Genomic DNA, 136,614 nt, shown 5'->3' with positions numbered 1-136,614 from the left:
TGAGTTGCCAGGAAAACAAGAGAACGTTGCAGGTGAACATTGCTCCTAGTCTCGCTCTCACTGAAGAGGTCTTCACACTGGGCAGGTGAGGGGGCACCTGGCAAAGAAGAGCATGAGACGTCCTCTAACTGGGCTAGTGTCTGGCACCATTGAGGATACGGATGGCTGGGTAGTGGGCATGCAGGAGCACTGGGATTTCTCTCCTGCACTCCTTCTTTAGCATAGCGACACGCAGATCTGCTTGCCGTTCAGCTGCTCAAGAGAGATGTGCTGGTCTCCTCTGCAGGAGGAATCCCGCACAGCTGTCGGCTGGGACAAAGGAAACATTAGGCCAGATTTCCCCTGCTGTAACTGACCACAGTGAGTTTCCATCAGCGATGAGTCCACTTCCTGTCAGCCGTGTTTCACTCTCTCCCTACAGCATTCCACCTCCTTATTTCCCATCAGACAAGGGCTGGGCCCTCTCCTCAGCCCAGTTTGGTTTCTGACCTCCCTTCCTGTCTATTTTATATCAGTCAGGCCCATGGAGCAGACCAGCTACTGCGGTTACCCACATTCAGACCAAGCTAATGGACATGACAAATTTCTCACGTCTGTGGGTGGGTGCACAACAGTGGCTTGAAGACAAGCTCTGCTACAGGCCAGGATTGTGGGACACGAGGACTTATTCCAACACAGTCATCCCCCGACACATGGCTCCCTTTCAGCTTGCTGTTCCTACGCAGTTTGCTTTGGAAGCACAGGCTCCAGCAGACACCCGACAGCTCGCCCTAGGGGTAGGGGCAGCGCTATTCCGACTCTCACTTCTCGACTGGATGGGATGTAAAGACTGAGCCGCGCTCACAGCCTGCCCCGCTGCGGTCCTAGTTCCCAGTGCTCTCGCCGTGTAGAAGAGGCACTAGTGTTTAGTGCTTTAAACCAACTGTCCTTTTCACTAGGCATACCCCAGCCTGGCTGCACGGCCAGGCTTTCTATTCAAGCCGTGGTCGCACAGATGCCTTCTGCTTCCATAGACACCTGGGGCCGGATTCCCTATTGCCCAGCATCTCATGTCATTTACACCCATTCCGCCCTGGTGTGAAGTGCAACAGGGTCAGACTGGTAGCACCATGTACTACGTGACTGCAGGGCACCAGAGAATTGGGGCCCCAGTGTAGTTTAACCAGGCAGATCCAGAGACCGCAGCTCACAGATTTGCACGCTAGATCACTTGTCAGGAGGGCTCCAACCATTTCTGTTGGCAGGCCTTGATTCATGGCTGCCCTCCCACTACTTGTCCATTTTCCAACCCCCTTCTCCCAGCGCGTTCTCTCGCTTTCTGTCTGCATTCGTTTCGCTCAACTCTGCCTGTTCCTACATACTGCTCAGGGAGGACGGCAGCCTCTCTGCCTTGATGCGTCAGGCAAACCCAGCGACTGGCAGAAAAAAAACTCAGAGCAAGACTAGAGTCAGTATTCTTGCCGCCACTTTGTTAAAAAGCCAGCTCTGAGCCAGTCTGGTGAGGCATTATGGGCAATAAATGCTTCTGAAGACTCAAAACTCTACAGGACCTAAGGCAAAAATAATTGAGCCCTGGTCCACAAAGACACCCAAGTCTGGGGTTTAGGTGCCTATGCCCCAGATTTAAGCACCACTGCAATCTGCAAAGCCACACCTGGTGGCCACCTACCCCTGTAGGCACCTAAACTCCCCCAGCACTCAAGTCTTTGTAGCAGACATGGCCTAGGTGACTAAGTTTCTGCCTCTGAGCCCCAGAAAGATCCATCACTCGAAGAAGATCGGTATTTGCCTGCCTATCTTCTCTGCAGGGCCCTGTCCAGGAATCGTGTACAGAGGCGCCTTACAGGACAAGGGCTCATTTGAAATCGGGCTGGAGGCAGCAGCATAGACCACATCAACACTTTTAGCCCAGTGGTTAGCACACTCACGTGGGATGTGGGAGACCCCGGTTCGATTCCTCTCTCTACCAAAGGAGGTGACAAGATTTTGAACACAGGTCTCCCTCCTCTCAGGAGAGCACTAATCACTGAGTGGTGGGATAGTCTGATGTGGGGCTCCCTTTGCCAACTGAAGTGGACTGGAGCAGGGGGACTGGACCGTAGGTCCCCACCCCCAGCCTATGGAATCGCTTGCCCAGTGACCCCTCGCATATTTATACACGATGAGCAGCAGGAGAGACTGAGGGAGCCCCACATCAGAATACCCCCAGCTCAGTGGTCAGAGCACTGGGGGGGGGGAGGGGGGGGAAGAGATCCCTGTTCAAATCTTCTCCCCCTCAGACAGAAGGGGGCACTGTCTCCCACGTCCCAGGTGAGTGCTCTAACCACTGGTCCTAAAATGGCCACAACCATCGTGAGGCAGGGGTTTAACTCATTCTCCCAACAGTTGAGGTGCCTACACCATCCAACTCCAGGAGAGGGTCACTGGCTGGGGATCACGAGCCGGGACTGGTGCCTCCCTGCAGTAGGAAGAGAGCCTATAAGCAGGTCCTGCCTCATGCCAGGCCTCTAATACAAGACTTTATGTCTCAGGCTCTCTTCCTACTACACAGCCCAGACTTGGGCACCTGTCCCTGAGAGGGAAGCAGGACTTAACCTACACCCCTTCCTGGCTAGTTTAGGCAGTTCCCCTCCCTCGCCCCATTCGTTACATAGGGAACCTAGGCACCTAACTCAAGCTTTGTGGATCGCCATGTTATTCCTGTGATTGGCGCCGCGACACTGAACATCTCAAAGTGGATCCAGCCCTTGGTTACCAAGTTCACAGCAACCGTTGGGCCAACCCGCTTATTCCAGACCTGAGCTGCCCAGGCTCTGGGGCCTCACCGGGAGCCCCCCCCAAGCCTTGATTTGAGAGACCCTCCTCCCGTGGTTAGAGTGGGATCTTCTGGTCTGTCCAGCATCCAGCACCCTGGGATCCTGGCCCAGGACAGGGGCTCTCAGTCACTACCCCAGTACAGATGATGGCGGAAAGTCCGTGCTGTCGACATGATGTCATCCATGCTACAGACACTGCTAAACCACGCCAGTTTCTTTTATGCCAGCGCACTCCGTACTGCTACCGCTGATGGAAGATTTCCAAGAAAAGGCTCCGACAGCCCTAGAAGATGCATTTCAGTTATATGGGTGCAACCTCTGGCTAACCAGATTAGAAGAGTATCCCAGAGAATCAAGAGGATGCTGCTAAATAGGCGCTGAAATAATGGGCATTTATGTTAAACACATCAGATTACTGAAGTGCCTAACTAAGCTTCGCCGCGCCAGCGCTCTGAAACTGGCTCTCATCAGCGTAAGATGCCTATTACAGCAAGATGTTAGGAAAGAGCTATTGAAGTTTCACTTCCTTGTCTCACAGATACAATCACCAGTGAATAACTCTTCGGCCTGGCCCACACTAGGATTTTACATTGGTAGAGCTGTGTCTCCCGGGGGTGTGAAAAATCCACACCCCCGAGACGTGTCGCTATAGCGACCTAAGCCCCGGTGTCGACAGCACTAGGTCGATGGACGAACTCTTCCATTGACCTAGCTGCCGCCTCTCAGAGAGGTTGATGACCTAGACCAAGGGTACAGGCAGCATCTACACGGAAACGCTGCAGCTGCTCCGTTTCCGTATAGACGTGCCCCTCCAGGTGCATATGGGCCTGCATTATAAAGGCACTTAGAAGCATGAAACTAAAATGACTGCACGACTGCAGCTTTTATACATAGAGTGGGGTACCTTGTTTTCAGCTTATTCCATAGAAAAGCCATGGGCCGCTCGTGAACCCGGCTGGTTTGGGCTGCAATGCAGACGGGCTGCTTTTTGGGTGTTCGAGGCACTTGGGTATGCCACTAGAAAGTTTTGTCACTTGACATATTCCAGTATAGCTAAAGCAGCTAACCCCCCTGGAGGGGATAGAGCAGGATAGAGAGCTTATACTGTATGGCTTACTCTGGTTCAGGAAGGAAAATCAGCTCTATGCACTAGGCAGGGCGTAGGTGATTAAAGAATCACACCCCTCACAGATCAATAAGGCCGGGCCTACACTTAAAAAAAACAGATCAATTTAGCCACCTCTCTAGGGGCTAGGTTGATGCACAAATTCTTCCGTCAACCTCGTTAGCATCTCTCTGAGGGGTGGATTAACAACATCGACAGCCAAACCCCTTCCATCGCTGCGGAAGCCGGGCATTACAGCCGTCGAACTTGTCCATGCAGACCAGTGGCCGGTGGCGACCGGAGAGCGTTGGATGCAGGCGTCAGGGCAGGCTGGGGGCCCGGGCGTGATCTTTTTACTGCCCGTGGCGGAGGATGCAGTGAAGTCCAGCCCCGGCCCGTGTGGGGTCAGAGACATGTGGACTTCGGCACTAACCCGGGTTGGTTTGGGAGGAGGTGCGTGTCCCAATTCTCCTCATGCAGCCCAGGGCTAGGGAAGATGCCAAGGCAGCTGCCCTAGACATTAGAGCCTCCACGGGCCCCAGAGAGCTTATAGCCTGAGCAGAGACAGGCCAAACACCCCTGCAGCACCCCCTGCCTTAGGGACCTCGCCCCCCGCCCCCGACAAAGGGGGGGGCGGCTCCTCCCCTCCCCCACCCCCGACAAAGGGGGGGCTCCTCTCGGCCCCGACAAAGGGGGGGGGCGGCTGGCTCTCGGCCCCTCCCCCGACAGAGGGGGGGGGCGGCTCCCGAGGCCCCGCGCGGGGCCCCTCCCCCCAGGCCGCCCCCCCGAGCTGAGGGAGGCCCCGCCGGAGCCCCGGGCCCGCGCTCACCACGTAGACCACGTTGAGGGCGCAGAGCGCGTTGCGGGAGCAGGCGAAGCCGCCGCCACACACCATCTTCCCGGCCGGGGGCAGCGCAGGCCGGGCCGCTCCTGGCCCTTTAAACCCGAGCCCAGCGCCCAGCGCCGCACTGCGCCTGCGCACGTACCCCCCGCCCGCCTCCTTGAGAGGCGTCTGCGCAGCCCTGTGCGTCAGTACGCATCCGTACGCCGCGCTCGCCCACACGCACTGCGCCTGGGCAGGACCTCCTTTTTGTGCGCCTGCTCAGCACTCTGGCGTGGTGCGCGTGCGGTCTTCTCAAGCACAGCTCACACACACGGCGCCTGCGCAGCAGTCCCACCTCCCACGCCAAGCTTGTTTCCCGTTCACAGCGCCTGCGCAGGGTAACGCGGTTTGCTGCTGCGCATGCGCGATCGTTCCAGGCCGGGCTTTAGCTTCGACCCCAAATACCCGGATGAGAGTGGCTCACGGGTGGACAAAGACCCGGATGGAGGGGACAACTTCCTCTGGGGCCGTGCCCTGGTTCCCCTTGGGGGCCCTGTGTTTTCGGGCCCCCGCCCCAGTGCCGTAGAGTCCTCCAGTGCCGTGTCCTGGTGCCCCCCCTGTGGCTGTGTCCTGGTGCCCCCCTCCCGGCCTTGGTGCCCCCCGTGACTGTGCCCTAGTGCCCCCCTCGCCCCTGCTGCGCCCCCCTGGCCCTGTGCCCTGGAACCCTCCGGCCCTTTGCCCTCGATCCCCCCTGGCCCTGGTGCCCCCCGGCCCTGCTGCGCCCCCCCCGGCCCTGTGCCCTGGAACTCTCCGGCCCTCTGCCCTCGATCCCCCCTGGCCCTGGTGCCCCCCCGGCCCTGCTGCGCGGCCCTGTGCCCTGGAACCCTCCGGCCCTCTGCCCTCGATCCCCCCTGGCCCTGGTGCCCCCCCGGCCCTGCTGCGCGGCCCTGTGCCCTGGAACCCTCCGGCTCTCTGCCCTCGATCCCCCCTGGCCCTGGTGCCCCCCCGGCCCTGCTGTGCGGCCCTGTGCCCTGGAACCCTCCGGCCCTGCTGCGCCCCCCTGGCCCTGTGCCCTGGAACCCTCCGGCCCTGCTGCGCCCCCCTGGCCCTGTGCCCTGGAACCCTCCGGCCCTGCTGCGCCCCCCAGCCCTGTGCCTTGGAACCCCTCTGCCCAGGTGCCCCCCCCCCAGCGCTGAGACCTGGATCCCCTCCTGCCCTGTGCCCTGGATCACCCCTCGGACTTCTGCCCTGGTGCCCCCTGAGCCCTGGTGCCCCCCCCCCAGCCCTTTGCCCTATGCACTTGTCCATGTAGACCAGTGGCCAGTGGCGACTGGAGAGCTTTGGATGCAGGCATCAGGGCAGGCTGGGGGCCCGGGAGTGATGGAACGGGATGGGGGTGGTCTTTTTACTGCCCCCCTCCCCCAGTGATGCCCCCATTATTGGGTCTGTAACCCCACCCCCAACACTGCCTGCTACTCCACCCTCTGGGCCTTGTGCCTCGCAGCTCCCTTCTCCCGGTTTGTGATGAGCATCCTCAGTATTACAACTGGCCCTGTGCCTGGCGCCTGCCCGCCCCAGTGTGCTGCCCGTAGGTGGCAAGCGGTTGCTGTTTACTTGGCAATGAACGAACCTTTCCCTTTCCAGAAGTCTTGGCATGCTGCCCATTCCTTTCCGGTGTTACAAGTGCAAAAGCAGAGGCTGAAGAAACTCCTGAATATTTCATCTCGTGTTTTAACAGGCAAAGTCTCAAACAAGAAGTTGTATCTGTAGAACTGATCAATGAAATTGTTTTTAATTGTTCACTTTATTAATATAACTTCATCTGCAAAATTTTATGAATGAAACAACATTCATTCATAAAACCGGTTACTCCAATAACTGGCTAATTGAGTTTCACTTTCAATCCAATTGCTGCTTAAATCACTGAAACTTGCAGGGTTTCAACATTGTAACTTCTGCTCACTGTTTGCCATTCCTTACACCTGTCCATATTGTAACTCAAACTCCATTTTAAAATGCTCGCTCCATTTTGCAAAACCCGGCTGTAATCTGATTAGTGTAGTTTAGATGTGTGAATGAGGTATGTAGGGATGATGGAATCAGCCCCAGCCCATCCGGATGAAATAAAGTGTAAACACCAACGGCTGAAGATGCAGATAACAGCCCTGACAAAGCAAGAAGAGTCCACCCTAAAAAGAAAAGAACAAAGGTACAATTGAAGGAACACCAAAGCCAGGTCCCAGGCTGAAAGTCATGTCTGCAATTGACAGGTGATCAATCACACCCGACCCAGAGGCAGTGTGACACAGCAAACTCTATAGACTGGTTTCAGACTAAAGCCTACAAAAAAGATGGGTGAGATGGAAGACTTTGGAGGGTAACATTCTGCTGCCAACGTGGAAGGGCATCGGTGCACGCCCAACAGAGACCCAGCCCTTCCTTGTGCCCGGCTTTCCTGGCCAGTTAGCCGCCACAAGCTATGAACCCAAGCCACAAACTCAAGCTACATTCAGGACTGGTAACTGTCTATCAGCTGCAGAACATTTGATGTGTGTGTGTGTGTGTGTCTGTGAGTATTATGCATTAGCTAGTGGTTACAGATCAAATTGTTATCATAATAAATGTGGCATCTTTGCCTTGTCCCCTAAAATGATCCTGTGTAGTTTTGTCTGCGTAGCCCATCTATGATTTCGATCTCAGGTGTGCAGTGCACTCTTAGGGCAACACAAAAGGTAAACCTTTTCTTTCTTTTCTTTTTCTTTTTTTTTTGAGCTGTGTGGCCAGTTTTTGTTACAAGATTAGGTTTCTCCAGGCTGAATTCTACCCCGAAAACAAAGTTTAATCAACAGTGACATTGCTCTGCAAAGGTTTGATTCACTGAGGACAGGTCCATCAGTGGTGATTAGCCAAGATGGTCGAGGATGCAAACCCATGCTCTGGGTGTCCCTCAGCCCCTGCCTGCCAGATGCTGGGACTGGATGACAGGAGATGGATCACTTGATAATTGCCGGGTTCTGTTCATTCACTCTGAAGCACCTGGCACTGGCCACTGTCGGAAGACAGGATACTGGGCTAGATGGACCATTGGTCTGACCCAGTCTGGCCATTCTCATAGGCGCCAACTTCTCCTGGCGCCGGCGGGTGCTCGACCCTGCCCCCGGTCCACCCTGGCTCCACCCCTGCCCTGGCCCTGCCCCCTCCCACCCCTGCCCCGCCCCCATTCCAACCCCTTCCTGGAAGGAATTTTCCTCCAGGGCAGATTGGAAGAGGCCCTGGGCGGGTTTCACCTTCCTCTGCAGCATGGGGCACGGGTCACTTGCTGGAGGATTCTCTGCTCCTTGAAGTCTTTAAACCACGATTTGAGGACTTCAATAGCTCAGACAGAGGTGAGAGGTTTATCGCAGGAGTGGGTGGGTGAGATTCCGTGGTCTGCGTTGTGCAGGAGGTCAGACTAGATGATCGTAATGGTCCCTTCTGACCTTAATATCTATGAATCTAGGGAAGAGCCGGAAGAGTGATGAAACAGCCTCCTGCCCGCACCGTTGCAATCCCTGCTCCAGCCTTCTAGCCATAACAAGAGACTGGCAGGTCTCCAGACAGACGAGGACCCCTTCCCGTGTGCATGGTGTCACGGAGTGTGGGGGAGTCAGGCCCTGCACCCAGGGGCGGCTCTACCCATTTTGCCCCCCCAAGCAGTCGCCACCGAATTACCGCTGCTGCAATAGTGGCGGAGCTGCCGCCAAATTGCCACCGCGGCACACGGACTGCCGCCCCCGTTCTGAATGCCCCCCCAAGCACCTGCTTGGAAAGCTGGTGCCTGGAGCCGGTCCTGCCTGCACCCCCACTTCCTGCCATTCACCCTGACTCTCAGCCAGCCAGTAAAATGGAAGGTTTATGGGACGACAGGAACACGGTCCCAAACAGAGCTTGTAGGTACAACCAGGACCCCTCAGTCAAGTCCTTCTGGGGGGCAGGGAGCTTAGACCCCAGTCCTGGGGCTCCCTCCGTTTCCCCAGCCAGCTCCAAACTGAAACCCCCTCCAGCCGTCTCCCCCAGCCACACTTCCGGCTCCTCCTCCAGCCTTTGTCCAGTTTCCGGGCAGAAGGTGTCACCTGGCCCCAACCCCCTCCTGGGCTCTCATGTTACATGCTCAGGTATCTTCCCTCACGGAAAGTCTCCCATCCCCAATGCAGACAGTCCCAGTAAAACTCCCCTGCAACATTCCCAGGTCCATACTCCCCACTCCCTGCTGCATCACACATGGATCACGGGGCCTTGGCAGTCCAGAATCCTGTTAAACTGGAGTCCCCAGTGTAGACTTGCTAGCACACAGCACATGCAAATTCTCCTTACCAACTCTGTTCCATAGAGCCAAGTGCTAGGATCTTCCTACTGAAACAGAGCATATGTCCTCCGGAAACCGGGACCAGTTGGATCCTAAGGCTGGCTGCTTGCTGGGGGTTACCGGAACTGTTCCCTGCCCCCTCCCTCTCCACCCAGGGAAGACCTGTGCCAAACAGCTAGTAGACATGGTGTTAAGACAGCATATGTTACCCTTGGGGTTGGAAGCTGAAGGAAATCACCAAAGCAAATGGCCTGTTTCTTAGTATCAATGTGCAGGAACTCTAACTGTTCCTGAGTAGGGTGACCAGCTGTCCTGATTTTATAGGGACAGACCCGATTTTTGGGTCTTTTTTTTATCTAGGCTCCTATTACCCCCCACTCCCGTCCCGATTTTTCACACTTGCTGTCTGGTCTCCCTATTCCTGCGTCCCCAGGGATCCTCGTTTATGAAAGTGGTCCCAGATTGAATGTCGTACCTAGTCCACAATTCATGGCAAGAAGATTTCCTGTAATGTGCGGGGGTGGGGAGCATGGAGTCAAGAGTTGGAGGAGCAGGAAAAGGAGGTGTGGAAGAGACCGATTTGGGCCTAATCTAGGGCCCTGAACAAAGGGCGCCAGGTTTGTGTAATCTTTGGTGGTGCCCAGAACGGGTCCAAGCAGAGCTGTCCTGTCCATAGGACGGACCGGGGCAACTGACGCAGGCCCCGTGCTTCGGGGACGGGACAGGTCTGAAAATATAAGCCCAAATATTTGGGGAGCCGGGCCCACATTCCTGCATATTGGTGGAGCACGGGCACCATGGGCCCATATAACTCGTCGCCTATGGCCCTGAAGGGGAGGTAAGGGGAGACCAGGGCTAATTTACTTCCCCTTACTATCCCCCCCACCCCTTACATTTCAGAGCATTCATCCAGCAAAATCCCTCTGAGACCGCAGTGGGAAAGTCTAACATAAGCAGCATTTGGTCACTTAAATATTAAACAAGCCCTTGAAGATAAAATTATTACAGTTGCGGCCTGCCTGTTGGACAGAAGGGTAATTTACCAGCTGAGTGGACTCTGCTGAATCCGGACGAGGGGCATTGTTGGGTGTATTGGAAATCAAGTGTCTTCAAATGAGCGAGAACTACCCCAAAGGCAGAGGGGTCAGTCCTTGCACGTGCACAGTTCCTCTCAAGGCTGGCATGGGGTCTGAAGAGCGGTATAGCCTCGGGGTTGATTACATTAATGAATGACTCTCTAAGAATGCAACACACTTCCTCCTTTCCTGGCTTCTAAGTGACACAGCATCACCCTTCCTGCATCCTTCACCCTTCCTGCATCCGGGGATCCTGCCATTCCTCTCCTGAGTAGGATCAAAAATGTCAGTTTGGTCCCCTGTTTGTCCACAGCTGCTTGGCACAGCTTGCCTGCGTGCACCGTACCAGAGTGACCAGCCCTGTGAGGACCCCTTTGGGGGCGGTGCACTGGGCTCAGCCCAGCTTCCAGGGGGCGTAAGAGAAGTGAAGGCACCGTGTGGAGTTAAGATCGTTTGCATCTAAATTTAGCCACGTTGACAACTGGGCACAAGCAAATAGTTACACCGAATTGGAAGTGATTTCAGCTGTCCCTACCGCCAGTGCAGTGGAGGGGTGTGGGGAGGATACCAGTGCTAGCATGCAATGTGCCATATTGATGGATCAGGGACCGTGCTGACTGGGGCCTCCGGGAGCCACTGCAATATACGTATTGGATAACCTGGCTATCTGTAATGCAGGAATGCAGCACGGGCAGGCTCGGTCGAGACTGAGCCTGGTATGCTGAGATGCCTGGCACAGCCATTTGAAAGGTGAACGTGCTCAGCACTACATTACAGAAGTCCCGGGGCTGGCCGCATTTGGGCTCCGAGCCACGCTTCCTTCACCCACAATCTGCCGGTACCGCAGAGCAGTGCCAGTGAATCTCCAACTTCATCCTTGACCTCAGACGACCAAACAGTCCGTTTCTCTGCCAGTAAAAAACGTGCAGACGTCGTGGAACAATGAAAGCGAAAACCAGGAGGGTCTCCATTCTGTATCTGAACGGCCACAGGGCTCCTCCACCTCCATGGGTTTTGGCTAAACCGCGCTTAAGCGTCGAAATACGCTTCCATCTGGAAATGTGAAGTAAGTGTGTCTATCCAGCCTCTGCCTGCCAATTGGAGATGATTAGCGGCTTTCAGACTAATCCTAAAGGAGAATGGCATTAGCATATTCCGCTTGTGTCTGAGACCCCAGATATTTGATCCTCCAATCCATCCCGGAAATAAAGCTGCGTAGTTAGCTGCTGTGTAGATTTCATAGGAAGGGCATCCCTCCCCCAAGCTCATGCCCCGGAGACCTTCTGGTTTCCCACTGGCCCCATTATTCTTTTGAGGTTAGTACTTGGGAGATAATGCTGCCATTTACATAGAAATATAAAATCCAGGATAAGTGCATCTGCTCAGAGATGGGAAATGAAGAGGAATCAAAAAAAGAATTAACTCACAGTTTTCCCGGAGAGAGGTGATTTTATTTTTAATTTCTCCGACCCAAGGGCGGTTGAGACGCCTTGACGTGTCGTGCATGTCCCCTCCCCCCTGACTAAGCAGCTGGATTTGGGAGCCTTGGAGCCTCCAGTCCCTAGGAGCTACCCTATCTAGCACCATGAGGATGCTCCTTGATGAGATCAGAGTGCCTGAGTGAGCCGATCTCTGGGGAAGCCTGACTCTTGCTACCAGGCAACAGAACCAGGCCTAACGCATGTCCCAGTTACCACGTGGGAAGCTGCTCCTTTAGCACGCTGGCTGGGGGTCGACGATTTCAGAGCCCGCAGTCGCGAGTTTGAGTCCCGTCACTGCTTGTGTGTGGTTTGGCTGATTGTGCCCATCCCCCTGCTGATTTGTGTGTAAATGGGGCTTCCGTTGTTTTGATTCCATAACGCTTCATTTACACTGGAGCCATGTAGAGAGCTGCCTTCCCTTCTGTCTGGGAGAAAACCTGTTTCTCCCTTTGTTTGGTCACAGACTTTAAAGCATAATATCAGTGAGTATCCATGACTCCTCATATAGTGCTGACACATTTCACAATGATATTGATCACCAGCGTGTCACCAGCTTTCATAAAAGACCTTACTTAATATACTTTTCTGCTGCAGTAATACTGTATACAGTCGCTTACTCTTTGGGGTTCAGACGCCCTGTTGTCACCCTGGGGTGTCTAGACCTTGATTGTCACATGGACTGCACAAGGACCTTGTGTGTCCCACATCGCTCCATAGAACCAGTGGGGAAACTGACACCTAGTGGAGACTTCTCAGATCCTGAGAACTCCAGCAGCTGTTCTGCACTGGACTCCTGACTATCTTTCAATACCTGAATTCTCTGGTCTTGCATATTATCCAACCCGCTCCCACCTATCCCTGGCTTATCTAGCTGTGCAACAGCTGTGTCTGACTTTATCTAGTTCTGCCAACAAACTTCGCATGTGTTCATTATCCCTGGGCTTTGAGCTGCAGCTCCAAACTTAGAGCGGTTTAATATTTCTCTAGCGTTATCTCAAGCGATACAGCAAACTGATATAAACCCTCAGTGCTGCTCCGGTGTCAGGTAGGTTGCGGCCCATCCAAGATGAAGGGCATTCTTGCGCTGGTCTGTTTCCTGCCCTGTTTAACATCTGGGGCCCAGCTCTCCTTTCCGGGTAAGAGCAGATTGTTAAAATATTTTTTAAACTAAAATGTATCCCATTTGGATTTATGTGACGATTACAAAAAGGCGATTCAGGGTGAGATTTCTCTCCTGCCCAAGAGCCTGGCAAAAATTATGGGTTCAAATGAGCCATTTCTGAGTGAACGCAGATGCCCAAAGCTCTGATTTTGCAAAAGCGAAATTCAGCCCTGTACAGAAGGTCTAAGCATTGCTTACTTTTCACTTCTTAAGTGGTGCAGAAGGCCCTATGTTGGCCTCCATCCCTTGACAGCTTTAAATCAAGATTGGATGGCTTTCGAAAATACACGCTGTAGCTCAGCCACAAGACATGGGCTGGATGCAGGACTCATTGAGTGATATTCCTGGGTTTGTGTTATGCAGGAGGTCAGACTGCTCCTCACGGTCCCTTCTGGGCTTAACATCCATGACTCTATGAAAAAAATATTCAAAAATCTGTTCCGTGAAAAGCTGACGTTGGCCATCATTGGGGACAAATTTGGGCAAAACCACCAACCTGGGTAAATGGAACTCCAGACCGGCAGTGGGCTGAGCGGAGCCGGCAGCTGGGACCCCGGCTGGCAGGAGCCGGCAGATGGAACCCCAGACCGGCGGCAGGCTGAGTGGGGCTGGCAGCCAGGATCCCGGCTGGCAGGAGCCGGCGGATGGAACCCCAGACCGGTGGCAGGCTGAGTGGGGCTGGCAGCCAGGATCCTGGCTGGCAGGAGCCGGCGGATGGAACCCCAGACCGGCGGCAGGCTGAGTGGGGCTGGCAGCCAGGATCCCGGCTGGCAGGAGCCGGCAGATGGAACCCCAGACCGGCGGCAGGCTGAGTGGGGCTGGCAGCCAGGATCCCGGCTGGCAGGAGCCGGCGGATGGAACCCCAGACCGGTGGCAGGCTGAGTGGGGCTGGCAGCCAGGATCCCGGCTGGCAGGAGCCGGCGGATGGAACCCCAGACCGGTGGCAGGCTGAGTGGGGCTGGCAGCCAGGATCCCGGCTGGCAGGAGCCGGCGGATGGAACCCCAGACTGGTGGCAGGCTGAGCCGGGCCGGCAGCCGGGACCCCGGCTGGCAGGAGCTGGCGGACGGAACTCCAGACTGGCGGCAGGCTGAGCCGGGCCGGCAGCCGGGACCCCGGCTGGCAGGAGCTGGCGGACGGAACTCCAGACTGGCGGCAGGCTGAGCCGGGCCGGCAGCCGGGACCCCGGCTGGCAGGAGCCGGCGGATGGAACCCCAGACCGGTGGCAGGCTGAGCCGGGCTGGCAGCCGGCGGACGGAACTCCAGACTGGCGGCAGGCTGAGCCGGGCCGGCAGCCGGGACCCCGGCTGGCAGGAGCCGGCGGATGGAACCCCAGACCGGTGGCAGGCTGAGCCGGGCCGGCAGCTGGGATCCCATCTGGCAGGAGCCAGCGGAACCCCCGACTGGCAGCGAGTGAGCCGCTGTCGGTCTGGGGTTCTGTCTGCCACCCCGCTCAGCCCGCTGATGGTCTGGGGTTCCGGCCGCCGGCCCCTTGCCAGCCAAAATCCCGGCCATCGGCCCCGCTCAGCTTACTGCTGGCCTGGAATACCAGCCGCCAGCCCCACTCACCTTGCTGCTGGTCTGGGGTTCCAGCTGCCGGCCCCTTGCCAGCCGGGGTCCCGGCCATTGGCCCCGCTCAGCCCTCCTGCCGGCTTGGGGTACCGGCAGCCAGACCAGGGCTCTGCTCCTGGCCTGGGCCCAGTGCTCTGCAGCCCTTATCAAAAATTACACTACAGTTAGCTTAAAAACTTCAAAACTTTGTATATTACAGTAATCGTCAAAAATGTACAATGTTAATAAACACATAGGTTTGATGAAGCAAAGTAGTTGTACTTATGTGCCCGTGCTTAATTTGTGTTTTCGATGATTTACCTTCTAAAAAAATCTCGCACCTCTCACTCCCCCCCAGAAAGGGCATCTCGCACCCCCAGCGGGTGCATGCACCCCAGGTTAAGAACCACTGCACTAAACTGATAAGATCTGCGTTTTAGTTTAATTTTAAATCAAGCTTCTCAAACATTTTAAAAGCCTGGTTTACTTTACGTACAATAGTTTAGTTATATAATATAGACTTATAGAGAGCGACTTTCTAAGAAACGTTAAAGTGTATTACCGGCACGCGAAACCTTAAATTAGAGTGAATAAATGAAAACTCGGCCCACCACTTCTGAAAGGCTGCCAATCCCTGGTCTAGTTCTAAAGCGTGGCAGCAAAATTGACACTTGGGGCTCTTCTCCAGTGAGGTCTGTACGCTGTGTTCTGGTAGTGCTTTCTGTTTTACTGCACGAGTGTCTTGCAATCACTCTTTGCTTAACATGTTATTCGCCTGGCGTATGTTCACCATCGACGACAGCTGCTCTTCCCCCCTGCAGCTTACTTTGTGCAAATAACCACCGTGTAACATGCACTTTATCAAACACGTGAAATCAAGTCGTAGCCACCCCTATGCACGAGCACTTCAGAAATCCTAGTTCAATGAAGCCGACAGGAGGTTTCCCATTGATTTCAGGGGGGCCAGGATTTCACCCATGTTGTTTCCCATCTGGTTTCGTGGTTAGCTGCTTGCTTGTTTGTGCCGAGAACTTGTCCGTGCAGTTTCCAGCAAAGGCAAAAATAGCACTTCCCTGTTTCCCTTGTGTACTCACGTAGAGAAAATGCACAGCAAAGAATGAAAGCCGGGATCCCAAGAATCTTCGTGAATAATTAAGGTCAGATCTGTAGTTCTAACTTTAAAGGCGAAGGCTTGGCTGCCATATCTACAGACGAGAGCAGATTCTCTCCCGTGTTCCCAGAGATACGTGCATTTAGGGCTCATTAAAAATCCATGGATAGAGCTCTTGACTGTAAAGCCTCTGATGGGATTTCAGCTCCAGCATGATTCGCTCTCAAGGCCGTTGAGTCTTGCTGTGCACTGGGCAGGTGATATGGGGCAGTCTGGGCCAGCTGCCTCCAAGATGGGGAGCTGCTTCGGCCCACTTCTGCTTGCACGCACCCCAAGGACGGCGTTGGGGCACGAAAGAGAGAGAAGCAACATCCCCTGCTTCCCAGCTATGTTACATTAACAGTGTCATTTCCCCTTCTTGTCACTGAGGGTCTGCCTGGGGTCAGTATCCACATCACCACTGGATAGAGGAACAAAGCTGAGGCACATAGAAAAATGGCCTGTCCGAGGCCTCCTAGTGAGTCAGTGGCGGAGCGGGGAAAAAGGACCCAGGAGTCCTGGTTCCCGATCCACAGTGTAAAAGCAGGTCCCCTGTCGATCAATCCTTCCGGAGAGGGAGTCCTGGGGGTGTTCTGTACAGCTGTGGAGTCAAGCAGAGAGGGAAAATTTAAGAAACCCCCAGAAAGGTGAAAGTGATTTGAAGGGGGGTCTGTGTGGATGGGCTTCATCCATATCTAGAATGGAAAATCCAGGAAACGCGGCTTCATCCTGCAAATGCGTCACAGAATCAGCAGGTAGCGTGGGATAGCTGCAGCGGGAGAGGGTGGCGTAGAGACCAGGCTGTGCTGGACAGCCGAGGTGTGAAAGGAAACGGAGTGTCTGAAGCAGACGGTAGATGGAGCTCATTCCAGATGGTCGGAGCTGGGTTCTCTCCCACACGTGAGAGGCCCTACTCAGACCCAGGGAGGAGGGTGTGTATGGACACTTGGGTACTGTATTAGGAATGGAGCACATGGAAGAGGGAAGCTGGATTCTCCCCTTTGGCTATATTGCCTGCACAGGGTTCCTTGGGAGTAATTATTCCACAACAATGATGGCTTAGTGACTATTCTAACAGGCACATTCGCTGGATGAACTGAATAAACCAGCCATCATGCCTTCAATGAGCCAGCTACTCCTTTGAGCTGGGTAAGAGGGGAGTTGGGGACTAGTGCTGTACATGCTTCTTTGTCCATGTTTCTAGCCCATTACCCTAGTATCTGGCCACTGGGGCGAGGCCGTAGTGAACTCTGGTCCCTCTCGTTGCCATTCCAGGGGAAGGTGAGCAGCGGGAGGTCCCCTCATTCTACTCTGTCTCCGACAGTGAGATCAAGAGCATCTCTGAGACGCTGTACTCTGCCGACGTGAACAGGGCCACCAGCAGCGAGATCGTCCTCAACCTGCAGCACAAGATCTCCTCTGACCAGACCAGTGCAGGCCAAGACTACGCCAAGCAGAAGTGAGGGCATGGGGGTGGAGTGGAGGGGACAGGAGATGCTGGGAAACCCACGCGTGTGGGATGTACAGATCGGGGGGGGAGGGTGCGTTGAGATTACACCATATCCTTGCATGGGCAGAACCTTCCACAGCCACGTAGAAATTCCCGCAGGGCAGACAGAGTGGAGTGACACAGAGGTAGCATGCACACATGGCAGATGGATCTGGTCAGGGTGTGGGGGTGCAGGAAGGGGGACCGAAGTGTACGTAGGCCTCGTTCTGGCTCTCTGGCAGGGATGCCTCCTTCCGCAGGTCCCATTTATAACGATCCGAGAGGGACTAGTTAGTCTCTGGTCAGAGAGGAAGGATGGTCCAGTGGTTAGAGTACCAGCCAGAGACTTGGGTTCTATCCCTTGCTCCTCCACAGACTTCTTGGTGTGACCTGGGGCAAGTCACTTAGTCTCTCTGCCTCAGATCGTCGTGTGTCCAGTGGGGAAAATAGCACTTCCCTGCCCCCCAGTGGGGCGGTGAGGATAAAGGCATTAAAGATTGTGAGGCCCTCTGATGCTCTGGTGTTGGGGCCCAGATAAGTACTTAAGGCAGAGCTATCAGCTCACCGGCTCTGCCTCCGATTCTGCGGCTGGATCTGTGACTAGGAGCAGCGTCCCTAATCCCCTCTCTCCGCTCTCCTGCCAGGCTCTTCAGCTACGTGGACGAGGATGCCCTCTTCTCCAAGCCCACCTTTGCCAGGCTCTTGGCTCTGCTGAATAACTACGAACGCATGACGGGCAAGGAGGAGGTGGTGACCGCCTCCGAGAGACAGGAGGTGGACGCTTTCCTGGATGAAATCTTCAAGACCCAGGTGATGGCGAAGCTGAGCCAGTTCTTTCTTTCTAAAGGTAAAGCGCCAGCTGTGTGGCAGTGCGCAGCTAGGTGATGACGTGGGTTGTGTCTGCTGCCAGGTGCTAATGGGACCATAGCTAACCCCAGCCTCGGCTCATTGCAGGATCCTGTAGCCCTGCCAGGTGCCGTGGAGACAGGCTTCCCCTGGCTGCGCCGGCAGGAGTCCAGGCAAGGAATTGCCTCCCCTCGGGGGTTTAGTTTTCAGTTTGGGGCGGGGTGGAGGAACGCAGGGAACCCCAGGGCTGGGGTCTAAGCTCCCTGCTCCCCCAGAAGGACTTGACTGAGGGGTCCTGGGTGTACCCACAAGCTCTGTTTTGGACTGTGTTCCTGTTGTCCAATAAACCTTCTGTTTTACTGGCTGGCTGAGAGTCTCAGTGAATCCCAGGAAGAGGGGGGCAGGGCCTGGACTCCCCCACACTCCGTGACACCTGTCCCTCGAGCTCGGCTCTCACCCGAGCAGAACGCAGCTCCCGGCACCTGCTGGCCATCAGCACCGGCAACCAGGACTGCCTGTTCTCACCACAGCTGGCTCCCTCTCTGAAGCTTGCAGTGCGCATCAGTTGGAGAAAGAACATGTGTTTCTTGGTGTATTTCCCAATGCACCGTCTGCTCGCGGGCTAAATACCAAGCGTGGCACTCAAAAGCAGACTGTGAAAGCCGGCATCCGCAGCACCCCGGTCATCCCTCCCCGCTCAGCTGCTCGCCGCAAACAGTTGTCACAAATATTGCGTCCCGGCGAGGCAAATATCGCACCCGCCGGGCTAGCGCCACGTGCTTCGCTTCTGAGGCAGGAGTGGGAAGATTCAGGCAACGAAAGATAAGGCCGTTGTTAAAACCAAGGCATACGGGGAACTCCCTGTCACGTGCCCACTCTTGGCCCCGTACGGTCCCCGGGAGGAACCCCCTTCAGTGAGACAGCCCTTCTCGGGGGTTCACTCCCAGGGGTTAAGCCCCATCGCCTCCTGGAACCGCACCTCTCTGAGCCTTAGCACACCTGTCTCTGCCGTGGGCCCCTTCAGGGAGTCCCCTTGCTCTGGACCCCCAGGGCCTCCACTCCTAGAGGGAATAATGCCCCTCTGATCTCTAGACCGGAGTGACTCTCAGCCAGTGTAAAACAGGAGGGGTCACTGAGCGTCTGAACCCAGCATAGGAAACTCTCAGGGCCTCAGGCCTGGCCTCCCTCCGCACAGCACATCCCAGTCTCCCCTGCATCCAGGTGGGCTCTGCCTGCTCTCTCTCTCTCCAGTCCTGAGCCCCCCTGCTTCCCAGCTGGGCATCTGATATCACGGGCCCCAAGCCGGCCTCTGTCCATTGTCTTCTCTCCAGGTAAACAGGGTCGTAAACAGGGTCTCCTGGGCCTCCTCTCCTCTCTTCCATCCTCTGGCCCCCTCTGGCTGGAACCGGCTGGTCAGGTCACCGGGGTCCTCTCTCCGCAGCCCATTGTCCTCCCACTGGCCAGACCTGGCTGTGACTCCCGAGCTGGGCCACCAGGTCACCAGTCGCTGCGGTCTCCATTCTCCAGGCCATTGGCTGGGGCCCCAAGTTCCGGTCCTCTGTAACAACAACCTCCCTCTCCCACCGCCTCGTTAAACCAGTAACGCCCAGGGAAACTGAATCCCACCCCCCCTGCATGCAACCCATGGGAAAAACCAAAGGAAAACCAAGAAACCCCCCCACTTCGTCACACTCGCTGCTTGCCAGCGGGGTGCGTGCGTGACTCAGAGGTAGTAGCTTGCACCTGCGCCCGACGGGAGTCTGCCAGCTGGGAGTGACAAAGGAGATGGGGAAATGTGCCGTGGAGGGGCAGTTTGCACACTCAGAGAGGAGTGGGCGTGGGATTGGAGGGGAGGCAGCCTCGGTCCAGGGAGAAGGCCCCGTGTCCCGGCTACGAGGGTTTGACGTTCTAAATAGCGAGGCTGGCGATGGAGAACATCCGATCGCTATCTTCGGGCCTCACCAGCTCTTACAAGCGAGCAGGTGGCGTATGACCCCGTTAAGCCCATGCCAGAGCCATGCAAACACCCTGCTGCCCCTCGCTGGGCTGCGTGCTGTGGAATCTGGCCAGCTGATGGATTCAGACCTGAGATCTCCCGTGGCTGGGCTATGGAAGCTCAGTCCCCGGGAGCTAGCTGCATTGCCCTGCTGGAGACCAGCTCTGACACCTGCTGTCTCCCCGGGCCAGGTATCTATTTGTCGGAGAATGACTTCAAGGCAGACCTGAAGGAGATGTGGTTCGGGCTCTACTCACGCTCGAAGGGAGCGGCCATGGACTCCTCTGGCTTCGAACACGTCTTCCACGGTACAGTGCTGCTCGTGGGGCGGTGGGGGGTGGATCCCCGATGAGGGCACAACACAAAGGCACAGCTCCAGGGGCTGTCGGAAAGATGAATAAACCTGAGGCTCCAGCATGCCCGTTTGCAGAGCCCCTTCTGCTGGAGGAGACCCCCCCTCCAAATGCCGGAAACGTCAAACATGGGGGGCCTAAAATCTGGCCCCTAATATTCAGGTTCCTGAGCAAGCAGCAGCCTCATCTGCAGAGGGGCGGACCTGCTGAAAACTGCCTCTGTGAAAATCAGGCCACATGTTTAAGAAGAAGAAGCCTGAGCTCTGGGTACAGCCCTTTTGATCCATAGATCTCCAAGCACTTTCCAAAGGAGGCTGGTATCATTAGCCCCCTTTTACAGATGGGAAACTAAGGCACAGACAGGAATGCGACTTGCCCAAGTTTGCCCACCAGGCCAGTGGCAGAGGCTGCCGGGAACAATCACAGGGATGTAATTTCTGTCAATCACACAACCGTGAATGGGGAGGGTGGGGAGGTCAATCATTGGGAATTTGCCAAGGGGCCAGTTAGACATGAAAGCTGAAATGGAACAGACTAGATGTGCCACTCTCATAAGTGGTGTAGCCAAGCCTGGGGTGGGATTTCCTGGGGATAACCCCCTTGTACAGAGTACCGGGGTGGTGGTGGTGGCCTGCAATACACACGTCACTCCGGATGATCTGGTGGATCCTCCTGGCCGTAAGCTGCATGGCTCCAAATTTAACGCTGGGACTTTTCAGGCCGGCTTTTACCTTGAACAGCATTTCTCAGGTCAGGACAGTCAGCTATTCTCAGCCACTCAACAGGGTATTAATTCACCCCGACCCACGTTAGCACGGTGTCGAGACGACCGAGGTTCTAGGGCCCTGCTGAACAGACAGATACAGCCCTGCGAATGATTGTCCTAAAGCGCCTTGCGGTCGGGCAGTTGTACCAGAGAACTTCACAGATCCCCGTGTACGCTCAGAATCCCCGGGGGCGATGGGAACTCAGGGGAAAGTGAGGAGCGGCTGGAAGAAAGTGAGGGGCCCGCTGGGAAGGGCACAGGGTCTGCGGGAAGCTGTCGGGGGCGCCACCTGCTCCCGGGGCGCGGCGGGAAAGGAGCCAGAAACAGGCCGTGACTCCAGCTCTGCTTCCTCTCGCCTGCAGGGGAAATCAAGGTGGTGCCCAGCCCAGCTCAGCTCAGCATGGCTCCTAGACTGGAGGAAGGATCCTTTTCTGCTCACTGACGCAACCTGCCGCCTCCTAGCCCCACGAGGGGTCTGGGTTCAAGTCTCAGTCCCAGTGGTGGGGGGCTCAGTGAGTCCCTTTGCAGGCCCAGCACAGACAGGGAGGACAAAGTCTCCTCCCATGGAGTCCTGAGCCATTGCAGTCCTGCCGCCGGCTGGCGAGCAGGCTGCCCGTCTCCCTGCCCGGCGCTGGCTCGTGGGTAGCGAACTGGTGCCATCCTTTATCCCATGCACCCTCTTGAGATAGTTTCCAACCGGAGACAGCCCAGAGCACCCGCTGCCAGGGGCACCCACCTCTTGCGTCTCCTTGTCTGGTTGCAGTGGACCAGCTACCCTGACATCATGGCTTTCCAGTACAGCTGGACGGGTTATCTGAAGAGCGTCGGCTCCTTCTTCATCGGCTCCAGCCCCGAGTTTGAACTGGCCGTGTACACACTGTGCTACAAAACCAGGCCCAACAAGCTGTGAGTACCAGAGGCAATGCCAGGTAGGCCGGGCCCCAGTGGGGGTGTCGCCCCTGAAGAGCCACCGGCACGGGGGGGACGGACTTTCCGGTCATTTCTGGTAGCAATTGATGTACTGTTTAGAAACTCTTTGTTGTGCGTAAAACCCTTTGAGAAACCTGCTAAGGTCTCCTTCCCCGCAGACTTTTGTGGCAAAGGCGATCATTGCAGTCTGATCCTTAGAGCAGCGGGAGCTGGCAGTCAGGACTCCTGGGTTTTCTCTCGGCTCTGGGAGGGGAGTGGGGTGAAGTGGTTAGAGCAGGGGGGCTGGAGTCAGGACTCCTAGGTTCTGTCCCCAGCTCTGGGAGGGGAGTGGGGCCTAGTAGTTAGAGCTGGGGGCTTGGGATCAGGATTCCAGCCTTCTCAGCATTGCCAACCCCAAGTGTTCAAAACTCATGTCCGGCCACAGGAAAACAAAACACAGGATTGGCTTAAACCCTCTGAGGCTTCTAAAAAATACCCCCCGTGGGGACACGTTTGTATCGCCCTGCGGGGCACACTCAGGCCTCGAGGCTTCAGAGGGCGACGTGGCTCTGGACGGCCCCCCCAGTGGCCTCACGTCCATCTCCTTGCAGGTGCACGCTCAGCCTCGGCGGGAAATCGGCTCAGATTCAGACCTACTCCTGGGCCAACTCGGAGTACGGAGCGGGCAAACGGTACCTCGCCTCCTCGTACCCCAACTCCCCCTGAGCCCGCCTGCCTCCACTCAGCACCACGACAATAAACCTTTCCCTCGCTGAGCCGCTCCCTCTTGCCTTTTGTTTTCAGGGTCCCAAGTGGGGAACCCCGCCCCACCCCGCCTGCACATGGGGCTCCTGCTGCTAGTTTCTTGCAGTGATTGTTGTTCCGGGAGGGTGCGTACGGGGCCTGTTATGTGACAACAGGTAATAACCTTGGGCAAGTGCAGAGCCCTTTTAGTCCCTGTCCCTTTGCCCCCACGCAGGCCCCAGGGTTAATGCGCCGTGTGTGCATTTGTCCGGCTCCGTTGGCTCTTGGAACGGGGAGAGTGGGGGGGTCATGAGTCGAGCTTCTGCCTTGTGATCTGCGCTGTGCTCAGCGCTGCCCTGGCCCTTGGGAGCAGCCAGCCACTGAGCTCGCGCTGGTGAATCAGCCGGGCTAATGGCCTGCCCCATTGTCGCTGTCCATGGTGGACGGCAGTGAGGTCTCCAGGTGGAGTTTAGATGGAAAACATCCCTTATAGCGGCAAAGGAATCCCTCCCGGCCACACACGGGATTGAGAGCTGCTGGCTCGGCAGCAAGCAGGCACAGATGCCCTGGAAAAGCCGGGCTTCATGGAATCATAGAATCATAGAATATCAGGGATGGAAGGGACCTCAGGAGGTCATCTAGTCCAACCCCCTCCTCAAAGCAGGACCAATTCCCAATTAAATCATCCCAGCCAGGGCTTTGTCAAGCCTGACCTTAAAAACTTCTAAGGAAGGAGATTCTACCACCTCCCTAGGTAACGCATTCCAGTGTTTCACCACCCTCCTAGTGAAAAAGTTTTTCCTAATATCCAAGCTAAACCTCCCCCCCTGCAACTTGAGACCATTACTCCTTGTCCTGTCCTCTTCTACCACTGAGAATAGTCTAGAACCATCCTCTCTGGAACCACCTCTCAGGTAGTTGAAAGCAGCTATCAAATCCCCCCTCATTCTTCTCTTCTGCAGACTAAACAATCCCAGTTCCCTCAGCCTCTCCTCATAAGTCAAGTGTTCCAGACCCCTAATCATTTTTGTTGCCCTTCGCTGGACTCTCTCCAATTTATCCACATCCTTCTTGTAGTGTGGGGCCCAAAACTGGACACAGTACTCCAGATGAGGCCTCACCAGTGTCGAATAGAGGGGAACGATCACATCCCTCGATCTGCTCGCTATGCCCCTACTTATACATCCCAAAATGCCATTGGCCTTCTTGGCAACAAGGGCACACTGCTGACTCATATCCAGCTTCTCGTCCACTGTAACCCCTAGGTCCTTTTCCGCAGAGCTGCTGCCTAGCCATTCGGTCCCTAGTCTGTAGCTGTGCATTGGGTTCTTCCATCCTAAGTGCAGGACCCTGCATTTATCCTTATTGAACCTCATCAGGTTTCTTTTGGCCCAATCCTCCAATTTGTCCAGGTCCCTCTGTATCCTATCTCTGCCCTCCAACGTATCTACCACTCCTCCCAGTTTAGTATCATCCGCAAATTTGCTAAGAGTGCAATCCACACCATCCTCCAGATCATTTATGAAGAAATTGAACAAAACCGGCCCCAGGATCGACCCCTGGGGCACTCCACTTGACACCGGCTGCCAACTAGACATGGAGCCATTGATCACTACCCGTTGAGCTTCCTCCCCGCCCTGCAGCTGTCCTAACCGTTCCCAGTCTCCAGGGGGCAGGCAGGCGTCAGGGAAACTCCCTGGGCAGGCTGCTGGCCAGGCCATGGTAGTGCTGAGAGATGCGGACCCCTCTCCGGCACACGCACACACCCCTTGCTCCGGAGAAGGGGCATTTTCCTCGCCCTAATAAAACAGGCAGCCCCGGTGAGCGCAGGGCCTGGCCCTTCGGCTCAGGGTCCTGTGGCCGCGGTAATCCCAACTGCCCTGCCAGGTGATGCGGTTTGCGGCCAAATCCATCACCTCTCTCCTGTCCGCCACGAAGACCCCTTAATCACCTGCAGAGGTGGGGGGATCCCTGGCAGCAGCAGCAGCTAATGAGAGCTGCCGTGAAGAAATGCACAAACCTCGTTTGCCTGGGGAGAGCGAAGCCTTTTGCCTTCCCGAAGCCTGCTCCTGAAATCGATGGCAAAACTCCAGGGGAGCAGGACCAGCCCTTTAAACAGCCATGCGCCCCCGGGACGGCCTTGGATCCATCTCATCATTAGCAGCTCGACTAGCCCTTCCTGCGATGAGAGCAGGGATCCAGAACCACTCTACAGGCCTAGAACTCTCCCGTCGCCACCAACGCTCGTCTAGCTGCTGTTCTGATGGGCGCTGTCATGAAGGGAGCGGCTGTGTCTGCCCAGCGAACACGCCGCCCCTCTCCCCCGACCCAGGAGAGCCGCTGGCCCAGACGGGTCAGGCAGTGGGGAACCGCTGTGGAGAAATGGAGGACAAATTCAGCAGGGCTGCAAACAGATCAGAGGCCGGGGATGTGTGCGGCTTGTGATGTCAAGGGCTGGGTTGGGAGGGCCGTTCCTGTTCAAACGGAGGGTCCCCTCTGTTTCCAGGGGGCCTGACTGAAATGTCCTGATGGGGCCTGCTTTCCAGAGGGAGGGGGCTCAGAACATTCTAAGAACCGGGCCCCTTTGAGGTTTGCCCCCCACCCCCACCGAAACCAGAGGCTTCCCAAATCACTTCTTCTGTCTGGGCTCCAACGCCTTCTCTCTTTCCCCACCTTGGGGTGCCAAGCTGCGAAGCGCGGCCAGACCCTGCTGTGCTGTGTGTGATTTCCCTGGCAGCGCCTCTGATTCTGCAGGCAACAGAAAGACCCCTGCAAAGCGTGAAGCTGCTGGGGATTTATGGCCGAATCTTCATGGCTCCCGGTCGCTGGTGCCTGGTGAATGGGGAGGTCGTGGCTTGGCTTAGCAGGCTGCGAACTGGCACCCTTTGCTCACTGCCAGCGGCGTCTTCACTGGCCATTTTAGGCCTTGTAATTCCCCCTGGCAATAGCACCAGTGGGATGTGCAGCGTAGCCAGGGTGTGGGCGTTAATATCGTCGCCCCTCTGCCAAGTGGGAGCCGATTTTGAGGCCTCCCCATGGGAAGAGAAGTCAGTGCCGTGGACTCTGGGTCTTTTCTTAGTGTCACTTGTAAGCACTGAACTAGTTAGAACTGAAGGCAGAGAGCAAACTCGCCCGCTGCTTGCAGCCGCTGCCCCCGGACGAACGCGCATCACAAAACGAACAACAATGCAGCGTTGCTTCAAAGACTGAACTCCGCTTTCACGCGACGCAAAAGGCTGCAGCAGCTCCATTGGGTGTCTCCTGCTCTAACAGCGTCCACAGGGCCGGACTTGAGGCCTGGCAGAGTCAGGAGCCCAGAGGATCAGAGTCCGAGACGGGCCGGAGGGCAGCCGGAGAGGCGGGTGGCAGGAGGCAGGCCGGGTCGGATACCAGGAGATCAGAGAGTGTAATGCCATTACAAAGCCCACCCAAATCCACCGTCACTAGCGCTCTTCAAACCACGCCCCGAACGGCAAAGCGCACGTAATGAGAACCAGGGTGGGTGAGAGGTGCCACCAGGTGGCGCTCTAAGGCGCCAGATTTGCAAAAGTTCTCAGCCCCCAGCAGCTCCCATAAGGTGGGAGAGAGAGGTGGTGATGGGGGGGAGAACGCCATTGTTCCCAGTGGGGAAGGGGATCCTCCACTGCTCTGGGAGGGAGCCGCTGGGTGCCAAATGCTTTTGAAAAGCCGTCTGCTTCCGTTCGATGCCTAGACAGGAGCTGAGTAATACTGAAAACCCAGGCCCGCTTAGCAAGCTGCTGTGTTGATTGAAACGTCACCTCGTCAAGAGGAAGCCAGCGGAGGTAGGAGGCTGGCACTTCCTACCTCTCTGTGGTGTACTCTGACGACGGCCTGCACCTTTCCCCGGCCAGGGCTTGTGCAACTGACAAAAAAACCCCATGGGGGAAAGGGCCGAGGGGGGCTTTCCCGGAATGTGGATTTCTGGGAAGGGAGAGACACGCATTCAGCATTTCCTGCCCCACACTCGAGAGCGCTGTGTTCCCCTGTGTTCACCAGCATCCAACCGACTCATGAGGATATGATCATATTCACCGCCTGTAAGCATAGCGGGCAGACAGCCTTCCTCCCATTCACTGGGACCAGCCCCGCATTGCTGATGGGGACGGCACATTCGACGTCCCAGTGCTGTTCAAAACACAAATGCTGCAAAGACACTCACTGCTCTGGAGACGCTCGCTGCTTCCTGCAAAGGGAGGTGAAATGCAAGCTCAGCCCAGAGCTAGATCTAGAACCCTGGCGTCCAGACTCCCGGATCCCCGCTAAAGTCAGGGCCCCTTTCCCCTTACGGCTCTGAATAAAACCTTCTGAACACGGAAGTCTGCAGACAGCCTGAGATGACAGCCCAGAGAGAGGTGTAAAGGGTTGTTGTTCACCTCAGTGGGTGTTTACTCTGAAACCTAACAATGACAGTAATTTTAGCAGAAACATCCAGCTCACATGATTCTCCCATAATTAGGGTGCCTGTGTACGTGGGGGGGGGTTAGGGATCGCTAGCTAGGGGGGTGTGGGTGAATGTGTGGGGGTGGATGACTGTATGTATTTGTGCATGGATGGCTGGATACCTGTGCGCAAGGACAGGGGGGTGTGGGCAGGCATGTGTGTGCGTGCGGACGGGTGGACTGCATGCAGGGTGCATGGAAGGCATGCTTGTGTGGGTGCATGGCGCGTGCATGCGTGGAGGGCACGTTTGGGTGGATGGATGTGCACGCGGGGACGTGTGCACGGGGACGTGGAGGTGCCCGGACGGCTTGTATGTCGGGATGAACGGTGGTTGGGGTGCCTGCATGGGCGGGTGGGTGCGTGCACCTGTGTGCACGGTGAGGCGTGTGCGCGGATGGGTGTGAGGGTGCGAGTGGCACGTTTGGATGGATGCATGTGGGGTCGGTGGGTGCATGCACATGGGTGTGCGCGGGGGGGGGCGTGCAGGGATAGGCCTGTTCGGCTGGGTGTGTCCCGGCGTAGCCGATGGGACAGCTGTTGATCTGGGTGCCGCCGAGATGAATGAAATAATTACACGTTGCGGGCAGCCAATGTTCCAAACACCTGGCAACGAAGCAGCCCGACGAGCTGCTCCACCCGCTGTGGGAGTTCCCTGCCCTGCCTGGGAACCTGCGGGGTGTTTCACAGGCCCCGCTCCTGCTCCCGGCGGGCCCTCGCCGAGCGACACCCTGTGCGTGCTGTCAGAATCAGCTTGGGCGGCAGAGGCTGCTGGTTTGGGTGACGCGCCACTCAGGAAGTGCCGCTGAGACAGAGCTAGACAGAGCCACAGACCCAGCCGGATGGGCCGGGGCCCCTTTCATTTTTAAGGAGGATCTGGGTAGTTTTGGTCGCAGGGAGGGGGCTGAGCCATGGGCAGAAGACCGAGACGTAGCCCTGCCAGGAGTTAGCAGCCGGGGCGAAGGGCCAGGGACCATGAACGTGCAGAAGCAGTTGATGTCTGCAGCCATCCGCGCAGAGGCAAAGAGGCACGAGGGGGTCAAACTGCATCTGAACAAAGTTTTCCGCCTGGTGGAACATGTGAGCGACCAGCCGCTGAAGAACAACATCAAGGCCTCGCTGAGCATCGTCCGAGGTAAGCGGCAGGGGCGTGGCTGGGCTGGGCTCCTCTGCCCCACAGAGGGGCCTGGCGCGCGGGTGACCACGGGAGGCTCTGCTTTCCAGGGCAAAGGCACGCGGCGGCTGGATTGCTGAGTCTGGGGAGGAGCCGGTGGGAAGCCGTCGAGAGGGCTCATCCCGGCCCAGCGCTGAAACGCACCATGCCCGGCGGCTCGCAGAGAGCGGGGGCGCGGGGGATGGCGCGCAGCGCACCCCTTGTTGCTCTTCCCCCCGATGTCCCTCGGCAGTGTCACGCCACTGCCGGGCTCCTGCGTCCTCAGGACACGTCCCGCCAGCTCCCCTGAGGAGGTGGCATCTCGGCTTGGGTGGCAGGGGACGGGGGGGGGGGGTGTCCGGGCAGGCAAGGGCTGTGCAGGGGGGGAATCGGAGCAGGCCTAGCCAGTGGCTGGGGGGTGTCTGGTCCCCTGGACGGGCGTTAGGCTGGCACTGGAGGAGACAGTGAGTGATTCGCTCTGTGCAGTGTAAGGTCCACGCTGTTGGGACCAGGCTGGCGCTGGCAGGGGCACACTGGGTTTGCCTCCTCACTTCCGCGGCTCTGGCTGCTGTGCAAAGAGGGAGGCGATCCCGCAAACGGCTGGGGAGGTGGGCGGGGAGGGGAGAGAGCCCCGTGGTGGCGTAGAGACTTGTCGGTTAGGCTGCTTTCCTGTGGGTTTCTGGAGCCTCCTGCAATCGGTGGGGGAGGGCAGCCGGGGTAGGCATCCGTCACGCAGGTCCCCTCTGCCCCAAACAACCTGCACCAGGCTGGTGTCCCAGGCACGCGGGGCGGTCTCTCGAAGGGGACGGTGAGGGACGAGTGAGGTTCTCATGCACCTTCCTGTGGATGCCGGAGGGATGGCCAGGGCAGGGCTCCCTCCAGAAGGGACTCTGCCACCCTGCCCACCCCGGCAGCAGGCATCAAACCCCAGCCCCTTCTGGCAATGCCCTAGGATACTGGGCTGGCAGCAACAGCAGCTAGGCCCCGGATCTCCCCCTGTGGCAAGAACTGCGCTAGGCCCTGGGGCTGGCGTTGGGAGCGTGTCCAGGGCCAGGAGCCTGCTGCCCCCCTGTTCTCGGTGGGTAAAGTGCAGCAGCCCCGGGGCACTGCCCGCCAGCAGAACGGGGGAGGAAGACAGGGAACGCCAGCCATCCCAGGGACATCCCACTCCCTGTGTCCCAGAGCCCCCAAGCGAACGGCGCATCCCTTCCCGATGCCACCTGGGAATCCCCGGCGGGCGCCAGTGTCGCCCGCCGGCCTGCCCAGGGAGAGCATGCGTCGTCGTCTGACCCTCAGCAGCTTGCCAGCTCTCTCCTAGGCAGCCGCCGCAGCAGCTGGCTGACACACTCAGCCCCTTCCCAGGGCTCCCGTCGTCAGCTCTGTCCCACTTGGCCATCCAGGGACGTTCCTTTCACATCGGAAACAGCTGGTCCTGACAGCTGGAAAGTTCCCTCCGCCCGGGCCTCTGCACCGAGCTCCTTCCCACAGGGAGTGGCTCCTCCCCTCTGCACACGCGTGCGCACACCCCCGTGCTTGTGTGCAGTCACACCTGCACACGCTCCCACCCGCGTGCATGCACACCCCCCTGCTTGTGTGCAGTCACACCTTAGCACACGCCGGCACACGCGCCTACTTGCGTGCACACAACACACACCTGCACACGTTCCCGCCCCCGCGCACGCACACGCTCCTACTGGTGCGCAGCCACCCGTGTGTTAACGCAGACAGGCCCACGACACTTGACACACGCTGGTGTTCAACCACACCTGTGTTCACACACACACACAAAGCTGCCCCCTCGGATTAAACACCCACGCGCATCCACACATATTTGCATGCGGCCACCCACGTATCAACAGGCCCGCCTGCGTGCGCACATCCGTGCGTGCGCACACATATGCACGCCGGCTTGCACACCCGTGTGTACACGCGCCCCTCCCCCCCCCGCCCCCAGCCATGCCAGGGGCTGGCCACTCTGAGGATTCGGAAGCCCAGCCTCCACGTGGCCAGCTGCTCTCCCGCCCCACTAGCCGGCTGCCCTGCCTGCACCTTGCTTGGCAGCATTACTGCCGCCCCATTGAGCCAGTAGCCGGTGATGACAGCCGCTCTCCAAGCAGCAGGGAGGTTCCTGTGGTTACAGGCCCCTGTGCGCCTTCCGGCTGGAGTTTGCCTCCAAGTTTCCTGGGGCGCCTGCTCCCCCCTTGTATGGGACTGGGAGGGGGAGCTGAGGCTGTAGCAGAGGGGGCTGCCCCATGCCGGGGACGGGGAGAGCTGCACCATGTGGGGGGCAGGGGCTAGGCTGAGGGGTGCACCATGCTGGGGGCGAGGGAAGTTTCACTGTGCTGGGGGGTGGAGTTGCACCGGGTGGGGGGGAGGGGAGCTGCACCAGGCGGGGGCGTGACTGGGCTGATTCTGTAGCAAAAGGCAGTGCACCATTCTGGGGGGAGGGGCACTGGACTGTGCTGGTGGGGAGGGGCATTGGACCGTGCTGTGGGGGGGGAGCTGCACTGGGCTGGGGGAAGGGGCATTGGACCGTGCTGTGGGGGGGGAGCTGCACTGGGCTGGGGGGAGGGGCATTGGACCATGCTGTGGGGGGGGGAGCTGCACTGGGCTGGGGGGAGGGGAGCTGCCCTGGGCTGGGGGGAGGGGCATTGGACCATGCTGGTGGGGAGGGGAGCTGCACTGGGCTGGGGGGAGGGGCATTGGACCATGCTGTGGGGGGGGAGCTGCACTGGGCTGGGGGGAGGGGCATTGGACCATGCTGTGGGGGGGGGAGCTGCCCTGGGCTGGGGGAGGGGCATTGGACCATGCTGTGGGGGGGGAGCTGCACTGGGCTGGGGGGAGGGGCATTGGACCGTGCTGGTGGGGAGGGGAGCTGCACTGGGCTGGGGGGAGGGGCATTGGACCATGCTGTGGGGGGGGAGCTGCCCTGGGCTGGGGGAGGGGCATTGGACCATGCTGTGGGGGGGGAGCTGCACTGGGCTGGGGGGAGGGGCATTGGACCGTGCTGGTGGGGAGGGGAGCTGCACTGGGCTGGGGGGAGGGGCATTGGACCATGCTGGTGGGGAGGAGAGCTGCACTGGGCTGGGGGGAGGGGCATTGGACTGTGCTGGTGGGGAGGGGAGCTGCACTGGGCTTGGGGGGGGGGGAGCTGGGCTGTTGCTGATCCCGTGGCCACGTCCCGGCAGGGCAGGATGGTGCCAGGGCTGGGGGCAGGTGCCGGGGACAACAGATGGGGCCCGTCCCAGCTGGGCATCTGAGAATGACGGAGCCCAGCGCTCGTCTTGGCTGTCGGGGCCCGAGCCCCCCGCGGGCACCAGGTGCCTGGGCACCATCGCTCCCGGCCTCGTGCGGAGGGGCAGTCCGGGCTCACCGGCAGCAGCCGCCCGGGGCTCAGGACGGGGTGGCCCCACGCCAGGCCCTTTCCGGCCCCGGCACTGGCGTTCAGCGCTGCGGTTCCCCTGTGCAACGGGGCACCGCCTCGTTCGCCGCCGCCGCCCGCTGGGGGACCTGGACGGGGCTGCCTCTCGCCGGTGCCAGGTTCGATGCCAGCGCCCGGCTCTTCGGGTGGCTTCTGTGTGCCTGGCTCTGGCCCAGAGATGGATCCCGGGTGCCGGAGCGGGGGCCATGGCGAGGAAGGAGATGTGGGCGCTGGTGCCACGAGGGGAGGGGGCGTTTGTGAAGGGCTGGGACCCACCCCTGTCCACGACCGGTTGCATCAGGGGCATCTGTGTGCCTGGGGCTAGCTGGGGTCGGGGGAAGGGGGCTATGGGATGAGCAGGGCCAGGCTGGGGGCCAGTGGTGTCCTGGTTGTGGGGTGAGCAGGGGGCTAGCTATGGGGTGCGGGGGGAAGTGGAGCAATATAGGGGCTGGGCCTCATCTCCCTGCCCTATGTCCTGCTGCTCCAGCGGGGTTATGGGCCGGGATGCTGGGGCTGGGCCACGGGGGCTGGGAGAGGGCCGGGGGGTAAGGGGGGCAGGTCTCCCCCTTCGTGGTTCAGGGGTCGTTTGCTCCAGTTCATTCCTTGCAGTGGGGTCGCCTCACCTGGGACGAGATCTCTGTCCCGCCCCGGTGCCGGGCCGGTGCCTGGGGTGGGGAGGAAGGAGAAGCCCCCAGAAGCGCAGATCTGTCCAAGGCTGCCCCAGCTGGATCCTTCACCCCCCGGCCCCCGCCACCGGTTCCGACCCTCCCCCAGGAGGCAGGGGCCCTGTCGCCCAAACCTTGCAGTGCGCGGTGCCCCTTGCCACTGGCATCTCGAAGGCACCGCCCCCGGCTGGTGGCTGACACACGGGCTGGCATTTCCACCCGAGCCAAGAGCTCGCCGGGCCGCTCTCGCCAGGTGGCATCTGGGGCCTGGGAGCGGTGCCAGCCGAGCCCCCGTGGTGCTGCCGTGCCGTCGGCTTTACCCGTCCTGCCCTGGCACCGCCCGCTCCTCTTGGGCCTCCCCGCCGCTGGCGCGGGGCGCTTGCCGGCCCCCTCGACCTGGCCTCTCCCGCCCCCCCGTTCCTTTCAACAGTGGCTGCCAGATCCCACATAGCAACCCGCTGTGCTGCTGTCATGACAACGGGGAGGCGGTCCGGTTGCCATGGGGCAGCTGGGCACCTCTGGAAAGGCAGGTGGCTGTGCCCTGGGCACAGGGTATCGAGCCAGCGAGCGCGTCGCACGCCGAACACTTCGCTCTCGGCACTGCCCTGGTTGCCCTCGGGCACTGGCGGCGGTGCTGACTCAGGCCAGCTGTGGGCAGGGGGTGAATTCCAGCAGCCGGGCCCCACCCTAGCAGGTAACTAAGGGAGAGAGACAACACGGCTTGTTTGGTTTCCCTCCCCGCAGCCTGCCAGGTCCGGGAGGTTTCCCAGGCATTGCAGCCGGGAAATGCCATGCGCTCAGCCCTTGGCTTTCTCTGCTGAGCCAGCAGCTCCGGCCCTGCCGTCTCGCCGCCCCGATCCTGTGCGGGGGGAGGCGGAGTGGGGAGAGATTAGACACCTAGGCCCCACTGGGACGTGCCACTCGCCACCCTGGCTGGGCAGGGAGGCCCGTGATGGGGACACAGTCCGGATGCCCACGGTTTGCGGGCAGGGGCTGCGGAGGGGAGCGTGTGCCCGAGGCCGCCCCCTCGAGGTGACGCGGGAGGGGGGTGCGGAGAGGAACCGGCCTCAGTTGGGGCTCCGAGCGCAAGCGAGCAGCAGGCTCCTCTGGGGGTATCTTCCTGTCGCAGTCACGTGCGCTGGGCTGGCCAGATGGAGCAGCAGTGCCGGCTGCCTGGCTGCGTCCCGGGCCCCGCTGTGTGGGCTGCCGCGATTCGTCTTCTGCTTCCCTGAGACGTGCCAAATGGGGAAGCGAAGCCCCCACGCCAGCCAGCAGCGAGAAAAACCTGCAGCAAGGGCTATTAGCCAAGCTGATCAGGGATGCAACCCTGGGCGTCCCCAGCCTCTGACGGCCAGGAGCTGGGACTGGATGACAGGGGATGGATCACTACGTTGTCCTGTTCTCTCCGAAGCACCCGGCATCAGTCACTGTCAGCAGCCAGATACGGGGCTAGATGGACCATCGCACTGACCCTGGATGGCTGTTCTTATGCTGGTTCCATGGAGCAGCCAGAGCCTGGGGGGCGGGTGTCGGGACCAGCAGGCGACCCCTCGATCCATCCTGTCTCTTTGGCATTCACCGTCGGGCCCATCTACGAAGGAGATCCATCCGGCTGTGTATTACCATAGGGCCTAGTGAGAACAGATACAGCCCCTGCCTCAAGGAGCGTGTAGCTTACACAGACGACGAGTGGGAGGGGAAGTGACTTGACCAAGGGCAGCCAGGGAGTCAGTGGCAGAGCTGGCATTAGACCCCGCAGGGCTCATGAGTGCCACTGGGCGGCGCTGAGTCCTCGCTCCCACTCCCTTTACCCAGACGCCTTCCTGACCTCGAGGGCTCCCCTTCCACTCTCCTGTGTGGCTGAGTCCTCATAACCCCAATAAGGCTGGGCCCAGGATTCCTGGGGGACTCGACCCCCAACCTTGTAGTGGTCACTCAGGGCAGGGGCTACGGTGTCCCCACTCCGGGGGGCTCTCGCCGCTCTGGACGCTTCCCTGACCCACTGATCATCACACACAGCTCAAAGCAAATACAATTTATTAAACAGCAATCGATTTAAAAAATAAGGGAAAAACAGGAAAGGTGAAAGGAAAATGCGTCACCCCACTCTGTGGCACGGGGACGTCACACCCAGCGTCTCTGGAACATCAGGGCCGTTCAGTCTGATCCTCACACGTCCCAGCCCCTGCCCAGGCCCAGCTGTGTTGCAGGGATGCCGCGGGCCAGATACCTGCCCTGGCGGTGGCCACATGCCCTCAGGCTCTAGGTGGCAGGACCCTTCTTCCCAGCGTCACCCCTGTCGGGGTTACGATCCCCCTGGCCTGCAGAGCCTCTTGGCTGGGGCGTCTCCCTGCGCTGGGCCCGCTGCCCAGGGTCCCCCTCGCTCTCCCCAGCTGCTCACCGCACCCGGCTCCGGACTGCTCCAGCCCCAGCTCCAGCTCCACTCTGCCCCAGCACGGCTGCTGCTGCTGCCCTGCCTCCAGTCCCCTGGGCTGCTTCTCCGGCCCCCCTGGCTCTGGGGCTGCAGCTCTGCTCCCAGCACAGGTCTGCTCCCTGGGCTGCTTCTGGGACTCTGCTCCCAGCCCTGACCTGCTCCCTGGGCTGCTTCTCTGGCCCCTCTGGCTGGCCCGGCTCTGCTCCCAGCTTAGCTCGGGCCCCTGCTCTCTCCTTAGCTCGGCCCCACCCTGTCTGACCCAGGCAACTCCAGCTCGTATGAAGGAGGGGACCCCCCCGCCCTGGCCCCCTGACTCCCTCATTACCCTGTCCGCCCTGTCAATCAGGCTGACCTGGAGCATTGACTTCTCCCCATTGCCCCTGGGGACAATCAGTCTCAGGGGCCTGGTTTCCCATCGCCCCTTCCCCTTTCTTTTGGGACTGGGAGCTAGCCAACCGAAACCCCCCCACTGAGTGTTAATAAGGGGACAATAGTCCCTGACATCGAGATGGGCCCGAACTCCCCTGACCGGACCCTAAATGTAACCACCCGGCCAGGCGGGGCCAGAGGCAGCCGACGGCAGGAAGAGGTCTGAGCTCCAGACCGGTCCATCCCCCAGACTCTCTTCCGCCCCCATCTTGCCGACCGCGGGACCGCGACTGCCGAAAGCCTGGCATGCGCTGGGTGACATCACAGCTGGTTGCCGCGACAACGGCTGTGATGTCACAAGCAGCGGGGCATCTGACATCATGCGGGGAACTCAGCCGTCGCTGAGCCGGCCAAGCCCTTCGTGGCAAGGTCTGCCCACCCCCCTCCCCCCGCCTCCTTTCCTGCCCCCCCCCCCGCCCCACGCCCCGCCGACGTGTCCCAGATCTCCGGCCCACGCCATGGCCCCTGGCTGGGCTGAACTTTCAGGAGGAGCCGCAAGGCCGCAGCCCAAAGGATCCTGCTGGGGGGCTGGATGGGACCGTGCCGCCGTGTGCATTGCTCGGAGCACCCCGGCCGCAGCGTGTGCTGGGAGGGGCTGGGGGTGCCAAGGCCCCGCTGCATAAGCAGAACCCGGCCGGGGCCCTCCCGGGCGAGATCTGGGGGGACCTAGCGTCCCTCAGCTAGGTCCCGGCCCGCCCCAGCAGGAGGCATCTCAGCAGACGGGCTCCTGCAGCCGGTAGCCCTTTGGGGGACTTGACCCCGGGCTCGGGGCGGGCTCTCAGGCTGGAGGCAGCTGGCCCGCCGGTGCCTGCGGTGCCCGTGGTTTCGGGGAGGCTGCGCAGGGCTCTCGGGAACCAACCCCCTGGAGGGGAGCTGCATGCCAGGCACACGGAGCCTGTCTCCCGCGGTGGGGCTCTTGCCAAGTGCCCGCTCTGCCGGGCCCAGGCCCGCCCCTCTCTGCTGAGCCGAGCCCCAGGGACGGGCACCCTGGTGAGCCCCGGCCGGCCCCGCCAGCTGCTCCAGCCATGGCAGGGTCCCCTGTAGCTTGGCCGTGGGCTGGAGCGGGGAGAGGGCGCTCCTTGCCCCTGGCGCTGGGGTGCTCCGGCAGATGCCCGGTGCCACGTGGAGGGGGGCATCTCTACGGGCAGCCCGGTCCCGGGATGCCCAAGTCACCGTCCCGGCTGCCCTGGGGCATGCTGGAGACAGGGGGTGAACTCACCCCCACCCCCCAGCGCAGGCTGCGGTTTGGGGGGGTTGCAGGGGGAACGAGCGGGGATTCAGCAGCAGCACAGGCGTGGGTGGGTCTCCATGGTGATGCACGCAGCTCTGTCACGAGCTGGGGTGGGGGGGCTGCTCCTGGCTCCCCAGAGTCTCCGGGGGGGGGGCACCCTGCGCTTTACCACACATGGCCGGGCTGCCGCTGCGAGGCAGGGCGCTGGCCCGGCCCCCACCCCCAAAGGCAGAGCCTGGGCTGTAGCATCCTGGCACAGTGGGGCCACAGTGAGCAGCTTTGGGAGGGGGGCATACCCCAGTTTGCACGGTGAGGGGGCACCCTGCATTTCAGCTGCAGTGCGAAGTGGAGAGGAGCTGCCCCCTGCAGCCACAGGGGAGGGGTCCGTGCCCCACTTTCCCCCCGATTTGGGAAGGGTCAGGAGGGATCGGGGGGAGGAAGGGCAATCGTGGTGGGGGGGGGGAATCATACCCAATTCTACCCCAGGACGTGGATGCAGCAGGGAAGGGTGGGGGTTCAGGGTGGGGGTAGCTGCCCCCCCCCATGCCAGGACTCAGTGCAATGTGGGGGTTGTGGAATCAGGGTGGGGGGTCATGCCCCACTCTTCCCCAGACCTTGGATGCAGTGGGGAAGGGGGAGGGGTTTGGCAGGATCTGGGGGCACCATGCCCCATTCTCCCCCAGCACTTGGGGTGCAGCGGGGAGGAGGGGCCCCCCTCCTCTCTGGGGACGAGCGCAGCGGGGAGCGGGTGGGCCCGGGAGGGTCCTCTTTGCTGCAAACACCCTGCCGGGAAGCCAACATCTTGTCTCCGCTTCCCCTGTGTAACAGCGGCCCTGTCTCCCCGAAAGCCGCCTACGGACGAGTTTATTATAGCCCTGCCGGGGCGTAGGGGGACGACCCCGCTCTGGGGGAGCCATAGCTCTGCTGCCTGGCTGGGTTTGCGGAATACAAGGCATGGGGGGCTGGGGGCTGGCAAACCGAATGGGGGGCAGGTGGGTGGGGCTAGCGGTGGGGGTGTTGGTGGGGGAGCAGTGGGGGTGTGGAGGCTGGGGGGGGCTGAAGGAGGAAGTGGGGTGTTGGTGGGGCTGGTGGGGGTGGCAGTGGGACAGTGGATGAAGCCGCCCCCCGACTTTGCCGTCTGTTCACTCCCCACGACCCATTGGGGTGGAGAATCCCGGGTGATCTCACGCCAGGGCGTGCTGAGCTTGTGCCCACCCGGCGCCACCCCGGGGCGGGCGCTGGGCTCCCATAGTCACAGCTGGGTGAACCCCGTGAGAGCCGGCACCGCACGCTGCTGGCTGAGATCAGAGCCTCCGGGCTTCCCCCCCAGACCCCCCCCCACAGGGTCCTGCCTGCTGCCTTAGCAGCTGGGAAGGGGCTTCGGGCCCAGCCCTGCCCAGACAGCAGCTGTGGGGGACGACTGACCCAGCTCCTGCCACCCATCAGCCCCTGCGCGCCCGTTCTGGAGCCTCCGCTGTGCTCGGCTCCACGGTCAAGTTGAGTCACCATCGCCAGGCAGGCCGGGGCTGCGTCAGGGACGGCTGGGAAGAGGCGGGCATGGGGGAAGGGGACCCCCACAGGGTCCGCTATCCCCCAACCCCTCCCCTGCATGCCCAGCACCCCTGGCTGGCAACGGGCAGAGCCCTGCGCAGTCGTAACGGCTCCTCGCCAGCGTTCGCGGCTCAGGCAGGAGGTGCCAGGCAGCTGCCGGTGCCAGGCTGGCACCGCTCCCTGGGGGCCCCTGGCTGCTCCCGGCGCTGGGTGTGAGAGGCAGAGTTGCGGTCCCAGGTCCTGGGAGGCGGCTCACGCCATGGTGGTCACTGCACGGACCCATTGCGGGCGTGACCGGGGCTTTGTGCTTTAATTCAGTAAATGGGGTCGTGTCTAGCGTGTATTGGGGAGAGCTGCGGCATGAGCCCAGCCCGGCGGGAGTGGGAGGTGGGCAAATTTGTTCCCCACGCTGCTCTGCTGATGCCTCTCAATCCCGACCCACAGCCCCTGTCCCAGGCATGGCTCCCCGATCCCCCCACAGCTCTACCAATGCCCCCCAGTCCCAACCCACAGCCCCCAGATGTCTCAGGCATGGCTCCCCGATCCCCTCCCAGCTCTACCAATGCCCCCCAATCCCGACCCACAGCCCCCGGCTGTCCCAGCCCTGAGCTCCCCACCTCCAGCCAGGAGCGCCCCCCCCCCCAGCTATCGCTGGCCTAGGCCTGTCTATGGTGAATTGCCGGGCTGCAGCTTTGACGAGCCTCCACTTTCTCCATGTGGTGGGTTTAAAGAACAAGCAGCTCCCGGCGCTGTCCGCGGCTGGGCTCTCTCTCTGCCAAGGGCCCGCTCCGGGCTGGCAGTTTGGTGAGTCGACTCCAGCGGATCCGCTGAGACTCATTTGGACCCTGGGGCGACTCTTGCCCAGAGCTGTTCCCAGCCCCGGGTGCGTTGTCGGGTGCGGGGCTGGGCTCTCCCGCCGGCCCGCTGGCACCAGAACCGTGGCCCTTTAAGGGGAGCCGGTGTCCTGCGGGGTTTCGTGGGGTTGCGATGCCTCCCCGATCCATTGTGTTTGCTCCCTGCAGGGCCTGCTGTGCCAGCCGGGCATGGGAGGCTGCGGCTATACATAGCTCCCCAAGGAGGAACAAACCGGCTCGTTAGGAGCGGGGATCAGAGCAGAGTCAAAGGCAGAGCTGGGCCCTTCCCTGTAACAGGGACCCGGGTCATTCTTGTCTCCCGGGTTAAAGGGAGGGAACCGCCGTGTGGAGGGAGCCCAGGGCTGGGCGGGCAGGGGGCTGAGGTTCGGGAGTGAGGGGCACCAGCAGGGCTTGCGGGGGGCAGGGCTGGGCTGGCAGGGGGCTGTGAGTCGGGAGCGAGGGGCACCGGCAGAGCTGGGGGGGAGCCCAGGGCTGGGCTGGCAGGGGGCTGTGGGTCGGGAGTGAGGGGCACCGGCTGAGCTGGGGGGGAGCCCAGGGCTGGACTGGCAGGGGGCTGTGGGTCGGGAGTGAGGGGCACCGGCCGAGCTGGGGGTGGGGGCCCAGCTGCTCATGGGAAAGGCACCCACCCTGACTGGAGCCTTGTCAGCCGCCTTAGTGGAGGGGGCAGGGGGGCGTGTTTTGTGGGGCTGAGTTGCTTGGGCCCCAGCCTGGGTGGGGTGGAAGAATGCTGCTGGGGGAATGGGGGCAGCTCGCCGTGCACCTCCCGGGGCTGGGCCTACTCTGGAGTTTCACAGCGGCCGCAGCTCACAGGGCCGGGACGCCATCCCCGTCCCCCCGGGCTGAATTCACAGGCAGTGTTTTGCAAAGGGGAAATAAACCCTTCTCTGCCCCGCAGCAAACGGCACCGAGTTCGAGGATCAGCCGCTCTCTGCAGGAAAGGAACCGCGCCTGGGGTGGAAGCAGCTCCCCACCATGCTGGCAAACCAGCCCTGGCCCAAGGGACCCGGATCCCCCGGAGCAGCTGGCTCCAGGCCTCTCCTGGGGGGGGTCAAGGGGTGGGCGAACCGAGGGAGATGTGCCACTGCCACGTGATGTGCTTCTGATCCACCTGGGCCTGTGAGAGCCCCCCCCGCCAAGCTGGCTGTTCCCGGCTAGAGCCCGGGCATCTGCCAAGATGGCAGCCATGGCCCTGGGCAGCCAGCAGCCATATTGCCCAGCTTGCAGGACCGGGGGGGCTGGGTTAGTGACATGCCCATGCTTCCCGGCTCGACCCTTGGCACTAGGGTTGCCAACCTTCCTGGTGTCGCCGGGAGTCTCCCGGAATCAGGCCCTATCTCCTGGAGGCTACTGAAGCCAAACCGGGAGATCTGACGTCGCTAAAAGTCTGGCAGCGCAGCGGGGCTAAGGCAGGCTCCCTGCCTGCCCTGGCCCTGCGCCGCTCCCAGAAATGGCTGGCACGTCCCTGCGGCCCCTGGAGAGGGGGCCAGGCGACTCTGCACGCTACCTCCGCCCCCCGCGCTGACTCCAGCCAATGGGAGTTGCGGGTATGGCACTTGTAGGCGTGGTCTGTGCGCGGAGCCCCCTGCCCCCCCAGGGGCCTCACGGACGAGCTGGCTGCTTCTGGGATTGGCGCGGGGCCAGGGCATTTAGCTCCGCTGTGCCGCCACCTGGAAGCCGCCTGTGGTAAGCGCCTTCAGGCCGGAGCCTGCATCCCACACCCCCTCCTGCACCCCCAACCCCCTGCCCCAGCCCAGTGAAAGTGAATGACGGTGGGGGAGAGCGAGCGACAGAGGGAGGGGGGATGGAGTGAACAGGGATGGGGCCTTGGAGAAAGGGCAGGGCATGGGGCGTGGCCTCGGGGCAGGGGGCGGGGCAAAGGTGTTTGGTTTTGTGTGATTAGACAGTTGGGAACCCTACTCAGCACAGGGGCGAGTGCTCCCCCCCACCCACGGCAAGGCACAGGGGAGCCGGTTTCCCTCAATGGTGCCCCGAGGAGGGCGGGGGCCTAAGGGGGGTTTAAGTGCTAATGTGGCAGAGAGGTACCACGCAGGGCGGCTCGGAGAGGCTGCTGCTGAGAATAACTCCGGCTTGGAGTAAGGAGCGGCTGTTTGCGTCTGGAGCAGAGCAGGGCGGGGATAGAGATTTAGATTTGCCTGAAATAACCTGGGGGTTATTCAGCCCGAAAGGCCAGCTGAGAGTGTCCCAAGGCGTCTGCCAGTGACCTCATCGTGGCACTTCCCACAGCGACCGATTGTGATGTCATAGACCGGATGATATGACCTCAGACGCGGTGGGAGGGGCAGGTGGGATGGGGCTTTAGGCCCCCTTGGCACGCCCCATGTTTCAGTGGCAATTACAGCCACCCCGAGGCTGCTCTACGTTACCCGCTGCTCCCCGTGGGCTCCAGAAGGGAGGCGCAGGGTCTCCCAGGCAAAGCTGCGTGTGGAGGGGGCTGTGCAGGGTCAGAGCTCGGGGGGCTGGCAACAGAGCTCGTGTCCTTGGGGTCCTCTGCTTGATCCTGCCTGGGCCGCTGCCCTGATCAGCTGTTTGCCCCTTAACACCTCCCCAGAGAAAGCCGGGGGGGGGGGATGCGCTGTGAGATGGCCCTGGCCCCACCCACCCAGCACGGAGCCCAGGGGGTCACACACCCAGGAAGTAAAATCCCTTCCACTGGAGCAGGGTCTCTGCGGCAGGGGGTGCACATTGCAGCCTTGCCTGGGATGGGGGGGATGACCCCCTCTGAGAACTCACCCCCACCCCCCAGCAGGAACCCTGTTCTCACAGGAGGGGAGGGGGAGCAGAAAGAGCCCAGCTGATCAGTGTGACTCCGCCCCCTCATCCCCCCCTCCATGCACTTTTTCCAGTCCACTTCCAGCCCTGAGCTCCCGCTGGCCTGTTGCCCCTGACCCGGGGCGGGGCGGGGGGCACGGCACCCTGTGTCTCCAGCTGATGCCAACTGTCCCACCTGCGAGAGCGCAGCAGAGAGGGCCGGGGTCCTTCTGCAGCCCATCGGGCCTGGTGGAGGAAATGCCATGAGGGGGCCTGGCAGGGCAAAGGAAGGAGGCTGGGGCAGGTGAAGGGGGTAGACAGAGCATACCCCCGTACCCTGCCAGACCGGGTGCCAGGGAGGGGCCACGCTGCGGTCCGGAGGGAGCTGACAGCCGGGGTGTGAGTGGCAATGCTGCAGTTAAAGCAACGAATGCAGGGAGTGGCTCTTTGGCTTGTGTTTGTACAGCGCCTAGCGCCAGGCGGGCCGGCTCCACGCCCAACACCATGGCCCCACGGCGGGCGCCGATCGACGCTAGGATCCGCCCCCTCCCCGGGCAGAAAGCTGGGCCAAGCGCAAGCGAAGGTCTAGAGAGAGGGACGTTGGGTCATCCTACATCTCAGGCCCTGGCTTTGTGGGGAGGGGCCGGGGGGGGGCAGCGTGGCTACCGGGACCCGTCTGGGTGCAGCCAACGGAGGCTGCGTCCCCGATCCAGCCTTTCTACGCTGCCTGATTTTGCCTTTGCCTCCTGCTCCCCCCTCTCTCCGCCGCACCCACTCGCTCATTTCCCTGCCCCCCCCGCCCCGAGATGTCTTTCCTGAGGGGCTTTTTAACCGTTCCCCTGAACGCTGATTTCCCCCCACTTAGCTTAATTACGCCTGCTGGTTTTGCTGCATTTTCAGGGCTTCCGTTGCCATAACAACCAAATGTGGATTTTTTTGGGATACATATATTTCTTTTAAATCTCGGAAATTTTTGTTGTCAGCTCTTCTGACTCAGAGCGGCAGCCGGATTGGATCGGATCCTTTTACAGATCTATTCCTGTCGGCTCCGGGGTGGGGGGGGAGGAAGCATCCAGAATCAAGCAGCAGTGGACAGGGGTTGTTATTTTCTAGCGAAAACTGGGCTTGTCGCTAAGAATCGGGGTCTGTGGTCGGCGGCTTTCTCTCCAGCCGTCTGGTCTCTCCCTCCTGATCCGGCTGGGCAATGGAGCCACGGATTACACTCTGCGGCGGGGACCGAGCTCGCGGTTGGTCTGTGCTCGCAGAACCGGGTGGCTCTTCGCCGGCCCATTTGTCTCATCCACCTGCTAGGCCTTGGCTTTTGGGCCCCGCTCCTGCTTAACCCAGGGCACCAGGGGGCTACTCACGGAGTGGGAGAGGAAGCCCGTAGGAACACAGAGATTGCCAGAGTGGGTTGGACCCACAGTCCCTCTAGTCCGATGTCCAGCACTAGATGCATCAGAGGAAGAGGGTGTCAGCATGGGTGGGAAAACTCCCCTCCCCCAGCATTAGATCTCCCCCGATCTCTAATCGTTAGAGTGGCTTAAAGCATGACACCTGAGGATTAATATCCCTTCCAAACAGTAAGTCAGAGAGGAAGGACGGTCCAGTGGTTAGGGCACCAGGGCTAGGACTTGGGAGACGGGCACTTAGTCTCTTTGTGCCTCAGTTCCCCCTTTGGCGAACTGGGGGTAATGAATATCCCTACCTCACAGGGGGAGTTGTGAGGAGAAACACAGGAAAGATGGATGATTTAGTTGGTGTTGGTCCTGCTTTGAGCAGGGGGTTGGACTAGATGATCTCCTGAGGTCCCTTCCAACCCCGATACTCCATGATTCCATGGTGCAGCGCTTTGCGATCCTTGTGCCACAAGGCAAGGAGAATGGAAGCGCCTGATCTCCCTTCTCTGGACTACTCCATATTTTATAGGTTTCTATCATACCCCCGCTTATGCCTCTCCCAAGGGAAACAACCCTGATCTTTTCAATCTCTCTCCACGGGAGAGTTTTTCCAGGCCCTGGACACAAGCCTCATGCTTGGGACAACCCTAAATCTCTGACTGCCGGAAGCCAGGAGGGGAAGACGGGTGGATTTCTCAGTACATGCAGAATAATGAAGATGGTGGCTCCTTTGGGAGCCTCCCGAATCTTTAAAGATACAAACAGGGGTAACAGTCTCTCATTTCCTTCCCAACCTGCAGGAGATAGCATTTGTTAAGCGCAATGGATTCTATTGTTTGGCGGGGGTGTGCGTGGGTGCTCACTCTGCGTGAAGGTCATAGGGGAAGGGAGCTGGGGTTTTGTATTTAGCTCTGATCGTGCCAAGGCCTGAGGTTCCTTATCTCTTGTGGCAGTGAGTTCCACAAGTCCAGCTCCTCGGACAGCTCTGTTTCTCACTTGGACTTCTTCCCCCCCGTTGGCTGACAGTTTCAGCATCCAGATGATTTGGGAGCATGGTGATAATTAAAAATAATAATTAACTTGTCGTCAGTAGCTCTCCAAGCGCTGTGCAAAGGAAGCCAGGATCCCTAGCTCCATTTGGCAGATGGGGAAACTGAGGCGTGAGGCATGAAAATGACTTGCCCAAAGTCATCCAGCAGGCCAGTGGCAGAGCCCAGATCTCTTCAGTCCCTGGTCTAGATCTCTGGCCACTAGTCAGACTTCACAGTCACGAGGGGGCTCAGCTGGCCTTTCGGCTCAGTGGAGAGCTAGTACTCAGATCCAGGCACTGGGGTGGCATGTTGCCAGTGAGCCATGTTCTGCCCCAGCTAGGTCACACAGTGAGATGCGCTGGGCACACAGGGAAAGGGGCCACTGTGGCCAGGACTGCGTCCAACGGGGCTTGGGGCGGGGCGGGGGGGGGCAGTCTTCCAGCCAGCCGGAGGTCGGCGTGGGTGCCTCTGCTCCTGCAGGACCCCAGGGCGGGAGAGTGAGTTGGCAGGTGGCAGCATTGGTCCAGGGGGTTACCAGGGGGTCTGTGAGCTCCCGCTTCCTACTGACCAGTCTGGGCTCAGCGGCTCTGATCCCTGGGGTCTGCTGCAGCTGACACTGGAGGCCGAGAAGGTGCAAGTGGGGTGTCACCCCCAGCCCCTGCTGTCTCACCTGCCCTCCCGGTGGTTCCCTTTGGCCATGCTGCAATGGGAATCAGGCCATGTGACGAAGTTGGACTGTTCTTTATGTTTCCTCTGAATACTGTAGGGGTGCCTCAGTTTCCCCTATGCATTTCTTAAGTCTCTAGGTAAGCGAGAATCATAGCCCTAGTAAGAACAGTCCCACTTCGTCACAGGCCACACGTGTGCCTAAGCAGCTGGCTGCTTTTTAGGCCTCTATCTATGAATTTAAGGGGGCTGATTTTTAGCACTGCCCCCCCCCCCCACAAGATTTGCAGATATTGCCTTTGAGTTCCCTGCCTCGCTTTCTCTATCGGTACATTGGGATGACCATACTGGCCCGCTGCACCTTTATGAAACACCCTCCGAGCCTTGCCTGGGGCTGTGGCCATTGCAGTGAACCCTGGGCTAATCACCTCCCTGCTCTGTGCCTCGGTTTCCCCATCTGTAACACAGGGCGAACGATCGCTGGGTGGTGTTTTTCCGTGACTGCAGAATGCATTGTTATTACCGGGAATACAAAAGGCTTCATGCAGTCCCTGGATCCACTAATAACAGGGCATCAGCGATTGCTAGGCCCTGCACGGGTGCTTCCCCCAGTGACCGGGGGGCGGGGGGAACACTGGTACCGCTCATATAAGGGCAGGGCAGAGTTAGATCTACCTTCACCCCACCCCTTCAAGGATTGACAGTCACAGGGGGGTGACTCGGAGTGGGGGCGAGGCTGCCCATTGGCTGGAGACAGTGTTGGAAAGGAAGCGGGGTGAGGGGAAGGTGGCTCATGGAGCACGCTGGGTCTGAATATGAATCATTAGTAATGGCCCCCGTCAGTGGGGATATTCAGGAGCAATTAGCATTAATTAGCCCCTGTCACCGGCAGCCTCGGTGGAGAAGGCTGGGTGGGCCGTGGGGACTGAAAAGCGTGCGTGGGTGTGTGTGGGGGGGTGCTTTTACCTCCTCCTGTTCTGTGCCTGTGCTCAGAATAGAGAGAGCCCCCCCCCCCCCGGCTCCTGTGCTGTCAATCACCCCCCACCCCTTAGGCCGCTGAACCATGGGGAGAGGTTTCCTCTCATTTAAAAATTGCTTAAGTTCCAATTCCTCTGCCCGCCCCCCCAGTCCTGTGGGATCCCGGGCAGGGCTAGCTGGTTCAAGGCCCTATTCCAGCTGATTTGGCGAAGGGATTCGAACCCGCCGCTCCCCCCATCTGGCTGCACAGTCAGAATCTGTCCTGCCCCAGCGGGTCCATTGGGTACAAAGCGTTGAATGGCCGCCGGGCCTGAGGCGGGAGACCCAGCCGTACATCCCTGAGCTGGACTGGAAGCCAGGTCTCTTGCTGCACGTCAGGCAGAGCAGGGGTTTGAACCTGGGTCTCCCAGCTGAAGGCCTCGGCTCCCGGGGGAGGGTTTCGGGTTTCCAAACTTCCTGCCCAGCTCTGAGCTCAGGGTGGGGGGAGTTGTGGAGCTCACTGCCGGGGCGTCTGGGGCCGGGGCGGGTAGGCCTTACTCGAGTGGCGTGCCGGAGATGAGGGCCGCGCAGGTGGATGGAGAGAGGCAGGCATGTTTGGGGACAGACAGATCAGTGAGCACTTTAGAGACTTAAAACACGTCGGTTGTAAGGATTCTTTTGGTTCTGTTTCACAGCGCCTGGCACTACGGGAGCCAATCACTGTAATACAGCTAATGGTGTACAGCGCCTGGCACAATAGGATTCATTACCATAATACAGCTAATAATTTACAGCACCTGGCACCATGGGAGCCATTACCATAATATAGCTAACAGTGTACAGTGCCTGGCACCATGGGAGCCACTACCATAATACAGCTAATAGTGTACAGCGCCTGGCACCATGGGAGCTGCTACCGTAATACACCTAATAGTGTGCAGCGCCTGGCTCCATGGGAGCCATTACCATAATACAGCTAATAATGTACAGCGCCTGGCACCATGGGAGCCATTACCGTAATACAGCTAATAATGTACAGCGCCTGGCACCATGGGAGCTGCTACCGTAATACACCTAATAGTGTGCAGCGCCTGGCACCATGGGAGCCATTACCATAATACAGCTAATAATGTACAGCGCCTGGCACCATGGGAGCCACTACCATTATATAACTAGTAGTGCACAGCGCCTGGCAGAATGGTCTGTGACTGGGGCTCCTGGGAGCTACCGTAATACACCTAATAAATAATGTACAGCCCCTAGCACAGTGGGGTCCTGGTCCATTGGTTACCGTAATGCAAATAAACATTAGTAATAAGAAGAGCAGGCTAACAGGTAGCTGGGTGAGAGGTGCTGGTGAGCTGGACAGACAGAGCCCGAGATGGGTACGCAGAGGGATGGGTGGCTGTTCAGCAGGCAGACTTCCGATCTGCTAGGGCTGCTCCCCTGGGTGCTACGTCCTGCCCCACAGATTTCCCTTCAGCCTCCCCCCCCCCCGCTCCCCCAGACGCGGTGCCCCCCTCCAGCTGCTCCTCTGAGCTTGGCCCAGCGCTGTCACCCTACTGGGTCACCCCCCTCCCCGGGGGTGCCCTCTTTGCCAGGCTATCACATAGGCGCCCCCACTATCTCCTCGGGGCGGGCGGGGAAGGGGGCCAGGGATTCCCGAGCCGGGGAATCCAGCCCAGGTTTTCCCCGCGCCTCTGCAGCCGGCAGCCTCACGCCTGGGCTGTTGGATTTTCCAAGGTGCCAACTCTCAGATGCTCCTTCGCTTCCCCCGGGTCCCCATCGGCGGCTGGCGGCTCCCTCGGCGGGGGTGGGGGCTTGAGTCTCCGGACCGACGACCCGCGAGGGGGCGGCTGCCCCGCTCCGCCCGGGGGGCCCCCTCCGCTGGCCCTGCGGTTCTGCGGACACCCCCTCCGCCCTCCCGCGCCCGCCCCGCGCCGCCTTCTGCAAGCAGCGGGGGACGCGGCGTTGGCTCCGACAGCGCCCCTCGAAAGCGCTCCCGCAGGGGGAGGCGGGGGCTGGGTCCTGGCTTCGGAGCCTGGCCGGCGACATGGCCGATTCCTGACGGGGGGCACCTGCCGCTGCGCGCCGGAGGAGGAGGACGCATGGGGGGGCCCGTGCGCCACGGGCCCCGGAGCAGTGCCAGAGCCAGGAGCCCCCCGCGGGGTCGGCCGCTCCGAGGCTGCCTGGGCGCCGCTCGGCGGGGGCTGCTCTGAGCCCCGCTGCGCCCCGAGGCGGGCCGGGCCGCGAGTGGCTGCGGCCGGAGGGGGATGCCCGGACTTGCGCGTCTTTCCTGCGCTCGCCGCCTCCCAGCTCGCCGGGCTGCGCGGAGCGGCCGGGCCCGGGCATCGACGCCCCGCTAGGGGCTCTCGGCACAGCCGGCCCGGTGGCCGCGAAGGCGAGGCGCGCCGGGCGCAGATGCGCTCCCCCGGGCACCCATGAGCAGAGGGGCCAGCCTGCAGCGGAGAACCACCTACCTCATCTCCCTGACCCTGGTCAAGCTCGAGTCCGTGCAGCCGCCGGAGGAGCAGGCCAAGGCGGGGGCGGGAGATGGAGCCCCCCAGCCCGGCTCCAGCCCGGCCGCCCCCGGCCTCTCCGGGGTGACGGCGCGCCGGGAGGGCGAGGGGCCCCGGGCGGAGGAAAGCGCCAAGAGCAAGCGGCAGGAGCGGAGCTTCCACCGGCAGGATGCGCTTTGGATCAGCACCAGCAGCTCCGGCCCGGGGGACTATTTCCTGCAGCTGTCGCCCAGCAGCCCCCGGACCCCGGTTCCCTCGCCCTCCCCTTCCCCGGAGAGCGCCGGCCGGCTGCTTGCGCTCTGGGCCGGCCCGGGGCTGCCCTCGCCCAGCGCCTCGGGCCCGGGTGCCCCGGCTGAAGACCCCAGAGCGCCAGATCCCAAAGCGGAGGCTCCTCTGACCCTGACGCCACCGGCGGTGCCCCCCAAGCCGGGCACCGGTCTGCACCCAGCAGCCCCAGCTGTGCCCCCCAAGCCGGGCACCAGTCTGCACCCAGCAGCCCCAGCTGTGCCCCCCAAGCCGGGTACCGTTCTGCACGCAACAACCCCAGCTGTGCCCCCCAAGCCGGACACTGCACTGCTCCCAGCTGTGCCCCCCAAGCCGGACACTGCACTGCACCCAGCTGTGCCCCCCAAGCCGGACACTGCGTTGCTCCCAGCTGTGCCCCCCAAGCTGGATACTGCACTGCACCCAGCTGTGCCCCCCAAGCCGGACACTGCACTGCACCCAGCTGTGCCCCCCAAGCCGGACACTGCATTGCTCCCAGCGGTGCCCCCTAAGCCGGACACTGCACTGCATCCAGCTGTGCCCCCTAAGCCAGACACTACACTGCATCCAGCTGTGCCCCCTAAGCCGGACACTGCACTGCACCCAGCTGTGCCCCCTAAGCCGGACACTGCACTGCACCCAGCTCTGCCCCCTAAACCGGACACTGCACTGCACCCAGCTCTGCCCCCTAAGCCGGACGCTGCACTGCTCCCAGGTGCCCCGGTTGTGCCCCCAAAGCCAGAAGCCATTGTGGCCCCAGCGACTCCGGGGGTGAATGAGACCCTGGAGGTGCCAGGCGAGAGGAGCCAGACCTCCCGGGAAGATCTGCCAGCCCTCACCACCAGCTGCTCCTCCAGTGCGGTGGCTCCAGACCGGAGGCTGCTGCTGAGCCATGCCAGCTGGGGCTGCCCCGAAGTGCGGGCGCCCGGAGCACCCGAGGGCAGCGGTGGCGGGCGAGCCGGGGGCTCCTCGTTCTCCTCCCACCTGGGCCCTGGCGCCTCCTCGCCTCACCCAGCGGCCGGGAGCCGGCGCCTCCGGCTGGTCAGCAACAAGCCTTTCAAAACTGTGACCACCAGCGGCGTCAAGATGGGCTCCGAGCCCAAGGCCAGCAAAAGCGCCCACAAGGGGGGCCCAGGCAACCGGCTGTCGTGGCCGGAGAGTGAGGCCAAGGGCCGCATGAAAGGGGCCCCTAAGGGTGGCGGGGAGGCGGCCCCCCGGGCCACCGCCAGGGTGAAGCTGTCCCCGCGCAAAGGCAAGAGCAAGACCCTGGACAACAGCGACCTGCTCCTGGACTCTGAGGGCCCGGCGGCCTCGGGCTTCTGCCCCTCGGAGGCCGGCGTGGGGCTGAAGCGGGGCCGCGAGGGCGGCCGGGCCTCCACCCGGGACCGCAAGATGCTCAAGTTCATCAGCGGCATCTTCACGAAGAGCCCGGCCTCCACCCCCACCCACCCCGGGCCCGGGTTGGGCCTGGGCAGCCGGGAACTGCTGAGCCCCGAGCGAGCCAAGGAGTCCTCACCCAGTAAGTATGGCTGCAGGCCTGGGGAGGGGGCAGTGGAGGGGAGGGGGTATGGTGAGGAGTTTGGGGGGGATGCCTTGAAAGCCGAGGAGCGGGGAGTGGATCAGGGGGCTGAATTATTTCTGCAGTTGTGGGAGTGGTTGGGATGGGGGGAGGTTTGGAAGCCAGGACTCCTGGGTTCTATTCTGAGCTCTGGGAGAGGAGGTGGGGGGGTCTAGTGGTTAGAGCAGGTGGGGCTGGGAAGCCAGGGTTCTGTCACATTTCCCTAATGAGCGCAGGTGAGTCACATCCCTCCATTGTGCCTCAGTTTCCTTTTTGGTAAAATGGGGGTGACAGTCCCCACTTGGGGAGGTGCCACTGATGAGGGTTCGGCACTCGGAGATCCATGGCGAAAGAGGCTCTTGATGGGCAAAGTAAAACCACAGCTCCCCCAAGAATGACGCAGACCCGTCCCTTAGGCAACGGGGTAGGGGGGCTACCGGCAAATCTGTGTTATGAAACTTTGCGTGTCCAGTCCCAAATGCGAGCCTGGGCATGGACCCCCAGAAGCTCCGCTCTGGGGTGTGATGGAGCCCGGAGCCTTCACTCTGTGTATGTGTCAGTCATGGAGATGGGGGGTTCTGGTTAAGGATGCACCCCCTTAGAAAGCCTGGTCCTCCCACAGCTTCTCCAGGGGAATCTGCCTAGAAGAGGAGGACGCTTTGACCGGTATCATGCGGGCGGGTTTCTGAGACCGTGGAAATCCAAGAGCCACCGCGTTAGGTGTCTCAGGGGGTCACCGAGCGGGGATGTGAACTCAGAAACTGCCGCTTACGGGCGCCTTTGGTGTCAAGGCACTGCTGCTAAAGGGTTAATAAAGGCCAGTGGGGGGCGAGTCTTGCAGCTGCGAGACCAGGGCCCCGCTGTGCAGGGCGCTGCACAAACACATGGCAACGAGCTGGTCCCTACGTGGTTAGCATGAGCAGTGCGGGTTAGGGGTGGTGAGACACCCAGCAGGGCGGATTCTAGGTGGGGCTTTGACCCGGTGGACTCTACGACAATGGATTAGCCATTTATTGAAACGTCTGCTCGGCATTTATTAACCCTTGATTAATGCAACTGTCCCAGACAGTGGGACCTGCTGCTTTTTGACGAATATGTGACCCCCCCCCCCCAGGGTTTTAGCCTGTGGCTGTGTTGTCCCCCCGGAGACTCTGGTGCTAGGATTTCGGGGTATGGAACGGCTTCCGTATGAGGAGAAATGAATAGAACTGGGACTTTTCAGCTTGGAAAAGAGGCGACTAAGGGGGGATGTGATAGAGGTCTATAAAATCATGACTGGTGTGGAGAAAGTGAAGAAGGAAGTGTTATTTACTCCCTCTCATAACACGAGAACAAGGGGCCACCAAATGAAATAAATAGGCAGCAGGTTTACAACAAACACAAGAAAGTATTTTTTCACGCAACTCACTGTCAACCTCTGGAACGCCTTGCCAGAGGGTGTTGCGAAGGCCAAGACTATCACGGGGTTCAAAAGGGAGCTAGATAAATTCGTGGAGGATCGGTCCATCAATGGCTATGAGCCAGGATGGGCAGGGATGGTGTCCCTAGCCTCTGTTTGCCAGCAGCTGGGATTAGGTGACAGGGCATGGATCACTTGATGATAACCTGTCTGTCCATTCCCTTTGGGGCACCTGCCATTGGCCACTGTCAGAGGACAGGATACTGGGCTTGATGGACCTTTGGTTTGACCCAGTATGGCCGTTCTTATGTTCTTATGATTTTGCGGCTTTGATTGCTCGGAGATGCTTCTCAAAACCAGGAGCGTTCTCCCCCCATCCTCCACCCCCCCCCCGCCCCCGTCCGTGTTTGCCACTGAAAATTTCCACGGTGAAATGGCGAGGGATCACCTAGGAAACGCTCCGTTGGCAGGGAGGTGGGTACCAAGCATCCGTTCCCCTTGCCGAGCATCTCCCGTGGGAAAGGGACGCAGAATCGGCTCCCAGGAGCAAGGTGGGAATTGCAAGGGCTGGAAGGGGCAGCCTGGATTGACCCTCTGAATGTCTGTGATGGGAGCCAAGTGGGGTCCTAGCCCGGCCTGTGTGACATGGGAGCGGGTTCTCTGGGATATGGCCGGGGGCAGAGGGCAGGAAAAGGACTTTCCAGCGGCGAGGCAGGGCTGCGCTTGTAATGATCCTTTTTGCAACATGAAGGATGAATCCGGCCAGGAAGCTGATTGGCGGCTGCGTTTTAGCAACCGGGAATCGCGGGCTGCTCTGCCGGGCGAGCCCAAGGCCGCTCCTGCCGCATCGGGGTTAGAGCGCTACAGAGCCGCAGGGCCTTGGGGTAGCACAAAGGGTTAACCAGCACGCAACCGTTTCTCTGTCGTGGAGGCGCAAAGGGTTAATACACACACACACACACACACACACACACACACACACACACACACCCCTTCCCTGTTGTGGAGGAGCAAAGGGTTAATACACACACACACACCCACCCTTCTTCTGTTGTGGAGGAGCAAAGGCTTAATACACACACACACCCTTCCCCTGTTGTGCAGGTGCAAAGGGTTAATACACACACACACGCACACACACACACACACACACTCATCCTCCAGGCAACAACCCAGCTGGCCGCAGGTAGCTCCAGCAGCTCAGGGATGCGGCCTGTCCGTGTGGGCCTCCTTGCCAGACTTTAATTCCACAACCCAGCCCTACATCCATAAAGGAGAAGCCCCAGCGCAGGGCAGCACTGGTCCAGAGCTTGTCTTGTACTTAGTTCCTTTCCTCTGATGATGCAGCCCCCACCTGCTCCTGGATCTCTGACTGCTAGGCCCCACTCCCCTCCCAGAACTGGGGACAGAGCCCAGGCGTCCCTGACTCCCTGTCCCTTGGACAGCCTGCCCGAAACACTGAAAAAAACCCTATAAAACAGCTTTATAAAACGTGTATTTGCAAATTTTGTTTTTCAAATATTTCAGGAGCCTTTATCTGTGGGGTAGAGAGAGGGGCTTGGCTGGGAAGAACCGCAGCGTGGAAGGGGAACAGAAAAGCCTGTTTTCCAGGACAGCAAGCTGGGATATAGAAAGGGGGAGGAAAAGCTAAACAGAGATGTAATTTCATTAAAATATTCCCTGTGTCTGTGGTTCTGGTGGGATAAAGGAGGCCCCTTGTCAGACTCAGAGGCCAGGGTGCTGGGCATGGGCTGGCATATGGACCGAATAGAATGATTAGCTATTATTCTGAGCTTCTGAAGTGGAGCACTTACTCCAGATTAAAGCCACTGTCGAGGGTTCACATGGGGAGTTACGCCGGCAGAGTTGGAGCAGCCCATGGCTCCTTGTAGACAAGCCCTGAGTCTTTCTGGCTCAGATCCCGAAAGGTCGGAGAACTCCATGCCTTAGAGGCACTGCGGTTCAATTCCCCACGTGTAAAAACGAGGCATTTTGAGGATCAGTGCATTAAAGATTGTGCAGCACTTGGACACTGCGGTGGTGGGGATCCGTGGAAACACGTGAGAGATCTAGAACAGATCCCCAGTCTCTGGTGTGTAACAGGTAGGAAATGACGAGCTGCTGGTGCCCGGGAGAAGGAATTGCATGAACGGACGCTGGCAGGAGCAGGTCCCAGACATCTCCATTTTCCCTCCGGCTGCAATGGCTGAATCAGCCCGGCTCTGCTGGAGCCAGATCCCTCCTCTGGAGAGCTGTCATGAAGACTTGTTCGTCCTCTGGAATTGCAAAGCCATTCCCAGAGGATTGGACCCCCCCGCCCCTGCCCTGGCAGTGAGCTGGAAAAGCCCAGCGGCCTGGGGCTGCCCAGAGCGGGGAATGCCCTCCCCTCCGAGGACTGGAGGGGCTGTGGTTCTCAGCCAAATGCCAAGTGCCATGTCAAGGCTCATGCATCCCGCCTCCGCCCCGCCGTCGGGCAGGCCGGGAGGTGAGCCAGGTTGGGACGTGGGCCTGATCTAGCCCTGCCGGAGAGCATGTTCTCCGCCATGGATCAGGGGTGTGTGTGTGGGGGGGGTGTCACCGAAGGCAGCAGCAGGCACAGCGCTAGGTAGCTGCAAAGCTGTCTTGGCTGGCAGCCAGGCTCTGAGCAAATGGGGGATGCTCATGTAATGCTGGTTTCTGCGCACACGCACCCCTGGCTGTAACGGGGGTTCTGCACCTTCTCACTCCCTTTGTTCCCCGTTTCCCTGGATCCCCCAACATGGCCCCCTCCCTCGCTGCGTTCTCTGGGCGATTAGCGGAAGTGGGAGGTGGGCACGGGGCCAGCGGAGCCGTCTCACAATTTGCTGAGCTCCTCGCGTGCGAACACAGTACTCTCAGACCAGGGTTCGAGTCCCGGGGGGGGGGGGGGGGGCAGCCGGACAGCTCCCTGGAGAGCATCCCGAGGGAGCAGGGAAATACCTAACACTGAAATGGGCAGAAGCCGAGATAGCTTCTTCCTCCTCCCAAGGTGACAACGTGGAGTGGCGGCCGCCATCTGGGAGGTGGGTTGGGAATTTTCCAACGGACCGTCTTTCCAGAGGAAAATACCTTTGTAGATTCCCAGATTCCAAGGCCTCCTGGATGCCACAGGCCATGGCCCATCCCTAGAAGAATTCCTAGAGCCAATATTATACTTGGTTCCTGTCCGCCGATAATGCAGCCCCCCCTACCTCTGGATCTCTGACCACTAGCCCCCACTCTCCTCCCAGAGCTGGGGACAGAACCCAGGCATCCTGACTCCCTGTCCCTTGGACAGTCTGCCCGAAACACTGAAAAAAACCTCCACAAAACAGCTTTATAAAAAGCATATTTGTAAATTTGCAAAGACATCCCGCCTTGGTTTTAAAATCGCCGCTCACGGCAAATCCACCAGGAGCGAGCCCTGGTGAATTGTTCCAACAGCTATTTGCCCTCCCTCTTCGAAAGGGATGGGGTCCCTCCCACCTGAGTTTGGCTCCTGACGGCTTCCGAGCAGAACGGTCGGTGGTGAAACGTTGCACAGAAACGTGTCGATTTCCTTGGCGGGGGAGGAAAGGGCAAACCAGCCGTTCGACGAGATTGGAACATTTTGTTTCGACGTTTTTCGGACGGGCGGGTTGGAATTTTCCCTTCCAAATGGCTGGGTGCTGTGGAGAGATTTCTTTTGCCTTGTAAACATTTGAGCAGGAAGCTTTCCCGTGATGATGTCGAAATGAAACATTTTGGTTCGAGTGGGACATTTTGCTCAGCCCAAAACACAGGGTTTGGGGGGTTGGTGTTTTGGGATTGTCTTGCAGAGGGAATTTCTGAATGGTTTTGCTTTCCCGGAGTGGAATTCCCCCCCCCCCACAAAGCCGTGGAATTTAATTCAACCCCCTGGCTATTTCTCCGTGACCCCTGGGGCGGCGTCCCGGGGCGGCTTAGTGCCCACTGCTCATGAGTGTCGAAGACAGCTGTTTGCAGCAACAGGAGCTGTGGATGGCTGTAGCCCCCTCAGCCCTCGCAGTTGTGGGGACCCCCTTAGCGGGGACCCGTCGCCGGGTAAGGAGCTGGGTTGTCAGGCCAGAGACGGCTCCTTGGCTGGATGGGGTTAAATTGGGGAAGCTTTGGTGGAAGCCGGGAGAGCCATAGCCGGCCTCAATCCAGCATCTCTGACAGCTGCCTTGCCCGGGCGCCAGCTGAAGCAGGGGAACCTGCCGCTGAGCCGCATCTGTAAGGTGCGAAGCGCCCCGGGGGCATTTTCCATGGGCGTCGCGGGCTCTCGAGGAGGTTGGGCTTGAGGAGGAAGCCGCTTGGCAGCTCACGGGAGCTGAGCCAAGCTCTTGGCATGAAAGCTGGAACCAGACAGAACCGAGCACCCTTTGTGGGTGGCACACCTCAATTGCAGGGGGAACCAGGGGCAGCATGCCCCGATGGCAGGGGAGAGCCCAGGGTGGCACACCACTATTGCAGGGGGAACCTGGGCAACGTGCCCTGATTGCAGGGGTGGGGGGGAGGACACAAGTTGCGACATGCCCCGATTTTCAGGGGGCGCCTGGGGTTGGCCCCTCCCCCATTTGCAGGGGGTGGGATCTGGCCCACTGACCTCAGTGGGGTGATGTCAGTTTACACCAGCCGGGATCTGGCCCGTAGAAGCCAGGTCTGGGAAGTACCGTGTAGTTTCCATTGACGCCCTCTCCTGGGGCCCGCACTGGATTGCCCCTGCAGGGCGTTCCCCGGGGCTTTGGCCTGGCTTGGGTCGCTACCCCTTCCCTGGCCTTTACCTCCCAGCCGGAGATGGCTTGCTGCTAGGAAACTTCGCCTGAAATTCAGTTTCCCCTCTCGCTGGCTGCCCCTCAGTATCTGTCCGTGATGCCCAGCAGGGCTGGAGCAGCCTTGGGGCAGGGGGCAGTTGAGGGGCAGGCGCGGGCAGCAGCTGAGCAGGGCGGGTGGGGGCGGCAGGCCTAGGGGTGGGAACTCTGCTAGGGGAGTAACGTTCCCAGGCCGTGAAATGACCCACGATTAACCTTGGTCTCCCCGGCCGTGCGTTCTGCGTCGGCCTCTTCTGTGGGGCCGCAGGGACAGGCAGTGGGATGGGGGAGCCAAGGGAGGTGAAGGGAAGCGCCTTGATGTTCCCGAGCCCGATGGTTTGGTCTCAGATCCGTTGCTCTGTGTGGTTATTCTGCGGTAACGCCAAGCAGCCTCAAGTGAGCTCAGGGCCTTGTTGCGCCAGGCACTGCACATATCTAGTGAGAGATGGTCCATGTCCCAGAGAGATCACAGTTTAAATAGACAAAGGGTGGGAGGGGAAACTGAGGCACTCAGCAGTGATGGGACTTAGAACTGCCCCAGCCTCTGCAGTGAAATAACAGCAAGGCCTGGGTTCTGGTCCTGGGCATGTCCTCCCCACACACCCCTTGCCTCAGTTTCCCCTCCCACCCCTTTGTGGCTGCTTTGCTTGTCGTGAGCAGCAGGCCAGACCCCCCCCCCAGTGGCAGTGATGCCTGCTCCTGTTCCCAGAGCTGTCATGGGCGTCCTCAGGCTCCGTTTCGATTTGTTCCTTCACAATTTGGGTTTTGAGTCTAATTTGACATGATGCTGGTTGTTTTTCTTCCCCCGTCAGAAAGTATAATGGCTTGTGAAAGGCTCCATGCCTGGCTAGGGGGTGCTTCTGTCCTACCCGCTGCGCCAGGGCACGCTGGCACCCCGCTGGTGACACAGTGTGGGGGGGGGAGGCGAAGCAGGAAGGGTGTGGAGAAAGCAGGGTGGGCCATGATCTGGGTGTGAGTCAGTGAGGACCCAAGGACGGGGGATAGAGGACCCAAGGATGCTGGAGGACGATGGCTTTCCTTAGCGCTCCAAAGATCCAGCCACGTGATGAGAACGGGGGGTGGGGGGGGTAGATGCCACGGTGAAGGGCAGCATGGAAGCGTGGCACAAGCAGGCCGGACGAGGAAGAGGAGCGGGCACTGCAGCTCATCTGCAACCAAGCGAGGGCCCAGAGGCCATGAAAGCAGGGCAGGAGTTTCGATCTGCTTTGGCCTGTGCCGGGGTCCCCCTGGTCCGTCACGCTCGGACCCTTGCCAGCTGCTCACCCGCCGTCTCACCACTAGCCAGGAATCTGGCTCAGCCCCTGCGAGGGGCGTCCATGCTGCAGGCTTGGCTTGAGTTGGCAGGGTCTGGTCTCCGAGACCCCCCCGATGGGAACCTTGATGCTGGAGCCAGTCAGATAAACTCAGGGGCTGGGGAGAGGGAGTGGATTTGTGCCCTTTGGGGAGGGGCGTTGCTTCCTTGGCCAGGTTCACAGTCAGTCTGGTAACGAGGCCGTAATTAGCGACGCCAGCCTTGGGTACTGACGCAGTCATTCCCGCCCACCCCCCAACCTGGGGCCTTGCTGTGGGCTCGGATAACCCACGTGCCTCCTGATGAAAGAGACAGTCCCAGCCCTAAAAAGCTCCTGGTCCGAATAGAGAAGGTGTGGGAGGGGAAACTGAGGCATGGGGCGGGGAAGCAGGGGGATCTGGGTCAGAATAGAGGGTCATGAGCCCAGATGTGTATATGTGGGCAGCCCAGGGCTGGGATAGCAGGGGGCTGGGATTGAGGGGTACCGGCGGAGCTGGGGTGTGGGGAGCCCAGGGCCTGGCTGCAGAACAGGAGTGATGCCCCTTGGCAGAGCGGGGGGTGGGACGCTTGCATGTCACCTGCCTATGCCAGCCCTGCTCTCAGCCTTCCCGCTCCTGAGACCTTTCTGCAGAGGCCCTGAACCGCCCGGGTCCTGTGCTCACTGTGCTGCTACCTGGTGCATTACGGTAGCACCTACAGGCCCCAAACCAAGATTCGGGGCCCCATTGATCAGGGCTGCACAGACGTAGAGCGAGAGGCAGCCCCTCCCCTGCAGAGCTCACAGTCTAAATAGATGAAGGGCGGGAGGGGAAACTGAGGCATGGAGCCAGGAAGGGACTTGCCCCAGGTCACCCAAGAAGGGCAGACTGGGACTTACAGAACCCAGGAGTCCTGAGGCCTTGCAGCTTTTCCAGGTGCCTTTTTCCACAGCGTTTATCGGAGTCCAAGCACCAGGTTACGGGGCGTCTCCTTTCCAGATGAGTTCCCGGCGCCCGGGGCCGGGAGACAATGCTGGGAAACTGCCTCCAACCTCAGTGGGCAATCGGGCGTGTTTGTGGTCTCGCCGCTTGGCAGATCCCGGCGTCTTCATGAGCTGCCTGACGGGTGATTCAGCGTGGGAAGCCCATTATTATTTCTCATCTCTGAAACAAGCCATCATCACCTGGCTTTGTGTCTCGGAAGTGCCTTTCTCCGCCCAGAGACAGGCAGCTTCTGGGGCCAGTTCACAAACACTCCCCCCCCCACCCCCCCTGAGCTGGATGGTGAAACCTCACCCCCACAATCCCATTGAGAAATTGGGGGGCCAGGGAGCCAGACTTTTACCCCATTTGCTCCTATGGAGCAGGGCCTTAGCCCACAAGCTGGCCCACTGAAATCAGCGAGGCTCCCAAGTGCTGATCTCTCTGGGCACGGGGATCAGAGTCCAGCTCCGCCCTGCACCCCTGCCTCGCATTTAGCATGCGTAGTACGGTAGCACCCGAAGGTCCCACCCGAGAGCAGGGCCCCGCTCGTGACAGTCCAAGCCCTGAAGGGCTCACAGTCTGAATAGACAAGGCGTGAGAGGGGAAACTGAGACAGAGAACCGACTTGCCCCAGGTCACCCAGCAGGGGCGTGGCAGGGCCGGGAATGGACCCAGCCACTTGCTGTTGTGTTAGGTTGGAGGTTGTGAGGTTTCACTGCCAAAAACCCAAGACACCTCATATCTGCTGTGGCCCAAGGCTCCTCTCGTCCCTGGCGTGGCTCCGATGCCCCCAGCTGGTGGGGGGGAAGGGAGGGGCCGAGCTGAGCACCCTCCAAACTCAGCTCAGGTGTGGGGCCGAGTCTTGGCCTGGCTGAGCTAACAGGACTCTTCCCTCTCCAGCCCCGTCTGCAGGGAGGCTGGTCCCTGAGCCGCGATCAGAGCAACTCATTAGTAATCACGGAGAGCTATTGGTGTTTAATAAACACCTTCCCATCAGCCCTCTGGCCATCCTGGGCGGCGAGGTCCCTGAATTCCTGGCCGCGGGGGTTATTGTCGGTGGCTTTCCGCAGTCCATTCTCCATTGCAGCAGCCTCCGTGGGGCGGACTGTAGAGACAGTACAGGCTAGTGGCTAGAGCAGCAGACTGGGACTCGGGGGCTCTGTCCCTCGTGAGACCTGGGATGAGGCAATTGGGCTCACCTGTGAAGCAGGACCAGCAGCGTTAGCCCTTTGGCCTGAGCCTGAGTGGTGCAGCCGATTGCCGGGCCTGGCCGATGCTCCAAGTCAGAACAGAGTCCCCTGTCCCTGAACACAGCGGGACAAACCACGGCACACCGTTTTCTTGCTCAGAAATCCCCAGGTCTGCCCCCCGGCAGGCTCTGTGCCCAAGGAAAGCTGTCTCTCTGCGACTTGCTCACAACTCCTGCTCCTGGCTTCCTTTGCCTCTTTACCCCACGGAGACCCCTCAGCCCACACGGCTCTGCTGTGACCTGCCCTGCGGCTACTGCCTTGGCTGGAATTGCTCCTTCTCATGGCCACCCGTCAGCTTTAATGTGGCCTGTGGTTGGCTTTGGATCTAAGGTGACTCAGCTGAGGGCAGCTTCTAAGCACCTCCCAGCACCACGGTGATAAACAGGGAGCACCTGGGCTGGAAGGAACCAAGGCCTTGTTTAGGGCTAAAGAAGGCCACCCTCCCTTCCCGTGATGAGCAAATGCAGGAAAAGTCCAGGGAAGCTCAGTTGGGCTTTTTGGTGAAAACGCCTGAGCATGGAAGTGCTCCTCTAGCGTTATTTAGATGTGTTACGGTAACGGCTAGTGGAGGGGGGGGGAGCATTGTGCTAGGTGCTGTACAAACACAGACTGAGAGACATTCCCTGATTCCAAGAGCTCATGGTTTAGATGGCTAAGAGTGGGAGGGGAAACTGAGGCACGGGGCAGGGTTTTTTTTTCACTTTACAAAAGAGCTAAATATCATTACCCCCATAGTACAGGCAGGTAAACTGAGGCACAGAGCAGCGTCAAGACCTGCCCAAAGGCAGTGGCAAGGCTGGGAACAGAACCCAAGTCTCCTTAGTCCCAGGGGAGAGCCTCTACCCACTAGACCTCACTGCCCCTTGGTTCCCTGCAGCGACGGGTTAATAAGACGTACAGTGCCCCCTCCAGCCCAGACGGGTCGTATCAGTAGCCGCACGCCCGGCCCCGGGGAGCTGTTCCTGAGGCTGAGGAACGAGAGGGAACCAGAAGCACAGAAGCATGAGGCGGGCGACCCGGCTGGGTGAACAAGGGGGCAGAGCAGAGCCAGGCCTTGGTCTCCGGAAGGCTTCCTGTGGCACAACCTACCTGCTGGCAGAGGGGGACACTGGCCTGTCCTGAAGGCAGGGAGCCAGGGGGTTTTATGCCATGTCCCGGCGGGCACACAGCATGCGGCGACAGGGACCTGGCCCTCCTTGCTTGGCAGATCCAGCGTATAGACACGAACGCCCAGGCATCCCTGCGCCGGTCCCTTTGATGCCCTGCGTCGGCTCCCCCTCCACGCAGCAGGGGTGCTAATCAGGGGCGGCGTCCCCGCAGCGCGCCGGTTCTGTAACAGCCAGGCTTGCCTTTGATCTCCGCTGACTGGCATTTCAAACGCCGCAGCCTGGGAGAAGCGACCGGCAGGAGGCCTAGACAGACAGAGCGCGCGGCGGGGAAGGGATTGCGGAGGGGGATTAAAAAGGTGTTTTGTCTGGGCACCGTGGCACCGAGGGAGCTGTTGGCTTCCATCAGCCACAGAGCCACACGCACGTCGCGTGGCGGTGCCCCTCCTCCTCCCGGCGTAGGGGAGCTCTGCTCCAGCATTTGGGGTGTAAGGGGGCCCTGGCTGCCTGCCCGTGGGGGCACAGCGGGGAGACACACAACAGGTCTGGGGCTGTCAGGTGCTCATTCCCTTGTTTCGCCCGCCTCAGCACCGTGCGTCTGCTGGAACGAGGGCTCTGGGAGGAGCTAGGTAGGGCTGGGATTTTGGAAATCTCTGGGTGTTGGAGCCAAGGGGTGTCAGCGGGTGCCCAACCTGCTTTTGGAGAATCTCAGCTTCGGTAGGAACATGGTCTAGCTCACCCACCAGATATGGGCTGGACGTAGGAATCCCAGGGGAAGAGCCTCTGGCAGGTCAGCCTAGATGCCCACACTGGTTCCTTCTGGTCTCAACTCAATGCCAGCCTGGCCACCTTGGAGGGCCAAAGCCCAGATCCTCATTAGGCACCTCAATACCTTGTTAGGATTGGGGCCCAAGCCCCCACTATGGGACGCCCCGGGCAGCGCCAGTGTAAGTTACCCAAACCACCCACCACCGATATCCCTCAACCCTGGGGAACCCTCTCCGGGCTCCAGAGAGGAGCTCGCTCTGTGCTCCCTGCTGAAGCAGCCGACAAGCCCAATGCCCAGCGTGGCAATGGGTTTTGTGAGGTGGGCACTGTACCACAGCCGACAGTCATTATCTCTCTGAACTGTAGTTGTGCCAGGAGACCCTAGTCGGGGATTGGGGCCGTTACCCTGGGTGCAGTATGGTTCTTTCCCCAAAGAGACAGCAGGCAGGCCTGACAGAAGGAGAGAGCCCAAGCTGGTACCGTTGGCACGGATCATCCTCCAGCCATGGCAGTGTCTCCCCAGCCCTGCCCGTGGCTGGTGGTTCCGTGTCCTTGTGCCAGGCCCCTGCCCTCCGTCCCAAGGGGCGTAGACTGCGAGTGGCTAGGACGGCCTTCTTTCCCAGCTATCCCAGAGCAATAGAGATGAAGGCCTAGGTCCTCAATGGTATGTAAGTGCCTAACTCCCATTGGTTTCAGTGGGAGTTAGGTGCCTAAATTCCATGGCCGTATCTCAGGCTTTAGCATCCTCCGGAGAGCAAGAGCCCTGCTTTGCCCTCAGCCTCGGCTCCCGACCGCCCGTGACCACTGCTCTGAATCCCTCCTTAGGACTGTCACAGTGTGAGCTGGCCCTTTAAGGGGAGGCGGGCTCAGCCACACCTGGGCCAGGTGTCGCCTGATCCCTGCAGGCCCTCTGGCCCTAAAGGGACTGACCTGAGCCCCTCCCCTCACTTGGGAAGGGGGATAAATCCCTGCTCCCCTTAAAGGGCCAGCTCGCTCTGTGATGAGGACCTGGAGGCGGGGGGGGGCGGGGGCTTTCAAAGCCAGCTGGCTAATTCCTTTCCCGCTAATCAGATTTGTCTTGCAGCCCTGACAGCCGGGGCTGGGGCAGTCAGCTCTCACGTTCCAGGGCCTACGCTGATCTCTCGGCCCCGGGGGTCAGGAAGGAATCCCAGCCCCCGCCCCACGTGCAGCAGTGCCCCGCTGGCCAGGTGCATGCTGGGCTTTTCTTCCCACCGCGCAGCCGATATTGGCGGCTGCTGGGAGCAAGATGCCGAACCTGCCGGGCCAATCGCGGCGGCTGAGTTGGCCCCAGTCGCGGGAGCTGATTTGCTGCTTGAGCGGTTCCGCACCAGTCAGGCTGGGGGAGGGGTGATGTCATAGCCGGGAAGGGTTGTTCCTGGGGCTGAGGCAGGATTTGCCCAGCAATACGGTGGCTGAGCGTTGCACCAATACCTTACGAAAGGCCTGCCGGGTTGGGGGTGGGGGGCGGGGGGGGAGCAGCAGCCCTATTGCTCCCTGTCGCGGATAAAGGTGCACACGCATCTTTGCACGACTTGGACGTGCTGCACGGACACTTTGCACGCACGCTGCCCAGCCCGGTACGTGCACACCCGGCTTCCAGGGCGGGGCCCCGATCGAGCATCCTTCAGGGCAAAGGGAGACCGAATCCACCGGGCAGCGATTTGCCCCGACCGGGTGCAAGGCCCCGGGCAAAGGAGAATTAGGTCCAGTCTGGCTGCCACGGGGCCAGGCGGTGGCATGCCGCTGAGCCAAAGGGCATCAGGGAAAGTCCTGGCTGGCGGGACCCATCCGGCTGCGACGTAGTTCTCCAGCACTTCATCTGGGGCCAGGCTTTCAAAAGAGCTCAGGTCCTTTCGAGGCACCTGAATAGCCCGGGGTGACCCCCCCTCGGCTGGATTATCAGAAGAGCCCAGCGAACTGCATAAAGGGGGAGCTGTGCTCTAGTGCAGATGTTGGGTGCTGCTCTCTGGGGGGGCTGTCGAGACAAGGGAGCAAGCAGACGGTGGCTGAAGTGGTGCAAAAGGAAGCGGGGAGGTTTGTAGTTCTCCAACCCAAAGTGACGTACAGCCCCGGGATCAACCCCAGGCAGCCTGCCCTGCACTGGTTTCCTCCGACGCCTGGCAAAGCTGCATGGCAGAAACCTCGAAGGACGTTCACTGTGCTGTTGCCCATGGACCTGCTCTAATTGGTGCTGGGATTCTCCTTCGTTAACACTAAGGGTGGGGGGCGGGTTGTGTCAGGGGAACGCTCGGTGACACTTGTCAGGCGCCCAGCCAAGCGCGACCGATCCAGTGGCTGCCTGCAGGTGCCAGACTGTGGCTTCTCCCAGCCCGCTTGATGCTGTCACCCGAGGGCCATGTGCCAGGGAGGGGGAGGAGGGGGGCTGCCTGCCCCCCCTCCACCTCCCTCCCCCCCACCTGCAAGCTTGGCGTTGTGTTTGCCATCTGGGCACGGCCGGGGGGCAGCGTCTGAGGCTCAGTCCCGAGCTCCCTGCTCCGCCGCGGGCGGTCCCTGCTGCTGCCCCGGCCCGGTCCTTATCGCAGGCCGCAATCCCTCACATGTGACTGTGTCCCCAGCAGGGGGCAGCGTCTTCCGTGAGGCCTGGGCAAGGGGGCAGGGTGCAGAGCCGGCGCCACGTGCCCGTAGGGAGCAGCGTGGGTCTGAGTGGGGGGCATCAGGAGCTACCCAAGAGCACGATTTCTTTGAGGATTGGCCTGGCTGCTTCCCGGGATCCAGGCTCCCCGTCCAGCCCCTAACTGAGAGGACGGGGCATCTGCCTCGTTCAGGGCTGGTGGCTCCTGAATACTCAGAGCCCAGGGGTTCCCCACCGCTGCTCTGAACCCCAGTAGCTTCCCAGCTTCGGGGCAGGCCACGAGCGATCCAGATTTTGCATCCTTGCCAGCTTGGGGCGTCCAAGGAGGCCCACGCTGGTTGTGTCTGCTCCTCAGTTTTGGGCTAGAGTACCGTCATCGGTGTGTTCGGGGGGCCATGGCAAACGACCTCCTTCGGTGACTGTTCGAGCTGCACTTACATAACAACCCGAGATGACGGCACCAGTCCGGGGCAGAGAGAGCCAAGCCTGTCGCTGTGACTCACGGCACCAGGCAATCACCGAGTCAAGGCAGCCGCGGGGGGAGAGGAGGGCGGATGGCAGAGACAGCCTCGCTGGATTCTTCGGCTAACCCAGACCTTTGCCCCTGCTTTCTGGTGTCTCCCTGATACAATGGATGGGGGGCAGTTTACTGGTCTCCTGCCTGCCCTCCCCATCTGTCCCTGTGTCCCTGCAGCACTGGGATAGTCAGAGGTTCCTAAGGGAGTTAGGCACACAACTGGCTTTCACTGGGGCTTGGGCAGCTCTTCCCCCTGAGTGCCTTTGAAAAAGTCCTTCCTGGAGAAGAGGGCCGGCCCAGTGGTGAGGGCGCTTCGGAGAGCCGGATTTGATGCCCTTTGCTCTACCACCTCGGGCAAGTCACTTAGCTACTCTGTGCCTCAGTTTCCCCGTCTTAAAAACAGGGATAACACTCCCCATACCTCACGGGAGGGGGGGGACAGGACGGGATGGAGGGTTTGAAGAGCGTGAGGTGTTCAGATAAGGTGGTGCTGGGAACCATATGGGAACCCGACAAGATAGCCACGGACGTGCCTGACCAGGAGGTTAGGAGGGTCGGGTAGCATCCTCCATCGGGGGCCAGGGCATGAGTGAGAGACGCCCCTAGGTGGGGTTGGAGTGGGGTGGCACCAGCTGGAAGCCATCCAACGTGGGGCCAGCGGCCAGCGTGGCTGCATGGGAGGTGGCACCCACGGGAATCTGGCGGTCAGGCAACACCCTCAGCTCCAGGAATCCAGAGCCAGCGGGCCTGTAGCCTTGGCCCTTGTCTCTCCGGGTCGCTCGGCAACGCGCTGGGCACTGTTGCTTAGCAACAGTTCCATGGTAACAGAGAGACGGAGCGAGTTCCGCCGTGCGGTGCCGTGGAGCCCGGCTGGGCGCCGGCTGGGCCCAGAGTCGCCCCAGAGTCACCTGCCCTGGAGCCCAGACCCTGGGCCGGGGCAAACCGGCAGAGAAAGGACATTAACACCCCCCCTGCCCCCCGGCTGTCTGCTTCGCAGGCAAGACCCCATCACTGGGAGTCAAATCCAGCCAGACACAGCACCGGGTGGATGCCGCCCTCGCTTTCCACAGGGGCGGCATCCATGCTGGTCTATATGGGGAGGGGTGCCGTATATATGGGGCTAGTATATATAGTGAAACTGGGTCCTGGATCCATGCTGGGCTATATGGGGCAGTGGGGTATATATGGGGCTGGTATCTGTAGTGTTTGTGGTGCACAGCAGAGTGTATATGGGGCAGTATGTACAGTGTAGCCCAGGACCACGTCCACGCTGTTGCATCCGGAGCCGGGGGGTCTGTGGGGTGGTGCCGTGGTGGCAGATCCCGGGGCCGTGGGGACCCCCCCATGTAAATGCCACGATGGAGTTTTGCTCTGGTCGCTTTCCCGCGCCGCTCTCCAGCCGCTGATCCGTGCCTTTGTCATCCAGGGCTCAATAACCCAGTGTCTCCCCGAGCGGCCAGGCCTGTGTGTAAATAGCCTCTCTGTGCCGCGGCTCCGCGTCCGGGCGCCCCGTGGCTCCATTCAGCTTCCAATGTAGCTTCCAATTCAGCTTCCAAGGCTCCAGGCCCTGCCGTCCCCAGGCTGGCACAGCCCTCTCCCCTGCCTCCGTTCCCCCCTCCCCAGCGGTGGGGGGTAATACCGACCGCAGCATGGGGGAACTGCTCCCGAAGCAAAGCGGCGTGCCCCATTGGCCAGGGCAGCACTGAATGACGGCAGCTGGGTACGCACCGAGGGGGCCTGATCCGGACCCCCGGCGCCTGCCTCAAGGCCCCTTTGCACCAGTCTGGCTGGTGTAAAGAGGCCAGAGTGCAGCGTTGGGCCCGAGGTTAGAGGCAGGGGAGGATCGGGCCCCGAGTGCCAGCAGCGCTCAGATCCCTGATGTAACCCCGCCCCCCCCAGGCCCTGCTCTGGGTCCCGGGTGCCAGCAACGCTCAGATCCTTGATGTAACCCCCCCCCCCCCCAGGCCTGCTCTGGGCCCTGGGTGCCAGCAGCGCTCAGATCCTCGATGTAAACGCCCCTGCTCCCGTCCCTGTCCCTGTCTCTCTCCGTGTCACTCCAGCCCCAAGTGAACCCGAAGCCGCGTCCCGGCCGGGGAGCGGGACTGGGCGGGAAGGACCCAGCGGTTCCGTCTCGGGGCAGCTCTGCGGGAAATGGGGCTCAGGCCACAGAAATAAGCGTTAATGGAACGATCAGTCCGGCAGAGCAAGGACATTAGGGAGACGTGTCGATGGCAGTGCAGCATGGAAAGGGTTACACACACACACACACACACACACACACACACACACACACACACTTCGTCCACTCCTCCATCTATCTATCCCCATACACCCCATCTATCTATCTGTCTCTCTCTTAGAAATGCCCATCACTCCGGGATCAAGGCCTTTGCACTAGGAATGCACGATGCCCGCCTGGCTCCGCGGAGGAGCTGGCACCTGGCTGGGACCCACGCACTCGCCCAGGCCTGCAGCTGGCTCATGCCAGCCCTTTGTGCTCCCACCGTCACCTCCTCTTCCGTCCCCTTGCAACACTCGCTCCCTCAGGCCCCGTCCTCCTCCGGGGTGGCGTTGCCCCTGCGCGGCTCCTGCCAGGGCCGGTTGGCAGCTGCCCGCCCTACCACAAGGGCGCACAGAGCTGCCTTTTGTTCTGGTGCGGATGGCTGGGAGACTGGCCCTGATGACCGTCGCCTCTCTGCCCGGGAGACTCGGTGCCATGGCGGGATCCGAGCCCTCTGCCCCAAAGTCCCTGGTGGTTCAGAGCCGGGTCCGTCCCTTCATCACAGCGGGCTGGGGCTCTGTAGCCGGGGGGAGCGGGAGCCAGCACTGAGCTGCCTGGCCCACCAGGGGCATCTCCGTGGGCCTCATGCCCCCTTTCTTTCTCTCCTCAGAGGCCATAGCAAACAGCCAGGAATGGACCCTCAGCCGCTCCATCCCAGAGCTCAGACTGGTAGGTGTCTCGTCGCCCCCCCCAGCCACCGAGCGGCGGGACGTACGGAAACATGGGATTTATGGCAGTGAGACCCGACCCCGAGGCCTGGGTCCCCCCCACACCACCATTCTGCCGGTGCCCCTCAATCCCGACCCCCAGGCCTGGCTCCCTCGCCCCCCCCCGCCCACGGGGTGCCCCTCAATCACGACCCACAGCCCTGGCTCCCTCTCCCCACCGCCCACCGTTCTGCCCGTGCCCCTCAATCCCGACCCCCACGCCTGGCTCCCTTGCCCCCCGCCCACCGGGTGCCCCTCAATCTCGACCCCCAGCCCTGGCTCCCTCGCTCCCCCGCCCACTGGGTGCCCCTCAATCCCGACCCCCACGCCTGGCTCCCTCGCCCCCCCCCGCCCACCGGGTGCCCCTCAATCACGACCCACAGCCCTGGCTCCCTCTCCCCACCGCCCACCGTTCTGCCCGTGCCCCTCAATCCCGACCCCCAGCCCTGGCTCCCTCCCCCTCCCGCCTACCGGGTGCCCCTCAATCTCGACCCCCAGCCCTGGCTCCCTCGCTCCCCCGCCCACTGGGTGCCCCTCAATCCTGACCCACAGCCCTGGGGTCCCCCCCACAGCTCTGCTGGTGCCCCTCAATCACTACCTGCAGCCCCCTGCTAGCCCAGCCCTTTGCTCCCCCACCCCAGCTCTGCGGTGCCCCTCGATCCCGACCCGCAGCCCCCAGTCCTGGGCTCCCCTCCTCAGCTCTGCCAGTGCTCCTCAATCCCGACCCATAGCCCTCAGTCTTGGGATCCTGCCCCCCCAGCTCTGCTGATGTCCCTCAGTCCCGACCCGCAGCCCCCTGCTAGCCCATTTCACTGTTAATGCCTCATGGCACCGAGCCTGGCAGCTCACACTTGGCCTTGGTTCAGGTGCCCGAGCTCAGAGGCCCCGTGACTTGTGCTGTGGGTTGCGCCCGGGGGGGGCTGTGGAGTCGGATGCCGCCCCAGGCCTGCTCCAGGACACGTGGCGCTTCCAGCCCAGCCACAGGGGGCAGCAGAAAGCCCTGGCCCCCCCCCAATGGGGGCTGGGGGAGAGATTGGGGGTGCATGGGGCCCCCGGACACAGGGGAGCTCCTTCCCCCTAGGGGCGCGGGCTGGGCACTGGCTCAACGCCTTGGCCAGTGACCCCTGGGGGGCTGTGCTTGGGGGGGCATGGGCGTGACTGGAGTGGGAGGGCCTGGGGGGATGGGGGGGCACTGTCTAGCACATGACCGAGCATGGCCTGCCATGACCTCTGCCCTTTGGCCTCCCAGGGTGTCCTGGGCAGCATGAAGAGTGGAAAGTCGGCCCTCGTCCATCGCTTCCTCACCGGCTCCTACCTGGGCCTGGAGCCAGCCGAGAGTGAGTGCCCGGGGGGGAGGCCCCCCAGGTCTGGCCCTGCCTCGGGCTGCTCCGCTCCTTTAGGGCCCTGCAGAGACCAGCAGGGGCGTGTCGGAGGCGGTAAATCCAACTCTTCCCTCGGGCCTGGGCATCCAGCCAGCAGAGTGGAGAATGTGCCGGTTCCGTGGCCAGGTCCTGGCGGTTCCGTGGCCAGATCTTGGTGCTTCCATGGCCAAACTGTGCCGGTTTCATGGCCAAACTGTGCCGGTTCCATGGCCAGATCCTGCCAGTTCCATGGCCAGATTGTGCCGGTTCTGCAGCCAGATTCTGCCACTTCTGTGGCCAAACTGCGCCGGTTCCGTGGCCAAACTGTGCCGGTTCCGTGGCCAGGTCCTGGCGGTTCCGTGGCCAAACTGTGCCGGTTCCGCGGCCAAACTGCGCCGGTTCTGCGGCCAGATCCTGCCACTTCCGTGGCCAAACTGCACCAGTTCCGTGGCCAAACTGCGCCGGTTCCGTGGCCAGGTCCTGCCGGTTCTGTGACCAGACCGTGCCCATTCCGGGGTCTGAATGTGCCCGTCAGCCTAATTTTTGCCATACCTGGATTTTCTCCTAACTGGGCATGTCCCAGCTTGGCACCCTGACCTCTCCCCTCCTCCCCCGCTAGCCCCAGGTGAGAGGGCCCCATCGGGTACATTGTGGGAAGCACCTGGCCTTGGCTCTGTCCCAGCTGGGCCCCGCTGGCTGGCTCGGTGGATCCCCATCTCCCACCCCTCCGTTCTCCCAATGGGAAGCTGCTGCCAGCCCCCCAGGCCCGGGGGTGGGGTGGGGGCAGGGCACTGGGCCAGCTGCTGGCACCGAGGGAGCTGCAGACAATGGCCCCGATTGAATCCCGCACAGCTGACAGGCTGGGCACGAAGAGCTGGTGGCAGCTTCCCCCCGGCCATTGCCCAGAGCCCGAATGGGCCCAGATTAGACACAGAGGCTAAGTCACCAGGGCCAGTAACTGGGCAGTTGCAGCCATGAGCCCCTGGCCCGTCCACACACAGGGCCTGGGTCCAGGAGGCTTCAGCCTCCAATGTCCTCTTTGCTTCCGTAGTCCACAGGCCCGACCCTGCTGGGGGGTGCATGGCACTGGCAGCTCTGCCGGCGCCCCTCACTCCCGACCCGCAGCCCCCTGCTAGGACTTCTGAGCAGAGGCCAGTGACTTGAGCTTTGTGTCACCTCGGGGGCTGATTTTGTGACCCAAACAAACGCCTCCCCCGAGTGCTGGGACGAGGCTGCCTGTGCTCGGGAGGGAGCTAAGCCTGGTGTCACGGAGTCCCCGGGCGATGCTCTGGGACTGCTCCCTACGAAGCCAGGCAGGACTCTGGGGAAGTCTCCTCTCTGGGAGCAGCCTGTCTGCAGGACACACAGCTCACCCGGCTCCACCTTCCTGGGGCTGACCCCGGAGCCTCCAGCCTCCCCTGCCCCTCCCTGCGCTTCCGACAGCGAGTCTGCCCAGGTGGACTCCGCAGTCAGACGTGACTCTCAGCCAGCCAATAAAACAGAAGTTTTATTAGACGACAGGAACATGGTCTAACACAGAGCTTGTAGGTGCAGAGAATGGGACCCCTCAGCTGGGTCCATTTTGGGGGGCAGTGAGCCAGACAACCCCGTCTGCCCTTCACTCCATGTCCCCAGCCAGCCCCAAACTGAAACTCTCTCCAGCCCCCCCTCCTCTGGGCTTTGTCCCTTTCCCGGGCCAGGAGGTCACCTGATTCCTTTGTTCTCCAACCCTTTAGCTCTCACCTTGCAGGGGGGAAGGGCCAGGCCATCAGTGGCCAGGAAACAGGGTGTCCGCCATTGTCTGTGTCCAGACCCCTGTACACACCTGCCCTCTAGGGCTCTGCAATGATCATACACCCTTACCCCACCCCCTAGATACTTAAGAACTGCATAGGGGAAACTGAGGCACCCCCACACTATTCGGAAGAAACATTAAGAACGGTCCCACTTCATCACACCTGGCGCGGGCAGGCAGGGGCCGTCGGGCACAGGGGCTGTGCTCAGCGCCTGCTCTCTCCCGCTCTCTCTGGATCCAGGCGGACAGTTCAAGAAGGAACTGGTGGTGGACGGGCAGAGTCACCTGTTACTGATCCGAGAGGAAGGGGGTGCCCCGGATGCCAAGGTAACCACTGGGGGAGGGCCAGGGGGGGATCAGCCACACCCGGGGGGGGTGGGGTAACGCAGGGCACTGGATGCTCCCGCGGCTGATCCCTGGCTCCCGGTGTCTCCACTCCCGAGACGCCCCCGCGGGTCTGGCATCAAGGCGGGGGCGGGGGGGTTCCCGGGTTCTGTGTTGGGGACCCCTCCCCCTGGTACAGAGAGCCAACCCCCCTTCCTGCTCTCTCTCCCTCCCACACACACAGTTCGCCAGCTGGGTGGATGCCGTGGTCTTTGTGTTCAGCCTGGAGAACGAAGCCAGCTTCCAGGAGGTCTCGCAGTACTACAGCCTCCTGACCGGCTACCGCAGCCCCTCGGAGGTGGCCGTGGCCCTGGTGGGCACGCAGGGTGAGTGGGGTGTGGGCAGGGCTGGGGCCCCGGGGAGGGGCAGGGAAGGGGACACGCCCAGAGTGGGCGTTCGCTGCAGGCTGTCACGAGGTAGGTGGTGGATATCTGAGCCAATCCCAGGGGCTGCAATGAGGAAGGGGGCTCAGCAGGGGGCGCTGCGCTGCGGGGAGCGGGGCGGGGGTCACAGGGGGGCTCTGTACAGAGGGAGCGGGGTGGGGGTCACTAGGGGGCGCTGCGCTGCGGGGAGCGGGGCGGGGGGTCACTAGGGGGCTCTGTACACGGGGAGTGGGGCAGGGGTCACTAGGGGGCCCTGCGCTGCGGGGAGCGGGGGTCACTAGGGGGCGCTGCGCTGCGGGGGGCGGGGGTCACTACGGGGCTCTGTACACGGGGAGGGGGGTGGGGGTCACTAGGGGGCGCTGCGCTGCGGGGAGCGGGGTGGGGGTCACTACGGGGCTCTGTACACAGGGAGTGGGGCGGGGGGTCACTAGGGGGCCCTGCACTGCGGGGAGCGGAGCGGGGGTCACTAGGGGGCCCTGAGCTGCGGGGAGCGGGGCGGGGGTCACTAGGGGGCTCTGTACAGAGGGAGCAGGGTGGGGGTCACTAGGGGGCGCTGCGCTGCGGGGAGCGGGGCGGGGAGGTCACTAGGGGGCTCTGTACACAGGGAGCGGGGCGGGGGGTCACTAGGGGGCGCTGCGCTGCGGGGAGCAGGGCGGGGGTCACTAGGGGGCCCTGAGCTGCGGGGAGCGGGGCGGGGGTCACTAGGGGGCTCTGTACAGAGGGAGCAGGGTGGGGGTCACTAGGGGGCCCTGAGCTGCGGGGAGTGGGGCGGGGGGTCACTAGGGGGCCCTGCGCTGCGGGGAGCGGAGCGGGGGTCACTAGGGGGCCCTGACCTGCGGGGAGCGGGGCGGGGGTCACTAGGGGGCTCTGTACAGAGGGAGCAGGGTGGGGGTCACTAGGGGGCGCTGCGCTGCGGGGAGCGGGGCGGGGAGGTCACTAGGGGGCTCTGTACACAGGGAGCGGGGCGGGGGGTCACTAGGGGGCGCTGCGCTGCGAGGAGCAGGGCGGGGGGTCACTAGGGGGCTCTGTACACAAGGAGGGGGGTGGGGGTCACTAGGGGGCGCTGCGCTGTGGGGAGCGGGGCGGGGGTCACTAGGGGGCGCTGTGCTGCGGGGAGCAGGGTGGGGGTCACTAGGGGGCTCTGTACACGGGGAGCGGGGCGGGGTCACTAGGGGGTGCTGCGCTGCGGGGAGCGGGGCGGGGGTCACTAGGGGGCGATCTCCCCTCGCAGCCAGCGCTGGCCCCGGTGGCCCCCAGGATCCAGACCCAAGAGCTGTGTCTGGTGCGTGGGGCGTTAACCCTTTGCGCGCCGCGCGTCTTTCCCCCTCCCTGACTTGATCCCAGCCCCGAGGCCCCTCGCGGGGGGCGGCGCCCGGCCGCCAGAGGGGGGCGGTGGTGCGGAGCTGGGTGGTGCCTGTCCACCCCGGCGTCCCTCGGTCCATCCGTCCGGGTGAGAAGGGGCTGTTCTTTCTCCCGCCCCCCAGACAAGATCAGCTCCACCAACCCCCGGGTGATCGAGGACCCGCAGGCCCGGGCGCTCTGCAGCGACATGAGACGCTGTCTCTACTACGAGACCTGCGCCACCTACGGCCTCAACGTCGACCGGGTCTTCAGTGAGGGTAACCGCCGGCCAGGGGGGTCCGCGCCGCGGGCCCCTGCTGCTCCTTCCCTTTCAGCTGGGCCGGGACCCGAGGCGGGGTCTAGGTGGCCGGGGCTGGGGTGGTTTGTTCCCCCATGGATCCCTGTGGCTGGGGTGGGCTCTCCCCAAGGTGGGTCCCCCTGACTTTAGCTGGGATGGGTTCTCCCACGGGGGGGGGGTGTCCCTGTGGCCGTGGCTGGGATGGTCTGTCTCCCTGGGGGTCCCCCTGGCAGTGGCTGGGGCCGTGTGTCCCCTGGGGGGTCCCTCTAACTGTGGCTGGGGCGGGCTCTCCCTTAGGGGGGTCCCTGTGTCCGTGGCTGGGATGATCTGTCTCCCTGGGGGTCCCTCTGGCCGTGGCTGGGGCCGTGTGTCCCCTGGGGAGTCCCTCTAACCGTGGCTGGGGCGGGCTCTCCCTCAGGGGGAGTCCCTGTGGCCGTGGCTGGGATGGTCTGTCTCCCTGGGGGTCCCCATGGCCATGGCTAGGACAGTCTGTCTCCCTGGTGGGTCTCTCTAACCGTGGCGGGGGGGCTCTCCCTCGGGGGGGTCCCTGTGGCCGTGGCTGGGATGGTCTGTCTCCCTGGGGGTCCCTCTGGCCGTGGCTGGGGCCGTGTATCCCCTGGGGGATCCCTCTAACCGTGGCTGGGGGGGGGCTCTCCCTCCGGGGCGGGGGGTCCGCGTGGTTCCCTGTCTCTCATAGGACTTTCCTTCCCCTCCCAGTGGCCCAGAAGGTCGTCACTCTGAAGAAGCAGCAGCAGCTCCTGGCCTCCTGCAAGTCCCTGCCCAGCACCCCCAGCCACTCAGCCGCCTCCACCCCCGTGGGCGGGATCCACCCTGGGCAGGTACGGCCAGCGGCAGCAGCCAGCGCCTCCCTTAGCCAGCGGGGGGCACCGCAGCACCAGGGGCGCCCCCTCCCCAGCCTCAGCCGCCTCCAGGCCTGCAGCCCCTTTCACGGAGCCGGCGGCTGGGCCAGTTCCAGCCCCAAGGGCACCACAATGCCCAGCTGGGCCCCATCTCCCCGCTGAACTGGGGCAACTGGGACAAGCATGCCGTGGGGGGGGGCATAGGAAGAGCTATCACTGCCCTGGCCCTGGGGGACTGTGTGGCGGGGGGGGGGGGGGTTATAGGCAGAGAATAAAACCCAGGAGTCCTAACTCCCAGGCCCTACTGCTCTAACCACTAGGCCCTACTCCCCTCCCAGAGCTGGGGACAGAACCCAGGAGTCCCGCCCCCGCCCCTCTAACCCCTAAACCCCCACATGCTCACTGTGCTCCCTGGCCCCCAGCCCGTCGGGGAGAAGGAGCCGTCAGAGGGGGGCATTTCCGTGGCCCAGGGGGAAAGGGGCCCATGGGCAGCAGGTGGCTCCGGGCCGGGGGACGCTGACGCCAGGTGCCCGGGGCTCTTTTCCAGGCCAGTAATGGAGGCCACACGAGTGATTACTCCTCCTCCTTGCCGTCTACGCCCAACATCAGCCACCGCGAGCTGCGGAGCGAAGGCTCGGTCGGGATCGGCACCCCCAGCTCCCTGCACCGCGGGGCCAAGCGCCGCACCAGCCTCTTCACGGTGAGCCCCGCCCCATCTCCGGAGCTCCCGCCCGGGCACGTCTGACGGTGGCCTTCCCCTGAGCCCCGTGCCGCTCCCGGCCACACACCGCTGTGGGCTGCAGCCATGCACCACAGCCGCCCGGGGTTGGGAACCCATGGGAAGGTGGGGCAGGGGCATGTGGGTTTGGCTCCCAGCCAGCTCAGTGGCGCCCCCTGGGGCTGGGACAGGACAGCGGCGTGTCCTGGGGACGGCTCAGTGGTGCCCCCTGGGGGCGGGACAGCGACATGCCCTGGGACCAGCTCAGTGGTGCCCCCTGGAGACGGCTCAATGGTGCCCCCGGGGGCGGGACAGCGACACGCCCTGGGACTGGCTCAGTGGAGCCCCCGGGGGTGGGACAGCGACATGCCCTGGGGCTGGCTCAGTGGTGCCCCCTGGGGGCGGGACAGCGACGTGCCCTGGGGCCGGCTCAGTGGTGCCCCCCGTGGACGGGACAGCGACACGCCCTGGGACTGGCTCAGTGGAGCCCCCGGGGGTGGGACAGCGACGTGCCCTGGGGACGGCTCAGTGGTGCCCCCTGTGGACAGGACAGCAACGCGCCCTGGGGCCGGCTCAGTGGTACCCCTGGGGGCCACATTCCTTTTGCCGAGGGCTCCTTGTCACGTTGCAGAACCGCCGGGGGAGCGATTCGGAGAAGAGGAGCCTGGAGAGCAGAGGGGACAGCACTGGCAGCGGCCGCGCCATCCCAATCAAACAGGTGAGAGCCGCGGGCACAGCCGGGGCCCCCTCGCCATCTGGCAGCTGGCATCCCCCCAGTGCCCGAGAGGTGCACCCAGGATTTTCCTTTGCAACAGCGACACCCTCAAGCACACACACCCTGCAAACGCACACAGCAAACGCACACACACACACAGAGCAAACACACACACACACACAGAGCAAACACACCCAGCAAACGCACACACACACAGAGAGCAAACACACACACACACACAACCCCAACAAACACACACCCAGCCAACACACACGTACAGAGCAAACACACCCCCAGCAAACACACACACACACAGCCAACACACACCCACAGCAAACACACGCACGCACACAGAGCAAACACACACCCAGCAAACACACAGAGCAAACGCGCACACACACAACCCCAGCAAACACACACCCAGCCAACACACACGTACAGAGCAAACACACCCCCAGCAAACATACACACACACACAGCCAACACACACACAGCCAACACCCCCCCAGCAAACACACAAACACACCCACAGCACACGCATGCACACACAGAGCAAACACACCCCCAGCAAACACACACACGCACACAGAGCAAACACACAGAGCAAACACCCCCACAGCAGACACACCCCACAAATGCACACACACACAACCCCAGAAAACACACACCCAGCCAACACCCCCCCAGCAAACACACAAACGCACACCGAGCAAACACACCCAGCAAACACACACCCGCACACACACACACCCCCAGCAAACACACACCCAACAAACACACACACGCACGCACAGCACACATACACACACACACACACACACACACAGAGCAAACACACACACCCTGCGTACGCACACACACACCCCAGCACACGCATGCCCACCCAGGAACACAACACCTGGGGATGCACACAGATCTCATGGCTTCAGCTCAGCCTCCCTGGCATTTGTGCACCCAGCCAGCCCACCGCACACACGGGCAAACGCTGTCTCCACCTCCCTGGCCCTCCCGGAGCGGGATACTGGCCGCGGGGGTCCCTGGGAGAAGGCGGTGGCACAGAGCACTGGACCGGGACCCAGGTGACCTGGGTTTTATTCCCAGCTGAGCCACCGGCTGGCTGGGTGACCCGGCACAGCCTCGGTCTGTGCCTCAGTTTCCCCTTCTGTAAAATGGGGGAGCCCTCCTTGGCACGGATAACACACTCTGCGAGCCGCCGGCAGGCAGCCCCAGGAAGGGCACAGGGTCCGTGCCAAGGCCGGCGGGAAGAGGTGCCTCAGGGCTGGACGGGCTGCATAAATGACCGGCAGTCCCCCACCTCCCGGCCTTGGCTAACCTGCCTCACTCCCCCCAGAGCTTCCTGCTGAAACGCAGCGGCAATTCCCTCAACAAGGAGTGGAAGAAGAAATATGTGACCCTGTCCAGCAACGGCCTCCTCTTCTACCACCCCAGCATCAACGTAAGTGCCTGGCCGCGCCCCCCGCGCCAGGGCCCTGCCCAGCTGAGCCGACTGCCATGAGCAGCGGCTGAGCGCCCAGCCTAGCCCGTCGCTGCAGCTCCCAGGGGGCCGGGGGCGGGGGGTGCCAGCTGCTTCCTGGCTCCGAGATCAGCAGCCCCCCAGCCAGATGTGGCTCACTCAGCGGCTCTTCTGGTTCCCCCATCTCCCCCGGGCCCACTGAGCGCCAGCACTCGGGACCGGGGGCCAATCTGCTCCGTCCCACCAGGGGAGAGGGGATACCGCCCCGCCGTACGGGGCTGGGGCCAGGCCAGGCGCCGTGGGGATGGGCACGCAGGGCGGAGAGCCGGGTGGAGTTAGATCTTCGGCTGCCCGGGGGCTTTGCGGTGACTTCCCGTCTCCCCCCAGGATTACATTCACAGCACCCACGGGAAGGGGATGGACCTCCTGCGCACCACCGTCAAGGTGCCTGGCAAGCGCCCCCCCAGGGCCATCTCCGCCTGCAGCCCCTCCTCCAGCATCAACGGCCTGCTGCGGGACGTGAGCGGGGGGCCGGCACCTGAGGGTGGCGGTAAGTGACCGCAGGGCCCAGCTCTGTGCGGGGACCCAGCCCGTGCCACCTCCCAGCCGGGGCGTCAGTGCCTGGACCGTGGGTGGAGGGTGGCCTGGGCGTCTCCCTGCTGCCGAGCCCACAGGGAAGTGGGGGAGGCGGGGGGGGGGGTGGCCTGATGCTCATATGTGTAGGGGAGGCTGGCACAACGGGAGGAGGGGCAGCTGGGAGGGCACGAGGGGGGCTGGCTCTTGCTGGGGCACTTGGGGCTTTTGCGACAGAGAGGGAGGCTGGGCTGGGTGCCCCAGGAGGGTCTGGCATTCTGGGGTGACTCCAGGCCCCCCCAGCCCGAGCCCTATGCCCAGCCGTTGAACACAGCTCAACAGTGACACCTAGTGGCCCAGTGAGTTGCTTCTTAGCTGTGCTCACCATATGTCATCATACGGGCCCAGCACGCTGTCTCGGCTGGATCCAGGGTCCTCCGCTTTGGGGAGACCCCTCAGCTCCCCTTCTCTCCCCACAGCTAGCCTCTCCCCGGCGGCGCTGACCATCCCGACAGAACGAGCGGCCAAGGCCTCAGGGAAGCCGGACCGGCCGCTCCAGCGTTGCGCTTCGGCGGCCAGCACCAAGACCTCCGGCGGGGGTAGGTTCGGCGCTGCCCCCTGAAGCGCCCGGCGTCCCTCGCCAACGGCCGGCAAGCGGCAAGGGGGCAGGGAAGGCCACTGGGGGGTACGTGGCGGCTGTGGGGCACTCTGGGCTCCCAGCAGGACCTCTGGTGATGGAGGCACTAATGTTTCAGGCAAACCCTGGCTTTTTGCTGCCCAAGGACCCCAGAGATTGGCTGATACCTAGAACCTGGAGCCCCGATTGCGCCCAGGGGCCCCCAGAAATCCCTCTCCAGAGCGTGAGGGGGTGGCTGGCTCCCAATCCCTGAGAATGCCAGTGGGGTTCTCCAGGCACCAGGGGGGGAAGGGGGAAGAGGGTCGGAAGATAGGGGGGACATGGGGTGACTTCTCCCACCCGTGTCTCTCTGCAGAGGGGTCCCTGGCCGGAGAAGGGGTGTCCAGCTCCAGCCCCAGTGGCAAAGACCCGCCTCCTTCGCCCATGATTGACAGGAAGAAGCACCGCCGGAAGAAGCTGATGACCCCCTCAAAAACCGAGGGGTCGACGGGACAGGCGGAAGGTGAGGGAGGCTGTCACCGCGGTAACGCAGGGAGCTGCCCCTTGGCAGCCTTGTGAGCAGCACCCCTGGCTCGGGGGCCCTAGAGCATCCTGGGAACGGCCTCGGAGAAAGTGCCCGGAGCTGAGCAGGGGGGGCAAGGGGGAGTCCGGGGGCCCTTGAGGGAGAGGACAAAGAGAGTCAGCCCTTGGGATTCTTGGACACCTTCGGCGGGCTCCCAGGGCATGAGTGGGCCTGCGTCTACACTGCAAAGCAACAGGGTCCTGGCTTGACTCCGGTTCGGACCCTCCGCCCCTGGGGGGTCCGGAGCCGGGGTCCAAGCCCTGGGCTAGCGCGATTTGTGTGTAGACAGGAGTGGGTTCGGCTTGAGCCCGAGTTCGAACCCTGCAGCGTAGGCATACCTATGGAGACCCGCCCTGGCGGGGAAGGACTGCCACGGAGACTGGGGGGCAGGGCGACTCTGACCCAGAGCAGCGTGGCATGGGGCACGCCCAGCCCAGGGGGGCACGCTCAGCACAACTCCTCCTGGCCCGGTCCAGGCGATACCGGTCCATTCTGACAGCCAGACCCTGCACCGGGCACCGCGCTGGCCCCTCCACCGGATGCTAGAAAGCGTTTCATTCCCGCTCTGCGAATGGCTTCCCAGCACACGCGCCCCCCCGCATCCAGCTCTCCCCACCTCTCCGGGGGGCTGGGGGGTGGCTGACACTGCTCACAGCTTCCTCCCTCCCCCGCCAGCGCTTTGCCCCTTCCGGGTGGGATCCCCGTCTTCTGGCTTTTTCTCTTGACTGTCTCCCTTTATTCTCTCCTGCCTCCCGCTGCCCCCCCCCCCGGACGCTCCGCAGCCAAGCGCAAAATGTGGAAATTAAAAACCTTTGGTAGTTTAAGAAATATTTATAAAACAGGTAACGGGCAGCGGCCGTCACGCGGTGCTGGTGTCACTCATGCATGTCGATGTGCTTCCATCGTGTGGTGCCGACGGCCGCCCGGGGCGGGGAGGAGCCCAGCCGTGCCTAGGGCAAGGGGCAGGGCAGACAGCCGGGTGCTGAGCTCCATGCCAATCCCGCAAGTGCTGGCTGGCACCGGATGAAGGCAGGGGCACTGCTCTGACGACTTGCCATTGGCCCCTGCCCCGCCCAGCTAGCTACATGCCCGCATGCTCCCAGTACGCTCCTCCCAGCCAGGTTCCCCCGCGTCGCAGCCACCCTCTGGCCAGCAGGGGGCGGTAAGTGCCGCTTCGCTGGCGCTCCCGCCCCGGGGACCAAGCTGCCAGCTTCCTCCTGACACTACCCAGCTGGCCCCAGCTCCTTTAAAGGGGTATTTTGTGTCCTCCCTACAAATAAACCTGTAAGCAGGGGGGGTGTTCGGCCAGCCTTACCGCCCCCTGTCCAGCAGACAGACCTCCCCCAGCCTGACCATGCAGAGCCATTAGGTCGCTCCGGTGGGGTGCCCAGGTGGTGACGCTCCCTCCCCACCCCCCCTTTCTCTTCTGCAGAGGAGGAGAACTTCGAGTTCATCATCGTGTCGAGCACGGGCCAGACGTGGCACTTCGAGGCCAGCAGCTTCGAGGAGAGGGACGCCTGGGTCCAGGCGATCGAGAGCCAGATCCTGGCCAGCTTGCAGTGCTGCGAGAGCAGCAAAAACAAGGTATGGCGGCCCCAGCTGCTCCCCAGGGCCAGCCGCCTCCTGGGGCATTTCCCCAGAGTCCTCTCTCTGCCGTCCGGCTGCGGAGCCGCCAGGACAGCATGGGAACTCCCTGCAGAGCCCTGCCCTGCCCTGCCACCTGGGCGGGGCCCTGCCTGCCCTGAGTCAGTCCCTTCAGAGAGGGAAATGCAGCCACTTCTGGGGGACAGCAGCCAAAGTGTACAGCTCCCGGCATAATCATGTATTGGGGGTGGAACAGGGTCAAACCCCTTTCTCTGGGGTCTAAGCGATTCACCCCTGAGCAGAGGGGGAGCCCAAGGTGGGTGCCACTGATGTCCCACAAGGCAGAGGGGAGACTGCCAGGACTAGAACTGGGGGCGTTTCAGCTCGGATGTGGCTCACCTTGAGCCCCACGGCCAGAGCTGGGGTACACCTCAGGGCGCGGGTCTATGCCCTGGCTCCGGGATCTCCTGGAGCGCCTGTGCCCAGCTCCCCGGCTGCTTGGCCAACTGCCCCCCGCTTTGCTCCCTGCAGGCCCGGATGGACAGCCAGAGCGAGGCGGTGGCCATCCAGGCCATCCGGAATGCCAGAGGCAATTCCCTGTGTGTGGACTGCGGGGCACCAAGTGAGTCTCACTCCTGGGGGGCGGGCGGCACCGAGGCTGGCGCCGGGGGGCTCTCCCTGCCTGGCCGGTTCCCAGGCCGTGGTGCTGATGGGGACCTGTCCTCCCCCCCTTCCCCCAGACCCCACCTGGGCCAGCCTGAACCTGGGGGCGCTGATCTGCATCGAGTGCTCGGGCATCCACCGGAACCTGGGCACCCACCTGTCGCGGGTGCGCTCGCTGGACCTCGACGACTGGCCCCTGGAGCTCACCCTGGTGCTGACGTCCATTGGCAACGAGACCGCCAACAGCATCTGGGAGAAGAACACCCAGGGACGCCGGAAGCCCACCTGCGAGTCGTCCCGGTGAGCCCCTGCCCCAGGCGGCAGCCCCATGCCCAGCCCCCGGGGGCTGGGCGGGAGCTGCTGGGGAAAGAGGCAGAGAAGGAAGAATGCAGCCCCCCTGTGAGGTTTGCCACTCAGCTGGCCAGTGTTTCCTGGGGGCAATAGCTAATGGCTCAGGAAGGGGCGGGGGGGCGATGCTGAAAGGCCCCTGGAAATAACAGTCCTCTCTCACCTAGCAGGACCCTGTGGGCACCAGGCTGTGGGCATTGCCAGACTTCTGCAGGGTGGAGGTTGCAGGCGTCATGAGCTGGGCACTGCCAGGCCCCTGGGGAGGTACCCAGCTCTGGGCACTGCAGGTCCCTGGGGGTACCTGGCTCTGGACTTTCTCATGGGGGGGGTACCCAACTCCGGGCACTGCAGTTTCCTGGGGGTGCCTGGCTCCGGACACTGCAAATCCCTGGGGGGTACCCAACTCTGGGCACTGCAGGCCCCTGGGGGTACCTGTTTCCAGACTTTGCCCAGGTCCCTGCAGGATACCTGGCTTCAAGCACTGCATGATCCTGGGGGGTACCTGGCTCCAGGCACTGCAGGCCCCTGGGGGTCCCCAGCTCTGGGCTCTGCATCTCTGCCCAGTCTGTCTGCATCGCCGGGCACTCATCTCCACCCATGTGCGTCTCTCGCTGCAGGGAGGAGCGGGAGTCGTGGATCCGGGCGAAGTACGAGCAGCGGGTGTTCCTGGCCCCGTTCCCGAGCCCCGAGATCCCGCTGGGGCAGCAGCTGTTCCGGGCCGTGCAGGAGAAGGACCTGGGCACCCTGCTGCTGCTGCTGGCACACAGCACCAAGGAGCTGATCAACACCTGCTCCGGGGACAAGGACCGGCGCACGGCCCTGCACTTGGCCTGCGACCTGCCCCATGTGGTCATCACCCAGCTGCTGGTCTGGGTACGTCCGGCTGCCTGGGACACCCCGGGGCATGGGGGGTTGGGGGATCCGTTCCCTCCCCCCCCCGGCACAGGGGAGGCTGCTGCCCTCGCTCATAGTGAGCGGGGGACAGATGGGGAAGGGGGAGCCTCAGAGCCTTTGCCTGGGGCTCCCGCTGAGCTTGGCAAGGCCCATGTGCCCCCTGGCACCGTGGGCTGCGGGGCCGGGGTGCCAGCTGCAGGGCGAAGGAGGGCGTTCCGGCAGCGAGTTTATGGCAGAGCTCCGCCCAGGCCTGCCGTGATGTCATAAACCTGGGCATTGTGACATCACTGCCTGTTGCTCCGGAAATGTCTGTGACATCACCAGTTGTACGGGCACCTGGAGACCTATACGTGGCGGCCAATCAGAGCCAGCGAGGGCTCCTGCCCTGCCAGGTAGAGCCCAGGGCACCCCCCGGAGCTGGACAGATGGGATCCTCCTTACCCCGCACTGGGGGGGATGAGCCCAGATCGCCCAGCCTGGGGATCCCCCGGACCAGTGGCACACCCCGGTGCCCCTGGCTGCTTGTTTCACCTGCCGGAGGTTCGATCCTCCTGGCTCCGGGACCCCCCCGGGGGGGTGTTGGTGCCCAGTTCTGGGGCAGGCTCGCTCTGGTCCGGAGCCGCGCCCCCTCATCATCCCCTCATGCCTCTCTGTCCGCAGTACGGCATCGAAGTGAAGGCCCGCGATGCGCTGGGCCACACGGCCCTTTTCTACGCCAGGCGAGCCGGGAGCCAGGAGTGCGCCGAGATCCTCCTGCAGCACGGCTGCCCCGGCGAGGGCCACGGCACCATCGCCACGCCCAGCCTGCGTCGGAAAAGCAGCACCGCCAGCATGGGACGGTGTGACACTCGGACCGCCCTGGTATAGCCAGCCCAGCCCCGCCGGACTGCCCTGTGCAGGGCCTCGGGGCTCAGCCCAGAGCCGGGGGGAGACTGTCAATGCCTGGGCCCCCTGCAGAGCCCGCCCCAGCAGGCTCCGGGCCTGCCTCCGGCCACCTGGACCGGGTGCGACGGAGCCCGAGCCCGACGCAGGGCTGGAGGGGAAGGACGCGGGGGTGGTCAGGAGACAACTTCATCCCATGCGGGCTGCACCTGCCGGACGCCGAAGGGACGTTCGGCCCAACGGACCCAGCTTTTCCGGGCACAGCGGGCGAGGCGGGTGCCCAGGTGAGGCCGCCCCTGGGTGCTGGCTGGGCAGGACGCTGGGCGTCCCCATCCTCCAGGATGGCCAGTGTCGGACAATTTGTATTTTTGATGCTCTATTTATTACTCAGCCCCTGCTAGTGCGGCTCGTTATGTCCCTGTCTCCCCCGATGGGAACATGCAGGACAAAGAGAGACAGTTTTGTCAGAGCACAGGGCCGGGAGCCAGGACTCCTGGGTCCTGTTCCTGGCTCTGGGAGGGAAATGGGGGTCTAATGGTCAGAGCACAGGGATGAGAGACAGGACTCCTGGGTACTGTTCCTGGCTTTGGGAGGGGAATAGGGGTCTAGCGGTCAGAGCACAGGGTCGAGAGCCAGGACTCCTGGGTACTGTTCCTGGCTCTGGGAAGGGAGTGGGATCTAGTGGTCAGAGTACAGGGCCGAGAGCCAGGACTCCTGGGTTCTGTTCTCAGCTCTGGCACTTACTTGCCCTGTGATCCCCGCCGGCCGCACCCTCACGTCCTTCCCGTGGGGTTTAAGGACACGGCCGGGGTGGGGAGGGGGGTCGTTCGTTCCTGTCTGTAATGAGCTTTGACGGTGAAACATGTTCAGTGTCGTTCCAAGGTGTTTGGGTTCCCGGCCTGCAGCCTCTGCGCCCCCCGGCCCCCCCAGGGACAGACAGGGACCCGCAGCACGGGGAGAGGGCTGACTTACTGGGGGTGGGGGTGATGGGCCAAGTGGGGCCTGCAGCTGCCTCTGAGCTGGTGAACCCCCCCCCATCCATCTGATCCAGCTGCCATAGCCCTGAACCTCCAATCCCTGCAGCCCCCCCCTCATTAGTGCCCCTCGCATTCCATGAAGGCGGGGGAAGGGAAGCAGCTTGCCCTGTTCCCCTGCTCTCCGTCTCCACCATGGAAACCAATGGCGGTTGGGGGGGGGGGCGGGGGGAGGGAACAGCTGTGCCCCCACCCCATGCGGCTGGGGGCTCCCAACTGGGTGCACTGGCCCTGCGCAGACACCAGAGGGTGACAGTCTCCTTGCTACTATTTGTGAGGTGAGCGGCAGTGGATGTCTCAGCCAGCCCCCTAACGCCGGACTCCTGGGTTCCACTGGGGTTTCTGGGAGGAGAGTGGGGGCTTATGGGTTAAAGTGGGGGGGGGCTGGGAGTCAGGACCTCTGGGTTGTATCATGGCTCTGGGAGGGGAGTGAGGTCCAATGAGTAGAGTGGGGGTGGGGTGTGGGGAGAGGGCTGGGAGCCAGGACTCCTGGGTTCTATTGGGCGTGGGGTCTGGTGGGATAGAGCCAGGCGGGGGCTGGGATTCAGGATGCCTGGGTTCTCGCTGCTGTAGAAAAGGTGGCTCCCTGGATGGCTCAGGCAGAGAGGTGGGGAGGGGGGAGCAGGTATCTCCTCGCTGCTTACCAGCAGGGTCACCTCCCCCTCCCCACCCGAGGCAGAGGTGCCAACCCCCCCTTGCCAGCCTATGCCCACTGAGCCAGGCTCCCAACCCAGCCAGAGGCGCTGGGCTGCTCCTCGCCCGCCCCTCCCAGTCAGCACCTCTCTGAAAAGCAGCACCCCCTTCCCAGGCCTGGGCAAGGGGGCCGCCTGGCACGGGGCATTGTGGGCATTGACACCCCCTTGGCTCACACCTGCAGGAGCTGGCACAGCGCCTCCTTAGAGCCAGATCCAGCTTGCAACCCGTTCCTGTTGTGCAAAGCCCCCGCCCCGTCCCTTTCCCCACTGACTGGCCTTTCCAGCCTCCTCTCGGGACCCTGTTTTAATTTATTTGCTTCGCCGAGCATTGAGGCTCGTGCCAGAAATCGCCCTCCCGCTGTCTCTTCCCAGAGGCTGGGTTGGCAGCTCCCCCCGGCACAATGTTTACAGGGCGCGTGTGACCCTTCGGTGTTTTGTGGCCCCCGGCCGAGGCCTCCGAAAGTGGCTGTTGTGAGTGACGTGGTTTCAGGCTTTAGCTCGATACGCGATCAGGGTAATACCGACCCACCCCGCACACCAATCGGCCATCCCTGCAGCTGCCTGGGGCGCTGGCTGGCACGTTCCCCCCGCAATGCTGAGTTGAAAGCCACTCCCGCCGGTCCTTGCTTTAAGTCCAAGCCTGGGCAGGGGTTGATCCGGGGGCTCCAGGCCGAGTGGCTGGGCCTGACCTTGAGCTTAGTGGCCCGAGAGCTCTATGGCTCTCTGTGGGGCCCACAGCCGGCCCCCAGCTCCCCCCGCCCCGGCCCCGTTCTTCCAAACCAGCTGGGTGGCTCAGTTCATGAATGTATCGGCTACCGTGTTGCACAAAGAAAGCCTTGCCCTCCCTCTCTGTGGCGGCCCCGGGACGCCAGAAGCAGGCCAGAGCCAGGCCTAGGGAGCAGGGGCGCTGACCCGTCCCTCCAACCGCCAGCGCTGCCGTGGGCTCCAGAGGACGGGGCCACCGGTCTGATCCGGGGGGGGGCGGTGCATAACTGACCGGTCTGCATGGCATCGCAAGTGCGCTACCCCTCGGCAGCGAAGGGGGGTCTGGGAGGCTGGGGGAGGAAGCAGCCTTCTGCAGGGGCCACGCCGGCCCCGGGCGTGGCTGGATCGTAGCGGGGAGGGGCGTGTGTATGTGGGGGTGAGGGTGCGGGCATGGCCAGCCAGCACTGACACCCGTGGCTGTGTACAGTGTTTTAATCTCTTGGATTGTAACTGTAAGTACGTAACAATGTCAGATTTAGAGCTGTAGTGTGTGCCTGGTTCCTTCTGCTGGGAGCGACCCTTCCTGCAGAGCAAGCTGGGGCTGGGGGTGGGGGACAGGGGGGGGATCAGACAGGGGAGATGGGGGGGAACAGGACGCCTGTAACTCACTCTGCTTCAGCATTTTTGGTGCCCACAGGAAAGTGGCCCAGCGAAGCCGGGGTGGGGGATGAGGGAGGGGAGGGGGGCGTCAGGCAGCGAAGGCCAGACTGGCAGGAACAGGATGGGAGCTGACGGGAAACGGAGCCTTCCCATTACTAGCACCTGCTCCCTTGGGGACTGGGTCAGCAGAGACCCCATGGCCCAAACGGGCCCCACAGCCTGGCACCCCCTAAGGAAGGCCTGGGGATACACAGGGGATTTGTCCGCCAGCTGGCCTGATCCCCCAACGCCGAGAGGCCACGGGTGCCCAGTGCCCACACCCGCCTCCAGTGATTAGTGCAGTGGGCTCCCCCATGGACAAACGCTCGTTTCACCCAGAGGTAGCTAAAGAGAATGGAGGTTTGCAATGACGATAGTCTTATATGTAGACAAGATCTGCCCCCCCCTTAGCTGGGGGCCCCCCAAACTCCCTCCAGGGTTGTGCCCAAGAATACCCCCCAAACCCACTGGGGTGCCCTGCCTGAGAGCCCCCTCCCCGAACCACATCTCTGCTCTGAGCTCGCGCTCCGCACCCATAGAGGCTAACCCGGCACGTGATGTCCGGTCCTGTCATCTTCCGGACAAGGGGCTAATCAGGCTCTGCTCCGTCCCACTGTGACCACGCCCCCATCCTACACGCAGCCCTCCAGCGTCAAATGCCCCCTCCCTCCCCTCGGTCGCTTTTATACAGCCCCTGGCACCGTGGGTCCAGCCTCACACTGGTTCTGAAGCACCATTGGGGTAACCTCGGCCCTTGGGGTTTTGCACCCTTGGCTGGCGTCCCGCCGCGGAGCCCCCGACAGTCACCCCTCCCTGGGCTCTGTGCGGTTCCAGGTCGTTGGCGCCGGCTGGTAGCGGGGCCGGTATCCGTATGGGCGCAGGTGTTGGCTCAAGTATTCCAACATGTACATCTCCTCCGGGCTGACGTAGTGGAAGGAGATGGATAAATCCGAGCAGCTCTGGGCACCCTGTGGGGACGAGAGCCAGCTGAGCTCAGGGGCCTGCAGCCCACCCCAGACTGATCTGCCTTGGACCCAACACAGCTATACCCCGAGGGCAGCAATTGACGCCACCCTGCCCCAAGCCGCTGCCAGTCACAATTCCACCCCCCACACACACAACACCTTCGTGCCCCGATGCGCAGCCGTCGGCCCCAGGATTCCGGCACCGTGCGGGGAGAGGCCGGCTGTGCGGCACATGGGGAAAAGGGGGGGTCTTTACAGGTGAACCCCCCACACACCCATGTCACTTGGAAGCCCAGCACAGAGTCTGGTGCCTGGGGATGGATCACGTGATGAGTCCCTGCTCTCTTCATTCCCTCTGGGGCACCTGGCCTTGGCCACGGGCGCAGAAGACAGGACACTGGGCTAGATGAGCCATTGATCTGACCCAGTGTGGCCGTTCTTATGTTTAATACACTCGCAGCCCGGTCTGGAGAGAGCCCAGCATGGCAGAAAACTTTTACCCTAGCGAGCCGGTGACTAAGAGGCACCATTAGTCACGCTACTGGCTCCTACGGCCTTTTAAGGGTCTGGCTATCAAGGGGTCAGTTATGTTATAACCAGGTTGCTGCCGGGAGTCACGGGTGGTTAGCAGCTCATTGGCAGACGGGGCCTTGAAGCCTTACGAGACGCGTGTTGGTGGCACTAATACTGGCCTAGCGACTTATTCGAAGCCCTGCTCAGCGCAGCCCAGGCAAGACCCTGATGGCGAGACGGTGGCTCAGCCCTGCTGGAGACCAGGACTACGTGAATTCAGCCAACCGTGCTAGGAAAGAAACCTGCCGCCGGGGGGTCGGAGCTCCTATAACTGCCTCCTGGGGGCGGGTTTCATGGGGGACACAGCTGATCTGGACCACAGGAAGAGACAGAATCCTGCCCCAAATGGCCTGCGTGACTGAGCCGGGCAGGCAGGCAGCTCAGCCACGTGCAAAGGGGGGCCCACCTGAACCCCTGGACGACGTTCACTGGCCTGGGTTAGACAGAGGGTCAGCACGTGGCTCGTGAGGGTCCCCACTGGCCTTGAAACGCACCAAGAGCCGACTGGCTGGGTCATGGGGATCGAACCCAGGACCACTGGATCTAAGCGCATGAGCCAGCAGACCCAGAGCTGTTGGCCCAGGCTGTAGCAGGCTCATGTGGCCCAGCTCATGTGGGGGGAGTAGGGGGGACAGAGCAGCACATCGAGCCCCACGGCATCGGCACCACCTGTAGTGAGTGGGCGGAGCTGGGAGGGTGGGCGGAGCCTGTTTTGTGGGCAGAACTGGGTTGATGGGCAGAGCCAAGAACAGTGCCAGGAATCATGGGACCATGATGGTCTGGTCTTAAGAGATACGAGGCCCAGTATTCCTCGGCCCGGGCCACCCACCTCCCAGCTGCCCCGAGCCGGGACTCCCTTACACTCACCACCAGGACGGGGTAGAAGGAGTAGCTGGGATAAAAGCGATCAATCCGGAGATTCTCCATCAAGTGCTTCTCTGGGGGGAAGGGGTGGAAAGTCTCCCGCCCCTCGGTGTCCCGGGAGTCCCCCGCCTGCACCCCCACCTTCTCCATGCACTGGCCCAGCGCCAGGTCCTCCACCGAGGAGGTGTGGCTGCACACCTGGGTCCTGAAGCCCTCCACGAAGCGCCTCAGGGCCTCCTTGCTGAGGACGTAGCCGGCCCCGCCGCTCATGTAGCCCTGCTTGGCGAAGGGCTTGAAGCGCTTCCCGAAGTAGACGGGCGCCTCGGGCGTGTGGTTGGCCAGCAGCCAGCGCAGGTTGTCCAGCACCACGAAGGTGTCGTCGTCCGCCTTGAGGAACCAGTCGGCCTGCTCCAGGTGGTGCTGGTGGACGTACTGGAAGGCCCGGATGGTTTTCCAGTACAGCTGGTCCCGGCCTTCCTTGGTGTCCAGCCCCACGGCGGGGAAGCCGTCGTCCCGCACCGAGCTCATGAACAGCACCACGTTGCAGTGCCGCGCCCACGTGGCCTGGACATGCCGGGCCTTGGTCTCCAGGTTGCTGGGGCCCGTCATGACCCAGCACAGGATCCGCACCTTGCTGTACAGCTCGGCCGCGATTGCGTTGTCCTCCTCTGGGAACAGAAGGGCAACGCCTTATTTCGAGGGCCCTACCAAATTCACGGTCAATTTCACAGTCATGGGATTTTAAAATTGTTGAGTTCATTTTTTTCAGCTATTTAAATCGGAAATTTCCTGGTGTTCTAACTGTAGGGGTTGTGTTGGGGGCGCAGCGAGCGGGGTGAAATACACACCTGCTGTGTGTTGTACTGAGCAAGATTTGCACTTCACACACTGGTGTAAAGATTTTACATGAGGCTTTAAGTGTGGTGGCTAAGGAGAGTCAGGAGGTGGCTACCGGTTTGTTATTTTCTGGTTGCTTATTTCGGGAAAGGGACGAAGGGACAGAAAAGCCAGAAAATGAGTGAAAGCGGTGAAGCCATTGCGAAGCTGGAGCTTTTCAGACTGCAGGTTGCAGAAAAAGAGAGAGCGCACCAGAGACTATTACAACTGAAAGAACTGGAGATAAAGGAGAAGGAAAGAGAAAGAGAGTGAAAACACCAACCAGAACCCACCGACCCCAGCGATTCCCGTCACTCCAAAAATCCACAACTGGGACCACTTATGTCCTGCATACAATGAGGCAGACGAGATTGCTGAATATCTGCGCACTGTTGAAAGGCTGTGTGCAGTGCCTGAAATCCCTGATGATCAGCGAGTTTCTACCCTGATTGCGAAATTAACTGGTGAAGTGCTGAATGTATTCAATGAAATGCCTATTGAGGATGCTTGAGACTATTGTAAATCCAAAACCACTGTTTTGCAAAGGTTTCCGATTCCCGCTGAAACGTATCGAGTTAAATTTAGGAATCTTAAGAGGGATATTGGTATGAGTAATGGGGAGCATGAGAACAAAATGAAAGACTTGATGGGAAAGTGGGTGAGGGGCAAAGGTGTTGCAAGCTTTGAGGGGATGCTTGCTCTTGTTACACAAGAGCATTTCCTGGGCATTTGTCTGGCGGATGTAAAGCAGAGTCTCTGGGACAAAGATGTAAAGTCTGCGGAGGAAACGGCATCTCCTGCTGATGTCTTTGAACAGACCCAGGTGTCTACTGGAAGCAAACACCAAAAGAGGGGTTTAAACCCGGTGGGAAGGGAAGATCCTGTTTTATCTCTAGCAAGAAGGAGAGTGGCTGGGAGGCTGGGCCCTCACCTCCCCAAAACCATTCCTCTAACCCTCCTCCCAAAGCTCCTGTAAAAACAGAAGAGCCCAAAAGGTGTGAGCCGTGAAATTCCTCTGATTACCTGAGGAATAGATGCCCTGTGCTAGGAGGAAGCAGGCAACCAATAGTGACCGTTAGCTCTGCTCACAGGCGCCTGTCAAAATCAGATTCAGGACTCACATAATTTGTCAGACCACTCTGTTTATTAGCAAAGCGCTTTGCCAATGCACCCAGATATGTGAGCCCCATGCAAAAGCTCAAGCTAACTTATTTATACAGATAAGCCAAAGCCAATTTAACATAAGCGACAAAAGGAAGAGAAACTGACAAATATACATACATATCTTATTTGCATACTAATGTTTACCAAACTCCTAGCTCAGTAGAAGCTCTAAGTTAATTAGTTTGAGGACCCATTGTCTCACACTTCTTAATGTTTCTCTTCCTGTCAACTATATTTCAACAAACCTTTCAAGCAGCATTTCTTTAATGAATTATAATTTAAATATAATTCATTCTACTTTCACACGCCGACTTTCCAAAGTGCCCACGAGTGCTCAGCCCCCAGGCCCCGCCCCCACTCCACCCCTCACCCCAAGGCTCCACCCCCACCCCACTTCTTCCCGCCCAGTTCGGCCCCCTCCCCCCAAGCACTCCGCATCCTTGCTCTTCCCCCCAGATCCTCCTGCCCGCATGCCACGAAACAGCTGATCATGGCGGGTGGGAGGCACTGGGGGAGGGGGGAGGCACTGATCTGCGGGGCCCGCCAGGAGGCGGGAGGTGCTGGGGGGGAGGGGCTGATAGGGGGGCTGCCAGTGGGTGCTCAGTGCCCCCCAGTTTTTCTCCGTGGGTGCTCCAGCCCCGGAGCACCCTCAGAGTTGGCGCCTATGGTTCTGCTGTCCTCAACCCAGAAAACCCCCAGGGGATGGAAACCTAACGTATTGGTTTTGTGAGCTTAGCCTCTGCAGAACCAGATATGGAGCATGTAAAGGTTGTCAGCATTAACAGCAGGGAGTACTTGGGGCAGAGGGATGCAGGGGCCCAGATCCCTCTGGTTAAGCAGAGCATGGTCCCAAGGGCTAGTGTATTACCTGGCCAAACGGCAGAGATTGTGGGGCTGGGCGAAAGCAGATTCCTCGTACCACTAGCTAAAATCCATGTGGTGTGGGAAGGTTTGGAAAGTGTTTTGACCATGGGGGTAATGGAACATCTCCTTGTCGACCTGCTGCTTGGTAAGGATTTTTTCCATGTCGCTCAGGTTAAAGTACTTGCCCGCAGCAAGGAGGAGTTTTATGCTGGGACCCCCGAGGGAAAGGGTAAGGTCTCAGGAACCACTGAGAGAATGGGAGAGAGTCTCCTTGATCCCTCTGCAGCAGGGGGAAGCCACATGCTTCCAGGTGGGAGGGTGATTGAGACCAAGTCCTACACTGCAGTTAGAGGCAGCACCACCTCAGGAAGGGAGGGGGGTGTAATGCCTGCCAGGGAGAGAACTGTCCAGGTTGTTAGCTGCCAGCAGGTTGCAGATGAACCAGAGACAGACCCCGCTCCAGGGAGCAGAGAGCAATGTGGCCCAGAGGAGAGCCCAGAGAAGGTGCAGGGGACCTCAGAAACCACTGAAGTGGGTGAGGATTCCTGAGACCCTGTATCACAGGGAAGCAGGGTGCTTCCAAGTATGGGAGGGGATGAGACTAGCTCCTTTCCAGCAGAAGGCAACATGTCCCAGGATCGGGGGCAGGAGAGGGGTTGTCCGTGACCAAGGAAACTGCCCCAGTTGTTAGCTGGCAGAGTTTTGCAGATGAGCAAGGGATAGATCCCTTCCTAAGGAGCACAGAGAGATGTGTCTTAGAAGGGGTCCCAGAGGAGGGAACTGGGGAAGGAATAGTGGGGGTACAGCTTGTGTTCACAGTGATCACTTGGGAGAGGATGCCCAGGACTGAATGGTTGGGTCAACATCCGTGCACCCAGGCACTCAGCCTGTGCCCCAGGTTTTAAGAGGGAACTGTGTAACCGACGTCCTGGAGGGGAGCCGTCACACAGCTGACTTCTCAGGGACAGAGAAAGGGGTGGCGGAGGACACCCCAATCCAGGGCCCAGTTTGTCAGGATGCTATTTCTGGTATGTTTTTGGAAAGTAATTGGGTCCCTTTACATCAAGATGCAGCTCCAATGCCTGGGACAGCAGAGGAGTTGGAACCAGGAAATTGCCAGGTGGTCGCTGTCAAAAAGTGCGGGGGAGTCAGGGCCCTGTACCCCCCACTTTCTGCAATTCACCGTGACTCTCAGCCAGCCATTAACACAGAAGGTTTATTAGACGGCAGGAACCCAGTACAAAACAGAGCTTGTAGGTACAAAAAACAGGACCCCTCAGTCAGGTCCATCTTGGAGGGTAGGGAGCCAGACCCCGGTTCTGGGCCTCCCTCCGTTTCCCCAGCCAGCTCCAAAACTGAAACCCCCTCCAGCTGTCTCCCCCAGCCACACTTCTGGCTCCTCCTCCAGCCTTTGTCCAGTTTCCAGGGCAGAAGGTGTCACCTGGCCCCCAACCCCCTCCTGGGCTCAGGTTACATGCCTCATCCCTCAAGTGAAGTCCCCCCCTCATATCCCACCATCATCCAGCACCAATGCAGACCGTACCAGTAAAACTCCCAGGTCAAAACTCCCCACTCCCTACTCCATCACAGTAGTTTGCCAGAATACAAATGACCCAACTGACAGAGAGGGGGGTGTTTTCCCCCAGGCTGGTGAGAGACAGGGAAAAGTTATGGGACAGCTGCTGGAAAAAGGTAAATCTGATGAAAGGGTAAACACACCTAGCCCAGAGAGCACAGATAAAAGCCCTCTTGGGAAAGGGGGCAGGGAAGGACCCAGTGCTGGGAGGGAGGAAAAACAGGTTAATCTCAAAAAGGAAGCTGAATGTTTTTGCATATGTACAGTCCTGGGGTTGGAAGACAGCGCCCCAAAGGGCCAGTCAATGTGCAGGATCCCTGTCTTGCCAGACCCTGAGATCCCAAAATCCCAGAAATATGATTAAAATAAGAACCCAGGCAGACGGGAACACTGGAGGGAGGGAAAGAAAAGCCAATGACTGATTACGTGGGTGGGAGGCAAAGGACACCATGGGTAATAAACAAACCAACCTCAAACCAGACTGTCTGAACAGAGGGCATGGGATCATAAAGATACTTGTAAACGCCCAGCTTTGATAAAAATTTTGATATTAATGTTAAGTCTTGGGATAAGAATTTTGATACCAATGTTAAACCTTGTGATAAGATACATTATGCACAATTTTTGGGACGAGCCTTGGGACATAGTAGAAATGGTAATTGAAGACACCTGTCATATTAAGAAAGCTTCTGATAATGCTGCTTCTCAGTTAATACCTGTAAACAGATTTAAAGCTCACCACAGCAGAGAAACAAATCTGGTTTGCTGTGTGAAGGGGGAAACAGAGGCACGCCACCTCATGGCCTTGATGGCTGGATGCCAAAAGAACCATAACACAAACTGCCTTCGAGCTAATCAGTGACTAACCCTCTTGCAGTAAACGAAGCGGGGTGGTGTGATATTCTATACCTTGGGGGAGTACCCTGTAGCCCCCATATTCCTCACGTATAGATAATTGTGATATTCCATATAAGGCATGTCATATGAGGTATCGGGGGAAAGGTTATGATCTGCTGAAAGCCACTGTTCTCTCTAAACAGCTGTATCATTAGTGCATATGCAGTTATGCGATTGTGTTACATGCGATTGTGTTACATGGCTGTCAGTAAAATGTGCTGTAAATTGGGGAATCAGCCAGATTTTAGCTCTCCAGAGACAACAGCCAGGAAAGTCACCAACGCCCGGGCAGGTGTCAACCAACCATCAACAGCCATTGGCTTGCAAGTGAGCTACAATTCAATGACTCGCCTCCATAAGGCCATAGGGATTTCCCTGACCCAGGTCTGGGCGCAGGGGTCAGCTCTGGCGTTAGAAAGACTATGTCCATCCCTCACCTGGGCGACGATAGTAGTGGGTTCTTCGCACCAGCGCTGACGTGCTCTGCTCTATCCTGAAGGCGTAGATGAAGGTAAATCCCATGGCAAGCCCCACAGCCATGCCGAGGCAAAGACACAGCTCTTGTCTCCTGGGGAGCAGCTTCATGGCGAGGCGGCACGTCCGATCTGCATGAGGTGACCCAGAATAAGCAGCCTGCCCACGATGCAGGAGCAAGGGGCGCATGCAGAGCTGGCTCCCACCCCCACAGAGCTCTCTGCACAGCCAAGGGAATACTTATTGTAGATGACATGTGGTTGGACTGCGGAACTCCTTGCCACATGACTGTCTGAGGCCAAGCATTCAAAGCAGGATTGGACATTGCAATCGGTAACAAGTGTTAGGCTAGTTAATGCTGACAAATTCTGGAAGAGACACGAAACCACCTGCTTTAATCTCTATTAGACGAGAGAGAGAGACAGATTTTGGGGTGGGGGCTGGTTTATCCCATATCTGCTGACTGGGGGGGTTCTCGCAAATTCCTCGGAAGTGTCTGGTGCAGGCACTGACAGACAGGCCCCTGGGTTCAATGGACCTCAGTTCTGAGCCAGTCTGGCCATTGCTTTGTTCCTGTGGGTCGGTATCCGCCTGGTTCATGGAGAAGTGGGCTGCTGGGGGCTGGCGGGGAACTGGGGGGCAACAGAACAGGTAAGTTTGGAGCTGGGCAGGAATTTTTGCCGATTCGTCAAAACTGAAACATTTCGCGGAACCAGCTTGGGTTCAATGAATTTTCAGCCAGTCACAGGCAGGGCTTTGATGGCACCTGCCTGGTTTCTGGAAGGGCTGTGGGGGTCCCCGGTTTTCCAGGGTCTGTGGTTGCATCCAGGGCTTTCGGGGTCCCTGCCGCAGAGCTGGAGCCACAACAGAACCCCAGTCCAAGCCAGGGCTTCTGGGTTCATTGCTCCTGGCCCTCTGGCTTCCCCGGCCTGCCCAAGTCCTGAGCCTGGGGAGTGTGCATGGCAGGGCTGTCCCAAAGCCAGAGGGCTCTGGGAGCCCTGGATTGCAGATGTGAAACTGACAAGGATCCCGTCAGTTTCAGGCTGTCAGGTCTGGGGGAACACCATTCCCCTTAAATTGGTCTGGGTCCAAATCGGAACCAAACAAAACATAGAAACTCCCCTCGATCTGGGACCCTGTGTTTTATCCACTTCTCGGGGGGGTAGAGGAGACACTTGGGACACATGCTGGGTCAAGACGCTGCCTGGATACTGAGTCCCCCACAGCTGCTCCTGTGCTCAGCCCCGATCCCCTCCCTAGGTTGACCAGACGTCCCGATAAAATCGGAACTGTCCCGATTTTTAGGTCTTTGTCCTGCATCCCGACATTGCGGCTTTGGCCGCTCCGGCGTTTTGTTTTTTGCTTCGGCTTCCCCCATGTGTCCCAGTATTTTCTCCGTTAAATCTGGTCACCCTACCCCTCCCACATCTCATCTGAGCACCCAGTTCCCTCCCCTCAGCCCAGCCCCGCTTTGTCTCTATCACCTGACAGCTTTTGCCTTGGGCCTGGCCTATGCTATGAAGTTTTGCTGGTTAATTTTGCCTGCATTAGCATTGATCCCCTGTAGCAGCATGCACAGACCTCCTGCAACAATCCCACAATGCCCCGACCTCATCTGAGAGCGGGCTGGGTCTCTAAGTCACCCACTGGGGGGAGGGGTAGCTCAGGGGTTTGAGCATTGGCCTGCTAACCCCAGGGTTGTGAGTTCAATTCTTGAGGGGGCCATATAGGGATCGGGGGCAAAAATTGGGGATTGGTCCTGCTTTGAGCAGGGGGGTTGGACTAGATGACCTCCTGAGGTCCCTTCCAACCCTGATATTCTATGATTCTATGCTGCAGCCCAGGGGAGAAATCCCACCCTGCCTGACCCCTCTTGAGACCAGTGGGCAACCCAGGGCCTGATCAGGCATCCGCAAGGAGAGATTCATCAGAGACTTCCTCCCACCGGGCACAGCTCACAGGGAGCGACTCAGCCCCCACAGGGACTAGGTGCCAAGGTCCTAGAATACATGCTGCTTCCTGCCCAGAACCCACCAACCATGTCTGGTGGCCACCCACGGCATGAAACCTGCACCCTCCGCCGGGCTGTAACCTGGCAGGTGAGAGGGATCCGTCTGTCTAGGGACCGCTGATCTCACTCCCCGCCTCCTCTGTGGGGAGCCACCGTCCCCTCCCCAGCCCCAGAGCCAGGTCAGGAGTATTGGGGTCCTGGGGTGCTGCTTGGCTCTGTGATCCCTGTCGGAGGGGAGGGAATACTGGCTACCTTCATTAACCCCTGGTGCTGCCATATCATCGGGGCCTGGGTCAGTGTGAAGGCAGCCAAGTGTGTCTGTCCCCATCACCTCCTGCACGGGGCAGACTTTTGCTCACCTTTATCCTCCTGCACATCAGCCCAAGGGATTGGCTCCCCCTGCTCAGGCTGCAGCTCAAGCTCCTGCTCTCATTCCTGCAGAGGGCTAGGCCGGCTTGCCCCAAGCCAGCCACCACTCCCTGAGCTCCGAGGATCCAGCTCTCACCGGAGGCTGCAGCTTCGCCTCCCCGGGGAGCAGCAAAGAGACTGTCCTGGCTCCGGAAATGTGCACACAGAAGAGCAGCATGTCACGGTGACTATACCCAAGCCCCACCCCGGAGTCTCTCCCATGTACTGTGGCACCCCGGTTGGGGCCTGACACCAAGCACCTGCCCTGGACAGATCCTGCTCTGATGCACCTCCACGTCATGGGAACCCAAGAGCAGAGGGACAAGGCCAGGGGCTCCCGGGGCTTTCTCCAGGGGTGAACGCGGTTCCACTGGGATCTTCGCTCTCAGCTGGACGTTGGTCCATTGGTCCAGCTGGCCTGGTCTCCCACTGTGACCAACTCCCGCTGCCTCATGGGCCAGCAAGGCCCCCATGCAGCCCAGGGGAGAAATCCCACCCTGCCTGACACCTCTAGAGACCGCTGGGCAACCCAGAGCCTGAGTCCTGGATGCCTGATGCAAAGCTCAGTGCCGCCCTGAGCCAGGGTCTCCTGACGGGCGACCCGCAGAGCTCTGGCGGGGGGACAGTGGGAGGCAGGGGAGAGGGCATGGCTGGGCACATGGCACCAGATCCTTTGCAGCCTTTCCAGCTGCTAAAAGTACTTTGAACAGTTTCCTTATTTCCCTTCCCCACGTCAGCAAGCGCTGGACGGGAGGGGCCAGGCTGGGGCCTGAGGAGCGCCGGGGTGGGGGGGGGAAGGTGGGGCCAGGTGATGTGGGAAGAAGAGTGCAAAGGGCGGAGGCGGTGTGGCAGGGGTTTGGGGAGGAAGAGGAGGCCGGGTGAAGGGATAGCTCAGTGGTTTGAGTATTGGCCTGCTAAACCCAGGGTTGTGAGTTCAATCCTTGAGGGGGCTGTCACGGAGTCCCCAGGCGATGCTCTGGAACTGCTCCCCACGAAGCCAGGCAGGACTCTGGGGAAGTCTCCTCTCTGGGAGCAGCCTGTCCCCAGGGCAAGAAGCTCACCCGGCTTCCACCTTCCTGGGTCTGACCTCGGAGCATTCAGCGTCCTCTGCCCCTCCGTGCACTTCCCCCAGCAAGTCCGCCCAGGCGGGGTGCTGGGGAAGCCAGGGGGTCCTGCCCCCCAACTTTGAAGTCAGACGGGACTCTCAGCCAGCCAGTAAAACAGAAGGTTTATTAGATGATAGGAACATGGTCTAAAGCAGACCTTGTAGGTGCAGAGAACAGGACCCCTCAGCTGGGTCCATTTTGGGGGGCAGGGAGCCAGACAACCACGTCTGCACCTCACTCCTCATCCCCAGCCAGCCCCAAACTGAAACTCCCTCCGGCCCCTCCTCCTCTGGGCTTTGTTCCTTTCCCGGGCCAGGAGGGCACCGGATTCCTTTGTTCTCCCACCCTTCAGCTCTCACCTTGCAGGGGGGAAGGGCCAGGCCATCAGTTGCCAGGAAACAGGGTGTCGGCCATTCTCTGTGTCCAGACCCCTGCACACACCTGCCCTCTGGGGCTCTGCAACGATCACACCCCCTTATCCCACCCCCTAGACACTTAAGAACTGCAGGGATGGGGGGGTGAAGAACGGAGCAAAGTGCCAGCAGCTCCCTCCCACAGAAGCACGTGTCCTTACCGAGCCGTTCCCCCCACTGAACCTTTCAGCCGGCACAGACACAGTTAACTCTGAACCACCACCTCTTCCCCTCCGGCTGGCAGCACAGATCTCACCCCCTGGCGTCCCTTCACCTCCCAGCCCTGCCGTGCAGCCGCTGCCCTCCACCCCAGAGCCAGCTGCATTTGGGCCATGACGTCATCCCCACATTGCAAAGCGTAAGCGGACTCAACTCTGGGGGGGAAGGGGTTAATGTCTCCACACCTCCGGGGCTAAGGCTGCCCTGCTCAGGTTGGGACTCAGGCCCAGGCCCCTGGACAAGAAGCGTCCAGCTCAGGCCCTGTTGCGCAAACACCTCAGCCGGGGGTGTGCGTGGGGGGGTGGGAGTCAGAGGAAGCACCCGGAGCCACAGCCTGGAGTCTGACCCCAGCCACAAAGTGGGTGCAGGAAACCTGTCCCGCATGGCGCTGATCAGCCTCAGGGCCCCAGCTGGCTGGTCCCCTGCACCCGCCTGCCAGCCAAGTTCCCCTGCCCTGTCTGCAGCCCCAATCCCACCCCCAGCAAGATGCCAGCAGCTGCCTGCTCTGACCCTGCCAGGCCAAGGAGTCACCCCTGGCTGGCGAGTGCAGGTGCCTCCGGATTGGGCTCAACCCACCCATTGAGGCTGGGCGTAGCTGGGCCCTGTGGGCACCGTGGTCAGCACCCGCTCAGCCCTGGGTGCTGCCATAGACAGAGCCCAGACACAGCGGCAGGAGCCCAGGGAGGGGAAGCTAAAACCAGGTCACGGCTCTTCTCTTTAAAAAAACCAAAGCAGTGTTTATTCACCCCACAGCCCACTCAGCCCCTCGCTTCTGCCCATCAGGACAGTGAGGAGACCCCCCTGCTCCAGTCCACCATGTGACGGTGGGGGGCTGCCACGGGCATTTCACAAAACAAAGAGAAGCCACAAGTGAGGCTGTGAAGATGGGGTTCCTGCTCACCCCACAGTGGTACAATCCACTGCCGAGCTCCTGCTTGCCGTGCAGTGGTATGATCCGTGGCAGGGCTCCAGCTCAGCCTGTGGCCTCCTCAACCTGCCGTGGTCTGATCCGTGGCCAGCACTCCAGCTTAGTTGGCAGTGGTATCACCCATAGCCCCCTTACCACGCAGTGGTATGATCCGTGGCCTGCTCACCCGTACTGGTATGATCTCTGGCAGGGCTCCAGCTCACGCCGCAGTGGTATTGCCCGTGGCCCCCTCACCATGCAGTAGACTGATCCGTGGCAGGGCTCCAGCCAAATCTGGAGGCGGCAGTATCATCCGTGGCCCCCTCACCATGTAGTGGTATTGCCCGTGGCTTGCCACGGGGTCTCTCTCCGCCCACAATTTGCGATTGGTCGGGCGCCGGGCAGCTCTGCGTCGGGGACCTCCAGCCAAGGGCAGCGCTTCTGCCTCTCGCATGCCCGCCCGCCTCGGCGTCCCCACTGCCAAGGGCCTCTCTCCCCGGCGCCCTCTCCAGCCCAGCCAGACCCTGCCCCCAGAACTCCTTGCCACCCCCATCACATGCCACCCCATGTGCCCCCATCATGGCATCCCAGCTCCTCCTCCTCCTCCCCCCACAAGGGGGAAAATGTGCCCTCCTCAGACCTCACACCCTCCAGGCCCCTCTGCGGGGTAAGGGGGGGGGGAAGAGATGGCTGCTCCCCGCCCCCTCACTCCTTAGGACAGTGCCTACCACCTCCCCATTATAAAGCCCCCAGGGCCCATGGACTGAGCCAAACTTGCCCCTTCCTGGAAGGGCCCATCAGACAGAGCCCCAAAGGCCCCTCAGTGGTTGGGCTACCTGCCTCATCTCCCCTGTGCCTTGTGACCCTGCCCTATTGACTGTGGGGGGCAGGGAGGGGAGGCTGAGAGGACCCTCCCTCCCCACTAAATGTAGCTCCAGCCTCCCCTTCCCCAACTCACCACCTGTCGGGCTCCAGTTATCTCTGAGGGCTCGGAGGGATCTGGCCTGTCGGAGGGGGCCAGGGTGGCACCCTCAGAAACCAGAGACACAGCCCAGGAGACTGAACCCCCCACCCCAGGCCTCCCCCTGCCCCGGAGGGGACCCTCTATGTGGGGTCCCCCCGCCCCTCTACCAGCAAGGGGGTCAGTGAGTGCCAACTGGGACGGGAGCTAGACCGAGACACCCCGCGCCCTCATCCAGTCCAGGGGCTGCCACGTGGCTCCCGGCCACGGCTCGCCCAGGGTGCCCGCCTCACCTCAGGCACAAAGCCTCTGGACGCTCGACCCCAGACCGACCGCCGCCTCCCAGCCCCCCCTACAGTCTCTTGGTGCCCTGCACCAGCGGCGTCGCCTTGGCCACCTTCGGCCGCCCCCGGCGCTGCAGCAGGCGGGCGGCGTTCTCCGGCAGGGGCGGCTGGTAGCGGTAGCGGTAGCCGTAAGCCCGCAGGTGGTGGGTCAGGAACTCCAGGGTGTACATCAGCTCGGGGCTCACGTAGTGGAAGGAGATGGCCAGGTCGGAGCAGCACTGGGGGCCCTGCAGAGCGCGGGAGGGCAAGGGTTCACGGGAGAGGCCCCGAGCCAGGCAAAGGGGTGCGAATAGGGCAGGAGGAGCAGCCCCAATAGAGATCCCCCCCCGGTGCAAGCCACGGGACCGTCCTGCCAGGAGCCTCCAATGAGCAGCAAACAGGCAGCGTGCTGGACCTCCCCCCAACCCCATCCCTGCTCCCCTGGGGGCAGAACGGGTGTTGGCTCTGGACCAGGATCTGGCCCCCCTCGGGGCAGCACCGCTGGCTGGCTACTGCTATTAACTCTGCCCGCTTATCCACTGGGTTCCATGGGGCACCGCGATCCCCCGCAGCTTTGTGAGCTGCCCTTCTGCAGGAGCCCCGGCACGCAAAAGTACCAGAGGCCCCAGGGACCAAGCCAACATGGGGCTGAGACCCACCCCTTCCACGAGAGGCCACCAGTGGGACCCAGGCAGCTACGTGGGGTCCATGTGCTGCTGGGGTGTCTTAGAGGCCTGCGGGCTGGGTACCTGGCACCCCGGCCTGGACCACGGAACCACCTCCCCTGGCCACGGAGAAGCCAGAACAGCAGGGCCTGTGCTCAATTCGGCCTGGGCACCCACGCCCGAAGGATGCCACGAGGGGATAAAAGCAGCCCAGGAACCCAGGCCCAGGGGAGAGGAAGGGAACGCAGCCAGGGGCACCCACGCCCAGGGGATACCACGGGAGGGAGGCATGCAGGCGGCCACATACCTCCACAATGGGATAGTAGCAGTAGTTCCAGTACCAGAAGCTCTTGGAGAACTTCCCGGTGAGGTGGGATTCGGGCCCAAAGGGGTGGAAAGTCTCCCGCCCAGCGGCGTCCCGGGAGTCCCCCGCCCGCACCCCCATCTTCTCCATGCACTGGCCCAGCGCCAGGTCCTCCACCGAGGAGGTGTGGCTGCACACCTGGGTCCTGAAGCCCTCCACGAAGCGCCTCAGGGCCTCCTTGCTGAGGACGTAGCCGGCCCCGCCGCTCATGTAGCCCTGCTTGGCGAAGGGCTTGAAGCGCTTCCCGAAGTAGACGGGCGCCTCGGGCGTGTGGTTGGCCAGCAGCCAGCGCAGGTTGTCCAGCACCACGAAGGTGTCGTCGTCCGCCTTGAGGAACCAGTCGGCCTGCTCCAGGTGGTGCTGGTGGACGTACTGGAAGGCCCGGATGGTTTTCCAGTACAGCTGGTCCCGGCCTTCCTTGGTGTCCAGCCCCACGGCGGGGAAGCCGTCGTCCCGCACCGAGCTCATGAACAGCACCACGTTGCAGTGCCGCGCCCACGTGGCCTGGACATGCCGGGCCTTGGTCTCCAGGTTGCTGGGGCCCGTCATGACCCAGCACAGGATCCGCACCTTGCTGTACAGCTCGGCCGCGGTGGCGCTGACCTCCCCTGGGCACGGAAAGAGCATTAGGTGCACGGGGGCAGCCGGGGGAGACACCCCCACTTCCCCAATTGCCCCAAGACTGAGCCGGCCCCTGGCATTGCAGGTAGGTGTGGGCGCCGGTGCCAGGGCCTCCCGGAGCCCATCGAACTTGGTGTACACGCTGAACCGGGCAAGGACAATGGGAGGTGAGGTGGGGCAGGCTTCTCTCATTTACTGAAAGTGCAATAAATCTAGGCCAGTGTGAAACTGCCCAGGAGGGACCATTCTCCAGTTCCCCCTGCCACCCACCTCCAGGGGGCAATTCCTGCCTTGGTGCCCAGTGCACGCGCTGGCCAGCCGCACAGCTGCGTCAGGGGTTCCCTGCCCCCAGGAACGATCCCTGCCCCGGCGCCAGGATCCCCTCCGTCTCCGCCAAGCAGCCTTCCGAAGGGGACAGGGGAGTGGGGGTGTGAAGGCTGCAGGGGGCTGGTGATTTCCCGGGGGTCTCCTGCCAGCTGGCACAGGAGGGGAGCTGCAGCCAAGTGGAGGATGGCGCCCGATCCCCCTAGTGCGGCTGCCAGAATCAATCTGAGGGGATCCCCCAGGGGCAAGTGCTGCTGGAGAGCCCTGGCCCGCCTGTGTCCACCCCACCCCACAGCCCCTGGTCCCAGCTTGGCTGCCCCACTCCCTCTCCCCGCCTCTGCACAATCAAGCCACAGCCCCCCACCCCCTCTCCCATACAGCCACCGCGCCCCACGGCCCTTGCAGGATCCCTCCATCCCCCAGTGCCCCCCACCATTGGCATCGCCCACCTGAGAGGTGCGGGTGGCCAGCGCTGAGGAGCGCCAGTTGCTGGACGACCCAGAAAGGGTTGACATCAGGGTGGGGTGTCTGGCTCTCGGGACCTGGGGGCTGCGGCCAGAGCAGGCCGTTGAGCAGGTAGAAGGTGCTGAGGAAGCCGATCACGATGCCCACATGGAAGGCCAGCCAGGAGCCCTTGAAACCCCCCAGCACCATGCTGCCCAGGGAGGGCTTCACACGGCCTAGGGGGAGAGAGCGGGTCAGGATGCTGGCGTGGGGGGCGCTGAGTGAAGCCACCAGAAGGGGCGACTCTTCCCCGCACCTTGCAGCTTAATCATTAATTAACATCCAGGCTCAGCTGGGACAGGAGCAGAGTCCAAAGCTAAACCCATAAAGGGGCAGAGACAGTGGGAAACGCCGCCCCGCCCGCCCCCCTGGCTCCGGTGCCCGTGCCCTGCCAGGGTCCAGGATCTGACCACTTTGTCCCAGCTGTTCCCCCCACCTGGCCGGGATTTCTGCCCCTTCAGAACACTATCCCCCCCTCCCCAGTTCCTTCTGCAACACTCGTAGCCCTGAGCGAGCTGGGACAGGGATCGATCCCCAGTCCCCCACCCCCTATAGCCCCCAGGGTCGTGGCAGAGATGGGGCACTAGGAAGAGGGAAGCCAGCCAGAGGCACATTTGCCAGGAATGTCCCGCCCCAGCAAACATGCCAGGAGGATGATGGGGGGCTCATCCCCAGGGCCTGCCCTGCTGGGCGGTGAGGCAACAAAGGTGGGGGGGCATCATTCTTCAGAGGGGACCCTAACCTGAGCTCCCACCCCAGGGGGATGCTAGCGACTCCAGGGGGACCCAGCCCACGGGTCTGCCTAGGCGATCGCTACCAGAGGCAGGATGTTGGCAGAGGCTATTCCACCCCCTCCGCCCCTCACGGGCCCGCGTCTCCCCCCACGGGACGGGTCCTGCCCTTCTGCTCCGGGGACCCCGGCCCTCTTCCAGGCTCACAGCTGGCTCAGAAATGAGGTGGAAATAACCCCAAACCCACAGAGCGGTGGAGTGGGGGTGGGGGGGGGAAGCAGAGGCAGACAACCAGAGAGCGACAGTCGGGTCTAAACTAGGTCAATCCATCCCAATGGGTGACGCCAGGACCTTCAGGGAGTCTATGGGGCTGGGCAGCCACGCGTGGGGGAACCAGACCTCCCTCCACCAGCTCAAGCCTCCCCACCCCATGATGGGAAGTGTCTCCCCCTCCCAGCCCCTTTGCCATCCCTGCCCCACAAGCATCTGGGGGGAGCTGCCCCCCATCACTCACCAGGAGAGCGTAGCCCCTAGGCAGCCAACAGCGCCCCAGAGACTCCAACAGGCGGTTGGGATCCAATGAGCGCCCCAACCCCTGTCCCCCCCCAGGCTGCTGGGAAGGGCTGGTGGCCACAGCAAACCGGAGGTGGCTGATGAGCACCGAGGAGGGGTTTCTATAGCAACGGGGGGGGAGCTCTCTGTCCAGCCAGACCCTGCTGGAGGGAGGGGATGGATGGACAGAGGGACAGACCCACCCAGCGCACTTCACATGGCCCCCCTGGATCTCCTCCCCACCTAGGCCTCCACCCACCCAGTGCCCCCCCACCCTCCTCATGGCACCCCCATGCAGTGCCCTCCATCCCCGCCCCCAGTGCAGCCAGTATCCTTGCCCTCAATGGACCCTCCATATGCCCCAGGTTCCCACCCCAGCATCCAAGGGGACCCTCCGCCAGCACCCCCTATCTCCTGCCCCCCCTCCACCCAGAACACGCTCTGATTCAAGTGATCCAGACAGCCCCCGAGCCCCACCCTGCAACCTCCATCTCCCCGCTCCAGGGGCGCCCCCCCACACACACTCACACCTGGCACCCACGCCGAGCCGCCCCCCACCTTCCGTTCAGAGCTGGGCTCTTTACTCGCCAGCCCCTGGAGGGCTCAGAGCCAGGCTGGTCTCCTCTCCCTAAGTGGGATCGGTCCCAGAATTAAATTAACCCCCTAGCACCCACAGTCCAGGTTCTTCTTCTGTTTGCAGTAGGGGTCACCTTCCCATCCGAGTGGAGCGCAGGGGCCAGGGGAATTAAGGGACAGGAGCAGAGCAAGACAAAGGGCACCAAGGTACAACCCTCCAGAGGGAGCGATCCTAGGACCCAAGCAGATGGGGCAGCCCCACGGCAGGGGAGAGAGCGGGGTGGGCAGAGAGAGATGCTCTCTCTGTGGGCAGAAGGAGGAGAACAGAGAAACCCAGGGGGTGGGGACGGAAGGGGTCAGAGGTAAGAGGGGGAGAGGGCAGTGCCAGGGAAGGGAAGGAGCATCCAGGGGCAGAGGATGGGGGGCACTGGGGGGGGGAGAGTCCGGAGGACGTGGGAGGGAGAGGGAAGGGGGCACCCAAAGGGAGACGGAGTGGCAGGGGGATGGGGCAGACGGGGGGACCCCGGGGGAGACACCGGGTGGGAGTGGGGCAGAGGTGTGGGGAGAGATAGCGGGTGGGGCCGCTTTGATCTAAAGCCCCCCAAGTCTGGGGGGGTGTCAGGGGACCCGTGGCACCGTTACCTTCCCAGGGCCGCGGGAGCGGAGCAGAGCGGGGCGCGGTCGGACCCGCCCCGGGACCCCCAGCAAAGCCCCCACCCCAGGCGCCCCACAGCCGCCGCCCGCCAGCGGAGTCTCCGCAGCGGAAGCGCCCAGCGCGACATTGTATCCAGCTCGGCCATAAGGCCCCGCCCCTCCCTGCGCCCATTGGCCGCCGGGCTGCCAGCCCCCACCCCAACCGGCTCCTCATTGGCTCAAGGACCCCCCATCCCCATACAGGGGGCCCTGGGGCAGGTTTCTTCCCCGTATGGGAGGAGAGCTGGGGGGCAGACTCCCTGCCCCCCGCGGATGGGGGGGGGACAAAGAAGGGGGAGGGGTAGTCACAAGGGGAGAGGACCCAGTCCCAGCCGCTCCCCCGCCCTTCAGCAAAGAAATGGGGGTCTGGGGAGGGGGAGGAGGAATGGGGGGAGGCGGGCTGGGGAGCTCCTTGCCCCACATCCGGGTGTGGTCCCACCCTACCCCAGCACCTGTCCCCCTGCCCCATAGCTGGGTGTGGTCCCACTCCACCCGGGCACCTGTCCCCCTGGCCCCATAGCCAGGTGTGGTCCCACCCCAGCACCTGTCCTCCTGCCCCATAGCTGGGTGTGGGGAACATATGTTCCATATGTCCCGCAGCCGGGTGTGTCCCATGCCCTCTGCCCTGTTGGGGGGAGGTGTCCTCGCCTTGACACCTCCTGTCTCCCTGCTGCTCACCTGGCCGGGCTGGTGGTTTTACCGGTTTGGCAGGAAATCCGTTTCCTGCCCTTCCCTGTGAAGCCAGATTGGACCTACATGAGCAGGATGGAGCCCAGCCATTGTGCAGAGCGCTGGGGGTGGGGGCATGTTCATTGGGGGTCGAACCCTCCTACCCCTGCTGACACCCCACATGCCCCAGGGCAGGATTTGGTCCGCGCTGGGCTGGGGCCTATTCTCTGCAGGATAAATGTTTGTTCTCCTTACCTGGATGAGTAGAAACAAAGAGCAGGATCTAAACGACCCCTTCATCTGATCCAGTGAGCTAACCGCACACAGCAGCTGCTCCTGGGGCTGGCACAAAATGCCCTGTGACCGGGGGGGGGGGCTGTTAGCAACCCAGGATGGAGCCCTATTCCCGTTGCCCCAGGACACCTGTGCACACCTGCATGCAGCGGCTGTGGGACAGCCCAAAGCATGCCCCACCCCTACCCAAGGAAGGGGATTCCTGAACTGGGCCGATGGCACAGGCCTGGATTTGCCAGCCTCAGATGGAGACACTAGGACAGGAGGCTGGGGGCCGGTAGGAGGATGGGTCCAATGGGCAACAATAAGACTCCTGCAGGTCCTGTCTGATCGCCCCCCCCCCCCCCGAGCCCTCTATTTGCACAGACAGTGGCCCACTTTGCCCACAGAGCTGTAGTAATTGTGCATGAGTAAATCCGCCCCGTGGAGTGGCAAAAAGTCAACAGCCCCTTTCCGAACCTGGCTGCAGCCAGCCCCCCGGGTCAATTGCACAAACGGACCTGCTGCGAAGGCTAGAAAAACAGAAAGCCGGGATCCAGCAGGACCCGGATGTGGCCTGGCTGGCTAGATACCCGCAGGGGCCAGAGGGCTGATGCCAAGGATGGCCTGCAACAGCTTGACAATACCCTGGTGTGACGAAGTGGGACTGTTCTTAATGTTTCTTCTGAATAGTGTGGGGGTGCCTCAGTTTCCCCTAGGCAGTTCTTAAGTATCTAGGTGGTGGGGTAAGGGTGTATGATCATTGCAGAGCCCTAGAGGGCAGGTGTGTGCAGGAGTCTGGACACAGAGAATGGCCGACACCCTGTTTCCTGGCAACTGATGGCCTGGCCCTTCCCCCCTGCAAGGTGAGAGCTGAAGGGTTGGAGAACAAAGGAATCAGGTGCCCTCCTGGCCCGGGAAAGGGACAAAGCCCAGAGGAGGAGGGGCTGGAGGGAGTTTCAATTTGGGGCTGGCTGGGACATGGAGTGAAGGGCAGACATGGTTGTCTGGCTCACTGCCCCCCAAAATGGACCCAGATGAGGGGTCCTGTTCTCTGCACCTACAAGCTCTGTGTTAGACCATGTTCCTGTCGTTTAATAAACCTTCTGTTTTACTAGCTGGCTGAGAGTCCCGTCTGACTGCGGAGTTGGGGGGCAGGACCCTCCGGCCCCCCCCCGGACCCCGCCTGAGCAGACTCGCTGTGGGAAGCGCACGGAGGGGCAGAGGATGCTGAATGCTCTGAGGTCAGACCCAGGAAGGTGGAGCCGGGTGAGCTGTGTGTCCTGCAGACAGGCTGCTCCCAGAGAGGAGACTTCCCCAGAGTCCTGCCTGGCTTTGTGGGGAGCAGTTCCCGAGCATCGCCCGGGGACTCTGTGACAACTGGCGGCAGAGGTGGGATCTACTGCACCCAGTGACGCAGTAAGTGACGGGGGATCAGTAAAACCAAGGGGGATTGACGGGGACCAGGCGTGCTGCTGAAGATTCAGAGAGAGACGGTTTCAGGGGGCGGTTAACCCCTGGGAGTGTGTGACCAGTGAGAAGGACTTTTGCAGTAACAGGGTTCCCCTGGGGATTGCAGCGAGCGGTCCCGGGGCGGAGGAGTCTGCCGCTCGACCCTGGCAAAGAGGTGGTGACCTCGAGAAGGGCTGGCACACTAGGGGTTCTCCCTGGAAACCGTGGGGAGCTGAGAGCACACAGGCTTGTGAGTCCACAGCAACTTGGGAAGAGCGGAGTGATGGCCTGTCACCGTCTCCTGAAGAAGGACATTGTAACCCTGTGCAGAAAGAGAGGGTTGAGCATTGGAAAGTTCACCAAAGCACAGTTAATCGTGCAGCTGGAGGAGGATGACCGCTCTAAGAAACAGATTCCTGACCCCAAATGGGGCTAGAGCAGGATCAGGGAGCAGCTGGAGCGGTAGCCAGGCATCCCCAAGACTCCTGTCCCCGACCAGACGGGGGTCTTCACGATCGGGTTCCCCATCTGGGGATCGGAGACGGACGGGATTGGAGCTGAGTCCGAAAGAGCGAGAGGACCGTGAGAGACAGCGAGGGACCGAGAAAGAGCTGCAGAAGCAGCAGCAGCATGAACTGGCGGTGGGGGAGTGGAGAGGCCTAGGGGACCTCCCCGGGGTGAGCGGGGATAGACCCCGGGGTGCCAGTTCCGCAGGGAACCTCGAGACTAAATTGCTTCCCCTGGTTAAGGAGGGGGGGATGTGGATGCCCACCTCACTGCCTTTGAGCAGGCTGGCGATTTGAACCAGGGGGATCCTGCGGAAAAGCCCCGGTGTCTAGCTCCCTTGCTGGGTCCCAAGGCCGTAGACTCCGTCAGCCAGATGGGTGGGGAGGTGGACAGGCTCCCACTCCTGACCCCAACCTATATGTCTGTGTGGAGTTTCCTGGGGCCAGGCCCCTCGGACCCCCAGTGGGAGCAGAAGGTGATGGTCAATGGGGAGACATTCCTGGGGTGGCGAGATCCTGGGAGAGAGAGAACTGTTGTCAGGCCCTGGGTGGTGCAGCCTCAGATGCTGAGGGGCTGTGTGAGCTGGATGAGGGTCCCAGGGATGAAGCCCCTCACCCTGCCTATGGCCCAGATCCCTATGCAGACCCAGGAGGGGTGGGGCTGGCTGGCCGTTGGGGTTCTCCAGGACACCAGCTGCGAGACCCTGTTGGGGGGTGACTGTGTCTCTTTGGGACAGGATCCAGGCCTTGCTCCTGTAATGGCCAAGGGTTTGAATTTGAATCCAGGGAACCAATCTGTGGAGAGGGAAATGGTCAGTGAAAATGCAGATGACCTGGCTGGCAGCAGGGAGGAGCTGCTAGGCTCAGGCTACCTACCTGCCTGTAACCAGACCCCTGGGGCTCCCCGTCCCCCTTGCACACTGGAGAGGGGGCTCACGCTGGCTCTGATGCAATGAGGAAAGCAGCGAGCTCACTGCCTACCCCCACTGGGACAGCAAGGGCAGCGCTGAGCACAGTGGGAGCTGAGACCCCAGCAGAGTGGGGGGAGACACAGGCAGGGCAGGGGATCTGTTGGGAGTGGCAAGGTGCTTGGTAACGGAAGTTTGGATGAGCCTAGGCAGCCTTGTGAGCTGATGGCTGTGTCTAGTCAGCAGGGTGGGAAGGCGAGGAGAGTGGAAGATGTGTGTCCCTGGACCTTACCTGTTAAGCTGGGTGGAGAATTGGGACAGGGAAGGAAACGTGCCTGTGTCTGTCAGGGGTATTGACTTGCCTATGGAGGGAGCTACCCTGATCTCCAAGCAGTTGTCTGTGACCAGCCCTGTGTGCTGGGTCAAGGGGAATGAGATCCCAAGCTGTGGGTCTGGTAAAGGAGAAAGTGTGTCCAGCTCTTCTTTGTCTGTGGAGCAGACAGAAGGGGCCTTTCAGCCTGTGATGGTTGAGGGTCGTGCAGTTGTCTCAGAGTTGGTTCTGGATTCAGCTGAAGCCCAGGAAGGGAGTGGTCCTAAGTTTGTGTCTGCTCGGGAGAATGGCCTGTAACTAGGTCGCATCCAGTTAGTGTCTATGTAAAATCCCAGAGCCCAGACAATTCTGGTGCTTGTATTTTGCCCGTAGCTAGTGTGTTGTTGGGAAAGAGTGTCGCAACTCTGTCTAATCAGGGTGAGATCCTAGCCAGGGCACAAGGAGAGCAGAAAGGTGATGCGATTGTGTTACCGACTGAGGGTGTGGAAACCTGTAGAAAGAAGGAAAAGATTCCTGAACTTGTGTGTGGCAAAGGGAAGGAGAAGGCTTCTAGCCTTTTATCTAGGAAGTCTGTAAGTTTGCCTGAAAGGGGATTGTGTAGGAATCCGCCGGATGGGCCAGAGGTAATTCTGGATGTAAGGGAGACCCAGAAAGAGTCTGTTGTTGCTCAGGAACGTGTTCCTCTAGAGCAAACCCTAGATAAAGAGGGTAAGGGCAGAATTTCTGTGAGGGGTGAATTGTTGCATAGAAAAGCCCTCGGGAAAGGAATCCTCATGGAGTCTTTGCAAGCAGTTTACTGCAACTGAAGGGTGTGAAAGTGATTTAATCAAGAAAGTCTCCGTTCCTGACAGCCAGAAATTTTCTGTTGTGAATGGATCCACTGACTTTCCTGTTGAAAGATCCCGTGTGGATAGCTTTGAGAAGGTCTCAGGTGGAGTGAAAGCTGTTAAGAAGGGTAAACCGTCCTATAACCAAGTGGCTGTGTTTGGCCAGCTTGTTGGGGAGACAAGGTTGTTGAGAAAGGGATGTCTCCATGCTAGTTCTGTAAGTGAACAGTATGTGGCCCAGGTCAAGATGGGGGCCCTTAACCAAGAGAGCCCAAATTGCAGCCCTCCAGACTGGAGCGCTGGGAGAAGACCCAATCCCAGTTTGACCCCCTGGGGTTTTGGGGTGGCCAAAGGGCATGGGCCGCATAAACCTTCCCACATGTGGCCTGCGAGTGCTATCAACCACCCCCGACCTAAGGGAGGGCGTGAAACTGGAAGGGCCTGGTGTAACTCCCACCAAGGAATGGGAGAGATGCTGGGGCATCCATGGGAACGTTGGTGGCTTCGAACTTCCCCAGGTCACCGGCTAAAGTGACCCCGCTCAGTTTGATCTTGAAGCAGGGAGAGATGTGACGAAGTGGGACTGTTCTTATTGTTTCTTCTGAATAGTGTAGGGGTGCCTCAGTTTCCCCTATGCAGTTCTTAAGTCTCTAGGGGGTGGGATAAGGGTGTATGATCATTGCAGAGCCCTAGAGGGCAGGTGTGTGCAGGGGTCTGGACCCAGAGAATGGCCGACACCCTGTTTCCTGGCAACTGATGGCCTGGCCCTTCCCCCCTGCAAGGTGAGAGCTAAAGGGTTGGAGAACAAAGGAATCCGGTGACCTCCTGGCTCGGGAAAGGAACAAAGCCCAGAGGAGGGGGTGCTGGAGGGAGTTTCAGTTTGGAGCTGGCTGGGACATGGAGTGAAGGGCAGACGTGGTTGTCTGGCTCACTGCCCCCCAAAATGGACCCAGCTGAGGGGTCCTGTTCTCTGCACCTACAAGCTCTGTTGTAGACTGTGTTCCTGTCGTCTAATAAACCTTCTGTTTTACTGGCTGGCTGAGAGTCCCGTCTGACTGCGGAGTTGGGGGGCAGGACCCTCTGGCTTCCCCAAGACCCCACCTGAGCGGACTCGCTGTGGGAAGCGCACGGAGGGGCAGAGGATGCTGAATGCTCCGAGGTCAGACCCAGGAAGGTGGAGCCGGGTGAGCTGTGTGTCCTGCAGACAGTCTGCTCCCAGAGAGGAGACTTCCCCAGAGTCCTGCCTGGCTTCATGGGGAGCAGTCCCAGAGCATCGCCCGGCGACTCTGTGACACCTGGTCAGACCCCTGGAAGGGCTGGGCCTGCCAAGTAGGGTTGCCAACCCTCCAGGCTTGGCCTGGCGTCTCCAGGAATTAAAGCTGAATCTTTAATTAAAGGTGATGTCATGTGATTAAATCTCCAGGAATACGTCCAACCAAAATTGGCAACCCCACTACCGAGACCCCATAAGAGCGTGTGCTTGTTCTGAGCTGAAGTGGGGATGAACTTGAAACCCCTTGGGGGTTTCCCCCAGAGCCCAGGCTCGGGTGATCTCTGGTCAGCTTGTTAGCGTGTGCATGGGTGTTTTTAATATTGTCTCTCGAGAGCTTTTCCTTTAAGGAGAAAAGCAGCTGGCTGGCATAGGGTGGCTGTCATGTCGGCCGGCACAGAAGGGAGAGCAAGCAGGGCCCCTAACCCAGGGAGGCAGGGAACCGTTCAGCCGGGAGATACACCGCTCAGAAGGGAGCAAGGTGTGTTTCCACCTGAGACAGGTGACAGCCGGGAACCTGAGGGTGGGGGCCTTTGCTGGAGGCGACACACAGGGCAACTGCACCCATCTCCCAGCGCCGCTGGCCTAGCTCCAAACGAGCCATGGAGGATTCTCGCTCGCTAGCCCTTAGGGGCAGAGATTAGGGCTGGGGGTGGCCAGCACGACCAGGTCCTGATCTGAGATGGTGGCCTGTCTCCCCCCCACCCCACCCCAACACATGCTCCTGGGAAACCCGCTGCTGGGAGGAGTGGGGGGAAGGAGCAAAGCAGAGGTGCTGACAGATAAAGCAAACACTGAGCCCTTCCTTGTTGGAGCAGTAACTGGGTAACGCCACCGTCACTTCTGCTGTACAAACACCAGCTGGGTTTGAGCGGCAGCAGGGGGCAGGTCCATCCCCTTCCCAGGAGCTGGTGCCCACTGGCATTGCCCCCTGCAGGGGGCACATGCAGCCAGCCACATGACGGGTGCTGACTGGTGCACTGGGCTGAGCAGAGGTGCCAAGGGAAGAGAGGTTCAGAGAGGCGCTTGGGGGAGGGGGGTGGCGTGCAGGGACCGAGGTCGATTTTGCAGGTGTTGGGACGAGGCTGCCCCGCCCGGCCATGAGCACCGGCTGGCGCTCTCCACAGCTGGCACCATTTACGCCCAAACCCCAGAGGAGCAAAGCTTTGTCTGGCAGCATGTTGGGTGCAGAGGACCCATGCCAGCCTCTCCGCATCCCGCTCCCACATTGAGGAGTGAGGCCCTCACACCCCCATTGCCCATCCCCTCCCAACCCAGGGGTGGTTAATCATTCACCGAACAGGTAGCCAGGCCTCTGAGCACAGAGGGGCCCTGCCTGCTGGCTAAACAAGTGTGCAGAGCAAACAGGGAAAGGATTTTCAGGAAACAGTTCAGTTCAGGGCGAGCTCGGGACCTGCCCAGGCCTGGAACTTTTTCATCAGCTGGGACATTGTTTTCCTGCTCTTCAAACTTTGGCTGGCCCATTACCCATCCCTGCCTGCGTCAGCCTGGCTGCTGGTAAGTGCTAGGTGAGGCATACGGGCTGGCCTTCCTACCCATCCCACTGGGGCACATGCCTGGGAGAAGGGCAACAGCTGGCCAGCACCAGGGGCCCAAAGTGAGACAGAGAGCGAGGGGTCCTGCTTCCAGCTCCATCCGAGGGAGCGGTGGGGGGAGGCGGTAGGATGGGGGGGCTGCACGGCTGCCACGAGCTGCCTTTGACCTCCACATCCGAGCGGCCAAGGCAGCAGGCAGATCCGCTGCAGAGGGCAGCGCTCGCAAGCAGGGAGGTTGGAGGAGTGGCCGGGTCCTACCCCGCGTGGCCTCCCGTGAGCTGGGGCAGGAGGGTAGGTGCCACCCCAGCACCACTCCCTGCTTGCAAAGCAGCAGGGCTGAGACTGGCAGGGGAGGGGTAGGATGATTTGCTCGCTTCCCCCCCCCCCCCACATATCATTGCCCTCTGTGGGGTAGGTGGGTTCTGGCCTAGCTCCCCCCCAGCCCCAGCCGCTTGCAGCACCTCCCTGGAGCAGAGACCTGGCTTTGCAAATGATTCTTTCCCCCTGGGCATCGCCCTGTAAAGGTCACACTGCCACAACTCAGACAGGTGCTGCCCCCTGCTGCTAGACCACAGCATTGCGTGCACACCTGGCTTGGTAACTTCTTCGCCTGGAGCCCTCAGGTCACTGGCAGCCGCAGCCCCTGGTGCCCGTGCGAAGGGAAACGCCAGGGCACAGACCCCAGACCAGACCAGGCCAGTTAGGGAGCAAGGGGGCGCCAGCGAGGAACATGAGGGCGTCCCGTTTTCTGAGCTGGCCTGTGGGAATTTCAGCCACGAAACCGGGCTGCATCCCAGCCAGCCTTAGATGAATGAGCTGCAAGTGGGGGCTTGGGGGCCTCCTGGTGTAACTGACCCCGGTAAGGTCCAAAGGGGCGGGGACCAACCCAGGGTTGCTCGCAAGGGGCCCACACGATGCAGCGGGAAACGCTTGTTTCCAGATGGCGCGAGGCCTGACAGCCCGGCAGGAACACAAGCCGCTCCGGGGGGGCAGCTCGCGGCCCCACCGCAGTAAATTAGACACAGGAAGCAGACTAGTCCAGCCTGGTTTATTGATACAAATTGGATCATGGATGGTTTTCCCCCCTTTCCCTGGGGAAGTAGGGTCCCCCCACCCCATCCAGGAGGGGGCAGGGGCTGGGGAGACCTTTACCTCACAAGCAGAGGGAAGTAAAGTGAATTGTCTCGTTAGGAGAGAGGGTGGATGGGCTCAGATGCTGCCACAGGCAGACAGAGAACCAGAGTGAGGTTTCATTAACCCTCTGCTCCCCCGGCTCCTGCGCACGGCCACGCTCCCAACCCAGCAGGGAAGAGCTGCCCCAGGCCAGAGGGGGCTCACGTCCCCCTGGGGAGTTCCAGGAAACAACATGGGCTCCTGCCAATGATGGCCCCAGCTGTGCCCTGAGCCCAGCAGGGCAAGGAGAGCATGCTGGTGAACGACTGATGCAAATGAACTGAGCCACCACCCCTGGCCCTGGGGAGGCGGCAGGCCATGCTGCCCAGCTGCATCACAACCCCTGCCAGGTTTAGCAGTAGAGTGGGAGGAGCTAACCAGGCCAGGCCCCGCCCCCAGCTCCAGGCCAAAACCTGCCAGCAGCTGCAGGCATTTCTCCATGTGCAGGGCCCTCGAAATGCCAGGGGCTCCAGCTCCGCCCTCCCTTTGCCCAGGCACCGCGGACACGTGGGGGAGACCCCCTGCCTGCCCGCCCAGCCCAGCCTGCCCGCGGCACCCAGCAGCCTGCTCCTGCCACCTGGCCTCTCCGCCGGGCACAGCTCCCACGGGAGTCCAGCTCTATGAAATGTGCAGGCCCCAGAGCCCCTGCAGTTTGGGGCCCTGCTCCCGAGGGAGTGGCCGGCCGGCAGAGCGCCCACAGGTGGGGACTCACCATTCTTCTCATGGGGCGATGGGGTGGTGAATGGACACCGCCAGCATGTGCTAGATGGGTCACATGGGTGCAGATGCAGCCCACGCCCACCCTTCCTCGAAGGGATCAAAGAGGATGCTCCTGCCGGCCGTTACCATGGAAATCAGTCAGTCCCTCTCCATCCTCCTAGCAGGAACCATCCCAGACAGAGCCCCCCCGCCGGCCTGTGGGGACAGGAGGGGTCAGTGCCCCCCACCCCTGAGTGCTGATGGGGGCCAGGCCCCGCTGGGCGTCCTCCAGAGAGGAGCCGTGGGTGCCTTGGTTACTAGTCAATAGGGTGACCAGATGTCCCTATTTTAAAGGGACAATCCCAATATTTGGGGCTGTCTTACAGAGGCCCCTCTTACCCCGCCAACCCCTGTCCTTATTTTTCACCCTTGCTGTCTGGTCCCCTGACCAGTCAAGCCGATGGGACATTCGGGGGGCGGGGGGAGGGGGTGCTGCAGGCAATCGTCCGGCGCCCGCTCAGAAATCCAGCTCCTCCGTGTCAGAGCCGCCGGCCGCCGGCGCCTCCTCCGGCCGCTGCCCCCACACAAAACGGTAGTTGTCCTCCAGCTCCTGCTGCCGCCTCCGCTCCTTGTGAGCTTCTTCCGTGCCCTGGATCTGCAGAGGCAGAAAGCAGGGGCCCATGGAGGCACTGGGTGGAGATCCCCCAGGCCGACCCTCCCACCTCCAGCAGGGAGCTCTGCTCCAGGCCCCCCGTCACCTCCCGCCCTCGCCCAGGGGAGGAGGGCGCTGCCCCGTAAGGCTGGGCTCCAGGAAGAGAGCCGCCGATGCTGGCGAGATCACCAGCAGGGAGGGTAAAGCTGGGATCACTGGCTGCTGGGGGACAGGAGTATCTGGGGTCAGGCTCCCTGATGGCACCAGCTGGAACCTGGAGCAGGGAGACCCCCCAGAGTAGATTGGCCACAGTGTCTGGGGGTCGAGACTTTGGGGGCAGAGGGTACCTGCCTGCTCTGTGTGGTCTAGGTCTACTTGATCCTGCCTCAGTGTGCGGGGTGGACTAGCTGACCTCTGAAGGTCCCTTCTACCCCTAAGTTTCTATGATTCTGTAATACTGAAAAATGTCTCATTTTACTTTCTAGTCATGAAAACATTTGCTCTGTCCAACTCTGCTCGGGCCCTAGCTCTCGCTCACTTCCCCGATACAGCTGTGTAGCTGGCTCATGCCCTCCTCCCCAGAGGTGGCTGCACCTCTGGAGCATCTAGCTGCTGTGAAGCAAGGAGGCTGTGTAGGTGAACGAACAGCAAGGTCAGGACTCCTGGCTTCCATCCCCAGCTCTGCCGCCCACTCACTGGAGGGCCCGAGGAAAAGTCACTTCCCTTCTGTGACTCAGTTTTCCCCATCGGACCTGCCTTGCACGGGGATTAATCCATTAGTGGCTGCAGAACGCTTGGATGCAAGAGGCAAAGGCCCCGCCCACAAGCCACAAAGGCCCCGCCCCCTGTAGCATTAGACTTGCTTTCACCAGGATATTGAAGAAAATGTCTTTGAGGTTCTTGGTGTCCTCGTCCGACAGCCAGTGGGTATCGTCCTCATCCCCGAAGCCCCCCGTCGTCACGATTTTGATCTCGATTTTACCTGTTGATCAGCGCCGTAAGCGTTAGCCCTGGTCTAGGCTCAAAGTTTGAATCAACAGCTCCAGCGCTCAGGGGTGTGAAAACTTCACACCCCTGAGCGCCGCAGCTATGCCAGCCTAGCCCCCAGTGGAGCCACGGCGGGGCCGATGGGAGAATGCTTCTGTCCACCCAGCCGCTGCCGTGCGAGGAGGGGAAGTTTCTCCAGCGACGGGAAACCCCCCTAGTGTTGCTGCTGCAGCCCCCCGTAGGACAGACGGGCCCTTAGCGGGTCGCCAGCGCAGGGAGAGCTGCCGAGGCCTTGGCAAAGGGCAGACCCAGGTGGCACCAGTCGGAAAACTGGTCAATGCTAACGACACCAATTCAATTAGGGTGCATCGTTAACACTGCCCCCCCCCCCAACTTGGTAAGGCAACTCCCATCTTTTCACGTGCTGTATATTTATACCTGCTTACTGTATTTTTCACTCCATGCATCTGATGAACTGGGTTTTAGCCCACCAAAGCTAATGCCCAAATACATTTGTTAGTCTCTAAGGTGCCACAAGGACTCCTTGGTTTTTTTCCTGATACAGAGTAACCCGGCTACTGCTCTGAAACCTGTCGGAAGACGGGCTACCGGGCTAGATGGACCTTTGTTCTGACCCAGTCTGGCCGTTCTGACAGTCCTAGAAGACAGTCTCATAAGCAAACTAGGGAAATCGGGTCTAGATGAAATTACTAGAAAGTAAAAAGACTGTACACAAAGAGCAGTTCTCAATGGTTCACTAACTGAGCGGGCAGATCTAGTGGGGTCCTGTGGGGTCAGTCCCATTCAATATTTTCCATGAATGACTTGGCTGGAGAGCATGCTTATAAAATGCACAGACGTCACCACGCTGGGAGGGGTCGCTTGCACTTGGGAGGGAAGGATTCGAATACAAAACGCTGCCATCAAACTGAAGGACTGCTCTGAATCCAACAAGCTGAAACTCAGCACGGACAAACGCAAAGAACTTCACTTGGGAAGTGCGGGCAGGGGGAATGGAACGCACAGCTACAAAATGGGGATTAAGTGGCTAGGCTGAAAAGGATCTGGGGGTTAGAGCGGATCACAAGCGCAGCTTGAGTCACCAGCGTGATGCAGCTGTAAAAAGGGCTAAAATTCTGGGGTGCATTAACAGACGCATCAGATGCAATGCACCGGGGGAGGCTGTCCGGCTCTACGCGGCTCTACGAGCTGGAGTACTGCATCCAGTTCGGGGTGTCACACTTTAGGGGGCACAAATTGGAGAGAGTCGAGAGGAGAGCAACAAAAACGAACAGGTTTAGAAAACCTGACCTGTGAGGACAGGCTAAAAACCGGGCACATTTAATCTTGAATTAAAAAGAGCCGAGAGAGGACTGGTTGACGGCCCCTCGTGTATCTGGGGACTTATCGAGAGGACCCATCGATCCTTCTCCAAATCCACGGAAGGTAGGACAAGAAGCAACAGGTCTGATCTATACCAAGGGAGATTGAGGTCAGATGTCAAACTCAAAGGGGAGACCGGCTCTGGGACAGGCTCCCAAGGAATCCCATCCTTGGAGGGTTTTAAGACCAGGTTGGACAAAGCCCTGGGTGGGATGGTCACAGGTTTATTTGGTCCTGTCTCAGTGCCAGGGGCTGGACTCTAAATGACCTCTTGAGGGCCCTACAATTACCAGCAGAGCCCCTTACACCCCTGGGTTTATTCAGATTCCCGCAGTAACCCCAGTCCCACTGCTCCTGCCCTTCTAGGGGCCCCAGTTCCCTTCTCCTCAGGACCGGCCCTGCACCAGCTCAGCCCCCTCTGGACGTGGCTCGTGAGACAACAGAAAGCGATCACTAGTGAATGGCTTATGGTAGCCCCTTCTCCTCCACCGGCAGGGCCTGGTCCCTGCCCTCGAGAGCTCCGATCCCCAGCCCCCTGGCACAGCAGTACCCTCCCCTCTGGCCAGCATTACCTTCCGCTTTCAGGCCCTCTCTCTCCAGCAGGTCCTTAACCACATTCTCAATGTGTCGCAGCTGCGGGTTCTCGCTGCCCATCTCTCTCACCCTCAGCTCCTTCTGCAGGGGGCTGCCTGGCTTTATCCTAGTGACCCTGACCTTCACATGCCCGTCCGAGTCAGCCTCTGACACAGAAGGTTACAGAGAGGGGCTTCAGTGCCCAGGGCTGGCACCGCGGGGGGCAGGCGGCTCTGTGCGCTTCGGGAGCTATGGCCGAAGTGGTCACCGTTCACAGGTGTGTAAGTGCAGAGGCCAGGCCACTGAGGGCAAATGCTGACAGTTACGGCCCCACTTTGCCAAGCCGCCTGGGGTTCCCACCCCATTTAGGCATCCCCCTCCGGGATTCCCGCTGGGGTTACGCAGCCCCAAGTGGCCATCAGAAAGCACTTCCCCAGGCCGGTGGTCCCCCTGCCCAGGGGCACAGTGTTCCGGTGTGAGAGAAACAGCAATTCCAACCCCTCTGCTCAGCTCCGAGCGTTGTACAGGGTTCAGTCCCACTGCTGCCCCAGCCCGGACACCATCCCCAACTCTCCCATGGGAGATCTACCAGGGGCAATGTCCTGCTGCACAGGGGGAGTGATCCCCAAGCTCAGCTCCAGAGGCTGTGGGGGCCGGGGGGGGGAGAAGGGAGCTCTGAGCAGCCCTGATGTGAAGAGTTCCCCAGATGGGGCCGGGCCTGGGCCAGATTTCCAGACACTACACCTTTAAGTGCATGCCATCGCACCTCCTTGAAGATGACAGGGGCAGAGCAGCCCAGGGGTGGATCTAAGCAGCCCGGGGAATCAAAGAACCACACGCACACCCCGGAGCATACCAGCTGCTTGCTTATCCAAGTGGTTCGCGCTGCTCCTGGCCGAGTCTCCCTTGCCCTCCTCTTCCTCCTCCCCTTTCTCGGGCGCTTTGCCGCCATCCAGCTTGTCCATCAGCTTGTTGAGGGTGGAGGCCAGCGACTTGGAAGCGTGGTTCCGATCAAACTCGCCCTTCAGGCCCTCCGTCTCCAGCTCATCCTCCACCTGGGAGCGGAAGCCGTTACCTCCCACAGGCCAGACTGGGCCACAGAGCAGCGATCTGACCCCACCGATGCCAGCCCAAGCCCTCACGACCTTCCCCCAACAGCGAGGGCACCTTGCCCTCCGTCCTGGGGCAGTGGCTAGGGAGTACCATAGCGGTGTGGCTCCGTCGCCCCCTAGTGGCTAGAGGCAATACTGCCTCCAAACCTGATCCCTTTGCCCACGCAGTTAAAGCCAGAGGTTTGGGGATCACTCCCCAGTGACCTCACCAATGTCATGGCCACAAGTAACGGTGCCAAAGGAAGAGGCTGGGAGAGGCCACTGGGAGCCTGGCACTGGCAGAAATATCCACGTGCCCGTGGGGCATGAACGCTTCCCGATGCCCTTAGGATGGGCAGCCGGCACATGGGTCTCCCTGCACGGAAGGGGCGCTGCCCATGCCCCAGCAGCCTTCCCGACAGCAGTGAGGGTCTGTGCCCAGCAGTTGGGATCCGGCTGCACCCCAGGGAGGGCAGAGAGGAGACGGGGCTGGCAAGAGGGGACACCCCAGTGCCAGACACGGGATGGGGGGTGGGGGTGGGGAGGCAGGGGCCACTCCCTCAGTCTCACCTCGTCAATGATGTTGTCGAACTGCTTCTCCATTTCCATTTTCACCTCCTCCCTCAGCTTGGCCTGCTCCGAGCTGGGCAGCAGGATGTCCTCCAGCTCCTCCTCAAACTTCCCCAGCAGGTCATCGTCCTCCTCGTCGTCGTCCTCCTCCGGGCGCTCGCTCCCAGCTGCCGGAGCCTCCTCGGTCCCCGGGGCCTCCTGGCTCTTCTCCAACTCACTCGCCTTCTCTTTCCCCTGGGGGGAAACGGGCATCAAGACACTCCCCACCCTCAACGTGTTAGAACGGCCCCATGGGGTCGGACCAAAGGTCCCGCTAGCCCTGTATCCTGTCTTCCGACAGCGGCCAACGCCAGGTGCCCCAAAGGGAATGAACATGAATCTCTCTCAGAGCTGGCCTGTGTAGTCAGGGAGGGTTAGCATCCCAGAGGGGGAAACTGAGGCACAGAGCAAGGCCAGGACCAGCTCACATTAACAGAGGGAGTCAAAGTCAGCGCTAGATCAGGCCTGCCCCCGAGCCAGGTATCCAGATGTTAACACTCATTACCTAGGGTCAACAGATCACCTGCCCATGAAGGGTGAGTGCCGTGGGCTAAGGGCACCGATGGAGAACACCACACCAGGCCCTCACGTACCTTCTTGGTGCTTTCCTTCAGCGCCTCGATAAACTGGACTAGATCCCCCGGGCTCCGGATCACTTTGAAGTGGATTTTTTGCTGGAAATCTGAAAGAGGCCAGAGAAACAGGAACATCTGAGGCTCTGAGCTGGAAAGAGCCAGTCCCCTCCTGGCGCATGCAGATCCTGCCCCTTGCCGAGACAGTTCTGAAGGAGAACCAGGCAGAGCACCCTTGGGATTCCCACGGGGGCACAGATTTTAACCCCCAACGTCCCAGAGCGCCAGGCACTCTGCCAGCGAAGGTTCATCCGATCACTCAGGGAGCTGACGTGCCAGCTCCAGCCTCCTGGCAGAGCAGGAAGAGATGTCCACCTGTGTTTTATCAGGGCCCTAAAATGGACCAGTGGCTTCATGGCCACTGGTTTGAGCACCACGTCCGAGATCAGGATTGCAAATCACAGTAACACTCAGTAGATGTTCTTTGGCTTGTTATTGCCAAATTTACACCCCGACGCTGGAGCTGTGCCAGGCAGGTTCCCTGGGGTTTATGCTCGGGTTTCACCCCCCCATCCCCTTCTGGGGTCAAAAGCATAAGGGCACATCTACACTGAGACCACAGGGTGTGATTGTAGCCGACATATCCCCCCCCCAGGACCCCCCACAACCTCCCCTGTGGAGTTATGGCCCAGAGAGGTTTGCCCCAGGACTCTATTAGACACTCACCAGCCTGGTGATCATCTGCCGGCTTCACAGCGTACTCGTCCTCCTGCAGCAGGGACGAGACCAGGAGTTTAGAGCGACACGGGGGACTCCAAACACAGCTCCCCCAGGGACGGGAGGAGGCGGGAAAATTACTCAGCCATGACTGCACCAGCTACAGCACCGGTGAGCCGCACTCCTGATTTGCCAACCGCAAAGCCACTGCTGTTTAGCCTTGTCCTACCCAGGCCAGGCAACAGGGCAAACTGCTCCCCAGCAGCGGGGCTTGGCAGCAGCTCCCGTGGGACCCCAGGGGGCTCTGCTGGGGAGCGCCTGGCTGGGGCAGAAGGGAAGACAATCGACGTGCTGCTCAGCAGCACCACGTGGTGGCAGACCCAGGATCACTACAGGAGTTGGCGGGGGCTCTGCGTCAGCGAAGTGAGGGGGAGCTGCTGTCCACACCCCACGAAGCGCGGAGCCTTGACACAGCTGCCACTGACCCCAGGCCCCACCCCAGGATGAGACCAGCAGGAACAGTGCCTGGCATGGCTGCGCCAGCTTCCTGGCTCAGACCACAGCGAGCCAGCAAAGCCAGAATGTGCATGGGGGGCACAGAACAGAGCTGTTACCTTGGTGTGGTCCGGCAGTGTACTACCCCCGAAGTCGGTGTCTTCCCCCGGGCCAGCTCTGGGGGTTTCCCTGGGAGCGGCTGGCACAAACCAAGGAGAAAACGTCACCGCGGAGCCGACCCACGCAGCTAAAGTCCTGGGGAGGCTGCAGAAGTGCTCTGGGCGCCGGGGCAGCCTCAGGCCCTTGCGTGAGCTTCCCACGTTCCCAGTCTCACCAGCCTAGGCAGCCGGGAGCCCTCCATCTCCCTGTAGCCACCCTCGATGGGAGCAGGATCTCGCCCTGGCCCGCCCAGCTGTTTCACTCTCCCACAGTGCCCACAGCCCCTCGTCAACACTCAGCGCGGTGGCTCCTGAATGCGGAGGGGAGGGCGCTTGAGCCACGTGGCCCCACCCACGCCCAGCGCGCCCCGGCAGCATTAACGCTGGGGCACCACCAGATCCTCGCGCGCCCCCACAGGGGTGTGAGGAGACGCCTGTTCCCTTTCGCGGGAGGCCGGCGGGGCCCCCTGCCAGGCGCACAGCTCATCGCACCAGGAGATCTCAGCAGAGCGCCCCGAGCCTGGGCAGTGGACAGGGCTGTCCACAGGGATCACGAGCACCCAGAGATCAGTGCGAAGAAGCTCCCATACCGTCCGCTTCCTGCTCCTCGTGGAGCGGGTGGGCTGGCTCCACACCTTCCGGGTGCTGGGTGGCAGGGTTGGGATCGCGCTCGTTCCACAGCCTTGTGTCCAGGGTCTTCAGCTCCTCGGAGAGCTCTTCCACCTTGCGCTTGGTGTCGACTGCATTGGCCAGCGTAGATGGGATTTGAACCACCACAGAGGCCCTGCCCACCCTGGGGAAGGAGGGGGCGGGGCAGCCCGAGAACCCGCCCAACCCTGGGGGGAGGAGCAGCCCGAGAACCCGCCTACCCCAGGGGTGGGGCGGAAAGGGGGAAGCCTGAGGGGGGGGGAGGGGGCCAACACCAGGGTGGGGAGGAGGGGGCGGAGCAGCCTGAGAACCCACCCACCCAGGGGTGGGGCGGAAAGGGGGAAGCCTGGGGGGGGAGGGGAGGGGGGGGCCAACACCAGGGTGGGGAGGAGGGGGTGGGGCAGCCCGAGAACCCGCCCACCCTGGGGGAAGAGGCGAGGGTGGGGCAGCCCGAGAACTCGCCCTACAGACGGTTGGGATCTGCTGGGCTGGGACGAGCCCTGACATGAGCTGCTGTTGCAGGCCCTGGGAGGGGCTCAGATTTAGACCTGAGTCCCTCAGCCCCCTGTCCCCCCAGATACTCACACACTTGGGCTTGGACGTAGTCCACATACTGGGCCGGGCTCAGGGCTGGGTGGCAGCGGATGGCCTGGGGGGTGGCCGTGGAGGGCGGTCGCAGGAAGGGGTGGTGGCAGATGCGGGTGGTGTGAATGGTCAGGACATAGGAACAGGACTGTGGCTCGTCCACCCGGGCGATGTAATCCCCAGAGCCCTCTTCACACAGGAACTGCCGCCGGAAGGGAACAGGGTTAAGGTGATCTGGGGCTCACGGAGAGTCCCGCGGGGCCTGCCAGTCATCCTGCCATGCCCGAGGGGCTCGTCCGCCTCCGCCCCTTCCCCACCCCCCCAAGGAAGCCTTCCCTAGTCACTGCTGGCGTTTTAAACAGCGGAGAACCCAGGCCACAGAGAGAGGTTGCCCTGCTCCCCTCTGTCTTCAGGGAGTCTCCCCGGCTCACCCCAACTCCAGAGAATTGACACCCCCCCACACGCCACTTACCCTGACTTCAGCTTCCCTGGGCTGCCCACTCAGGTCACACTTGGAACCGTTGCCGTACATCTGGCTGTGGTAGCGTTTGAGCCTGTGCTGTTTCGAAGCCTAGGAAGGTGAATTTTGGACGAGAGCATTAAAGCTCCCAACTTCACGGTCCACACGAAGCTGGACTGGGGGCTGTCTCCGGGGATCTCAAAGCACCCCATACACCAAGCCGCTCGGCATCCTGGGAGATAGTTGTCCCATTTTACAGACAGGGAAACCGAGGCAGCTAAAGTTACTTCCCGGGTCACATAGCGAGTTAGTCTCCTGCTCTGCCCAACAGGGCCCACTGTCAGGAGGGTAGAGCTTGCAGGGACTTATGGCAGAATTGCATGCCCTGTTTGCTAAGCCAGCACTAGACAAACCCCCAGCCAAGCCCACCTCCCTTCTCCCAAACCTAGAGCACCAGGGGGTCACACTTCAGCACGGCACAGGAGTCCAAGAAGCACCAACCTTTGCCGTCTCGTTGTCCCAGTCGAATGCCGACTGATAATACCCGAGGTAGAGGATGTCTCCTTTAATTTCAGACTCTGGGAAACAAACAGCGACACAGAGCGACCCACATTAGAGCGCGCTAAACCCCTGGGGGGCCCCGGCGGGAGACACCCCCCCCCCCCGGAAGGGTGGCCAGTGGCTCCAGCACTCGCCTGGGACTCGGGACGCTGCTCTGCCACAGACTTCCTGCGGGACCATGGGGACAACAGCAGTGCCTGCCTCAGTGTGAGGACAAACCCACCGGAGACATGGTATCAGGAGTCCTGTTAATTCCTCGCCCTGACACGGTATCCTGGCCCAGATCGGGTTCAGGGGAAGGGCTGGATGCTGGCCCAGTCTTTGGGGGTAAAACCCCTTTTGCTAAGGGCACCTCACCAAGATCAAACACTGAGCGTCCTCTGCCCACGCTGCACCTGAGCGCCCCGCACAGAGATGCTCGGCAGCTGCGCTGGGTGTGTCACTTTCCACCCAGAGGAGACCTAAGGGGGCCACCCCTTGTGCAGCTGGCAGAGGGGTCGGAGGTGCAGTGAGCCCACAACTGTGACAGGGAGTCCCAGAGGGGGATTGGATACCGGATGCCATGGGGGTGGGAGGGGATCTAGTGAAAGTGATCACAGCAGAGAAGCCACAGCCCCTGTGCCCTTTATCTCCTGCCATCTACCCGGGCACAGCTGAGGCGGGTACACCAGGTTCTTTCATATCCCGAGCGTTGAAATTGGGCAGCTTTCCCATCTCCCAGCCAAACTCACTGAGCGAGCCCAGGCCAGGCACCCTCAGAGATGAGCGGCTGGACACGTTCTCGGGGGAGGGTGCCTGTATAAATCCACCCGCCACCCACACACACCCCTCCCGCTGGGGCCCAGCAAACGGGCAGGGGACATGGCAAGGGGAGGGTTACCTTCAACGTGGTATTGCTGGATGTGTTTCCCATAGCAGAACTCATACGTCCACCAGTCCTTGGTCTGGGAACAAGGCAGTGGCAACAGGGTTAAGTTCAACGAAGCCCCCGCACCCCAAAACCTTCACACGCACCCCAAAACCTGCCATCGGCCACGTCCCCAGCCAAGATCCCGTGGAGCCCGGAGATCACCCCAGCACTGGTTGGAGCAAACCCGTCCTCCAGTCCAGGCCTCGTTGCAGGCCGCGCCCATGAGGGACAGCAAAGCCAGCGGTGGCTCTGTCTGGCGAGCATTTAAAGCTACAGCCCGGAGATGCAAACCCTTGGGCCTTTCCTTGCTCCGCCCGGGATCTCCCGACTGTTTGCATTCTGAGGGAAGCTCTCACACCAACAGCCAGGCCCCCGGGGAGAGCTGACGCTGGCTGTTGCTGGGCCAGTCGTGGGGGGATACCCTGCATGTTACTGGCTTGCTGGGATCAGGTGCTCTGGACTGACAGCTCAGCAGGGAGACAGCTGTGGTACCCCCACGGAGGAACCCCTGAACATCAGCCCCCTCAGGACAGGGGGCCAAGAAGATGGACGCAATTCCCTCAGCCTAATTCACAGCCGCCGTTTCTGAGAACTGCAATGGAGGGGGGCTGGGAAAGGGTGGCCGGGAAAGGGTGGCCAGCGAGCCATAGACCCGGCTGTGGGCACCACAACCCCTCGGCCCCCTGCATTCCTCAGTTCTGCTCCCGGCCCCCAGCGCCCGGCTCACCTTTACAAGGCAGGGAGCAGCCTCCATCGGCCTCAGCAGATCCGAGATCCCCAGCCCGTGGTAACTCTGCGGCGGCTCCTCAGTGTCCTGGTGGATCCTCACGGCGGCGGAGGGCAGGCGGCACTCGTACGTCTGCTTGTACTTGGACGAGACGATCACCACGTCCTCTGACTTGCTCTAGGAAAGCGCAGGCAGCGAAATCAGTGCAGGAGAACAGGGCCCGCGCGAACGGCGGCTCTCCACGCAGGCGCTGCTGGCCAGGACACCGAGTGCGACAGCCCAGAACGGGATGCCGGCAGCGGGCGATCCAGGGCCGCTAGTCTTAGCGGAGGTCCCATGGAGCAAAAAGGTGCCACCCTGGTAGCTAGATGCTCTGCCTTTCTCTTGTTCCTGCCTTACCAGGATTTCATTAACCCTCGGGCAGCGTGAGGAGCACGCCCCCCATTTTGCAGGCGGGGGAATTAAGGCGCAAAGGGGTGACATAACAAAGGTGTCCAGGTCAGTGGCAGGACTGGGAATAGAACCCAAGTCTGCTGCTCGCCCCTCGGCCAATCTGAAAGGAAAGACTCTTCGGAACCCAAAATCCTCCCAGAACCCAGCCTGAAAGCTGGCTCTTCTCCACCATTCACCGCGGCGGCTCTGGCTGCAGGAGAAAGTGGCTCTGCTTAGCTGCAGCTGTCCCCCTGAACCCATTTAAACGGGTGCAATCCCCAGTGGGGAGGCTGCAACCCATTCCTAACGGCCTCAAGCTAAACTGGAACAAGCAGCCCTGAAATCTAAAGCAGAGCGGCCATGAGGGAGCTGGTACCAATTTCGCTACCCTGCTTTGACAACGCAGCTTTTGTTAAGCCAGTGCTGAGAATGTCAATTCTGAGAGTCAGTGTTGCCTAATGCGTAGAGCACTGAATTTGGACTCAGAAGACCCAGGTTCTAGTCCAAGCTCTGCCAGCGACCTGCTGGGTGACCTTGAGCATGTCACTTCCCCACTCTGTGCCTCAGTTTCCCCATCTGCGAAACCGGGTTAGCAACACTGACCTTTATAAGCCATTTTGAGGTCGGCCACAGAACGGTGCTAGGTAAGAGGTAGGTATTATTTCCGACAGGACCCTCTTCACGTGGCATACGTACAGACCCATCACAATCGGGCCCAGCTTACTTTGAAACCCAGCCCCGTTCCAGTTCAGCCAACCTCTGCTCGTCAGTGCCAGGGGAAGCATGGGACCACCGGCGCCAGTGCGCCCATTCAGAAAACGCCCCGCTTGTAGCGATGGCTCTCACCTGGCTATCCCCGCAGGACACACCAGGTCTGTCTGATGCTGCGGGTTTTAGGCTGTGGCGGATCTCACGGGTGGATTTGTAACTTGCCCACTGCCCCCCTGCAAAGTGGCTGTCCCTCTCTGCGCTGTCCTTGATCAGAGCAGGAAGGAGTCCAGTGGGCGCGAGAGGGGGTGGACAAACAGCGGAGGTTAAAGTGCAAACGTGCAATGGGTGGCGTTGGCAGAAGCATCACGCCCCAGGAGCAGCTGACGCCAGGAGGTTCATTTAGTGCCTGTTTCAAGTTTCCTTGGCACCTTTGCCATGTAAATGCAGCTCCCCCCACCTCCCCTGTAGGGAGCTCCTGGGCACAGGGGGTGGGGAGTCAAGGCCCAGCCTGGGAGATCCTTAAATACAAAGAGAGGCATCTCCGTTAGCCTCAGGCTTGGCCGTCTCAGGAGCAGGGGTTTTCTTGAGACTCTGGGGCAGCTTTAGCGGGGGAGGCTTTTTGGGTTGTTCTGACTTTGCCCTCTTCCCTGCGCCAGCCGCCTATTTGAACCCTTCCCCACCCGGAGCTGCTGCTCTTTGGGGCCACTGGCAGCAGAGCTGGCCAGGAAACAAGGCCTTCGAAATGAAAGAGGGGTTTTTTGAGAATCGGGCATCAGGGGAGCAGCTCCACAAAGTCCTGGCTTCACGCAGTCCCATGCCCAAGGAGCAGGCTACCTCCATGAGGGTAAAAGGTAACGAACCCAAACGGGCTGCGTGGCACCTAGAGGAAACCGACTCCCCTTGGGTATCAGCCAGAGGGCACTGGGGGTCATTTGAGAGCAACAGTCCCTCTAACACCAAAGGTCCTGACCTCAGGACACCCTCACAAGCCTTGCTAAGGCCCCCTTTGCTCAGGGGTCAGCTCCCAAAGTAAGGGATCTGGACCCGGAAACGCTCCTCCCACCTTGCTGGGCTGGCTAACTTGGGCAGCCGCCGGCAGGATTCTGAAGTGCTTCAAAACTCCCCCCCACACCAAGCTGCAGCCCCCTCTGGGGCAGGGATCAGCAGAGCACAGCACCCTGCACACAGATGGGGAAGCTTGGCGGAGGACTCCAGTGCCGACCCCTCAGCCAATGCATCAGTCCGCATGGCGGTGCACTAGGACCCTAGACACCAGGCAGCCCAAAGATCCGCTTCTGCTTTTAATAAAGAGAAGTTTTGGTTTCCATGCAACTGCGGAAGCGTAGGAGAGACAGCTCAGCCTCAGAGAGAGAGACCCAAATCTAGCCATGGGAAGGGCTTGAGGTAAACAAGAGTAATGAGGAAGCACTACTCCACAGTCACGAGTCCCCGGGCGATGCTCTGGAACTGCTCCCCATGAAGCCAGTCAGGACTCTGGGGAAGTCTCCTCTCTGGGAGCAGCCTGTCTGCAGGACACACAGCTCACCCGGCTCCACCTTCCTGGGTCTGACCTCGGAGCATTCAGCATCCTCTGCCCCTCCCTGCGCTTCCCACAGCGAGTCAGCCTTTGTCTGATTTCTGCTCCCGTTTTTCAGGGCAGGAGCTGCACCACCTCCATATGCGTTCACCTCTGGCAAGCACCGCTCCAATCTAAATAAATCTTCAGGCACCAAAACGCATGGGCTTTATTATATATAGCCCGGTAGCATCTACAGACCTCAGCCAAGATGGCAGCCCCGTTGTGCAACACAGGGCAAGCCACAGTCTCTACTCTGCGAAGATAAAGGGCAAGAGAACCGGAGTACTGGGGAACAAAGCAATTCAGGCCCTGCCCTACAAACAGATTTTATTCTGGCATAACTACTTTGGTTACGGGCAGCGATTTCTTCTTTACCAAAACAGTTTGACCCATATGACGCCTACAGCAGATGCAGTCATACTGGCACAGCTTATGCCCTTAAATTGCGTCCACACTGGGGAGGACGGGGTGCAACACGTTACCAATACCTGTATCATTTGAACGGTTCACTACCCAACTCGTGAGTTTAGATAAGGCCTATGCGACTTGCCCGGAGTCATAGGACTCGTCTTCGAGTTTCTGCCAAAGCAAAGCAGCCACGTGCAGACGAGCTGGCTCTAGTATTTACAAAGCATGAAGTGCCCAAAATAAAATGCAGGGTGACCCATTAGATTCCTTTCCAGCTCTTTAGTAGCTGACAGGAAGCTTTCAGGATGCAAACACAAGCCAATTTTCCAAACAGACACTTTTATCCCAAGTCTCCCTCTGGGCCAGCACTCTGCATGAAGAATCAGGTGGCCTTTTGCTGTCAGAAAGCGACAGCGGTTTTAGGGTATTTCCATCTGTCTTTGCCCTTCTCCCCAACCCTTCCGGAGTCGTCGCTGATCCCAAGAGGAAGGGAACCAGAAAGCAGAACCAGGTGCATGCGGCCGCGCCAGCATTAGCTATTTCAAAGCACAGGGGAGATCGATAGCGTTAAACCACAGCTCCTAAGTCTGCCGGTCCCGCCCACGCGCCCCTTTGTCACATGCAAACGGGAGGCACCAGATGGTGGAAGTCCCAAGTGCAGCCCTTCGACCTCTGCCAGAGAAGTAAACACAGGCGCCAGGGGCAGTGTCCTGCCAGTGTGGAGAGCGTCCAGGATGCTGCGGAGTCTGCACAGGGCAAGGGATGCCACAGCCTGCGCCATGATGGGGTCGATAGTTGGGAACCGAATAAAGGGGCCTTGTTTTCTAGGCGCACCAGGTCTGATGTGGCCCCAGGATGGGGGGTGATGGGATAGGTGATGGGGAGTTCTGCATGGGCCTGGCCCCTTCACATCGCTTGCTAACCAGGCCCTCACCCAACCCACCTCCCCTAACACCCCTGCTCCCCCAACTCAGCCCCATCACCTCCCACTCCCCTGGGACATCTCTGCCCTTGGCCTCTGCTCTCCAGCCCTCTTTTCTTCCTGCCTGCCCCCCTCCTCTTGCCCATTTATGCCCCTGACCTGCCCTCAACTCCTCAACCCCCCTTCACCCACCTACCCCACCCCAGCCCCCCTCAAACCCCAGTCTTACCCCTACCTAACACTCCCAGCATTCCCCCCGCTCAGTGCCAACTCCTATGCCAGGTCTCCCCCCTCTGCTCTCCCTCAACCCCAACAGCTCATTCCCTGACCCAACCCCCACATAAACGCTGGTCCTGGCCCCCCAACTCCTTGGGTCCACTTTGGCCCCCACACATTCCCCAGCTAACTTGCACCCTGGCCCAGCCTCCCCACCCATGCCTGTTCAGCCCCCCTCGGCCCCCACACACCCAACCTCACTAGTCCCCCGACCACCTATCCAGTGGGGCCCCATCACCCCCAGCCTGACCCAGCCCAGACGCTCTCACCCCCCACTCTGGAACCCCTGGCCCATAGGTGCTGGATCTCGGGGGCTGCCGCACCCCTTGGCTTGAAGTGGATTCCACCATGCCCAGGGTTTACAGTTTGGTTCAATGACTCTCAGCCCCCGCCCCCTGTACAAACTGTCCCAGCGCCCCTGCCCTGGCCCCTCTGCCCTCCACCTACACGTACCTGCCCGCGCCCCCCAGCACGTACCTGCCGGCCCCCCCAACACGCACCCGCCCCCCCAACACACACATACCCGCCCCCCCCACTTCTCCCATCCGACCCCCCGCCCCCGCAGGCACCTGCCACGCCCCCCCCGCAGCTGACACTCCCCCCGGACGCACCTGTCCCCCCCGTCCACCCCCCCGCCTGGCATCCCCACGCAGCTGACACCCCCCCCGCACCTGCCGCCCCCCGTCCACCCGCCCTGCACGTACCTGCCCGCCCCCCCCCCACAGCTGATGACCCCCCGGTCCGCCTGCCCCGCACGCACCTGCCCCCCCCCGGTCCGCCCCCCCCTCGCACGCACCTGCCCCCCCCTCCGGGCCGCCCCCTCGCACGCCCCTGCCCCCCCCGGCCGCACGCACCTGCCCCGCCCGGGCCGCCCCCCCCCCGCACGCACCTGCCCCCCCCAGGGCCGCCCCCCCCCGCACCCACCTGCCCCCCCCGGGCCGCCCCCCCCCGCACCCACCTGCCCCCCCCGGGCCGCACGCACCTGCCCCCCCCGGCCGCACGCACCTGCCCCGCCCGGGCCGCCGCCCCCCCCCGCACCCACCTGCCCCCCCCCGGGCCGCCCCCCCCCGCACGCACCTGCCCGGCCAGCACGGGCTCGGCGGCGATCTCGATCCCGTACTTCAGCTCGTTGAGCTCCTGCAGGTTCAGGCTCCCCGCGGCCCCGGGCAGCGGCCGGCCCGGCCCCAGCAGCGCCAGCACCAGGAGCAGCCCCGGCTCCGGGAGCCCCCGGCCCCGCCGCGCCTCCGCCATCTTCCCCGAGCCGCCTGCCCTCGCCGCTGCTTCCGCCCTGCTCCGCGCCCCCGCACTCGGGCCCGTCTACGCGGCCGCAACGAGCGCTGCCAGTGGGCCGCGCCTGTGCCAATCAGCGGCTCTGGCTTCTCATTGGCGAATCCCCTGGGATGGCCCATAAGCAGCGAAGCCGGAGTGGGGATGGGACGGGGCTGGCATCTGGCGAGGGCGGATTGGGCCGAGTCAGCGCTCTCAGGAGCCAATCATGAAGGCGAGGGCCGCCTCGGCTGATGACGTTCATCGGGGCTCTTAAAGGGCAAGAGCAGCCCCGAGAGAGCAAGAGCCCTGTGGGGGGAGGGAAGATACATTGCATCTCACTAACTGGGGAGCCAAGCTGATTGGTTTGGGGTCACATGATCAAAAGGGCCTCCCTGGGGCCTGGGCAAGGTGGCAGGCGCTGGGGTGGGGCCCGGGCCAGGTGAGGTGTCAGTGGGGAGCCCAAGCTGCAGAGAGTCCCCCCGGGGGGCTGAGCCATGCGATGGGTGTTTGTGGGGCCCCGGCTCAGGGGGTGGGTGATGGGGCAAGCCCTGGGGAGGGGCGTAAGGCAACATGGCGGGCAAGGGGTGGTGTCCATGCTGGGGGGCAGGGGAAGGGGGCAGCCCAGCTGCCATGGTGGGGCAAGGTGTGACCCATGTGGCACTTCTGAGGCCTCGACGTGTGCTGGGAGCCCCCTGCAGACCCTCCTGATGAGGGGGTGTGGCACCCTCACCGGCGCCGGGGGGGGCTGTCTACACTGCAGCCACGCGTAGACACTTCTTACCTCTGTTGGTGCAGCTCATCCGCCTCTCCCAGAGACGGGAGCTAGGTCAACCGAGGAATTCTTCCCTTGATCGAGCTGCACCTACCCTGGGGGTTAGGTCAACCTAACGACCGCGCTCAGGACTTGCAGTGTTTCCACAGCCCTGAGCAACATAGCGAGGTTGAGCTAATTTTTAAGTGTAGACCAGCCCTGAGGCTGCCGTTGGTTCCTTGTTCCCAGTTCCTCGGCCGTGGCCAATTTCATTTTAAAATGCATCCGTGTAAGATAGAATTTTTAGAAATTTCCTCCCGTGAATGTGCTTGGATGTGATCAAAATTGCAGTGACTAATTCGTTGAGTGAATCAATAAGGAGCTGAGTTTTGACTGACCGTGCGTGACAAAATAAGCATCGTGTCACCCAAGTGACCCATCCCCGCAACTGTTGGACGGTTCGGAAGGAGCTGGGACACGCCACCCTGCACCCGGAGCTTCGTTCTTCAGCAATATGCTGCCCCCTGTTCTGCCCCCTCCCCACACTCCTATTGCACGTAGGGCTTGAAGAAGGAGCTGGGTTTTAGCTGGCTGCATGTGACAAAATGTGTCTCGGATCGCCTCGAGTGACTTGGCCCTGCGATCTCTGTACTCGTCTGATGTAGCTGAGACATAGAACACCCTGACGTGAAACTCCTTTACGAAAAGTTGTGGTCCCCTGTCACCCTCCCTCTTCCTCCCCCTCCCCGCAAATACACACCCTTTAGTAGGGCAAGAGGAGCGGCAGAGAAGCGTTTCAGAGGGTGAAGCTGTGGATCCTGTGTTTGCAGATAGAGGGACTTGATGAGTGTTGTGTTTGTTTTGTTCTCTGTGAGGGTTGTGGGGCTGGGCTGGCGGTGGGCCCGTGAGCTGGCCAGGTGAGACAGGTCCGTCAGTGTCTGAGTGAGGACCTTGTCACTGGAAGCCCTGGGGCTTTGAGCCGAACTGGTGTTTGATGTGTGGTTATTCCATCCTTGTTTTCAAGGGAGATGGGGAGGTTTTAGACTTAGTATTGTGGGCAGTGCCAGGTGAACAGGAGAGGTAAATGGCAAGAGTTTTTTTCGGGGGGAGGTTAGAGAGGGACTGTGATTCCAGTTTTAGGTATGATTCTACACCAGTTAGCAGATACAGTTGGTTGTGCTGGGTTTTGCTTTTGCTGGAAGACAGCATAGATTTCTGGGGTATGAAATGTAAGCTGGTGGCCAGACTACAGGAGAAGATACGTGGTCTGGAAGGAAGCAGGAGTTGCAACATTGTGCAACAGCAGAAAACAGAGACTTCTTAGACAACTAAGTTAATAAATCATTGCCATAAAGTCCACGGGAGGAAAGGTAAGAGATAAAAGAATTGGAAAGAGTAGAAACCAAAGAAGCCGACTGGCAATTTGTGACCAAGAGGAGAAAGAGACGCGGGAGTATTCAGACGTTTTCAGATACTCAGCAGCTCAACTACAGAAGAACCTGTCTCTGGAGGAATGGAACAGAAAGCTACAGGGGACATACCTGATGGGTGTCCTTGTGGTCTGAAATGAGCAGCATCCAAGAAAGATTCTTCAACCATCCTCAGAATACAAACAATCATCAGCAGCAGCTTCATAGTAAGAAGAGCGGACAGAGAATTCAGCAAAGGCCACAAGGACAGTAGGACAATATTCTGTCTCCCTGGAGTGAAGAAATGAGATGGAACCTCAGGATTAGACTGGATTGAGAAATTCTCTGGTAATCTCCACTGATGATGATGATACATATTGGAACCAATGATGTGGCATCACATGGAACTACACAGATTATAGAAGACCTCAGACATCCTGGAACAAAGCAGAAGAAGAGGAAAGGCCAACTGATCTTCCCAGATATCCTAACCAGTAATTGACCAAGAGAAGGCAGAAAATACTGGAGGGAAACTGTTGGCTGCCTGACTGGTGTGAGGCTGATGGTTTTGGTTTTATTTAACATTGGGCCACATTTCAGTGGGAGAGAGAGAGATCTAGAAATGGGATGGCCCGCATCTCCCAGGTAGGGGACTAACCTTCTTGGGCGGAGACTAGCTGGAGCAGCTTGGAGGGCATTAACCCACCAACACAAGTGGAGAGTGTCACGGAGGCAAATGAGGTACAAAACTCAAACTCAAGGCATCATGAACAAATTGAACTGATGTGGCAAAGAACAGAGAGAAAAGAAACGTTTCACTTGCTTATTAACCAGTGCTGGAAGGCTAGGTGACAAGAGAAGTCAAAATTCTCATTGACGAGAAAAACAATATATATTTATGTAATTGACATTACTGAACCCGGTTATAATCTGTTTAGGAGGGATTAAGGATTAAGTGGGCACTCCCTCAGAACGAGTTCCTCTTTACAGACAGATGTGGTGCTGCTATGCAGGAGTTTGATTTAGGAGACATATCCTGGAGGTATCATGCAGCCAATAATAAGACATCATTCCAGTTATTAAAAATTATAGGTGATAATTTGCAAACATGGAAGGTGTTGCACCCAACACAAGATAACTCTATTTTGGTCCTTGTCATGACAGATAAAGATGAATTAATCACTGGATTGGAGGTTGCTAGTTTCCTAGGAACCAGTGACCATCACCTGATTCCATTCAACATGGCCTAACATACTTGATGTGACTATGGTATAATTGCTGTGAAAATAGCCCAGCCAGATTTGCAACAGATTGGCTTCTTTCCACGCATGTTGTGGGTTTACTGCCAAAGAAATCGCAAATAAAAAATGGAGGTAAAGTATTTGTCAGACCAGAAACACCGGCTCCCATCTGGGAATGTCATCTCCTCATCTCTTCATAACAAAACATCCCAGGGATGTGTCTCTGGGGGTAGCCCAGTATATGTTTTGTCACATACAGCCTGTCAAAATCCAGCTCCTTATGGTATGATACGGAAGTGGGGTGTGACACAGGGCAGGATGCCGTGCAGGTACAAATCTTCATGTCAGTGAATGGTTGGTCCCGGCTCTTTCAGAGCAGTCTGACAAAAATCCCCCTGGAGTAAGGCCCCAGCTCCGATGAGGTGACACCACCTACGATGCTCTCTGACCCCTACAGAGGCAGCTGCAGAAAGATAATTTCCCAAGGGGAATAAAGCTCCATTGTTGGCCCCCAGTGCTCCAGGCTTTGGGGCAGCCAATAGCCACCTGAGCACTGGGCAGTGTCTTAGTCTCAGGTTGCGTTTCTGGATGGTTTTATGTATTTATACAGTAAAATGATTAATTATTTGTTGCCCCTTTTTCCAACACCACCTGTCAACCCACAGCAGAGCAGTAGTGGATGTTCAAGGCCTTACAGGTCGTCTTCCCTGTGGAGGAGAAATCAGTAAGTCTGGCTCTATTCTAAGTGCAGCTTGTTTACCTATGTTGTATTCACCTGTCCTGGAGCAGAGGTGAGCAAACAGCAGGCAAGGATTCCTTTGTCCAGGAATCTCCACCTTCCAGGTGGCAGTTACTTCGCCTCAGCAATTGACT

General features: G+C 60.9%; 6 protein-coding genes across 10 annotated transcripts in view; 2 read left to right on the top strand and 4 right to left on the bottom strand.

The window, feature by feature from the left end:
* TSPAN31 (tetraspanin 31) overlaps nt 1-4,910 on the bottom strand; it is an 18,733-nt gene extending 13,823 nt beyond the window's left edge. The window contains exon 1 of the mRNA XM_074935786.1: nt 4,751-4,910. Coding sequence (XP_074791887.1) covers nt 4,751-4,816 — 66 coding nt within the window. The 5' untranslated portion in view covers nt 4,817-4,910. The remainder of the gene's footprint in view (nt 1-4,750) is intronic.
* An 11,297-nt stretch (nt 4,911-16,207) lies between these two features.
* LOC141975248 (uridylate-specific endoribonuclease D-like) lies at nt 16,208-22,617 on the top strand. The gene is made up of 7 exons (XM_074935545.1): nt 16,208-16,262; nt 16,783-16,966; nt 17,641-17,843; nt 20,030-20,146; nt 21,099-21,190; nt 21,721-21,863; nt 22,478-22,617. Exons 1-7 carry the CDS (start codon nt 16,208-16,210, stop codon nt 22,590-22,592), a joined length of 909 nt encoding a protein of 302 aa, XP_074791646.1. The 3' UTR covers nt 22,593-22,617.
* Nucleotides 22,618-48,015: 25,398 nt separating this feature from the next.
* AGAP2 (ArfGAP with GTPase domain, ankyrin repeat and PH domain 2) lies at nt 48,016-84,271 on the top strand. Of its 4 annotated transcripts, none has more exons than XM_074934853.1 (19): nt 48,017-49,952; nt 67,619-67,677; nt 68,965-69,151; nt 71,113-71,198; nt 71,440-71,581; nt 73,123-73,257; nt 73,995-74,116; nt 74,685-74,837; nt 75,487-75,573; nt 76,922-77,026; nt 77,432-77,594; nt 78,097-78,216; nt 78,610-78,756; nt 79,599-79,658; nt 80,249-80,400; nt 80,932-81,022; nt 81,141-81,363; nt 82,029-82,284; nt 82,966-84,270. In XM_074934853.1, exons 1-19 carry the CDS (start codon nt 48,092-48,094, stop codon nt 83,170-83,172), a joined length of 4,356 nt encoding a protein of 1,451 aa, XP_074790954.1. In that variant the 5' UTR covers nt 48,017-48,091; the 3' UTR covers nt 83,173-84,270. The 4 variants fall into 4 exon arrangements, with proteins under 4 accessions (XP_074790955.1, XP_074790954.1, XP_074790956.1 ...); XM_074934855.1 differs by having other exon boundaries at nt 48,018-49,952; nt 68,965-69,052; nt 82,966-84,266; XM_074934854.1 differs by lacking the exon at nt 79,599-79,658 and having other exon boundaries at nt 48,016-49,952; nt 82,966-84,271.
* Nucleotides 84,272-87,123: 2,852 nt separating this feature from the next.
* Nucleotides 87,124-97,434, bottom strand: LOC141974980 (glycoprotein-N-acetylgalactosamine 3-beta-galactosyltransferase 1-B-like). The gene is made up of 4 exons (XM_074935068.1): nt 96,944-97,434; nt 94,537-94,704; nt 88,726-89,390; nt 87,124-87,288 (listed from the first exon to the last, which is right to left on the bottom strand). Exons 2-4 carry the CDS (start codon nt 94,682-94,684, stop codon nt 87,124-87,126), a joined length of 978 nt encoding a protein of 325 aa, XP_074791169.1. The 5' UTR covers nt 94,685-94,704; nt 96,944-97,434.
* Nucleotides 97,435-100,773: 3,339 nt separating this feature from the next.
* Nucleotides 100,774-105,947, bottom strand: LOC141975107 (glycoprotein-N-acetylgalactosamine 3-beta-galactosyltransferase 1-B-like). The gene is made up of 4 exons (XM_074935278.1): nt 105,901-105,947; nt 103,345-103,575; nt 101,894-102,558; nt 100,774-101,169 (listed from the first exon to the last, which is right to left on the bottom strand). Exons 2-4 carry the CDS (start codon nt 103,547-103,549, stop codon nt 100,951-100,953), a joined length of 1,089 nt encoding a protein of 362 aa, XP_074791379.1. The 5' UTR covers nt 103,550-103,575; nt 105,901-105,947; the 3' UTR covers nt 100,774-100,950.
* Nucleotides 105,948-114,784: 8,837 nt separating this feature from the next.
* On the bottom strand, nt 114,785-132,322 carry OS9 (OS9 endoplasmic reticulum lectin). Of its 2 annotated transcripts, none has more exons than XM_074935264.1 (15): nt 132,149-132,322; nt 126,744-126,920; nt 125,987-126,050; nt 125,047-125,123; nt 124,558-124,656; nt 124,086-124,287; nt 123,443-123,592; nt 122,814-122,893; nt 122,209-122,251; nt 121,504-121,592; nt 120,872-121,105; nt 120,067-120,265; nt 119,210-119,377; nt 117,131-117,249; nt 114,785-116,270 (listed from the first exon to the last, which is right to left on the bottom strand). In XM_074935264.1, the coding sequence occupies exons 1-15, from the start codon at nt 132,320-132,322 to the stop codon at nt 116,133-116,135; spliced, it is 2,013 nt and encodes a 670-aa protein (XP_074791365.1). In that variant the 3' UTR covers nt 114,785-116,132. The 2 variants fall into 2 exon arrangements, with proteins under 2 accessions (XP_074791365.1, XP_074791366.1); XM_074935265.1 differs by having other exon boundaries at nt 117,137-117,249.
* Between the last annotated feature and the right edge of the window lie 4,292 nt (nt 132,323-136,614).

The sequence above is a fragment of the Natator depressus genome, chromosome 20 (assembly GCF_965152275.1).
Source record: "Natator depressus isolate rNatDep1 chromosome 20, rNatDep2.hap1, whole genome shotgun sequence".
NCBI classification, from domain to species: Eukaryota; Metazoa; Chordata; order Testudines; family Cheloniidae; genus Natator; species Natator depressus.
This window is presented reverse-complemented; position numbering and strand designations above follow the sequence as displayed.

Excerpts from the sequence above, each read along its gene's own strand:
- AGAP2 (XM_074934853.1), top strand. The coding sequence starts at position 48,092 with ATGAGCAGAGGGGCCAGCCTGCAGCGGAGAACCACCTACCTCATCTCC. Across the intron at positions 67,678-68,964 it reads CCATCCCAGAGCTCAGACTG|GGTGTCCTGGGCAGCATGAA; the intron begins GTAGGTGTCTCG and ends TTGGCCTCCCAG. Across the intron at positions 78,217-78,609 it reads CACCAAGACCTCCGGCGGGG|AGGGGTCCCTGGCCGGAGAA; the intron begins GTAGGTTCGGCG and ends GTCTCTCTGCAG.
- LOC141975248 (XM_074935545.1), top strand. The coding sequence starts at position 16,208 with ATGGAAAATCCAGGAAACGCGGCTTCATCCTGCAAATGCGTCACAGAA. Across the intron at positions 16,967-17,640 it reads CAAGACTACGCCAAGCAGAA|GCTCTTCAGCTACGTGGACG; the intron begins GTGAGGGCATGG and ends CTCTCCTGCCAG. Across the intron at positions 17,844-20,029 it reads CCAGTTCTTTCTTTCTAAAG|GTATCTATTTGTCGGAGAAT; the intron begins GTAAAGCGCCAG and ends TCCCCGGGCCAG.
- LOC141975107 (XM_074935278.1), bottom strand. The coding sequence starts at position 103,549 with ATGGTGCTGGGGGGTTTCAAGGGCTCCTGGCTGGCCTTCCATGTGGGC. Across the intron at positions 102,559-103,344 it reads TGGCCACCCGCACCTCTCAG|GGGAGGTCAGCGCCACCGCG; the intron begins GTGGGCGATGCC and ends TTCCGTGCCCAG. Across the intron at positions 101,170-101,893 it reads GCTACTATCCCATTGTGGAG|GGCCCCCAGTGCTGCTCCGA; the intron begins GTATGTGGCCGC and ends CGCGCTCTGCAG.
- LOC141974980 (XM_074935068.1), bottom strand. The coding sequence starts at position 94,684 with ATGAAGCTGCTCCCCAGGAGACAAGAGCTGTGTCTTTGCCTCGGCATG. Across the intron at positions 89,391-94,536 it reads CCACTACTATCGTCGCCCAG|AGGAGGACAACGCAATCGCG; the intron begins GTGAGGGATGGA and ends TTCTGTTCCCAG. Across the intron at positions 87,289-88,725 it reads CCTTCTACCCCGTCCTGGTG|GGTGCCCAGAGCTGCTCGGA; the intron begins GTGAGTGTAAGG and ends TCGTCCCCACAG.
- OS9 (XM_074935264.1), bottom strand. The coding sequence starts at position 132,322 with ATGGCGGAGGCGCGGCGGGGCCGGGGGCTCCCGGAGCCGGGGCTGCTC. Across the intron at positions 126,921-132,148 it reads AGCCCGTGCTGGCCGGGCAG|AGCAAGTCAGAGGACGTGGT; the intron begins GTGCGTGCGGGG and ends GCGCTTTCCTAG. Across the intron at positions 126,051-126,743 it reads CTGCTCCCTGCCTTGTAAAG|ACCAAGGACTGGTGGACGTA; the intron begins GTGAGCCGGGCG and ends CCTTGTTCCCAG.